Below are 122159 nucleotides of genomic sequence, written 5' to 3' on the forward strand. Positions count from 1 at the left end.
TTGTCTCATTAATCTCATGTCTTTGAAAAATAGTGCAGCATCAGGAGGATGGAAGGGTATGAGCCAGGGAGTCAAATAGACCTGTTTTCCATTTACCTACCTGGAACTTGTTTCAGTAATGAGTGAATAGGATAATGTACATCAAGAGTGTACCTGCATAGTAAACGCTCAATGCACTAATTCTCTGTCTCCTCTATCTCTCCAGACCTACTAGCCATCTCTCCCCTGACCTTCTCTCACCCCCCTGCTCTGGCAATCCCTCCCCTCTCCCTTCTTTCCTTTTGTAGCAGTGCAAGCTGAGACAAGTTCATTGGAGTCTTTGTTTTATTTTGTTTTATTGGCCCGAAAGTATTCTGATCCTCTCTGAAAGAAGTCAGATGAGTTTGTTATCACTGTTTAACCGTCATGTATGGGCAAGAGTCCAGCTCCTACTGTCAGTCAAGTCTCCAGAGGGTAAATAACTCCAGATAAGTAACTCTTTCTCTCAACATCACCCTTCTTGGGGTCAGAAGAGTCTTTCGTTTGAGACATCATAATGCCCCCATTTTGGGCACCTGGGTGAAAGAGCAAATCTCTAAATGGAGATTGGCCAAAAACTAACATGGAATGAGACCTACAGTTTCAAGAATTCAACTTATAATCTGCATGCTGATTCTTTGTATATATGCCTCTATAGTTGCCCCAAACTCTACTACCATCTTGTTTAAATGTTGTAGCCTTGCCCTGGGGCATCATGAGAAAGACTGTATATCTATGCTTGTGTCAGGCTATTCCACAGTGAGCTGTTTTACCACTTGAGGCCAACATGGTGCTGTTGATGGTGGTGCTGGTGGAAGAAGCAGAAATAATTACATAGCCTCTCCTTCTTCCATGATGGGGTATCTTAGAATGAGAGCCAACTGACTTTTTACCCACCCAAACACCTTGAGTGGAGATTATCTCTCCATTTTCCAAACTAGATGAAGTAGGGCCTTTTTAACTGCAGAATGTGAAGTTCTATCTTATAGAAGGTAGCGTAATGCATGACATTTTGAAATACATATAGAAGGAATAACTCATTCAAGAAAGTGTCACTCACATAGCTGTCTTCAGGTTTTGCCCAGAGCAAGAGGTATTAAACGACAATGTTTATTCAGAGACATATTTGGATAGCCCGATACCCTAAGAAGTATTTAGATTTGTGGGATACTAAACTTGATGGTGTCTTGGAGAAAAATAAATCATAACTTTGGGAGCTGGCAGCAAATTTCTCTGAATCTTAATGGAACCGTGAGGTCCACTCACTGGCTTGAACACCAGACCTCCTCTTCAATAAAAATTGAGCAAAGCTTCTGGATTCTATAAACATATATACACAATGAAATTACGAGAAACAGTTCCTGAATCAAAGCGAATGGGAATGCAATGAATAATCCTTTAGAAAAGCAACGGATTTAGCAATGGGGACTGATTTATAAGTTAGTATTTTAAGAGGCAAATTTGTATAGCTTGGCTCAAATAATTACAAAGGAAGACAGTATTAATGTAGTATTACAAGGTTGTAGGTTTTAAAGATGGAGGAGCAAAAGAAAATGTGGTTGCATTTTTAAAGGATAGAGCAAACCAGAACAATGTGATATTAGGCAAAAGAAAAGCTGGACTGCTCTCAGTGACATTTTCTCAACAGGAAGATGTATTACTGAAGAGTGGAGTCTCCCCAGGGCTGCTAGAAATGCTTTGCTGTTCATGTCATTTCACACAAAATACATAAAGCTATTCCAGAAGGTGGACAAGGTGACCTGACGGGTCTCCTGCCTCTAATTTCTGTGATTTAAAGGTTCCATGCTATTACCCAGGAAGAAGCACTGCTTCTTACTGATTCCATTTATGAAATGACCCTACAGGTGTTTTCTCTTAGCTTCCACCTTTGCAAACTCTTTGTTTCCACCTATACTGTGAGACTCAAGATTATACTATTCAGCGTCACAGGAGAGGGGAGGGTGGAGGGTTCAACAGTGTAAGTGGTTACTTGGGGAAACAAATTAAAGGCAAAGGAAACTGGAGGAGAGGTGAAAGTTCATCACACACAGTGATTTTCTCTGCCTCTAAATGGAATTTTGATCCAGCTACCCCATTTCTGCAAGAGAAGCTGTATTGAGTGCAGAAAATACTTCACATTAATCTTCCTTTTGACAAGACTGAGGAAAAACAAACAATGGTATTAATTTAACGCCGGCTTATTGAAGTTCTCGGATTGTAATTTAATTCTTGAAGAAGTCACAGGGTGGTGGCAACCTTTGGATGACACTGAGCATCTCCAACTTGGTAAAACGCCTTTTAATGACAATTCTGGAGTGTAATCCGTGGGTGCCATTTATATGATCTATGTAAAGTTTTATCTTTTGGTCCAGATGGACTTGGATTCACAAGATGAAAAACCCTCACAGAGCAACCCTTGCTGGGTTTCAGTTATAAATACAAGGTTGGGCCTGAATCTTTTCTCCCCTTTTGTGGGCAGTTGTGAATGGGGCACGTTGCGAATACTGCGTATATTGTAAGAGACTGGATCACTGCTGGTCGCATTACACTTCTGCAGGATTCAAAGCTGATTTTTTGCTGCCAGAATAAAAGAATTTTAAATTGGATTTAATATTTCGGGCTAGAGTAGACTAGCAAGGGGACTTCTTCACCAGTCACTTAGAGTGAAAGGTGAAATGGAAAGGGGTCACTTATGTCCAGGAGTTTAAAAATGGAACTGGGGGGGGTCATTAATGAGATGGGCCTTATCATGTCCTAACTGGATGAAACTGAACTTTGAACTGGGCCACACTGCAATTATTCCAAAGACTGCCCGGACACCTGCAGCTTTGTTGCAGTGAGAGACTGCTTGGTGACAGTTAGCAGCCAGCTATATTCAGCCAGTTATATTCAGCCAAGGTTAGTTTTCTGCCACTAACAATAATCAAAATTCTTTGTAAACAACACACACACATACACACACACACGCACACACACACACACACATACACACACATTCCTTTTTGTTTTGTTAAACCCCTGACTTTTGCTCCCTAGTGGGCACAATTTGGGGTGCTACTCAACTCTGTGCTCCCCAAATTACAATTCTGACATTCCAAATTAATACTTTTGCTTTATTTCAGCTCTGCCACTTTTCTTTGTTGACACTAGCAAGATACACTCTACCATTGAAGCATTAGGTCTCAAGGCTATTAGCAATTTGTGACAAACTCCCACATTCTGGGATCCACAAAGAAGAAGAAGAATACAATATCTCTTCTTCACACACACACACACACACACACACACACAGCCACACACACACCCCTCTGCCCTAGTCTTCCACCACCTGCCAGTCTTGTTTCCTTTTCTTTCTTTTCCCAGACATCGTCCCAGAAGCCTCAACCAACTTGGGAATTTGAATGTAGCAAAGCAACCACAGTAACCAAACAACAGTAAAAGACAACAATGGTTGTTGGATTTAACAAGACAAACAGAAGCCTTTGTTTTCCTCAGAACCTGGATGGAATAAGAAAGCCTGAGCTTTCACTAAAGAATGTGAATGCCCTTTTCCACATCTACCCAATTGTATGACATTTGTCTCCACTGCTACTGGGCACTGTCACTGTGCAGCCCCTATAACGAATCCACCCACAGATCTGCATCCTCTTTTTCCTTAAATTTACATGTAGGTGAATTTTTCAACATTCACTTCCTGCATTTTGCATATAGCTCTTTGTAGCTCTTACTATGTAATTCTGTAACCAATTACTATATGTACATATTTATCTTTGACATAAAATATGGTTTCTAGAAGGGCAGAGACAAGCTCTAAATATGTTTGTGTTCCCTGAGCTTAGTCCAGAGTTAGTCGATTTTTTTTTTTAAGTTTGTTATGTGAAGAAGATGGATGAATTTGTCAAGAAATGGATCCCTTCTTACTCATTCAAGGGAATATCTAATGCTTTGGGTATAATCCAGGGTCCTATTTTTTAGATAATGTTGAATTATTGTTACAATATACTTACCAAGAAGTTGGCAAGCCATTACTTGGAAACTTCTTTCAATGAGAAACTCAAGCCCTCACAAAATAGCTCATTTCTTCTATGCACAACTGTTACAAATTTGATATATTGGGGGCTGATATGTGTCCCTTAGAAGTGTCCACACACAGATTAGTTCTGGTACATGAGTCTATTTAGAAAATAAATTAAGTACTGTTAAAATTAGAAACAAGACAGAGTTGCTATCTCTACTATTATTCAACATTATTCAGAAGTCCTAGCCAATATAAGAAGTAAAAGAAGTAAGAAAGAATAATGAAAAGAAAATACAATTGTCCTTAATATATGAGAGTATTCATAAAAATTCCAAGCAAATCTACTGTTATTTGAGCTTTTAAGGGAATGTGGCAAGGTTGCTAGTAAAACAAACAAACATACTATTATATCATTGTAAATCAGTAATAAATGCTTACAAAATGCAGTTGGCCAGAGATTCCATCTCCGATAGCTACAAACTATTATCATAACCATAGCATTCCCTTTGCATTGCTGACAAATTAGACGTCTATTTTCATCTTCCTTGCTAAAAGAACTTGGATGGTGTTCAGATTCTTATCTCTCAAAGAAGGGGACACCATTCCCAGTTCAGGAGTAAATTTGAAAAGGGCTATGTCAGTTACTGATTTTTAGACTCTCTTTGCTTATCATTGGTTTGGGGTAGCCCCTAACCCGATGGTGTGCGGGAAATACAATGGGTGCTCCTCAGAGAGATTTGCTCTCTCTTCAAAGACAACACAGGCACTTTTTCTCGTAGTTTTTTCCGTTCCTGGATGTGATGCCTGTGTGGCAGTCACTCAGTGACAAGGAAGGGAACAAGCCAAAGGGTGAAAGAGAAATATTAAGCATGACTGAGCTGACAATGGAAAGAATCTGTATTCTTGATGATTACTGAAGCCACTGAATCGACCAGTCCTTAAGACAGCTACTCTGTAATTTGTGCTGCGGCAAAAAAAAAAAAAAAAAAAAAAAGAATTTTCCTTATTGTGTAAGCCACTTAACAAACAAGAGAAACAATGGACTCGGGGATTCGTTTGTAATACACATAACCAATCAAGAATTAACATCCAGAAGAAAAGGAGAGTGAGAAAGAAAGAGCAAAAGCTCTTATAAATGAATAACAAAACTATGAACAATCAAATAAAAAACAAGCGAAGGATATGAACAGGGAATTTACAGAAGAGGACAATAGAACATTCATGAACATATGAAAGAATGCCCAACTCAATAGAAATCAGAAGAATTCAGAGTAAAACATGAGAATAATTTCCAACTCATCACACCGGCAAAAATATATATATATATATCTATCTCACTAACTTAAAATCACATTGATGGTGTTATGGATAATTATGAAGTTTCATGGAGGCTAATGGGAGAGTGAATTGGTACAACACATACAAAAGCAATTCAGTCATGTCTGGCTAAAGATGTCTATATTCTTCAAGCCAGTAGTTTATCTTCTAGATACAATTCCTAAGGAAACTCCAGTACCTGTACACAAGAATACATGTACATTAATATCTAAAAGCATTTTTATTATAAAGGAAACTGCTTAAGTATCTACCATAAGGCGAATGTATTATTAATCCAATGGCATAGAATACCATTAAATAAACGAAATAACAGGGGCGCCTGGGTGGCTCAGTTGGTTAAGTGTCTGCCTTCGGCTCGGGTCATGATCCTAGGGTCCTGGAATAGAGCCCCGCATCGGGCTCCTTGCTCAGTGGGGAGCCTGCTTCTCTCTCTGCCTCTCCTCCCCATCCCCCGCTTGTGCTCTCTCTCTAGCTTCTTCTCTCTCTCAAATAAATAAATAAAATCTTAAAAAGAAAATGAAATAACATATATAACCTGGATGAATCTTATAAAATATAATATTAAGAAAAAAAATTGCAACATGATCTATCTCGTATGGTATCCATTATACAGAGTTTAAAAATATACAATATGTACATTGTTTTTGGATATATAGTCACATAGTAATAATAAAAGCAGATACATGGGAATAATAAACACTAAATTAAGAATAATAGTTTCCTCTGGATCATACAGGGAAGTTTCAACCTTTTGAAATCTTTCATTTTTGAACTCTTTTAAAATTCAACTTTTTGAAAGTTAGTATTTTTAAAACTGACCACTTGATTTTAAGAATTCCATGTGTACCAAAAATTTAAATATGAAAAAAACCTTTTCCAACATTCCACATAATTCTTTATTAATAATAAATCCATTCATCTAGGTGCTCAGATGAAAATCCTTGGGGATGCACCCCAATGTTCATAGCAGCAATGTCCACAACAGCCAAACTGTGGAAGGAGCCAAGATGCCCTTCAACAGATGAATGGATAAAGAAGATGTGGTCCGTATGTACAAGGGAATATTACTCAGCCATCAGAATGGATGAATACCACCATTTGCATTGACATGGATGGAACTGGAGGGGATTATGCTAAGTGAAATAAGTCAAGCAGAGAAAGACAATTATCATATGGTTTCACTCATATATGGAACATAAGGAATAGACCAGAGGACCATAGGGGAAGGGAGGGAAAACTGGAGGAGGTGGGCAATCAGAGAGGGAGACCAACCATGAAAGACTATGGACTCTGAGAAACTAAGAGTTACAGAAAGGAGGGGATGGGGGGATAGGTAGCCGGGTGATGGGTATTAAGGGGGCATGTGCTGTGATGAGCACTGGTTGTTATAAACAACTAATGAAGCACTGAACACTACATCAAAAACTAATGATGTACTATATGGTGGCTAACTGAACATAAAGAAAAGAAAAGAAAAGAAAAGAAAAGAAAAGAAAAGAAAAGAAAAGAAAAGAAAAGAAAAGAAAAGAAAAGAAAAGAAAAGAATAGAAAAGAAAAGAAAATCCTTGGGGACATCCCCGACTCCATTTATCCTTACATCCAATCCATTGGCCGATTTTCATGGTTCTAATATCTGTTTCACCACCCATTTCATCACCCTTCTGGTTAAGTTTACCATTATCTCTTGATGGATGACAGCAGTGGTTTTCTTACTCATCCTCTGTCCCTACCATTGCCCCTTGGATTCTGTTCTTGAAATAGCAGCCAGACTTGTTTCTTTTAAAAGATTAGTCTAATCATGTCACTCCTCTGCTCAAAGTACTCCGTGAGCCTCCTATGACATGCAGATCAAAATCCAGTTCCTCTGGCCCCCTTAATGCTCCTTCAATCTTCTAAACCCACTGCCACTTCTACAGGCCTGGGGCTTCCCTTTCCATCCTCTAGGCCTGCCTTTCCCCACAGGTTGTGCTCCTGCCTTGGGGAGGACTCTGTTTCAAGCAGCCAGGTCAGAGGGGCTTGCCTTGACAGCCCTTATCTGAAATTGCCTCTTCTCTAACTCTCCTTCCCCTGCATAAATTTCTCCATAGCATGTCTCAATCCCTGACATACTATGCACCTTGTATATAATATGTCTATTTTCTATTGGTGTATTGGTTTACTACATGCTTTCCCCGTTAGAATGTAAATTCTCAGGAGTAGTGATATTGCTTCATTGTTCTGTTGTACTTCTTGTAAGGAGAATAGCACTTTTCACATAATAGAAACTAAAAACAAACAACAAACAAAAGACTGAATGGCTGGATTTTTGAATCTGCATTTTGTAATCTAAGCAAATCTGAGGGGCGCCTGGGTGGCTCAGTCTGCCTTCCGCCCAGGGCATGATCCCTGCATTCTAAGATCGAGCCCTGCATCGGCCTCCTCCTCCGCTGGGAGACTGCTTATTCCTCTCCCACTCCCCCTGCTTGTGTTCCCTCTCTCGCTGGCTGTCTCTCTCTGTCAAATAAATAAATTAAATCTTTAAATAAATAAATTAAATAAATAAATAAATAAAGCAAACCTGATAAAATTTTATATTTGATAAGTCTATATCTTTTCATCATGCAATTTTGCTATATTTTATAATTTTAAAAAATGAAGGACCTTTATTCAAGATAAGACCTACTCTAAAAAATGGCTTTCGGACATGGGAAGGGACTTGGGATGATAAAAGAAGTGGCAGGAAGAGAATAGATAAAGACATATTTCCTTTAATTGCATCTGACAGAATGGATCACCCGTTCTTTACTAGGAAGTGACTAGAAATTAATACCAAAACCATATCACATATTACCTAATATCATTATAAACTATGTGCCCGTGGATGTGTTGGCATACTAAAATTAACTGAATAAAGTTAATACAATTTTATTCCAAAATTATAGAGTTAATCATCCTCAATTAATTCCTTTCTTGTTTTATGATATTCCAAGCTAAAAAAAGTATCTAGTTTATATTTATATCTACAATTTAATCAAAATAGATAACTTTTTTAGAAAAAAAAACTCTTCGCAAGCTCCATTTATGCCTCTGTATACCATGTCTTACACTTGCAGATGGTTTCAACTTGGTAACATGGATTTTCCTTCTTTCCTTCTTATTCAACACAATTTATTAAGCCCTTGCTATTTAGTTAGTGCTCTAGGAATATAGCAGAAAAGAATGATAACAATAATAATATTATTGTTGTTATTATATTATATAATATTGGCAGTATATTTTATTATAACAAACATTAATACTTACACAGCACTTACATTGAACCACATACTGTTCTAAGAGTTTTAGATCTATTAGTTCATTTAATTGTCACAACAACCTTAAAAAGAAATATAATAGATACAATTAAAAAGGTGCTGAAAGGTTAAGCATCTTGCCCAAGGTCACTCAGGGTCAACTTCATGGGCTTGCAACCTGTATAGTTGCTCTGAAGGACCCTATATTTAGAACTGCCCACACTTGATTTAATGCTCTACTGTTGCTGTCTCAAAGTTCTTAATAAATTTTGAATAAGGTGCCCTTCATTTTAATTTTGTATTGGGCTCCAAAAGTTATGTAGCTGATCCTGCTTGGATTTGAAAATGGATTGTTGGTTTCTGGTAAACCTGTCATTAACCACTATGCTCTACTACTTCTTTTTATATTTTTTAAGATTGATTGATTGATTGATTGATTGATTGATTGATTTGTGAGAGGGAGAGAGAGGAAACAAGACGGAGCATGGCAGAGAGAGAACATGAGCCAGGGGGTGGGCAGGTGGTGCAGAGGCAGAGGGAGAAGTAGTCTCTCTGCTCAGCAGGAAGCCCTACGGGGGGCTTGATCCCAGGACCCCAGGATCATGACCTGAGCCGAAGGCAGATGCTTAACTGACTGAGCCACCAAGTGTCCCTACTACTTTCTTCAGACAGACAGGGGATTATTCTCACTTATTTATTCAATAAATATCGATTATACATCGTCTATGTTCCAGACACTATTCTAAACATTGGGGATACAATGATGAGCAAGATAGGCAATGACCTCAAAATCATGCTTATTTTAGTGGAGAGGCAGATAATAAATAAACGAATAACCAAACAACATAGGGTTGTGATAAATTCTATGGGGTGAATTAAACTAGAGTTATATGATCAAAAGTAACTGGTGGTTGCTGTAGATTGATCAAGAAAGAATGACATTTAAAACAAGATTTAACAAATAAGACTCCACTCATGAGAAGTTCTGAAGAATGTTTCCCTTAGTTTCATGTTTGCTCTTTATTTGTTCATTTTCAGAAAAATACTTGGCCAAAACTAAGAGCAAAGACTTCTTAGCCTAAAAAATGGATTATTGTTGGAACGTGATTTTCCTCATTTCACATGCTTTTCTTTATTTTAATTATAATTCTTGGCTAATTCATTTTTCAAAATGGAAATGATGTCAAAAGATCTCTTGAGAAAACTTAGTATCTCTTACATCGAAATGCCAAAGGACTTTGGCAGTGATTTATGTGTCTATAAATTAAACTCGGTATGCTTAGTAAAATCTGGCTGTGATACCAATTAATTGCAATGAGAACAAGAATGAAGTGATTAAAATATTGACTCATCAAATCTGGGCTGCTGTGTACTCTATGTGGGGAGTGCTCCCTGGAGTTGTGCAGTGTGACATCCCTGACCGGAAGGTGGCTTGCTGCATGCACTTTCTAAAATCAGTAGAATATAAAACGTTATAGTTTACACCCTTTATTTTACAGACAAGGAATCTAAGTTCATTTAGAAGGTCAAGGCAGTTCAGGCCTCCTGATTCCTGCCCTCCTGATTTCTGTTATTTATTTATCTTTAATTAAAGATGGAACATCATGACACATTCATATTGAAAATTAGAGCCCTGGAGCAAGTCAGGATCATCTGCAGATAATTAGCTCTTCTGAAATGCTGATTATGTCCCACATACTACACCTTCCCCTAGACCACAGTCAGACCCCAGTTCCACTTCCACACACAATCCCACATGCACATTTCATTCAGGAAGAAAAGGATCCTTATTCAACACCAATATTTGATATTTTAGAATTAAAATAAGACCCTGTTAATGAGATCATGTTATTCCTCTTTATATCCCCTGCATGTCCGAGGTATTTTAGTACAGCCTACATTAAATTGCTCTTCAGAAAAATAAGATAAAGATATTAATATTCACATATCTTGCTCAATTAATAAGTTTCTTTCACATATTAAAAAAATGTTCCTCTCATAACAGTGATCAATTATTTGTAATTAGAATCTACTTTTCTTCATTTATCAAACTCTACATTGTCGAAAATGATAAATAGCCCCTGGACATTTGAGAAAACAAGGAGTACAATCTGAAACATGAAAACCTTTGTCTCTTAAGGAGTGTGGAGGGGGAGGGCACCTGGGTGCCCTAGTCTGTTAAGCGTCTGCCTTTGGCTCTGGTCATGATCTCAGAGTCCTGGGGTCAGCACTAGTCAGCCCCCTGCTCAGTGGGGAGGCTGCTTTCTCTTTTGCTTTCTCGTTCTCTCTCTCTCAGATAAATAAAGAAAGAAAGAAAGAAAGAAAGAAAGAAAGAAAGAAAGAAAGAAAGAAAGAAATAAAATATTTTTTTAACTTAAAAAACAGAAAAGAGTGTGGGGTGCCTGGGTGGCTTAGTTGGTTAAGCGTGTGCCTTCGGCTCAGGTCATGATCTCAGGGTCCTCAGATCTAGTCCCAAGTCAGGCTCCTTGCTCAGAGGGGAGTCTGTCCCCCCCACACACACTTATGTGCTCTCTTTCTCTCTCATAAATAAATAAAATCCTTAAAAAAAAAAAGGGAATGTGGAGGAAATTATGCTCTCGGATTTCTAAGTACAGTTCACCTCAAGGTATGCTCTCATCTATTTGGAAACTCATTGTCTTTCCCTGACTTCTTTTTAGGTTTATATTTTTGATAGTGGCTACTTGTAGATAGAAAGTCACTTTCTCAAATTCAATTACTTTCTTAAAAAATCAGTGAATCTTTGGTTACAGAGAGAGAAATTAAAAAAAAAAAAAAGCCCTAGGAATGAGGTAAGAGGGGAGCTAATGCCATGGATTTTTAAACCATGGTTTATAAAGACTCAGGGTTCCAGAGAGACCCTTCAATGGCAGGATAATTGCAGTGGGGGGTGGTGGTAAGGAGTAAGGCAAAAATTGGAGGGTGGGTACCTGGCAGAACACCCAACGCCTTCTTTTAACGGAGTAAACTCTGCTTATTCATCCTGTCTATTAGGATTCAGAAAGAAATGTTCATTAAGAATAATTTTTGATAACCACAAATCTAGCAAACTGCCCCTTTCTAACCAAGTTATGTTGTTGCAAGAGAGAGAAAGGAACTTTAAACTTGTTCAAAGAAACATACACCCATAAACAAGAAAAGAAGGAAAGGAAGGAAGGAAGGAAGGAAGGAAGGAAGGAAGGAAGGAAGGAAGGAAGGGGAGTAGGGAGGGAAGAGGGGGGAGAGAGGAGAGGGGAGGAGACAGGAAAGGAAAAGAGAAGAGTTTATTGAAAGTATAATAAGGTTCCATAGAATCCTGAGAAGAATACCAACAACCATGGAGTGGGTAGGGCAAAGACCAGAAGCTAAAAAGATTCCGAATTTATGTGCCTCCAATTCAGTAATCTAACTCAGATGGGCCAGCAGCTCTTGGGCCACCAACTAAGAACTGCCAAGAGAATCTGATTACATCAGCTCAATTATCTACCCACTGTGGAACAATTAACCATGGTCAAGGAGAAAGGTTCATGTGGCACGAAATAATGGCTGAGGGTTGACATCTTTAGAGAAGCATATTCCTAAAAGAAAGGTGAGCTATGCAAACATTCCACCTTCAATCCTAGCACCTGACTTGCTAACGATTAGGACACCAATCATATCACATCCTTGAATATGAGCCAAAGGTCATTGTCACGGGTTGAACTGCATCTTGCCAAAATTTGTATATTGAAGTCCTAACTTCAACTGAGGTCCCCAGCACCTCAGAATGTAATCTTATTTGGAAATGGAGTCTTTACAAAGGTAATCAAGTTAAAGTGAGATCATTAGCGTGGATCCGAATCCAGTGTGACTGGTGTTTTCATTAAAAGGAGAAATTTGGACATAGATAGGAACAGAGAGAAGAAAACGAGAAGATACAGGATGAACACGATGTGAACATGAAGACGGCCATCTACACACCAAGGGCAGAGGTCTAGAACAGATCCTTCCCTCACAGCCCTCAGAAAGAACTAATCCCACCAACCTCTCATTTTTGAACTTTGGCCTACAGAACAGAGAGACATTTATTATCTGTTGTTTAAACCACCCAGTTTGTTGTACTTTGTTATGGCAGCCCTAGAAAACTAATATGGTCATTTTAAGAGACAGTCTTTCTTTCTTCGGGTTACATAAGTCCATCTCAAAGAAACAGTGTGAAGAGTCAGGCTACTTAGACTCCTGTGTGATTTCAGAAAGCCACTTAAACTTTCGGGTGCCAGCTTCTTCTTCTTTAGAGGACCCATGATGCCCCAACTACCTACAATCTGGTTGTGAGGTGTTCAGAATGAATTCAGACATTGCGTTAGAGAGTTCTCTATAGAATGTGAAGCAATCTGACCAGAATTCCTTTTTCTTCTGTGGAAAAGTATACATTGTTGCATCTACTTCTAGCTGTCTCATAGGACTATAGTCATTAGATAATGGGAGCATTTATAATGAAGTCATTTTAAGCATTATTGCTTTCAGAATTATGCATTTAAAAAGTGGAAGGAAATGGGATATTTTTGATTCACAGTGGCAAGACAGCCTAAGTTCATAGTACACTCATTTTAGAGTTTCACCATTTTCTTCAGCTCCCTTATGGTTTCTTTTCTTTTTATTTCTCACGGCCTTTCTCCATTTTACCGGATGAGAGTTGAATAACACAGTGGTCAGTTAGAATCATTTTAACATTTAAAAAACTTGCATGTATCCTGTTACATTACCTTGTATCAAAATACAGTATAACACTTAGAAGACAGAAATATCACTCCACGTTAACTCCAGCTTGGAGCTATGTGTGATAACGTTGTGAGCACTGGAGCTTGGATTTCAGCTTCATGAAGCTGGTATGTGTATACATGCTCGCACCCTTGCGGGTCATGCGCTAGATCGAATTTAACTGCTCTTACTAACCAGCGACATGCTTTTATTGGTGTAATACTAGATCAGAAGCCATCTCATTTCTGTGCTGGATAAAGACTCAATTGACATTTGTTTGTTGCATTTGTAACAAACAGAGTTTGTTACGTTTGACATCAAGGAACAAGCCTGAGAGATTTTTGTGGCCGATTGTTGTGGCAACTCCCTTGAAATCCACAGTGAAACTTGATCTTGGAAACCTGGTTTCCTACTACATCTTTGCAAAGCCTCGGATAAATAAAATGCAGGAAGCTACGTTGAATTTAGATTAAGCTGTTCAATAAATTGAACTCCACAAGATTCCAAGTAATGTAGGAATATGGTCTTTTCTGAAGAAGTTTTTATTATAACTATGTTCACTGTGCTTTATCAATTAATAGAGATAAGTTGAATGTAATTTTTTTACTTAATTTCAAAACAAACTATAAATCTAGCACTTATCCTTAGAACGATCAAACTATGTCCAGGTCTTTGTAAATAATAAATCCATTTAGTATAGACTAAGTTCGCTATATTTAAAATATATCCATGATGATAAAAATGGCTTTTGTATTTTCTCCTTATTCTTCTCTACTAGAGCGTCGAACCAAGCATCTAATAACGATATTGATGGACTTGACAAAGCAGTTGTTTTCTTATAGCTTTCCTCATCTTTGTCGGTCCTCTACACAGCCACAGCAACACTGACCAATGTGTTAAAATTCAACCCTTCGTGTTTGCTTACATTAACAGGTAATTCGACTCTTTCATGCATATTCTTAAGTTTCCCAATATTTTATATAAAATGTTAAAGCTTAGATTAATTTGTAGCTTATACATTACATAGAGTACATAATTCATGCATTCTCATATCATTTCTAATAGGTATTTAACCAATCTTTGTATACAAGCTTCATACTCAAATTTGACTACTTCCGAAATTATGACAAATTTTGCCCTTCCTTCCGTATATTAGGAAGCTCAGTTATTTTATTTTCTTCCCCCTTTTTTCACCTCCTTTCTATTCAAATCAATGTATAATTCCTTTTTGCTTTATTTTTGAAAGTTATTGGTTCTCTCTGTTCTCAGTGCCTTTCCATAGTGAGGTTACCAGGGTTAACACAATACTGCTCAATGGGCACATACATGTACCCATTAGTCTTGTCTTGTCATCCATCTCTCCCATTTCAGTTTTAGCTCTAGATAACTCTACCAGAGTTGTTTTCCTGAAAAGAAAATATAATCTATTACCCCATTCACCTGCTGGTGAACATTTAAGTTATTCTAAATTTTCAATATTACAGACTATGTTGCAAATGACAGTAGCATACAGGCCTATATATGCATATGTAAGTCATTTTGAAGGTTGACAAACTAGAAGTGAAATTACTGGATATGGGGATACATATACTATTAATTTTTATACATACTGCGAAAAAAATCATTTTAAAGATAATATTCATTTATGTCCCAACTGATAATATCTATTTCTCCTCACACTTACCTTCAGACGATATTATCAATCTTTATAATTTTTCCAATCCTAGGGGGAAAAGTCCTAACTTCTTTTCTCACTTATTAGTGAATTTGAGCATCTTTTCACATGTCTTTATCACTCTATTGTATTTCTTTTTCTGAAGTTTGCCTATTTATATGTTTTACTGCCCCTGTTGACTTAATCAAACAAAACTTCTAGACGTAATTATCCCTTTTTAACAACTGCATAATATTTCAAAACAAGTATACTTCATGATTTATTCAGTGGTTGCCGTGTTAACAGATATTCAGGATGGTTCTAGTCTTTTGCCACTATGACTAACGCTACATGTCCTCATAAATAGATCCTTACTAAGAGATGTTTATAGTGCATTAGTAAACATTTCTAAAGATAGTATTCCTGGGCCAAAACACTGACATATTTGCATACTTTTTTATTTTAATAAATACTGACAGCTAACTTTTCTTTAAAAAATATTTATACTTAACATACACCATCAGTATGAGAACATGCCAAGCCAGCATTCTCACCAGCCTTGCTGTTACCAGCTCTGGACCAGGCATGCATGCCCTGGAGGCAGAACGCCTTGGAGCAAAGCTCATTTCCACTATCTAGTATTTACTATATATTTCTATATATTTTGATCAGTGTTAAATTTACAAACTAGATACTCATACACTCCCTAAGAGGTGGAATAATATCTATTTTTCTCTTCATTGTATTCTCTGTGCCCAGAAAACTATGTCTTGTTTTTTTTTAAAGATTTTATTTATTTATTGGACAGAGATAGAGACAGCCAGCGAGAGAGGGAACACAAGCAGGGGGAGTGGGAGAGGAAGAAGCAGGCTCATAGCAGAGGAGCCTGATGTGGGGCTCGATCCCAGAACGCCGGGATCACGCCCTGAGCTGAAGGCAGACACTTAACCGCTGTGCCACCCAGGCGCCCCCAGAAAACTATGTCTTGAACATAATGTCCTAGTGCGATGGTATTTTTATTTTCAGTATTAGGAACTTTCTGCCTATCAGTGATATTAAACCTTTGGTTTTTTGTCCAAGTAACAAATATTATTTTCCTATGTTGTCTTTATCATAAAAACTCTTTATTAAATCAAATATCAATCAGTCTTTCCATTTCTGTTTCTGCATTTATCTTGTTCTCCTCTCCTACAAGGTTATAAAAATGTTATCTAAAATAGTTTATTAACACTTTAAATAAAATATTAACTGGCTGGCTCAGTCGGAAAAACGTGCGGCTCTTGGTCTTAGGGTCGTGAGTTCGAGCCCCACAGTGGGTGTAGAGATTACTAAAAAATATATACTTGTCTGTTAAAATTTTATTATTTTTTTAAGTTTATCAAGAAGATTTAGTAAATAAACCAATATTTCCTTACTAGATTGTAATTCTGGCCTTATCATAAGTGGAGTTTCCCACATAGATTTGAATTTAAATTTGGAGTGTTTAATCAGAACCATTCATCTTTTTGGCATATTCTTGTTTCAATAAAAAACTGTCAAATTGCAATATATTTGTCTTACTGAATTGGGAGTTCCTTAATGTATGCACTATTATATTTACTATTTAATGTAATAAATGATATTTAACATATATCAGTTGTATATCTATATGACTACTGTATTTGGTTGTCTTTCCCATTAGATTGTAGGATCATTGAGAACAAGAAATGTTATCTTTTGTTGCCTCTGTTGTTGCACTGTGAAATGCACTGCATGTTACATTCTAGATACTTAAAAGCATGTTTTATGAATAAACAATAATTGAATGCACACACAAATTCCTAAATTCTAAATGTGATAGCAAACATTAAAATCATCATACCACTGACATTTCATTCCTTTAGATGGAAAAGATAATTGGCAAAATAGTTTTACGGAGTTTACTTGGTTGCGTATTGTGTATTTTAGTGCATGTGTAGTGACACCGATACAGTATGTGTCATAGGACCGCACATGTGCATTTGACTGATGAAAATGACAGCAACTTCATAATCAACAGAGCAACTATAATTCTGTGTCCAGAAAATTCTCCCCCAAAGATTCAGGATACAGAGCTTCTAAAATCTTCTTTTAGTTCCCAAACCTTCTCCATTGTCTACAGATTCTATGACAAACCCTTACTGTGAAAAGAGAGATTAGCTGTTTTTAGACCATCAACACCCAACTGCATTTTCTCTTTGACCATCAGGAGAAATCTAATTGTATAGAAAAAGGAGGATTCTGGACAGAAAGTAACTATATATACAAAGCATTTTCCTTGGGGATAGATGCTAAAACCATTTGTCTAGTCTAAAAACCTCTGGGGTCCCCCTTTCTAGAACGACAAACATTACACATGTATTTTTTTAATCATATGTTTGGTCTTAAAAAATAACCATTTTATTATGTTAATGGATTCTGTGTATCAAAAATTGGGAAGGAGCTCAGTGGGAACGTCTTGTCTCTGTTCCGTGATATCAGGAGCCTCAGCGGGGAAGACTTGAAGCCTAGAGGTAAGCTGATGACGGGAGGCTGGCATCATCTGAAGTCTTGTTCATTCACGTCTGGTGCTTGCTGCTGGCTTTCAGCTGAGACCTTAGCTGGGGCTCTGTGGTACATGAAGTCTACCCAAGTAAAGGCTGGGTTTCTCTCTACAGCAGGATGATTGCGTGGGTTGAAAGAGCAAGTATCCCCAGTCCACAGGGCAGAAATGCATTGCACTTTTACAATCTAGCTTCAGAAGACATATAGAGTCACTTCTACTGTATTCTGGTTGGTTGAGATAGTCATAAAGTTCTACCCAAGTTCATGTTGAAGGGGCACAGACCTAACACTAAATGACAGAAATGACAAGGGTGCATTATAAGAATATGTGGGATGAGAGATATTATTATGGCCATTCCTGGAATACATGATCTGCCCCAGTATTACTACTCTGAATTGGTATTTAACATTTCCATGTATTTTTTCAAAATTTAGTATATATGCATGCAGAAATGAAAATATAATACTTTTTATGTTTTAAAACTTTGTATTTCACAAGCTAACTGTGCTCTTTTCCCTCAATGTTATTTTTAAGATTGAGGCAGATTAATATTATAGCTGTAGTTCTTTCATTTTAACTTTGGTACAATATCTTTTTGTGTAAGAATACCACGATTTATTTGTTCCTACCCCTGCTTCTCAGCACTCTTCAACACTCTGACTGCAACGACAGCCTGGTCCTCAATGTGTTAATTTTAAGTTGCCATAATATGTTAACCGAAAGAAAGAAAGAAAGAAAGAAAGAAAGAAAGAAAGAAAGAAAGAAAGAAAGAAAGAAAATTGAAACTTTAACCTCAAAAGTCCAGGTGAATATTTAACTTACATATTCAATCCAAAACTGTTCTTTCTAAAATTTCAATATGTAATACTTGTAATGTCATTATAAAATAACAATATGTTAAATGAATGAATGAATCAACCAATCTCCTGATGATTAGCCAGGCAGTCAATGAATTCAAGGCCCTCCATAATCTGGAGACAAACTTTCCAACTTGACTTATCACACTTCTTCCTCTGCTGACATTGGTGCCTCCCCTTGCAATGCCTTCCATTCCAATTTCTGTCAGTTATAAACCTTTCTGTCCTTCAAGCTGCCTCTGAAAGTCAGTCTGGCAAAGTGACAAAGGCTCAGGCTCCCGACTCAGATGAACCAAGACTCAAATACCTGCTCAGCCACTTACAGACTCTATGTATTTGAGAATGTTTTCTAGACTTCAGGTTTTTGTCCATAAAATACACACAATAATTATATTAACCTGGTAGACTTGTTTTAAAAATTAAAAGATACAATATCTGAAAAATGCTCATCATATTGTAGGTGTTCAATAGATATTAGTTGGATGCTATTTCCTTCGTGACACCTCCCTTGAGCACCACATCCCAATAGCGTAGTGAAGTAATTCTCCCAATTTTTTGTTTATTAGAATCATATGCAGGATCTTTAAAAATCCAAGTCCCAGGTTACACCTCAGAACAAGTAACCAAATCACAATCTCTGAAGGAGGAACAGAAGAATTTTTAATTGTTGAAGTTCACTACATGATTCCAGTAGGAACACAAACTTGGGAACTATGGCAATAGTAGCCCCCCAATCTTCCTGTTCACAGAAGAATCATGTGGAATATTTCCTAAATTATTAAAAGACCCTTCACCCCAGGCCTAAGAATCTCAATCTCCAAGGCAGAGCCACGGTAACCTGTACTGTTAATAAGCATCCTAGGTAACTCTCACTAATAGGCAGGTGTGGAAACAAGCTATTGACATACTGGATGTAATTCTGTGTCAGATTCTCTTAATAATTTATGAGCTCTCTTTCAATGTGGGACCATGTCTTTTTCAACTCTGTGTTTCCTAACATAGTGCTAATATATCTTAGGTATGCAATAAATGTTTTTAGTTGACTGAATTAAGAAACACCAAAGAGTAATTATTATAAGCCCACTCCCTAATTAGAACATTTCCAATTTGCATTAAAAAGTGAAGGTGAAATATTAGTATCCAAAGTACAAACACTCGTACATAATCTGACATCTGAAAAGAGCTGGCATTAGTCTCAGCATTGCCACCATCACCTTCAGGATCTTGGAAAGTCACTTAGCTTCTCTGGGCCTCAGTTTCCTTGTAGGTCTAATGCTGTACTTATGCACACAGTTAGGTAAACTCTCTACAGTTTATTCAACATAAATGCCAAACTAAGTCCAAATTTTATTAAGTATGCATGAGGAGAAACTAAAGCTATATTTCTCTATTTTAAATAGCCTTCCTTAATTTTTCTTCCTGGAAACAATTCCATTACTTTTCTACAGCCAAACATTCTTTCCCATTTAATGCTGCTCTTTAATGTCTGCAGATGAAATGTGCTCAGAGCCTCAACGCCACTGCCCTTCCCACAGGGGCGACAGCCTCCAGGGCTGCACTCCACCATCCATACATATGTCTGTGCTTATTTTCATTCTGAGACTTCCCTCTCACTGTCTGGTTTGTGAATTATGTGTCTGCTTTCTGTTTCCTGCCAGAATGTTCTCTCCTCAGCAGTAGGTCATTTCTCATCAGCAGAGATACACAGTCATCACCCTCATTGGTAATCCTCTCACTGTACCAAATGAAAAACATATTTATTTTTGTTGCTGTATTTTAACCCCATTTCTTCTCACTTTTCAGTGATTTGGCTTTAAGATTAAGATGATCAAAATAAGAGAGCCAATAGAGGACAGTTAGTCTCTGGCCCTCCTACTCAAAGATTATAACAGAATCACCTTCAGAAAAGATGGAATAATCAGCAATTAACTGCCAAATTACTTTTCATTGATTATATGGAAAAAATATATTGATATTAAAAAACTCGATCTCAGAAGGCTCAAATGCAATACACACACACAAGGAATGACATATGTGCTAATAGGTACAATTTTTATAGTCAATTGATATAACTGAAATTATTAGTGTTTCCATTATTTTTCAATCCATACACTTAAAGATGATTGAATTTTTTAACATTTAGGACAAAATGGATATTAAAGGAAGTAATATGACCAAAATATAAGTAACATCTGATATTAAAATACTTCTAAAAGAAAAATAGCATGGGGTTAGAATCGTGGTGCATGTCTCTTGAATAAGAATGTGCTTTTTTTCAGGGCTGCCTTTTGGGAGATGTGGTTGAAAAGGTTATCCAAAAAAGGAACTAAAATTTTATAACTAAATCTGACCTGGCCTTGGAACCAACACCTGTTCCATTTCTTCAGTTGATGGTCTAAATGTTAGCTAAAGGTCAAATGTCCATGATCATTCTGTAGGTCATTCAACTACCTGCAGTCACATGAGTCATAGAACAGAACAAATGGAAATATTTTACAGTGATTCTGCTTCTGTATCTGGATGAAACTAGCAGAGAGATTTTTTTTTAGCGAGACATCTATAATGTCTTGAATAAGTCTGGATAAATCCATAAATCTTTATTCAGTGCTAGTAAACATTGTAGAAGATAAAGTAGAAGATGAAGAAGAGAAAGAGAAACTGTCATTTCAATTTCTAAGATGCATATCGAGGACCAATCATACAGGGACGGCTATTGAAGATGTGGAGATGACTGGCACATGATCCAGAGACAGATGGTTTTAATAAACCCAGGAACTACAATCTGATTGAGTTTCACTCCTACATGCATTGAGTGCTGTTCCTCAAGACAATCGCTTTGAGCAGATACACAGTATTTTTCATAATTGTCATTGCTCGTAACAATTTTGAAACACCTCTTTTGGTAGATATGAATTTTTCAAATGACAGGATGATCTGTTTGTAACTGGTCCTAATTTTTTTATTCTCTTCAGCAATATACTGTCATGTATATGCTTGCACACAAATGTGCTTAAAGGACACCTGGGTGGCTCAGTCAGTTAAGTGGCCGACTTGATTTCGGATCAGGTCACGATCTCATGGGTTGTGGGATTGAGCCCCACTTCCCACTTCTGGCTCCTCAGTGTAGAGTCTGCTTGAAAGAGTCTCTCCCTCTGCCCCTTCCCCCATGCTCACATGTGCTCTCTCTCTTTTCCTTTCTCTCTCTCAAAGTAAATAAATAAAGTTTAAAAAAGAAAGGAAGTGTGGTTAAGAACATGAAATCTCGATAAAAAATACGTGGACTTAAATTCCAACTCTACCAATTCCTACCTGTAAGTATTTTAACAAGTTGCTTAACCCATCTATGCATATATTTTTTTTTCTATCTCTGTACCTAATTCATAGAGAAGTTGTGAGGATTAAACGATTATGCATATATGTACAGATATATGTGCACACTATAAATACACATGTATAAAATGCTACATGAGAATTTGCTGTTATTGCTATTATGAAATAACTAGAGATTATCCTTCTCTTGATATTTTTCTTGGTGAATAGTTTTCTCTGAAGTTATTTTGTTTTTCCCTTTGTAAATAATACCTTTAACCATGCTAAGTATGTTTTCAAAATATCGCAAAATTTCCTAGAAGTAAAATTAATATAATAATTTTAATAAATATTGACACGATAATCTCAATATGGTGATTATTGAGATGGTAATTATATGGTAATTATTACATGTTAATTCTTCCATATGGTCTTAAAATAACTTTAGAATGACTTTAAATTTTTATGTAAATTTAGAAAAACAATATTTATATGATATTTAATCTTCCTCAAAAGCACATAGCCTGTCTCTCCCTTTTCATGTTTTAATATTGCTCACCAACATTTTATAATTAATTCATATTGTTATTTATATGTATTTCACATTTTCTCTGTGATTTATTATAAAGGAATTATTTTTTCCATTTTCCTTTTTCCATTTTTCTAACAGGTCATTGCTGATATTTTAGGTTTGTTCCCCAAAAGCAGATGCTGAGACAAGGATTCATATGCAAGAAACTTATTAAGAAAGTGTTCCCAGGGAAAAATATTCCCAAGAGAATAGGGGTACAGGGGACAGAGAAGGGGTAAAAGCCCATCAAGGATTTAGTCTCAGACCAAGTCCTGCCTAAAGTACCTTCAACTTGATCCCATGGGGAACTATGACATGTAAGCTAAGACTCATGTCAAGGAACTAGGGCTTTCATAGGCCCATACTTGTCAGTCAATGGTAAATGGACACACCCAGGAAATATAAATTCCCAGAAGCTTCTGCATATTCATTTAGACAATGTAAGCACTAGTAACCTTAAGGCAGTTACACAAAAACAAGTGCCACAAATATACCTACTGGAAACCAAAGTACACTAAAGCCACAGCACCTAAAAACAGTAAAAGGAGGATGTGATGCTTAACATCACTAATCATCAGTGAAATGCAAGCAATACAAATCAAAACCACAATGACACATCACCTTATATCTGTCAGAAAGGCTAGAATCAAGAGGACAGGAAATAACGAGTGTTAGTGAGGATGTGAAGAAAAAGGAACCCTCATACATACTGATGGGAAGGTAAATTGGTACAACCAATGACAAAAACAATATGAAAGTTCATTAAAAATTTAAAAAATAGAGATACCATATGACCCAATAATTCCACTACTGGGTTTGAAAAGATATTTTCAGCACTATGCTTATCACAGTGCTATTTATGATAGCCAAGATATAGAAGCAACCTAAGAGTCTATCCATAGACGAAAGGATAAGGAAGATGTGGTGTATATCTAGAAAAGAATGTTACATGGCCATAAAAAGGATGAGATCATGTCATTTGCAACAACACGGGTGGACCTATAAAGTATTATGCTAAGGGATCTAAAAAAACAAATGAATAAACAAACAAATAAAAAGCAGAATCAGACCTGTAAATATAGAGAACAAATTGATGGTTGCCAGACAGGAGAAGGTGGAGGATGGGCAAAATGGGTGAAGGGGAGTGGGAGATACATGCTTCCAGTTATGTAATGAATACATCACAAGAATCAGAGGCACAACATAAGGAATACAGTCAATATCATAATAGGTGGTATGGTGACAGATGGTAACTACACTTGGGGTGAGCATAGTATAATGTATAAACGTGTTCAATCACTATATGTACACCTGAAACTAATGTAGCATTGTGTGTCAACTACACTCCAATAACAAAAAATTAAAAAGAGAGAGAGAGAGAAACAGAGAGAGAAAGGAGGAAAGGGGATAGGAGACTTTTGCCTGCACAGAATCCCTTGGCTTCATCTGTAAAAATCATAGAAAATACAATTTTCCATAGGGATGCTACTCACTTAATAAAGTAGATGTTTTCATGAAAAGAAGAAGAAGAAGAAGAAGAAGAAGAAGAAGGAGGAGGAGGAGGAGGAGGAGGAGGAGGAGGAGGAGGAGGAGGAGGTCTGAGAGGATCTTGACAGAGTACCTAAATTGTCCCCTAGCCTTGCATGTCTCAGACCCACTCCCATTTCACGTTGACCACACTCCATCCTGTAACAGATTCTTCAAAATACTGGTTGGTCACAATGTCTTAGGAAAAAATAATCCATACCTGGATCAGTAGCTGGAATTGGAGCTACCACCTGATGAAGTTTAAAGTAACGAAATTATTTTCAAAGACCCACCACATTCTGCACAGGCCAATAGGAGAAAATAAATGGGAATGTGAACAGCATCACCACCTTGCATCTTTTGAGCCTTTCACTGTGGGACTCACTTCAGCAATTCCCAGCATATGCACGGTGTGCTTTCAGCTCAACATCCTGACAGGGAGGACAAGTTCAGAGGTTTCCACGTACCCTTCCTACCATAATAACTCTCACCTCCTGGATCAGAGGGCCACTGCAGGGATTCTGCGGATGCAAATATGCCCATTCCAAGTACACATTCAGGAACTGGAGAAATATTTACAGGATGGTGGACCTAATGGACACTTGGTGACTCAAACTTAAGGAATAAATCCACTTATTACTTGATTATTATAAACCCCACATTGGTATTTTGAGTCCCTAAGAATTGGTGTCGATTCCCAAGAGTTTAGATTTCTCATTTTCTCCAAAGTACAATTACTGTAGTAATTGACCTCAGATCTCTTTTGATAAGGTCGGTGGAAGAAAAATGGTAGATGACTATGGCAGTGTTGAATGAGAGCCGAAACTCCTTCAGTAAAGAGGCTCTTGGTCTGTGAACTGACTTAGGTTTGGAATTAGGGAAGAGGACATAATTCTCCATTGTGTGGACTCAGATCATGAATTTGGTCCACCACCTGGAATTTGTCTTGTTCTAGATCAAGTAATGCTTTGCTAGGCTGCACATTTACTTCATTTTTAGGGACATGAGATTGATGAGTTCCTACTAAAGATTTCTGTGGGTCAAAATTTCTAATGTTCATTACACTAATATCTCCACTTAGCCTGGCCATTAAATGTTGCATTGTCTTCATGAGGAGCCCAACTCAGCGATGGCATATCCCAACATGATACCTGGTCTATTGAAGATATTCCCATATTTTAAGGATATGGATATTTCTCTCACCCATGTAATTTCCCAGTGACTGAGTGAAGGGAGTAACCTTGGGCTCTCATGGAAGAAACAACGTAGGAAGAACTAGTTGCACATGATAAATCCAACTTGCCTATTTCCCTAAGTCCTTGAATTCTATCCTCTATTTATACCAAGGAAGGTCTGGTATCTCAACCTTACTGAGTTACTAGAGACAAATTTTTACTCAACAAACCAGGTAAAATGTTAGAACTCCTCACACCTGATACACTGGGTGCATTACATTCAGACTCTTTGAAAGGTGCACCCATATCAATAAATTTGGCCATACCTATTCATAAACATTTTGCAATTCATTTTGGAGTAAAGGTATTTCCTGCCAGGTTGCTTTGAGCATATCCCCTTGGAACATGCTGAGAATTGACACCAGTTATAAGATGGTTGGGGTGAATCTTGAGAAGAAGAGGCATCCCTTGTATGACAACTGCATTAGGAAAGATTATTACAGACTCTTTAGTAAGAGAAAGCTAACAGAAGGGATGGCTATTTCTATTAGCAGAGAAAGTTCAGTGTTCAAATGTTCAACATTCTTAACATCATCCAAGACCTCCCAATTATCCTTTTCCAAGTCTCAGGTCCAGTCCTTCCCTATCAACGCCCTGACCTTCACGCAAGAGACTTGATGAAGCTGTGAATTCACTTTCCTTAATGCATACAATTAAATTTTGTTTCTGATTTTTCAGGGAGATTATCATAGAACTTCAGGAAAAAAGAGATGGTGTTTAGATTCACCATCAAAGTTCTCTGGCTCTCTGAATGTGATTCAACTGAGATTCACAGCACTTGAGAGTTTAAAGATCTGAGGTGTCATTTTCTTTCTGAAAGCATTTCAATGCCCTGGGGAGCAGCCAGCTCCCTCCAGCGTTTTTGGTCATCGTTGGAGCCACAACAGTTAACCACAGCAGCCACTTCTGTTCTCTGATCATTTGCTTCGCTGGATACTTTACCATAATCGACTGGAGATGATAAATTTGTTAATCACGGCCTCACTGAATGCCGTGACTTACTTGGATCTCATTTCATTTTGGCAAGGAACACAGCACTGCATTCAAGTTTAGCTCAGAGAGAAAACTGAACCAATCCCTAAATACAACACAAATGTTTGCAAAGACAAACACACACTAGGAGAAAATATTTGCAATGCATTTAACTATAAATGATTAATGCCTAAAATGTAAAAAAGAATTTCTACAATTAATAAAATAAAAACTAATAACACAAGAAAAAATAGGCAGAGGCATGTGAACCACGAGTTGCACACAGGGAAATGGCCAATAAATGCACGGGAATCTGCTGAATTAAGCAATTAATCTTCAGGTGATGGTTCTTTTTATTTCTAATTTTTTTTGTCTAAAAAATTTTTTGTTGGTATTTAGATAAGTAATAAGAGTTTCTTTTGGTTAATATCTTGTGGGTACCTTTTTGTTTTGCTATCTTTCCACATCCTCAATTGTTGGGTGTAAACCGCAGATAGCTGATTTTTAAAAATATATCCTATTTATTTTCACTGCCGAGAATGATCTTTTTACGTTTATTATGATTATTGCTATACTCAGAACTGTTTCTACTTTTAACTTGGATCATTTCCATCTTATCTTTCGTGCTATCATTGTGCCACATTTTATGTCTGTTTATTTATTCCAATGTGTAGGCATTATTGTTTTATATGTTCAATGTTTGTTTATATTTACTCATGTGTTTAACATGTTTTTTTTTTTGCCCACTTAATGTTGCATCTCGTGCTCTTTCTAGGATAATTTTCCTTCTATTGGAAGTATGTCCTTTCCAAGTTCTTTTAGTGGGTATAAGAATAAACTCAGTATTTATTTGTCCTGATTCTTTTTTAAAGATTTTATTTATTTAGTTGACAGAGAGAGAGACAGCCAGCGAGAGAGGGAACACAAGCAGGGGGAGTGGGAGAGGAAGAAGCAGGCTCATAGCAGAGGAGCCTGATGTGGGGTTTGATCCCATAACGCCGGGATCACGCCCTGAGCCGAAGGCAGACGCTTAACGACTGTGCCACCCCGGCGCCCCTGTCCTGATTTTTTTTTACTCTTATTCTTGAAAAAGAGTAAAAATTCTGGGTTATTTTTTCTCAGCACTTTGAAAATACCTTTCTGCTCTTCTCTGGTTTTCACTGTCATGAAATCTGCTGCTGCTTTTATTCACATGTAGGTTCATTTTTCTATGGCTTTCTAAAGATCTCTTTACCTTTGGCGATCCATTAGGAAACTGTAATGCGTTTAAGAATTGGTCTTATCTTCCATTTATCTGCTTGATTCACTAATTCTGGACTTCAGTAATTCATGGACTTCAGTAATTCATGTCTTTAATCAATTATGAAAAATCTTAGACTTGATCTCTTTAAATAGATCCTTTCCTTCATTAATACCATTCTTTTCTAAAAGTTCTATCGGTTCAATTAAAACTTTCATGACAAATATGTTTGACTATATTTTTTATTACAAATTCTTTTTGTTTCCTTGTGAAGTATATTTGTTCTTCTTAATGTATGTGCTTCTTTCTCATATTGTCTATGTTGCAGTCATTCTCATCCACCGTAGCTGATTTCTTTGTGTGTTTTAATTTTAACTGTGGATTTACATTCAGTGGACTTTTTTCTGGGGCATTTTCACCTAGCCTGGAATCTATCCTTCTCCAGAGGTTTTATAGATTTTTCTGACCACATATGTGAAGCATCTTATTTCATGCTGTTTATTTTGTCTTTTTTTTCCATTCCACTTTACTTGTCTTTTGCTACATATGTTATATTTTGTTTGCTTTTAGATCAGCTTACGTTCATGTCTCAGTTTGTGGTTCCCTAAACCACAGGAGTAGTGTAAACTTGAACTCCAAACCAATGTGCTTACACATTCTCAGTGTAAACTTTTTGTTCAGTGCTTGCCCAGTGAAAATACAAGCCAAAACAGATAGTCTTCTTTGTCTTCTATCTTTCTTTACAAGAAACTTTTTTTGGTGGTTTTTTGTTTTGTTTTGTTTTCTTTTTCTTTTTCTTTTTTTTCCCATCTACTCTTTTACTAATATTTTAGTTCCTTCAATTCTCAACAGTGTTCAGGAACCTCACATACAATCTCCTTCCCTTTGCGTAGATGGAGCCAAGGCCTGGTCTCCTGGGAAAGCTTCCTGGTTTTCTGGAATTCTTCTGCAGGGGAATTACAGATTTCAGTTTATTTCCCAATCAGTTTTTTAACTCTTTGGTTTTTATCCCTGGAGTTTCCCCTATGTTATAGTGAACGCATTTAAAATGGTTTGTTGTATTTTATCCTCATAGAAATGTATATTGTAGTGAAGGGTCAGGGTCTGGCTTCTGCATCATTGCCAGAAATAGGAGTCCTGAAATTTTCACTTAAATTTCATCTTTGATTCAAGAGCTCCTTAGAGGATAATATTTCATTTCCAAATAGTTGTTGAGTACTGTTGTTTAATTTTGAGATTTATTGAAGGGTTGTTCTAAACTATGACCTGTATGTTTCTCCATTGGGGGAATTTATTGGGATTTCTCATGTGGTCTATTGTATCATCAATTTGATCAACATTTTAAGAAAAATGAAAAGGATGAGATATTTTTAAGGGAAAAATGTCAATTATTAATCTATTAGAATTAACTATTAAAACTATTAGAATGTTCTATGTGCTTATTTATTTTACACTTCATACCATCAAAAATTGAAAGTGGCAATAATAATATGTTTCAAATTGTACTGTTACTTACTTTTCTTTTTCTCTAGTAGTTTCTTCTCTGTGTACATCAATACCATGTTCTTTGCTATTTAAATTTTGGTTCTTTTCTATCTTCAGTGCAGATAGTAACTTTCATCTTCCATTTACTGGTTTTGTTTGGGAATTATGTTTCAGGGGATATTCATAGTCCCACTCCTGAGGAATAATAGCTATTGTTTGCTGAATATACCTTTGCCCATCCATTTATTGTTTACTTTTTTCCTGCTACACTGTTTTGGGTTATCTTTTGTATATGGTGCATATTTACATATTTTAGAGTGACCAAATTCTATTCTTTTAAATTCCAGTGTAGTTAACCTACAGTGTTACATTAGTTTCTGGTGTACAATGTAGTGATTCAACAATTCTATACATTACTCAGTGCTCATTGTGATAAGTATACTCTTAATCCCCTTCACCTATTTCACCCATCAACCCCCACCTCTCTGCTGCTAACCATCAGCTTGTTCTCTATTAATCTATGTGTTTTAATAGTGAGTGAAGCCTCTTTTTCCTTTGCATTTGTGGTTGTGCATGAAATATTCAGTCGTATGAACATCACCGTGTCTCATGCTCGGTTTATTTTGTGCTTCCTTTCTGTTTTCTTTTACTTGTCTTTCTCTATATAGATATTTTGTTTGCTTAATTTCTGTAGTGATTTAGAAGTCATTTTTTTTATGTTCCTACTCATTACTTACAAATTAACATTTAAAAAATACACCGTAAAATATCTACATTTAAATTTTTCTACATCAGTGCAAAAGTGTTATCCATTGACTTCCTCCTATGAAAGATAAGAAATGTAGTATAAACTTTTACTTCCTCTCCTCCTTCCACCAACCCCACCCCACTGCCTAGTTTTAATAAAACATAATCTGGATTCTTAGGTCCACTTTGGCATTAATACATGATATGTATAGTCCCTTTAAAGAATTGGGGTTTTTTTTTTTAATATTTACATGACTTGTCACAGCTGTTTTTACAGCTCCTAGGTATTAACTACAACAATGTTCAAATAGTTTCAAAGCTTACTGGCTGTCATTTTATACCATAACTTCCTCATTTTCGTGATCTCTGTTTTAATTAATCTCTTGTTCAGCTGCTGAATTTTTCTTTCAGAAGTGAATGTGGGCAGTGTATTTTCTGAGAGTTTGCATACAAGAAAAGAGCTTTCTGTTGCCAGAGCACATGACCAATAATCTGGCTGCGTATAAGATTTTTCAGTGGCAACATTTTCCCTCAAAAAAGCTAATCCTCCATTTTCTCCCACAAGGACTTAATAATGGAGGGATAATTTTTATGTCCTGATTTTTTTTTATTTTGATCATTTAAAAAATACTACCAGTCAGAGATTGAGTTGTCATTGGGGAAACAGTGAGGTTATCATATCCCTGCATAATTCAAGCAGGGCTTTTGCCTCTCTACCAATTCTTCCTTGTTGCCCTTGCCTGCGAGAGAAGCCAAGTCCCTACAGGACATGGTTTACTATTTGTCTGGTTGTCCATACCAGACAGAAGGCATGGTGACACTGGGGTCCTCTTATGTCAGGGGCCGTCCTCCATGCTGTCAACTCTCTGCTTGGTTTAAACCAGCAATGCCAGGAACAAATCCCCTGATTCTACCGGTGGAGACTGAAACACAGTTGCATGTTTGAAAAAGAGAAAAGAAATTCAAGTGCAGTTTCCTTCATAGGCTACCCATCTCCTTCATACACTACCTGTCTCCTCGCCTCCTTCATTCACCTCCTGATGTAGATATAAAAATTTTATTTCTCATCCTCATCTTTCAAGATTCATATAAACTTCTGAATCTGACTTTGACTCTTCGTAAGAAGAGATGCATGGCCCAGCCTCTTAAGTTTTGGTATCACAAGCACAAAACAAAAACTTCTTGGCATAAAAACAGATCACATGTATCCATGGAATACATACTGAGTGGCCCTGTTTTGACTCTTCTTTATGAAACTGCACTCGGTTTTCTATGCCATCTGCGTTTGTGAAGGATATTAAGTGAAATCATCGTATGAAATGCATAAACGTATTCACTGAAGATAGTGGTGAGTTAGTGTTAATTACTTCGCTCAATGAGGCTGTCCCCTGTAGATTCAGCCTTAACCTAGGCTTAAAAACATATCTTGTTCCTAAGCAGAGAAATTTTTAATCTTGCTCTTATGGTATATCCTAGTCTCTAAAATTAGGTTGTTGTCTTGTGACTTATTTTCAATAACTGAATTCTGTTCTAGTCAGGCTATCTCTTCCCAGCAGGTCTTTGCTCTGCCCTGTCCTTATCAGTCTTCCTAGGCATTAGGAAGCTGTCCCTAAATTCCAGTCCCTATGATAGAATGTTGTCTATCTGGGGCCAGATGGATTGGCCTGACACAGCTCGTCCCATTTACTAGTTCTCAGCCTCCTGTTCTCCAAGCATCTCCTGGCCGTTGACTGTACCTTTCTTTAGAGCCTTCTCATTTCCTTCCAATTGCCCATGTCAGAGGCTTTCCAAAATACTCTGCTGTACCTCAGTGGGCCAGTGAGGCCCAGGAACCTGCATTCCTAAGTCCAATCTGTCCTACTATCCACCAAGCCCTTAGTTCTAACATAATACTTATTTTTCACTAGAACTAAGGCAATTCTCAAGACTTATCTGAAATTGCCTATGAGTGACTAAAGTCTTCTATGATGGCAATAATATTTGCAAAGTGACTTACCAAATGTGCCAAATATGTAACGTATGACAGGAGGTTTTTACGGCATATTCCCAGTAACCTGATACTGAAATTTAGTTCATTCAAATTAAGGTGGTCCCTACTCCACACCACATGATTTTACCTCTTTTTTGCATGTAAATAATTCAAGTGCTTTTAGGAACATTTTGCCTTTTCTCTCTAATCACCTTCACAAAGGAAACCATAAATGGTTATTCCTCCACCACTGAGTAGCACAAAAGGAGAAACACACAAGTATCTTCATTTGTTTTGTATGTCTCTAAGTAAACTTCAACAGTATTCTGAAGAGGCTTTTCCAACAAGTAGAAATTCACTACTAAAATATTGGCAAATTTTGTTCTGCTTAAGTCAAGAAATGGCTATAAAATCCAAAAGGAATGAACATTTTCGGAATTCTGTCCGAATAATCCCTTTTGAAAGAATGGATTGAAATTTTCTAATTTGGGGACATCTGGCTGTCTCAGTCAGTTAAGTGTCCAATTCTTAATTTCAGTTCAGGTCATGGTCTTAAGGATGTGAGATCGATCCTTGTGTCAGGCTCCATCCGTGCTAGGCGTGGAGCCTGCTTAAGATTCTGTCTCTCTCGGGGCGCCTGGGTGGCACAGCGGTTAAGCGTCTGCCTTCGGCTCAGGGCGTGATCCCGGCGTTATGGGATCGAGCCCCACATCAGGCTCCTCCACTATGAGCCTGCTTCTTCCTCTCCCACTCCCCCTGCTTGTGTTCCCTCTCTCGCTGGCTGTCTCTATCTCTGTCAAATAAATAAATAAAATCTTTAAAAAATAAAAAAGATTCTGTCTCTGTCACTCCCTCTGCCCCCCCCTAAAAAATAAAAAGAAAATTTCTAACTTGAATCTGATTCATAAAAGAACAAATCAGTCTGAGCCTTTTAACAGACAATTGTTTTGTTTCTGAGATAGCCATTTTATCTTCTTGAATCTCTACGTGGTTTATTTGAGTTTCTATGATGACTTTGCACATAGTTATTTTCTATTTATCAGTGAGTGTTTACTGAGGGCCTGAGATCAGTCAGGTCCTTTCCTAAGCATTTCACGTGTGCTGCCTTGCTCCATTTCACACAGACCTCTAAGGCAAGATCATCACCATTTCACAGATGAGAAAACTGGGACCCAGGCAGTTCCCCAAAGCATCTCACTAGCAAATGAACTTTTATCTGAGCATTCTGGGAGGATGGAGGAAAAGAGCTTAATCATTAATATTAAAAAATGTTGACCTAGAGCATTGTGATGCTATGAAAAAATATGTTTGTTTTATTTTATTTAAACAAATACCACTGTCAGGCACCATCTTATTTTTAAATAAATACCCATAATTTACAAATATCAACAACATGATAAGTACTATTCTTATCTCCATTTTGCAGATAAGAAAACGGAGGCACAGAGAAATTATAATGGTTTGAGATGACTCCGTAAGTGGTGAATCAAAATGTTAGATCCTAGCAGGCAGGCTTCAGTGTTCACGTTCATTTTCATGACCATGATGCTCAAAAGTCAAGTTAAGACAGCATAGGCAGGTGTGTATAGAGCAATAAGCAATAGTGAGATTTTCTTATAATGCCTTTCCACAGAGCTGAGATTTTTCATTTTGCATGTAGCTCAACTCATTGAGAATAACAACGTTTTATGTGCTTTTGCTCAGGTTTTTAGAAAGTATCGTAAAGGATGAAAATCAGTGACTGGCAAGGAAAGTCAAAATGAATATGCGAGGAGCTTTCTCCTTTGGAGAGGATATTTTCTAAGAATGTACTATTCATTTGGGCGATTATAATATGTAAGTGAAACGTATTCGTGGAATTATTAAATTTGAAATACAAAAACAGACCTTTGAAATGTGAGAAAGAGACCACTATCTGAAAGCATTTTGCTGCAGACACATATTAAATCACCCTAGCTTTAAACCTAAAATTTATGTATCTTTAGCATTCAGGAAGAGTTGTTTATTTATAAATAATTGAAATAAACTCCATCTCTGCATTGTGCTACTAAAGGTGGCGCAAGAAAATACATTTTAAAATGTATTCTTTTCATTTTTGGGTTTTTTTGTTTTACATTTTTGTAGCTCCCTGCTTGTCCCTGGGAATTTGTTTCTTGAAACACTTTATCAGTCGGCGTCTGCCCCCTGTGGCAAGCTGAGGACGCAGCAGGCCTGCGTCCATACTTGTGCAAATTACAGAATGTGTGTGACGGGGACCCCTGCACTCTGCACAAAGTCAGCCCTACGGCTTTTTAAGGCAGTGTGTCAGGGTCAGTGGCGGAGGAGGAGAGGAGAAAATAGCCCTCAGGATGCCCCGCGCTTCTAAGGAAGCTATAATGTTCAGGACCTGACTGTGATGTGTTTCCTGGGTGCCTGTGACTGCAGCTGTGAAATCCTGGCCCAGGGAATCATCACAGTGGGGTGCTGGGCTTCTAGTTCCCCCAGGCATCTGGGAGACTGTCTCATGGCTCAGGCCGCTTAGCTTTGAAGAGAGATGATCTCATTCAGCTTGCAGACCACAATCATTCAATTTGCTAAATACCAATTTCTTAGAGAATGGCTATGCTTTATGGGAAAATGTAAGTCAAAATGGAGACTTTACGTATTTAGTATTTTACTTTATTTACAAGTAGTTTTGTTTGTTTTGAGAGAGGGAGAGAGAGCTGGAGTGGGGGCACAGGGAGAGAGGAGAGAGAATCAAACAGACTCCAAGGTGAGAACGGAGCCCCATGAGGGGCTCTGAGATCCTGTGGGGCTCCCACCACCCCAAGATCACCACCCCAGCCAAAAACAAGAGTCTGATGCTCAACCGACCATGCCAGTAAAAATTGTTTTAAAATTATCCACAGAGATAGATATATCTAGGTAAAGTGCACGAATATGCTAACAACAACTAGATGTCTTTTTGTCCAAAATGCTAATAGTCAGGCAATGTCTTTATTAAAACCTTTTTGTTGGTACATTGAATATATTTGTAAGCAGCCTGGAGAGAATGAGGGGAAACGAGGAGAAGAAGGAAGAATATATCAATGCTGACTGAATGAATAGATGCCACCACTATTCAGGTGTTTATAATTTATTTTTCTATTGAGACAACATCCTAGTTATGGTGCTGAAATACCATTGACTTCAACTCAGAAATGAGAATTAAAATACCAAATTCTAATTAAGTATAAAGGAAAGAAACAGGCCAGCTTGCAGCCTCGTGAAGCAATGGAAGGCGTTATACCAGCCGATGCACTTAAGAGTCCTGGAACCCCTCCCAGGTCGCTCACTCATCTGCTCCGTGGCCTTGGTAATTTGCTTAACCTCTGTGAACAACAATTTCAATAGCCACAGAATAGGGTTGATAGAGTTACTGTGTGAGAGAACTTTGCAAAGCTTCAGAATAGGTACAGAGGCAATAAATACCAGAGTGTTCCAAGGAACTGCCCTTCCAAGAATCATCCTACCAAAGGACAGTGGCAAGGGGCAGGGAAATGTGACTTGGAGGCTTGTTTATAAGATGCTTGACATTTGAAATAAAAATTGACATTTCTGGGAGATCCAGGATCCTTCATTATTGGAGAGAACCAGCCTGGTAGGGGCCGGCTCTGCCTGCAGGGAACAGTTGGAAATTTCCTTTCCCGTTCCACACCCACATAGTATTTGTGGGGGAAAAAAAAATTGGAACACTTGATTCTTCTAGGGAAAAAAAAAACAAAAAACATAGACTACTATTTAAAACTGTTAAAATCTTAAGAGCCCTTCATAATTTAAGAGCAAAATGGAGTTTGATAGCCATCCCTGAGATGGCAAATTTTAAGAAGGCAACCACGGGCAGCAAGGTCCTAGAAATGCTAGTTTCATCCTTTTTCTCAGCCTAAACCCACAATGTTATCTTCCCAAGTATGTTGCCATAGGGCACGTGTAGAGCGATAGTCTGGGGGGAAAAATACACTCTAAGATCTGCTGGGTTTGGGGAATGTTTCATATTATATTATTGGGGATGATGAAGATGAAGAAGACAGAAAAAGACGTGTATGTATATATTTACTGAATCTAAAGAAAGGAGAGAGAACATGAAAAGAGAGAAAAAGAGGCTTGGGACTGACAGAATTCCTGAACATTCCATTTTCTATGTATGAATGTGGGTGAAATGAGTAGACACAGCACGTCCTGAAACCATTACCAAGACCACACTGGGAAAACAAGGCTGTTTTCCCACTGTCAACACCAGCCTATAAACGCTCCATGAACTAGCAATCCACAGAGCGTACTTTGGGAAAGCTTCACAATAGAATTCATATAAATATAACAACGAAGTGAACAACTAATAAGAAGATATAGATATATAAACAAGTACTACTATCCAAGTTCTTGTGCCAGATTTTCAATTATTACATATCTTTGTGTTGGCCTATTGATAGAATTCACTAGATCTTAATCCTGGCTATATATATATAATAACCTGAGGAGCTTTAAAAACAATATCTGGGTCTCACACCCAGTGATTGATAATAATGTGCTAGGATGAAGCCCCAATACTGATATATTTAGAAGGACCAAATAGTCAAGTGGCAAACCCAAGATAAATAGTCAAAAGATCCCATATAGGACACCTCAAAAAAATAAAAAATAAATAAACTTAGTATGAAATTTTTTAAATTGTTGTTCCACTGTAAAATATACAAGTGCTAACAAAGACTATAGACAGGAAACCCCCAATAATCCATTATTTAAACTCAAGGGTCCTAAAAAAAAAAAAAAAAAAAAAAAAGGAGATAGCTCCTTCCCTCTTGGTTCCATTTCCTTGGTTTTCTTCCCATCCTCCTTCCTATTCTTGCCCAATGTTGTTGTTGACAAAATGTCACCATTCCCCTCCTTCACTAAGAGCTGGCTCAAAGGGGCAATAGTGGTATCAAAAGAAGTGGAAACAAGGAGAGATAAGAGGGACCTAACTGCTCTTCTGGACAAATTTCCACCTCACATGGCTATGGTTCCAAGCCCTCAGGCGACTCCCCCCATGATTCCCACATGCAACCTCAGATTCTTAGTCAGTTCTGAGAGTATGCAGAATAAGGTACTCTGGTGATGTATTTCTTAACTTGGAAATCTCCTGGGGAGAGCCTAATGTACACTTGTAGAGTCTCTGCCCATCAACTTGTCCAACTCTTGTCTTCAATACACTCTTATAAGGCCCCACCATGACTGCTGGACTCAGGGATTACAAGCTCAAACAAGGATGCCAGGAAGCATTCACTAGGGCCTAGTCCTGGTGGTTTATCTCTCTAAGACCCAATTATCTCTTGAAATGTGGATTCCCACTCCCTGTCTACCCTGTTCCTCTCCTTCATTTTCTTGGTTTCCCTTTAGGACATGAAGCTTTTCATGAACTCTAATGTAATATGTCTAAATCCAGGAATCATAGGTAATTTTTGTCAGTCTCTTCCTTTGTGTGTACTTTATAATGATGGACCTGAGTCCAAGGCTTGGCTTTCTAGGGAAGACACATGTCAACCAGCCGGGCTTCAGCTTTCCAAATACAATGTGAATCATGTCTATCATGCCCCACCCAGGGAGGGGACAGTAGAGCTTGGTATGCAGACCTCCAGAGTTAGGAATGATAGAGATTCATCACCATCTGATTGCCCTCCACTGAGCCAGACTTCACAGGAAGATCGGTGTCCCCGAACCTGGTTCTGGTTCAAGTTGCAGCTTCCAACAAGATCTCAGGAGGCCTAATGCCTATTAGGCTACCCGCATCAGAGCATCTAACGCTAAACTCTTTACCATGAAAACATGAAGAGCAGGTGTGAGACAAGCATTCTATAAACTCTAATCCCATGCATATTATATATTAACAGCAATTGGCTTAGCATTTCCATTAATACAGTAGTAATGTAGATACATCATATATTAAATCGGTCTTTCTGAGATGTTGAACACCATGACTGAAGTTATTTCTGTGAACAAAATGCACTGAAGTCTAAAACATCCACAGGCATGCTTGACTCCCCAAATAGCTAGTTAAATGACAAAACCAGTAGCACTTGGTAGACATAGGTAAAAGATGCTTTTTGCAGCATATGTTCCAAAAGGAAGCTTAAATAACTAGACTTTGTCATCTTTTTCTGTATTTTTACTCTACCTAAAAGAATACATGCTAATTGAGATGAAAAGGGATAATTCGGTGTGGAGAATTGACTCAAAAAAGTCTCTATGACTGTGTTTCTGGTGCTGACTTCAAGAGGGTGTGCCCTAATGAATCTGCCCAAAAGGGGTTGAACCGTGTCACAATTTTACATACCGGAGCGCAGGTACACACACCGGCACAACGCACCTGTTCCTATCGCTAGAGGCTCTTACGTTAGAAGAGCAGAGCAAGTTTGCCCTTAGTCATAAAATCTGCTGCCTTGCAACTAAGTAGAAAAGTCAGTGTGTCCTCTTCCCTTTAAATGCTGAGGTTGGCTTCTCCTTACTGGGTATGTGGGTTCACATCTATTTTCCAGTAAGGTCTGATTGCATCTGCACTGACCATTGGTTCCAATCCGCTTATGAGTCTGCCCCTAGATGAAAGTCTTTAACCCAAAAAGAAAACTCAAGGGGGCCAAAGAGGTTTAATGGTTTCTGTCAGCATCATTGCAAGCAAATAAAAATTCTCTTTCAGTGTTCATATTTCACTCACACTGGTGGTGGCCAAACTTGTGCCTTCATGCCGTTTTGGTCACAAGAATTTTTGCATAAGCTTTGGACTTTCTCCGAAGAAGAAATTATGTTTCTGGTTTTTAAAGCCGAACGTTATGGGGATTAGTCATTGTCCCCACCCCTCCCACCCCCACCATAAGGACTCCCTGGTACAAGGGCCTGTTTCTCTTCTCTCTCTGTGCAGGCAGCTCCCTCCCTCCTGCGGGCAGCTCCCCCCACCTTTCTGACTTTCCTGAACTTTCAGCTGCACCTTCTACTCTATATTTAGTTGTGGAGGTTGTTCTGCCAGTCGTTGGATCGCTCTCCGGTTTGTTGACTTGGATGTGGACAATATCTAGTTGAAAAACTGGGACTGGGTGGGCTCTGGGTCCTTCTACTCCACCATCTTCCCAACCTTCCCGCTCCTAAATCAGGTTTCTGCCAAGAGTCCCTGAACTCAGTAACTACCAAGTGACTCACTCCCTACTATCCAGCCTCACAGCACATGTGACTAAACTCACATCTCAGCAACGTTTCAAGTCCCTGCACTTGGGGGCTGCTTTTAATTTACCAAAATGATGAATGTTCATTATTCCAAGGTACCTGGTCTGTATCAGTTTGCCACTTTTATGGGCGACCCTCACATGCCACAGAGAAATGACAGGGACAGTCCAACCCCAGGGCTTTCCCCAATATCCAAAAGACTACCCACAATTTTTTCTCTTTCTTTTCCACTTAAGAGATAATGTTACAAATCAAATCAGTGACAATGATGCTATTATAAGTCTAACCTGGAACATAGTATATCTTGTTTTTAAAAAGAAGACTACAAAATATCGCTAACTTGGAAATATTAGAAACTTGCAACATATTTCACAATGAATCTGAACACATCAGCATGTTACAAGAGAATATTTGAAAAGTGTTGGTATATAGGTTTCAGTCTAGGGCAATGAGATTATTATGACACTTTACATACATTGCTTCATTCGGTTCTTGCAATATTCCTGTAAGGCAGGAGATGAACATATAACTTCCCTCATATTAAAAGTCAAGTAAGCAGTTCTGTGTTGCACAAAGAGGCATTTAAGCATTTGTTGCATGAATGGAGGGAAGGAAGGAGCAGAAAAGGGGGGGGTGTGGAGGGATGTTTTTATGATTAATTTTGCAAGGTTCACATTCAGAAGACTTTTCTTTATTCTTAAATTCTTCACCTGCAATTAGGAAATCATGTTGTCATACCAGTATTTTATAGTCTACAAATTTATTTTTTCTTTGTGATGCTTTATAGAAAAAAAAGGTACTGCATTCAAATAAGTTCTGGAAAACACTGAATATTATGTTTGTTTTGAAGATTCACAATGCCCTTTCGTATAGTAAAGGTGCCGAAAAGTCCTTCAGGAGAGAATCATGTTTAATTTTGTTTCACATGTATTTTTACCTTTTATTTGACCATGGCAACCTTTTCTCCTGTAACTCCTTTTAACGTGACATGCAATTGGGTTCTAAGGAACATACTTTGAGAACTGCAATATGAAGTGTTAATGGGCTTATGGTTCAAGTAATAAAGTGCCCTATAGATGCTTTACTCACTCATCTTTATTTGAAAGAAGAAAATGGGCAATAATCTTATGAGAACCCCTTCTAAAGGCCTCTTCTTAAAATGACAGAACCAAAAGAAATAAAAATGAAGGGAAAAAAATGTTTATCTGTTCCGAAACTAGTAAATACTGCCAAAGATGTATCACAGATCTTTGGCAGGAATCACTACCAAATACAGTAAATTTCAATCAGTGTGAAGAAAAACATCAAAGTTGATGTGCAACTTCCCTTCCTGAAAATGTGCAATTTTCGGAGAAGTATCAAAAGCAAATTCTGCCAATTCCCACTAGTGGTGAATAAATGTGCAACAGAACTGGAAGCACAGAAGGCTTTGGGAGAAAGACTGCTGCCCTGATCTGCCCCTGCCCCCCAGGCCAGTGAGGGGCGGAGGGAAGAGTGAGCAGGCTCTGAGCAGGGTGTTGTTACTTGTTTAATAGAAGCCACTTTTCTTGAAATGTAACAAATTTTCTCCAACCTGGCCGCTGGGAAGGATCCTTATGATCTAAAGGCTCTAGAAGTAAGGGTGAGCATTTTTCACGGATACAAAGATGCTTATGCAAGAAACAGGAAGTAAAAAAAAACAAAACGAAAAAGTGGCCTTACCAAATTAAAAGCCCTTAGGCCTTGTCGTTTTTCTCCAGCTTGACTTCCCATCTTCTGTCTTAGTTGGCTTGGGCTACTTAATGAAATAGCATAGACTGAGTGTCTTGTAAGACATTTATTTTCTCACCCTCTTAAAACTGGGAGACCAGGTTCAGGGCGCCTGCATAGTCAGTGTCCTGAGGGCTCTCTCCTTGGCTTGCGGAGGGCTTCCTTCTCAAGGAGAGTTCACGTGACCCTTCCTTGATGAATGTACTTTCTCTTCCTGTTCTAGAAGGGCACCAGTTCTATCCTGAGGGTGCCACTCTCATGACCACATCTAAACCTAATCACCTCCCAAGGGCCCAACCCCAAAACCATCACACCACATTGGGGGATCAGTATATGAATTTAGGGAGACATAACTATTCAGCCTGTAAGACCTGCCTAGCTAAAGTAGGTGAACAATCCAGAATCAAAGGAGTACTCCTGGACACCCTCAATGCAACCCTGCCCAACTCCTCCACCCCACCCCTGCCTGTCCACACACACTGGAATTCACACTACACACTAGAAGTGAAATCCCGTGCATTCCCCCAACACATATAGAGAGTAAAGCATATAGAAATAAAGCTTCCCATGGCCACAGCTCTTTTTCTACCTGTCTCAGGTGTAGCATAACTGAATCTATATTTAAATTCGAAAGATGAATTAAAATGGGAGCCAGGTAAGCAGAAAGGGGAACCATGAATAATCCATCTATGCTCTTTTGGGAACAATAGCTGTCCTGCAGTTGTTACTTTCCTCAAAGATGAGTGAAAGCAAAAAATTTGTTTAAAAAATACATATTTGTATTGGTATATGGTATTTGTCCTCCTGTACTGGCTTATTCTAGAGTTCTGCTGCTCAACACTGTGCACACTTAAAAATCTATTAGGAGGGGAGATCTCATGTTGTGTTACCACAATAATTTTTTAATTGGTTAAATAAAAGAAATGAATCAAGCATTTATCCTTACTTTCCTGCTATTTACACCATTGAGCAACCAAGTAGCTTAGGAAAAACATCTTGTAAAATCGTTCCAGTTATTGAATGAAAACTAAATGAGAGAATTTAAATATTAACATTTTAGAATGTTAGGCATTGAAACTCAGTGGATGCTGATGCAGGAAAGACGTTAGGGTTCAAAGCCGACAGCCAAGAAAGAATTCTTGAGATGTCTTTGATGCAAAAAAGGTGAGTTTATTAAAGCATAAGGATAGGACCCTTGGGCAGAAAGAGCTGCACCAGGTCATGAGGAGTGGCCCATTATATACTTTCAAGTTGGGAGGGGGTTAGGGATAGTGTTAAGTCTCTAAGGAAATTTGGAAGTAAGATGTCCAGGACCTTTAGGGGGCTAGGTATTGTTGGGAAGGGTCATTTATTACTGTCTAATAAAACCTCAGTCATGAGACCCTTCAGATGTGTATCGGTGGGCCATATGCTTGGGGGATGACTAGCAACATGTATCTTGGGAGTTTAGAGGTAAAGGAAGTTTCCAAAGGAATTTGTATATGTTAAAGTAGACTTACAGGATTGGGAGTGGGGGAGGTGAGGCTAGGATTGCCTTTTGCCCTTAACAAAGTATTAACATTGAGGCAGTTGAGTCCCTAGAAGAATGTCACTCTGCCTGTTTCCAGGACTTGTCAATGGGCTACAGGTAGTAAGGAAGTTTATTAATTTTTCTTCTGCCTATGTTTCCCACATCAGATGCTAACATTAAAAAAAAAAAGTGAAAAGTTGACATTATGTATTTTCTAACGAAAGAATGCATCACAGCTACAGTCTTGGCAAGGGACCCCAACCAGAGTCAAATCAAGCATCTGGATCCAGTTGTCAATTTACAAGAAACACAGAAGACAAAGAAATACGCTAAACTGTGAAAAACTCTATCAGTCCAATTCCCCAGGTTCTTCAAGATATTTATTAGAATGGAAAGAAAGAAAGGAGAGAGAATGTATAGATTAAAACACACTTAAAAGTAATATAAAGTTTTTAAAAGTGGGAATGCACTATTGAGTGATAAAATCACAAGGAAAAGCAAAGAAGTGATTATTATGAAAGTCAGGAAAGTGGGTACTTTTGGAGGGAGAAGAGCCATGATTAAGACAAGAGAATTAGATAAATAAATCCTGGGCATGTAAAGTACAGCAAGGTGACTATAGTTAACAATACTCCATTGTATATTTGAAAGTCGCTAAAAGAGTAGATCTTTAAAGTTCTCATCACAAGAGAAAAAAATTTGTAAGTATGTGTGGTGATGGATGTTAACTAAACTTATTATGGTGATCATTTTGCAATATATACATATATCAAATCATTAGGTTATACCTATAAAACTAATGCAATATTATATGTCGATTATATCACAGCAAAAAATAAATAACAAATAAAAAAGTAAAATTCAACAAAAACTGCAAAAACAGATGGAAAATGGAGGGGTTTATGGGACGACTGCCAAAGTTCTATTCTTGACCTAAGTGTTGGTAATAAGATTATTCACTTTATCTCAGTTATGTACGATAAATAAGTTCTTGAGATCTATATAGCACAGTGCCTACGGTTGACAATACTGTATTGTATACTTAAAACTTGTTAAGAGGATAGATCTTATGTTAAGTGTTCTTATCACAGAATAAATAAGTGAATAATAACAATAAAGGGGTAAGAAGGGAACTTTGAGAGGCAGTGGATATGTTTGCAGCTTTGCTGTTGATGGTCTCATGGGCAGATACTCATTCACAAACTCACTGAGTTATATACATTAATTATCTGTAGCTTTTTACATGTGAGTAACACGTGGTTACTAAAAAGTGTTCTTAAAAATTATTCACTTAATTTATTAATCTCTAATTCTTTTTTTGTTTGTTTTCTTTACTTGTGCTTTATTCTACAATAAAAGAGTTTAAAATACGGCAGAAAGCACAGCATGCAAAATGTAGATTAAGCATATTCTTCACAAAAAGATTTCCTGCAGGAAAGAGAACAAAGTTTTAAAGAGGAACTATAATGTCAAAATAATTATAAATGTATAAAATAATATAAACTATTATCTACAGGTAATTTCCCTTCTTTTTGAGTTCCTAAGGAAGTTATTAAATTTATGTGGTCAACTCTATGACTATAAATTTGAAAATCTGTTTGAAAGACATTTTTTTCCTGGAAAAGCATTATTGAACCACATTCCTTCAAAACAAATCAATGATAAAAGAAAGCATTGACAAAGCTATTATACAACAACAAAATATGTGTTACAGGATAATTCGTCCAGATTTCAAGGAGGACTATTTCTATAAGCATGGACAAAGAAGGAAAGCTTCACTTTACATAAAGTTAATATAACCCTGAAACAAAACCTGACCAAAATATCATATAGAAAAATAAAATCACAGACTCATCTTGATATAAACTTAACAGCTAAAACTGCTAATAAAATGTTGACATTTATAATCCATTGCTGTATTAAAATTCTATTATATAACCAAGAGATGCTCATTTCCAGAATGTAAGAATAGTTTAATGTTAGAAAGCTGGTTAATATCATTTCTTTCAAAAACAAATGGAGAGGTATCTGGGTGGCTCAGTTGGTTAAGCCTCCGACTCTTGATTTCAGCTCAGGTCATGATCTCAGGGTCCTGAGATCAGGGCTCCGTGCTGGTTATAGAGACTGCCTAAGATTCTCTCTCTCCCTCTACCTGTCTCCCCACCCCCCACCGCCTGCCCCTCCCTGCTCCCACTTGCACAAGCACATTTGCCCATTCACGCGTGCTCGCTCTCTCAAAAAATTTAAATATATAAATAAATAAGAGATGAGGGGGAAAATACTCTAATCATCCTAGATGCCAAAAAGTCATCAAATACCTAATCTATGTTTATCTTAATAAATGACAACATGACTACAAAAAAAAAAAAAACAAACAACTCAATAACAGCCAGAAATGTTTACTCTCAACACTACTATTAATATTGTTCTAGAAATAACATATTGTTCTCGACGTATTGTTCTAAAATAACTAAGGATTTGTTTAAAAAATATTTTCAAAGAATATGAAGTATTAATAATTGAAAGGAGGCCTTATGTAATAGGGACTCAAATTTTATTAACTATTTTTTATTGGCACATAAAGGAGTCTTGTATATGAAGCAAACAAGAACATTGACTAAAAATAACTGAAAATAAGACAATTCCACAAAGGCATCCAGTTTCAAAATTAATATTTTAGTTTTCAGTAAATAACTACTTAAAATAAACATATCCCATTCACATTAGCAATTGTTAGGCAATAGTCTTAGAGACATCAAAATGTAAATAGTGAAAGACGGGATTACATGGGGTTATTTTCAACTTCTTTTTTAGTTTTCTATACTGCTTTAAAAAGAAAAACTGCCAATCTTATTACCAAAATCTAAAGACCTGTTTCTTTAAAAATTGTTAAATAAAATATGCCAATAAATTTTACCATCATATTTTAATAGAATTTAATGCTCACTTCATAGAAGCATTCTTTTAGTTATTTTTATTTTATTTTATTTTTATTTCTATTTTATTTTTATTATTATTATTAATATTTTAGTACTAGAAGAGTCTTCAGTAGATGTCTACCTCAAACCTTTGTTTTCATATGGGAAATTTAGGGCCTCCCACTTTAAAGGGTTTGTTTAAGGTTTCTAGTCAATGACAACGTCAAAATTAAAACCCAGGACTTCTGATTTCGAGTCCACATTACATTTACTTTTACGTAATTCCTCTTATCTACTTCACTCTCCATTATCCCAAGAACAACACGTGTTAGCTTTTCACGGTCTCTGTTTAAACTGACTTAGATTTTAGAATGTTAATAAAACACTTTTTTTCAATACTCCATTCAACTCTGTTGCTAATACTTTGAGCTTGGAGTAAAAATTTGTCAGTGGAGATGTAGGGATTCAGGCCAGCCTAGCTGAAAATTCTTGTGTGTATCTTTTCTCACCTGATACTGACTGTTCTACCACAGCCACAATATGTTTTTTTCCTGCTAAGATGATAAAACTAAAAATGGGGAAAAGTTCCCCTTTCCAGGGGCCCCTTTGCTCCCTGCTCTCCTTCTTATCCACCTAAGAAGAGAACAGATACAAGGGACATATCCATTCGCAAAAATACATGTCCTCCTTGCCCGCTTAAGAAACTCTTTAAACATAAGTAAAGGTTGTGTGGCCAGATTTAGATATTGTTTTATTAATTAAGTGGTTATACTAATTTATAATAATGTTCCCATGATCCCATTCCACAAACTTGATTCAAAAACAGTTCCTTCTTTTAAATCTAGTCATACTCTAAAGGACAAATGATTCCATATTCTTAGCCAATGAATTTAAGGAGATAAAGCAATATAACATGCTTAATTTTTAAGAGATGTTTCAGTCAAATACAACATAAGAACCACGTTTAGCTCCTAATTTGAACAAATCAAATGGGAAAAAATAATTATTAGGAGACAACTGACTGGAAGTGAACATTAAAATGTTATGTGATTATATTATTTTAAGCGTGATTATGGTGTCGTAATTATATTAAGGTATTCTCATCCCTTAGAGGTACGTAATAAAATACAGACTGAAAAAAATAATAAATCTAGTCATAAATCCTAGCTTAGCCAAACATATCCACCACGGTCAACTTTAATTGTTAATATAAGAGTGTAATAAATACAAAGTGCAAACAATTAGCACCCAGGACAGTAGGTAAATCCCAGAAGTATAAGCAGCAGTGCAGTTTAGACAAGGAAAGGGAGAGTAATTACAGTTTAGTCATCAAGAAGCAGAGGCAGAAGAGCAGAGAGGCTAAGGGTAGAAGTCCAGCAATTTTGACTAACCTTACAGCACCAAACTGCCGGGAGCAACCACAGTTGGGGCACATACACCCCCACCCCGTCCCCCACTCCTACCCCACCCCCTCATGCTGGTATGCTGTGACTATCTAACCCACTCTTACATGATTCTTCCCGTAAATGTCCCCCCATGCCTCTAACACTTCTCCCGCCATCATTCTCAACTGGTGTTTGTGCTTCCCAATCTGCTAAAACAAAAACTGAAGGAATCAGAAGACGCCCTCAGGGCCTCCCACATCACATCTGCCTGTAGTAGAGATCCTCATATACTCTGTTTTCCTGTAATTACAGGTGAACTACTTGCATCCTTATCTCAGGCAACCCCTTAGCTAGGCACTAGGCACTAGGTCCCATTCAACAGAGCCTATTCAAGGACACAGCTTCTCAAATCTCTCTTCCCTTCCCTCCCGCTGCCCCCACATCATCAATTTCCTGCTCTATACTGGATTGTTTCCATTAGTGTTCAAGTACGTTATTTCTTTCCGTATTGTTTCCACACAAACATTCAGCTCTCTTGACGCATCTCTCCCTTCAGATTCCACCCTGAAGCTCTGTGCCTTGTCCATGCTATTCCCCTGCTTCTTCTCTTCTGCTTTTGCCACTCACTGAACCACACCAGACCAACATCTCCAATGACCTCCAGATGACTAAATCCAATTCTGACCCATTCTCAATGTTCACCTTATTTAATCAAAGTAACATTTAAAATGGTTCTTTACATGGCTTTCAAGACAATGCTCCAGAATTTCTACCCTGTCATTGGTTATTCCTACTGTTTCCTTTTCAGCCCTTCCTCTCTTCCCAGACCTTTTAATGCCAAAGCATCTCACACTCAGTCCTTTAGCCCCACTTCTAAGTATCTTCACTGCATTGGTGATGTTACCCTGATTCATGGCTTTCAATATCACCTTGTCATGGAGAACACTTAGATTTATATCTGCAGCTCACTGTTCTCCCTTGAACTACATATTCACGTATCTAAGGTTTTAATGTGACCCTTACAATTTAGATTAATATATCCAAAACAGAGCTTTCTTCTCTCCCAAATGCTGCACCCTTTTCCCATCTCTGGTAATGTTATTATCATCCATTCAGGTACTCAGATTAAAAAAAAAAACCTGGACTCCAGTGCCTGGGTGGTTCTGCCAGTTAAGGGTCTGCCTTCAGTTCAGGTCATGATCCCAGGGTCCTGGAATCAAGTCCCCCATAGGGCTCCCTGCTCAGTGGGGAGTCTGCTTCTCCCTCCCCCTCTACCCCTCCCCTTGGCTTGTGCTCTCTCTCTCATGCTCTCTCTCTCATGCTCTCTCTCTCAAATATATAAATAAAATATTTAAAACAAAACAAAACAAAAAACCTTGGGCTCTCCTTGATTCCTCTTTCTTCAGACCCTACATCCATTCTGATAACAAATTCTGATGACTCATTCTTCAAATTATGTATAAGATCTAACCTCTCCCTAACACCCTTACTATTATCACCCTGAGCTCTGTCACTAGCTTCTCTCACCTGGATTATTACAACAGCCTTTGAACTGGTTTTCCTGCTTTCACCCTTAACCCACTTTAGCCTGTTTTCAACAAGGCAGACCGAGGGACCATTTTAGAATGTCAGCCATAGCCAATCACTCTCTGCTTAAAACCTGCATGTAAAATACATATGCATATAAAACCCTGTATATAAAATGGACAATTCCCACTTTAAGCAAAAGCCAAATTCTTAAAATTGCATACAACGTCCTATACATGTGGCCCCACCATGATCTCTCTGATCTCCTGATACCTTGCTCCCCCTCTCCTAGAAGAAATGAAGAACTCTTTTGTCTCAGGGCCTTTGCATTGGCTGTTCTCACAGCCCACATCCAACCTGTTAACAAATCGTGAAGGCTCTATTTTCAGATTAATTCTAGAATCTCCTCTCTTCTTAACACAAAAATGTTCTCACATTTCTACCCCAAATATCTATAGGGCTCACTCTGCTCAGACATCACCTTACCAAGGAGACCTACGCTCATTGCAATCCCTTATTCATATGCCCTTATTTTGCTTTATTTTTTCTTGATTGTACTTATTATCTTCTTATATACCATGCAACTTAATTATTTATTTTGTTTTATTGTCTCTCTGTCTCCTTACTGGAATGGAAGTTCTGTAAGAGCAGGAATATTTGCTGTTTTGTTCACTGTTTCATTCCCACTGTCTAAAAGTATGCTGGTACATAATAAATCAATAAATAATTACGTGAGTGAGTGAATGAATGACTCTAAATTGAGTAATTCATTACCACAATGGGATTTACAACAAGAATGTTGTGCTTCCAAAGCAACCTTGCTGATAATGTCAGAAACAATAACATCTTACATTTGCTTAGCACCTTACTCATTGTTTACAAAGTTTTTATTCTGTAGATCTTTGTACTCTTAGTTTTCTAGAAAAACAGATATCTAATATAAAGCTGAGATAATCAACAAGATATTTCCAAATAGCTGAATCTTTGTTGAGACCCAACCTTGGCTTGTGATATCCTGGTATTCAGGAGTGTCAGTTTTCTACCCTGCTTGTCTCATGTCCTTAGATGGTTAACTGACCCCACTCTTTCCTTTTGCTTGTCATCGTTTATTTTAAATTTATTTAATAAAACCTGTAGTTCAAGATATACTTTAGTTTGTAAACCTGTCTGTTCTGCGACCTCTTGTATAGATAACTTGCCTGGTGGTGCACTTGAGGCTATAAGTATAAGATGCACCAAGGTCATTTCCCACACAGCACTGGAGGCATTTAGACCATCCGCTGAGTGTAGGTGGACATGTTGCAACTACATTTTTATAGTAATAAAGTATCAGTTTGCAATGAAGGATGATAATGCTTTCTGATTTGTAGAGTATACAAACTTGCTTTCGAAGATATCAAATTGGAGAAATAAGACCCAACTATTTAAAGAACTGGTCTGTATTTAGGGAAGTTTAGAAATGTGACCCTGTCAGTGTTTGGAACACCTGTCTTCAAAGCACAAAACGTCACTGATGCATGTGTGGGGTTTTTCCCCCCACCTCTTCCAGATGTTAAAACACAATGGATTTCAAAAAATAATAACTGATAAAACAATTGCCAATATTTTTTAATTCTCTCTAGTATCAAACCAACAGACCAATTCTGTGTAGATTTCCAACTGCAACTTCCTGGGAAACCATAACGGAAGCAGTATTTAAAGCTGACACTGTAGCACCTGATGTTTCTGCAAATGCAGAAATTGGTAATGAGGCTGCTATTACCCGCTCCGTGTGTCGGTGATACTAAGGATCGTCTTCCTTTTTCCCCGAGGACCACTGTAGCCCCAAGTCACCTAAAATTCTTTGCAAGCTGAGTCAGGCTAAGACAGGAAGGGGATGTGGTCCATCTCATGAAAGACAAAGACCCGCTGCTAAAGCAAAAGGCTGCAGACCTAGTAAGTAAACCTACTTCTGGCCAGGCTATCTCCAGTTAGGCTCTCTCACTGCGCTCTCTCTCTCTCCCTCTCAATCTCCATCTCTCTCCCTCTGTGTCTCTGTCTCTCTCTCTGCCTTTATACCACGGCCATCACTCAGACACATTTCTGGTTGTAATTTGTAGAATCTCCATTCTCTAGGTTCTTACAGATCTTGTGGTGCTCATCAGACCTTTGTGTTAAGGGAGCATCTACAGGTACTTGGTTAGAGAACTGAGTATTATCACAACCTAGTATAAACCTTAGAACACATGATATGCACCTGAAAAAAGTAGTGAGATAAGTTTTTACTCTCTATACTATCTATGCCATGTTTATCTCCAAGCATAGTGAAAGCTTCCATGATTGTAAATTACTGTTTCACTTACACAACTGCAAAAAAAAAAAGAAAGAAAGAAAAAGAAAAGAAGAAGAAGAAGAAGAAGAAGAAGAAGAAGAAGAAGAAGAAGAAGAAGAAGAAAGAAGAAAAGAAAAGAAAGAAAGAGAAGCAAAGCAAGGGTGGTTCCCATTTAGCTTAGCAAAATGCTTCTCAGTCCTCAATCTATATTTTACTACTATGTAAAAGACTGAATAGGACTAAGTGAAGAAATCAAGTGCTAACCAAAGAGCTACTGAGGAAGAGAGCTGTTTCCCGTTCTAGTTCCAGACTGTTTGCGTCACAGAATCAGGCCATTTCCCCTTGCAACTGGAAATGTCTCTGCTTCCTGCTTGTCCACCTCTGGAGTGCACAGACAGACACCTTCATTGAGGTGCTAAATGGCCAAGGTGTCCTAGATGCCCTGAATGGATATTTAATGTCATGAGGATGTTGTTTCAGGAATAACTCGAAAGTGCACCACCAAAATTGTCTTTTTAATTTTGAAAGAGCTAAGTTTTAAGATAAATGTATTCACTACAAAGCTATATCCCTACCTAACAGCACCACCATAAATCACAGGGTTGATTACAGAAATTTCATATTTAGAAAAATAGGAAATAATTAAGAGAATTAACTAGAGAAATAGATCGAAGTGGTGAAAAGGTACAAACTTTCAGTTATAAAATAAATAAATCCTGGGGATATAATGTATGGCATGGCAACCATAGTTAACAATGTTGTATTGCATATTTGAAAGTTACCAAAAGAGTAGTAGACCTTAAGAGTTCTCAACATAAGAAAAAAGATTCTTTAACTATGTGTGGTGATGGATATCAGCTAACTTATTGTGGTAATCATTTAGCAATATTTACATATATCAAATCATTATATGATACACCTAACACTAATACAATGTGTCAATAATTTCTCAATTAAAAAATACTAGAGAAAAATCCATTTCTCAAATTTCGAAAGGACTTTCTCATCTTAAAATAGGAAAAAAATTTTAAAATTTAGAGATTGCATATTATTTTAAAACTATTGAACATGAAAATACATCATAAAATCAAAAAGCAATAAATAAACTGGAAGAATTATGTTAGCATAAGTGACTTAAAAGTGTTAATGTAACCTAATATATAAAGATTTTTATAAATCAATATGAATAGCCTCATAGAAAAATAGGCGAAGGACATGAACAGGAATTTTACCAAATAAGTACTAAGATCATGAATAACATATAAATGTTCAATAAATATATGTAAGTTTAAACTCATTAGTAATGGTAAGAATGAAAGTTAAGGGGCACCCTTAACCCCTAGTCAAGTGGCTACCTTCGGCTCAGGGCGTGATCCTAGGGTCCTGGGATCGAGTCCCACATCAGGCTCCCTGCTCTGCTGGGAGCCTGCTTCTTCCTCTCCCACTCCCCCTGCCTGTGTTCCCTCTCTCACTGGCTGTCTCTCTCTCTGTCAAAAAAATAAATAAAATCTTAAAAAAAAAAGAATGAAAGTTAAAAACAATGAAATAATATTTTTTATGATAGCCTAGGTTATGATGTGGCACCATATTAATCCCCAAATCTCCATAATTTAGCAAAAGAAATGGCTTCTCATTCGTGCAGCAAGTTTATCACAGATTGGTGGGGGGTTCTGTTTCCCATAGCTACTTGGAGATCTAGACTGAGGAAGGTCCCACTACCTTTATAGTTCTTTCATCTGAAACCTGCACCCTTCTTAGCCAATGAAGTATGAGAAGAGGTAAGAGAATCACACATAATCTTTTCTGTGCCTTAGCCCAGAAGTAACACATATCACTTTTGTTCACAATTTTCCTGGCTGATACTCATCACGTGCCTTTCCAATTTGAGCATTACTTTCTGCCAACCTTTCAAATTGGCAAAGATTAAGAAAAAGAAAGAAAAGAAGGGAGGGAGGGAGGGAGGGAGGGAGAAAGAAAGAAAGAAAGAAAGAAAGAAAGAAAGAAAGAAAGAAAGAAAGAAAGAAACAAAGAAAGAAAGAAAGAAAGTGTTCATCAAGATATTTCTTGTCAAAAGAGCATTGCAAGCAAAGGGAAAGACACATGAAACTGTATGACACATTTGCAATTCTGCAAGGTATTTAGCTGGGAGAGAAAGGAAGGTAAGAGACATAGGTTGGGACGGCGGCCACCTGATAAATGTCCTTAAAGAATTTAGGCTTCAATCTGAAGATTATGGGCATTACAGATCATTTTTAAGCAGAATAGTGCTATGATCAAATGTGCATTTTGAAAAATTGCTTTGGCTGCTACAAAGGAAATGAAGGTGGAAAAGCTGGGGACCGGGAGGTCAAGGAAGACACTATTGTAGAGAGTAATACAAATATAAGTTAAAAATTAAGAATATCTACAACATAACACATTTGGGTACATCTAATATGTTAACTCAGGAAGGGGGATCACATTTCCATATCAATTTCATGCAAAAACTGAGCCTTATACGCTAACTTAATCAACCAAACTACAAGATTTAAAGTTAATATTGCAGCTGGAACAAGAAGTTGCAAAACCCTTTCCCCTACTGTTCATGCCACCGAGACCTTGTTCTTCAGTGTGACTTTTTTTGGGATACTGTGCCCCTCTTCCAGTTACTGTAATAAGATGGGTTCTAACAAGCTGCAACCCCAGGTAAGCCTTCAACAGCATGCCTTCTCTCTTTCCAAAACCCACAGAGTACACGTAAACCTTTTTTTTTTTTAATTTTACAAAGAAAGAAGCGTTCTTAGTGTTATCATCTTACAGTAACCCTCGTTTTTCTTCTATGTGGCTTGTTCATTCTTTCTCTCTATAGAGTCATTTCAAAGCCCCTTTGATATCATTTGCCTTTCCTCCTCTATCATTCCACCAACTGATTTAATATCCCACTTGAGAGAGAGTAGATTGCAGGAGTTAGGAGCACAGATTGAAGCCAGACAGCCTGAGTTCAAATACTAGAGCCACCACCAAATTACTCCATGACCTCCAGCCACTTACTTAGCTCTCCACATCTCAGTTTCTTCTAAAATGAAGATGATAATACCCATCAGTGGAAAAAGTTGCAGAAATGGCTCCAGCTCTTTATTGGATCCAGACACTTGGTATTTGACTTCGCAGCTCTTTCTGTAAGGAAGCAGAATCTATTTTCCCATCTCTTGAACCTAGATGAGTGTTTTGACTTGCTTTGTCCAATAGAATATGTAGGAAATGATAGCGTGCAGTCTGAGCTTAGGTTTCAAGACTTCCACTCTTGCTCTCTTGGAATCTTGCTGTGACCATGAGAATAATCCCAGGCTAGTCTTTTGAAATATCAGAGCTCACATAGAAAAGGACCAAGTTGTTTTATCTGAGACCATCCTAGACCCACAACTCAAACCAACTAGGCAGCTGACTGTAAACACGTGAGTGAGCCAGGCCAATGTCTTTTGGGCTTAGCCCAGATCAGCAGAAACAGTGACTTAAGAAAAATAATAAATAGGTATTGTTTTACATTTTTAAGTTTTAGAGTGGTTTGTTATACAGCTATTGTGGCAATGGATAACTGATACACTATCTCATAGGAACTTAAATGAGTTTGTCAAGTACTTACTTAGAACAATGGTTGCAATTTAATAATTATTATTTAAATATTTGCTTTTATTATTATTTGTAATAGTAGTAGTAGTAAAGAAATGGGATCTGGATTAGAAATACAGATCTGAAATGAGCATTAAAGTGGCTACAGAAAACATGACAAAATGGGAGCCCTTAGAAAGCATTTAAAATCCTAATTTTATCTGCCTTGATAGCTTGAAATATGAATTTATCTCTTTTATGTCCAGAAACATCCTAAAGTTTAAAGGAATAAAAAACTGTAAAATTTCACAAAGACAATGAGAACAAGAGGTTAGTAGAGTGAGGAAAGATATATACATATATAAAGTTTTTTTTTTTTTTCAGAAGTGTTATCAATCAGAAGAGAATGGATTCTTCTCAACAGAAAGCCTCTGGTCAGATTCCATGGAAGGCAGGAGTTAAGGAGTGTGGTTAACAATGGGGCTTTGGAAACAAGTGTCTAGCAAATTAGTGTGATTCCAGCCCCACAACCCTACCACACAAAGACAAGCTACTGTTCTTTCCACCCACTTCCCTGGCCCCTCACAGGAGTCTGAAGATTATTTTCTGGAGAAAATAACGCAAGGGACTGAACTTTGTAATGGTAAGCGAAGTAGAAGGAAGGATGATGGGGAAGATAAGATAGGCGTTGGGGAGAAGTCTGCAGGCTAAAGAGCAGATCTCCAAACCGTTCCCTTCCACCTTGGCATTGCAGCCAGATTTCTAGCAACCACTCATTTCTAAGGGATAGGAAGAATCTTCTCTGCTTTTAGCAAGAGATGCAGATAGCAAAATAGATAAAGAGGGGGGGGGGAAACTCAAATAAGTGGAGATTTTGCAGGTAAAAAATTGATATTTAAATATGTTTCTCTTTCTCTCTCTCAACAGAAAACATTTCAGCCACAAATCAAGAAGAAGCTTCTCTACCACAAAAAGGGAAAAATCAGAAAATAAGAGTTCAAAAATGAGGGCTTTAATTAATCACTCATTACTTTAAACTAAGACACCAAAAAGTTGTACCCCCATGGTAGTGGCACTATAAGTAACACAGCCCTTGCATAGACGTGGAGCCTGGCTTTCATCATCTGGATGGCCCAACAAACCTCAAACTCTGAACTCACGTAACGACGGTCCTAGACTGGAAATGCCTCTAGTTAGCTGGCATAAGAAGAAAACAAAAGTTCTCTCTGGAGAAGGACGTCCATCATGCTAGACCTCCAATTATTCCTACAAATGGGGTTTCTAAAATAATGTCTAGCACACAATGATATGACCATAACCAGGCACACAAAGAAACAAGACTTTATGAGTAAAACAAGCAAAAATAACATAAATAATAACATATCCACAAGTACTTGATTAGTATCTTTATCATAAGTAAGTGGAAATATAAGAAGACTATAAAACACCTGTGTTTATTTTATTCAATAAAAATAAAAGACTGAACTTAAATATTTCAGCAGGGCACTGTAAACTACATGCCTGAGTAAGTTTTATAATGTATAATCTGAAGAAGTAAATCTCTAAAATAAACCTAAAGACTGCCTGTGAGTTAAGCCATTCCTTTGTTGGAGAGCTCTAAACGTTTAAAAGTACTCTCTTTTGCTAAGCCAGTATCTCAGGACTCTTGTGTCCAGGGGTGTGCTGGTAAATGACACATCTGTATCATTTGCTAGTTTCTGTAGCAGAAATACTCTCACCATGCCTGGCTTCAGGCAACCAGTAGGATGTCAGTAAATGCAGAGCTGAGAAGAGATCCATACAATCAGCTCTCATAGGCCAGTATGAGTCAGTGCCAACACACTGTTGGTTGTATTCCTGATTATGTCTTTTCTGGCCAAGGTAAGCTATCCCTAATTCTTAGTTACTTCCCCTATGCAGTTCATTATCTGTGACATTTTCAATCATTCAATGGGTAATTATTAAGGGCCTACTATTTGCCAGTAATTGTTCTAGGAACTAAACATACATAAATGAACAAAAAATATCTTCATGGAGCTTATGTCATAGTGGAGAGGAAAAGACTACGAACAAACAAGTAAATATACAATCTGTAAAATATTGATAAATGATATGGAGAAAAATATACAAGGATAAGGTGGGGGGTTGCTATTTTTTTTTAAAGATTTTATTTATTTATTCGACAGAGATAGAGACAGCCAGTGAGAGAGGGAACACAAGCAGGGGGAGTGGGAGAGGAAGAAGCAGGCTCACAGGGACGAGGCTGATGTGGGGCTCGATCCCATAAGGCCCCGATCACGCCCTGAGCCGAAGGCAGATGCTTAACCACTGTGCCACCCAGGCGCCCCGGGGGGTTGCTATTTTATATGGGGGAAGGCCTCACTGATAAAAGACCATACGATATATTTACTCTTTTTTCTCACATTTTGCCGTAAAGCTCTTGATAAACTACAGAGAAAACAAAAAGAGTTGAATTTATGAAAACTTTAAGAGCTTACAAAGAATATAAGCACTATGAAGAGACATTACTCTAAAGCAGAGATTGAAAATAAAGTGTTCAAAAGAACAGAACCAACATTTAAAACTTGGAAAAGTCCAGTGAATATGCAAATTTTCAGGCTTGTTTGCAAGACTGGAAAACAGGCAATGCTGATACTGCATTCTGGTGTCCTTTCGACAAGGCCTAAGCTCTCCAGGCTGGCGTTGTAGACCCTAGAAGGCTGTCTGTCTCACCTTACATTACCTACATGGCCCCTGCAGCCATCTGAATTTGTGACCCTGCCAAAATTAATTAATAAATATTTTTAAGAATTCTTTCTGTTTCTGATTTGTTTTTTTCATTATCTTTGAAAATCAACCACAAATTTTGAAAAGTAATATACCAGCGGCTCTGCAACCTACTCTATAAGACATTTCCAAAATACATTTTGAAAAGTGGTCACATGAACATAAAATGGGTGTATAAATTCACAAGATAGGCACTTTAAAGGGAAAGGGGGAAAAAAACATTAAGAGGTAAAAATTCTAGAGTGTTAAAATATTCGTGATACTTTTTATTAGCAATCAAGATATATACTATTATAGCAATATTCATATTCTCCAATGTGTGTCTATTTCAGCATAAATTGTCATTTTTAAAGCATAGTTTCTTCTTGTGATCACCCTGACCCTATCAGCATTACTAAAATATAGTGACATATAAGTGGTATTTCATACTTTGAAAGTATTTAATATATATTGAACAATATGGAGGAAGTCCGACCAAATTAATTATAAATTGATGCAAATCTCTTTTCATCAATGAATGTAGTGTGAAGGTTATCAAACTGTTGTCCATCCAATTCAGATAGAATGTTTTTTTAGTTCACAATTACAAATAAATTTCAAAACCAACAGCAAAACCAACACCTACACTAGTCTATGAAACATATTTTACGGACTCACTTTATGCAATATCACCTTCCATCTGCCAAGACACATATTTATAAGATTCTATTTACAATGCTGCCTAGAAACCACTATTAGTCATCATAAATATTGCTATAACCAAATAATCCCATAAATCAAATGCTGCAAATAAAAACAAGTGATTCTGGAATCATTTCTAGAGCCTGTCTCCTTGCTTTCAAATTGTTTATTTGTGGGAAGGAATAGAAGGAGGATAAAATAACTAAAGCAGACCTTACAACTAAAACTATAATATTTTCAACTTAAAAGTATATGTAAATGGAAATGTTTCACATAAGGAGCTGTTTCTTAATTAACTCAATTCTCTTCCCCTTCACTTTGAGATTTCCTTATATCTCTTTCTCAGTTATAGAACAATACGATACACACAAATATATAATTAGTTGACATAAAATCCATTTGGAGACCATTTTTTTTAAAAGAAAGCCTTATTTCATCCTTATAGTGTTATTTTATCTAGATTATGTGAGGTTTAAAGGCATTGAACTTCTCAGAATAGGAATGTCTCTTATACCACATTTGTAACATAGCCAAATATGCTAATCACTGTTATGCATAATGAAGTTGTAATAGATTTGTTGTTCGAACATATAACTAAATTGAGTGTGTCTAAAAGGTAGAATCTGTATGAATCTAGAATATCTGAGTAATATATTCCAACTGACCTAAACCCTAGTTATCAGGTGATGAGTAAATATATCAGCATGAGTACATTCAACTATGTCTATTGGCTACTAAGTGCCTGTGATGTCCAGGGATTATGCTAAATATTGAGAATAGAACCACAAACAAGGTAGGTGTCTAGCCTCAGGAACCTGCGAAACCTTAATAGTGTAATACATACAACAGCAGAAGGAGTCATCCATTCATTCAACACACTTACTTCAAACACCTGAGGCAAAATAGCCTTGTTCTGGGCTCAAAAGATACCATAAACAAAAAAGAGGTCTGTGCCTTTAAGGACCTCGCACTGTAGGGAAAAAATCATTAAAATGTTTACAGTATAGCTGCTAAGCATTTGATAAAATAAGGACCTAGTCCATACAAGTGACACTAGATAGAACATCCCTTAGGAAATAATACCTGAGCTTCATCTGAAGAATGGGGTGGGCAAGGGCACTCTAGCCTGCAAGGACAGCAGGTGCAGAGCTAGGAAAGCCTGAGAGTCTGAATGACTGGAAGATTCAGGGTGCCGGTGAGGTGTCTGTCTAAATAATTGGATGACAGGAGGGTGGAGCTAAATCGTGAAGAACCTTGTATTCCATGCAGAGTGCCTAGGGACACTGCCCTTAGGAAACATGAAGCCATTAAAAAACTTTAAACAGGGAGTGACAGTCTAATTTCTTTCAAAAACATCTTTTAAGGAGGTTTTATAGTGGAGGAGAGAGAGAGAGAGTGACTCCTATCCCCTAAACAAAAGCAGCAGGAATGGATGAGAGAGGACAGTTAGTAGCAAGCAAATAGTATCAAATAGGATTTAGTGGTTAATTTTATCACTGTTAGGTTTCCAGTCTGGGGGATAAAATGTAAAATAAAACTATATATTTTGGGAAAGATATAGAATGAGAAAAATGAGGTAGAAAATAAGTATATATTGGTATAGGTTGAGTTGGAGATATCTTTGAAAGCTCAGGAAGATGCACCATAGCCTTTTGGGTAACAGGATTGGAATTTAAGGTCATGTAGGACTAGCCTAGAAATGAAAAATGTGGGCAATGAGCATCAACTGGTGGTTAAAACTATCGGAGTGAATTTAGTAACTCAGGAGGTGAGTGAAGCATGAGAAGACAGGTGAGGGCAGAACCCTGAAGAATAAAAAGGTTATAACAGGCAGAGGAAGAGAATCTAGGGAATAAGAAGGAAAGATTTTAGGGATGTCCATGGAAACCTAGGAGGGAAGAAGGAGTGATTAAGTGTCCAATGCTTCTGAGATGTCAAAGAGATTAAGTGGTAAGAGGTACCCAAAGTGCTTTTATAAGACTGCATCCAAACCAAGTGGCCAGCAGTAGATTATGGTTGAAAAAATTACGAGCCATTTACATATAAGGCAGCTGATACAAAAACAAAAACAAAAATGGTCTCTATGCTCTGATATGGAGAAAATGTTTTCCTCCAGGGGGAAGAAAAAAAGGATAGAAGAGGAAAGAGAAGTGGAACCCGCCACACGAATTTCTGTAGTAGGATTTCTATATGGCTAAATCTTAAAAATACAATTGAAACAATTGAACCTATCACATATTAAACTGGTAAAATAACAATAAGTTTAAAAAATTGATTTTAAATGACTTTGGAATACAGCATTTTGATGTTATATATGTTCTTAGAGGGATGTGTTCAAGGAACAGAAAGAACTATGTAGGCAATTTAAAATTCCATTAGGAGCATATTGTTTAATAGAACATTAGTATTAATGTTTTACAACTGCTTTATATCTGTTGTTTAAAAAAGGAATTAAATTAATGATATCAGGAGTCAATATCCTTCAGTGAAAGAGAAAAGTAATAACATTCTAAATAAAGAAATTAAGTGGAAAAAAGCTGAATTATTAAAATGTAGTTAGAAAGATCATCAACAACCTGTAATTTTCCCTGCTGTGACTACTGAAATGGTCTAGACGCAACAAGAACTTCTAGTGCCCAAATTGTGGTCTCTAAATAATAATCTACTAAAAGAAGAAACCAGAACTTCAATGTAATAGATGTTTGAGGGTCAATTTTGGAAATCAGCGTATCTAGGTATTAGATAAGAATTACTGAAATATAACGGTGGAGGCAGATAAATGAAAGCAAAGCATGTTGCAGAGCAATATGAGTCTGATCTCATTTTGATTAAAAATATGTATTAACAGCATGGCCATCATAAACGTGATGTCTAGATGGAGTACTAATTTTTAAAATTTTGCTTGTCCCCATTTGTTGAATGTTTATACTTTACATGCCTGCTTTTATAATTTTTAAAACTCAATTTAAGAAGTAACATCATCAACAATTAACCAACTAGTTCACTGAGGACCTGGGACATGGTAGACAGAAGTCAGGGTGCAGTGGAGTGAAAATGAATAGGAGTGGAAACTCTAAGTGTAAACTACTGAGTCTGATACAAAAGAAAGGAAGGAGGAGAAGAGTAATTAATTAGAAGCAGACAGCTCAAAAGGCTCCAGGTATTCTTTGCTCTAGACCTTTGGTGCTGGATTTCTTCTCTCCAGAAGATGCTTCTTACAAACATCCATGTGACTCACTCAGTCACCTCCTTTCAGTCTGTTTAAGTATCACCTTCCTACTGAAGCCTATTCAAAATCATACCTCTTTTCCCCAACCCCCTCTCCTCCACTTGCACAAATCCCCTACCCTGATCCTACTTTTTTACCATTGACCTTGGTAATTCTCTAAATTTTATATAATTTTTACTCTTTTCTTGTTTATTATCTCCTCCCTTAGTATGTAAGCTCCGTTTGCCAGAAATTATTTTTGTCTGTTTTATACACTGATAATATTCCAAGTACCTAGAATAGTGTATGCCACCCAGTGTTACTTGGTAACTACGTGTAGGATTAGAAGAAGGTTTATTTAGGATCGGGAAAGACTTGAGCACATTTATGTGCTAATCTTGACTATTCTCAGGAAGAAAGGTAACCCCTGATTAATGAAGCTCAGGATGGTAAAAGCAATCCTTATGACATTTCCTTTGCACCTCTTCTTAGAGTATATAGAGCACATGTACAGTAGTAAGCAGATAAAAGCAGTTCAGGATGTCTTATCCGCCATTGAAAGAGTGAAACTGATTACCATTTTGTGCTTGCTACTTGACCTTTATTTCTAGTAACATAAAATGCACTGCCAGAACAGCTATACCAAATTCTGTTGGTGCCTTTCCTGTTGAAGATAGTCATCACTTTGGCAACAATACATTTCAGAAGCACACACTGTGTGAGCCGGTACTTGCTACCATGGAAAAGCAAAGGTCCAGTTAATTCCATTTAATGATATGGTGCATCTAATTAGCTGCACCTACACAGTAGGATAAAGTACCAAATGAGAACTGCCAAAAAAATCTGCTCGCAAGAACAGGTTTGTCATGAGGTTTATTTCCTTTTACAGTTTAATATTCAATAAAGATTAGGGGGAGGGAAAAAGGAATTGTATTAAGTCAAATTAAAGTCAAAACAAATATTTATTAAGGGCATCAAAAGACTTAAAGAAAACTAAAGTCATAAAGAAGATAGTAGTCTCAATCAATATTAACACAAAGCAACTATAATAATTTGTTCGAGGAGGTCGCTGGGAGGATGTGACTGCTGGTTGACCTTGAACTGGATCTCCAAATCAGAGATTCCACGGTGCTCCCCTTGCCCCATCCCCTGGAATGTGGGTTCTGCTTGCCTCCCCCCTCCCAGAGGCTGCTCCAAGGATACAGCCTTGAAATAGTGATGTGGTGTTGAGACCATGTAGATGGTATATGAGATTGAACCCACTTAAGGCGTCTGTATAAACTTTTAAGATTTGGTGGGCAGGTGTGGAGATCTACTTCTCTTACTGCCACCCAAGACAAGCCTCCTGCCCACCTGGAGTGGCCTGCCTCTTCTTTCTCTTCCTCTCTGAGGACATGGGCCAGTTTCAGATTACACCTGAGAGGCTCCCAGGAGCTTGCAAACTGCAACAATAACAGTAGCGAAAGTAGGCACTTGCTCTTCTCCTTATCTCCTAACGCTTTTCTAGGTTCAACCTCCTGAGATTTCTTTGGACCTTTAATCTTTTTTTACCTTCTGATAGTGTCTTGTGGCTCTTGAAGGTCCTCAATTTTGTTTTGTTTTGTTTTGTTTTGACTGTTTGGGGATCTTACTTTAAAGTCACTGATTTATATATGGCCATTGAACAATGCTTGCAAAAACCTCTAGTCTCAGAGGACCATTCTCAAATGATCAATGTACCAGCACACACAATATTTGTTTTGTCTTGTTTTTTTTTTGGTTAGGTCTCATCATAGGCCACTTGGATCATGTACATAAAATGAAATAATATATACTTAAAAGCTTATAAGTAAATTCAAATAGTTTAATACATGAGGATATATTTATATTTGGTAAACTGCCCTAATTTCATAAAGTTTACCTTAAAGTTTTTAAAAAAGTTCTAATATGGGTTAGTTTGGAATTAGAAGCAAAGGATCCTCACTTTTCTAGTCTGAGTAAAAGTTTAAAAGTCTCAGAATGAAAATGACGCAGAATATCATTTTGAAAAGAAGGAAATAATAAGAAATAGAAAATATTACATTTCACTGGTAAAACAATGTCTTACTCAGGACAGATTAGGAACAAAAGTGTTGGTCAAAAAAAAATGATCTAATGAGGAAGACATGATTAGAAAACTTGTTAGTTAAACATTAGGGAGAATTGCTAACATAGTAAAAGAAATAAGGAAATCAAAGCATATAGCCACCATTTCATAAGGCACATCACTCAAGAAACCTAAGCCATTCTGCTCCATTATTTGAAGAAATCATTTTCTGATAAACCAAACTCAACAGCTCAGTGTTTTGATCTCTCGAAAACTTCTATTTTTGTGCTCTTCTCATGGAGGTGTAGATGTCACTACCAGCTAATACATTAGAATTTTAGGCAAGCATGTTAATGGTAGTCCCAGGCTTTGGGATGTCAGTTAATCCACACATTATTGGCATAGAGGAATGACTGATGCCCTGAGAACTCAGGCAAGTACAAGCTCTTTTTAGATTACTATTTATGGACTTAATTACTACTGCAATTCACTTAATCATTCCATGTCATATACCAGTTCATGGATGTTCTGAGAGTCCAATCACAGTCCAACGCAATGACAAATGTGCTGGAACAACTTGGCTTGCCTGAAGGAGCGGCAGATTGAATTAATTTTCTAATTTAACAATAAAAGGATTTAAATAGGACACAGAGCCCTCCATATTAGAAAAAGAAGTCTAAATTTAGACAGCCTGCATGGCTCAGTCGGTTAAGCAACTGACTCTTGGTTTCGGCTCAGGTCATGGTCTCAGGATCATGAGATCGAGTCCCATGTGGGCTCTGTGCTCAGCATGGAGTCTGCTTGAGATTCTCTCCTTCCCTCTCCCTCTGCCCCTCCCCCTGCTCAGGCATGCTCTCTTTCTCTCTAAAATAAATAAATAAATCTTTTAAAAAGTCTAAATTTATATCAAATAAGAATTTTGACAAGCCTACCGGAACCTTAGACATACCAATGTCAGTAGTTTTTATTATAACATTCTTGGATATTAACACGGGTTTGCCCAGAGCACTGATTCTGTAAGAACAACAAGTCAAGGCCTGTGCAGTCTGAGAGCTCCCTTTTCTACAAGTCATACTTGGGAAGAATTTGTAACTTGAAAGGAATTCTGTCAACTTCAGAAAATTCCAGGTTGAGTAAGACACTGTTACTGTTGTCCAAAGAGCTCAGAAGAACACAACATCTTCACATAATAACTGGATGCTATAAAGGGACTCTGTCTAGGGATTTTAAAGTAATAAAGGAAAATATTTTTCCATTTTCTTCAAATAATTTCTATGAAGAAAATTGTCATAAGTGTAATCTTCTTTAATTAATCATCTATAAAGGCAATGGTTAAGCACGGCCCCTCCAAAATTTAGTACATAAAAGAAACCTCTAATTGCCAACAACATATCCATTAGTGTGAAAAAGGATTGGATAATACAAGCTACATAAGATACTGCTCCTCCTTCTGAAAGACAATTTGGGAAACATTTATCTGTTTCACTAGCCAATACTCAACCCAGAGTACGCAAGTGAGGTAGAGGGGACATTTCAATAAGAAACATAAAATTAGGCACCAGATTCATAATGGATTCTGATGGTTTAGAATTACACAATTTAAGGACTAAAATGAAAGAGAGAGAAATGAAGGGAAGATATGAAAAAAAAATCAGGTACCTTGAGTTTCTTGGTTCCATCCTTTCTTCCAAAGAACTTAATTTTACCAATTAATATATAAATATGCTCTATTCTTCTCATGCATGAAAATGGAAACTTCCATTATGCTTTACATGCCTTTCAAACCCTTACCTTATTTCTTTAATCTTTACCACGGATCTTTTAAAAGTTGTCTCCTCTCTTTGCATCTTCCCTTGTACCCCACAAACTGGAGTATTGCCCCATCTATACTGCTTTTCTCAAATTTTTGTCATGTGGACTACAGACAATCTCTACTCTGCCACATCAGTGGACCCACATTTCAACCTTCCTTTTGTGACATTTGGAAATTCTGACTACTTAACCAGTTTTGAAATTCTATCCTGGGACACTGACTTCTGCCTCACCTACTCTGCTGTCCACTATTTGTCAGTTTGTTGGTGGGCACCCATTTCTCCAACTACCCCTAATGTTTGTGTCTCATGGTCTTTCCTGGCATTAGCTCTCTCTCTGTTATCTCTTCTAAGTTGGATGATTTCATTCATTTTCATGGCTCCAGGAATCATTGATATGCTGACACACACATTTTAGGCAGGGTTCCTAATATTCTGATTCAGCTTTATGAGAAACTTTTTTCTTTTGACTCTTCTAATGCTTCAAACTAACAGTCTCATCCTATCCCTGGGCTGCATCCCATGAAATTAAGTATGTTTTATTGTTAAACTCCAGTCAATAATCCAGAAACAAATAGTTTGTACAATGATTAAACACAGCTTTAGAAAACAATAAAATTTCCAAATCCCTTTGTGAAACTAAGAAAATCTGACAAAATAGCCCAAGCCTGGATAAACATAATATGAAGAACTGACCTATACCAATTACAAATAAAATTGTAAAAGTCAGTTAAATATTAGCAACTCGAATTTAGCATTCTGGTAAAGTTATAGTTTCTTAAAAAATACAATAAGAAAAAACATGACCTTGTAAATAGATTCTCAGTAGTTATTTGATAAAATTCAAAATCCATTCTCAAGCTCAAGCTTGAAAATCAAACAGATATGACTTAGAATTATAGGTTATTCACATATAGCTGTTTTTCCACCAGACAGGTAAATTAGCCTTTTTTGGATCCTAGTTTCACTAATTTTTAAAATGGTGCTAGATTGCCTTAAGCCCTCGTTAGAAATACATCTCATCCCTTCCTTTTCATAATATTCTTTATCTTTAAAGTCACGCATTTAACATATGTTTTCCCCACCAGACTGAAACCACCTTGAAGATACGCATGTATGTGTGTGCATGATCAGTTACAGAATTTGCAGGGCCCAGTGCAAAGCGAAAATGAAAGCCCCCTTGTCCAAAAATAATTAAGAATTCCAAGACAGTGATAGGAGAGTATTAAACCAAGCAAGGAAACCTTCCACACATAGGCCCCTGTGCGACTACACTGAACACATGGAGGCTTTATGTGTACGTGGTATGTCTGTGTGTGTGTCTGTGTTTGAAATACGTTGAGTATTATGCCTGGAAAAATAAGCCATAGGAACCTCGAAAAAATCTATAGACAGAAAAATTGCTAGCATTCAGATCTCAGATGATAAACAATAGTCATATTAGGTTGGGCAAAAATAGTTCAGATAATTAATCAAGAAAATATTTTCAGGTTTACCACTGACCAGTTTGAAGATTGCAGAACAATTAAAAAGATGTTGATTAATCTTTAACAATTCTCCCTTTAAGTAGACATTGATATCATTTTATTTCAATGTTTTCTATTACATTGTATAAATCATTCTGAGATGATGTCTTCCCTCCTAATATGTATTGGTTGTAATTCAAAACTATGTACTATTTTGTTTCTGTGTTGACTTTTCTGCACAGTTCATTGAGTCTATGAGTGAACATGATAATATCCACTCCATTTCTCTAATCATAAAGCATTAGCATATAAAATTCATAGAATGGTTAATCCTTGTCCGTCTGTCTTATAAAAAATAATGTTTAGCTTATTGAAATATCAACCACTAATTTAAGACTTCATTTTTGTAATTCTTTAAAATGCTATTAATTCCCTCATACACAGAAGAATAATAACTTGATGTAGTTAGAATGTATCCCTTTTCATATACCAATAAAAATTCCAAATACTTTATGGGTATCCTTTTCAGAGTAATTCTTCATATTTAGGGTTAAAGTTTAGGGTGGAATTTATATGTCCTCTCCTGGAGCTCTGAATAATTTCCTCTCATGATTCCCAAAAGTTCACTTATGCACAAGCCCTTATTCTGTCAGGTTTTATGGTGACTTCATGAAAAAGGAAGACGGATTTCCTCTTGAGGAAGTTATTGATGGATGCTCTTTTATCTATATCTGAAAGTATTTAAAAAAAAAAGGTGCAGGCTATGTGCAATTACATACCTCAATGCTGCTGTCAGGGATTTTAAACTAATAAATAACCAATCTAGGTGTGTTTAGTTACAGAATTCATTTTTAAAAGTCACTCCATCCTCCTGTTTTTCCACTCCCCACCTCCCACTCTAGGCTCTAGTCAAAAGGAAATCCTTGGCTTTTCCCACCACATTCTGTCTCCTGTTCTCATTTGCTTCCCTCCTCCTCCTCCTCTTTCCTTCTACTTCCCTTCTGCCTTTACATATTCTCTCTGCATGCATGTTCTCATTCATGCATTCTCATACAGTTGTTCTCTCTCATTCTCTCACTCAACAATACTTTCTGAATACCTGTGTGCTGGAGACTATTCTAAGTGGACAGAGGCTTGGCTAAAAAGCACAGGAAAGAAAAAGGCAGGAGAGAGTGAGTTGTGTGCCAGAGAGGGGTAAGAGAAGGCAATAGCACCCAGATCACACAGGAAGACCTTAAAGGCTTGGTACACAGTGGCAAGTGGGCAGAGGGTGGTCACAGAAGGTGGCATTGCGTAAATCAAATATCCTGCTGCTATGAGGAGAGTGAAGAAGTCTTAAGCAAGAGTGAAAGCTGGAAGATACCCTAGACAGGGTTTTAATGGTTTGCCCATGTGCAATTCTCAGAGTGGACAGATTGGATTCAGGATTTATCTTAGAGGTAGAGTTGACAAAACTTGCCTATGGATTGCATGTGAGAAGTGAGACTAAAAGACGAATGGGAGATCCAAGCTTTAGGTTTGAGCAACTCCGTCTCAATCATTCACTTCTGTTCTTTCTCCCTTCTTTCCTCTGTTCTTTGTTCACACTGTAACTGAATCTGGAATGTTCACAGCCTTAGGTTAGTTCCTGCTTCAGTCTCAACTTAGAACTCAGAAACTCCAGAAAGCTTTCCTGAGCAAAGACACACCCACATGATACCTGACCCTTTCTCCCTCTTGGCATCAATTTCCACATTTTTCACAAGGATGGCTAACACAGAGGCTGCAAGCATGAACTCTAGAGCCAGACTACAGCAGGTTTGTGTCCAAGCTCTGTTACTAACTAGCTAAGTGAACTCTGGCAAGTTACTTAAGGAAGTCTCAGTTCCCACATCTGTGAAGTGCAGATAAGAAAACTGTCTACTCATAGACAATTTTGCGTGAGAGGATATATATATAAAATGCTTAGCACAATACTAGTGCAGAGTAAATGCTAGATAAATGATAGCCGTTATCATCATCACTGTTACTACTTTACCCACCTTCTTTTAAACAGGGTTCCTGCAGAATATCAGAAAACAAATTGAAGCAGGAAATACTAAAATAATTCAGGCTTAGAAAAAAATTAACTCCTCAGTAGAATACAGTAAAAATGGTTAGTATGACTTATTGGCCAATTCAGATACATGTATCGGTCGGAGTCATAATTATCAACTATTATAGTCAGTCTCCATTTTCTCCACCTAACCTGGGCATTGTGCTTCGGGTCCAAACATACCACTTACCAGATTAGATGCACCCACAGGATTATTTTTCTTTGAGGTCTCACCTGGGCAGGCGCATCTACAAAACACAGGGCAGAAAGAGACTGATTACAGAGGTTGAGGGGCTGAGGGCGTGACCCTTTTAATCTTTCTTTACTTCCTTTTTCTCTTTTTTTCAAGACGACTTGGCATCGTCCACTACATCCGTGGCAAGAGCTGCGACGCCTCCTTGGTGGCGTAGGCTTGCGATTGCCTAGCTTTCGCCCTACACATTTGGGGATTCCGTGGACAGATTAGCAACCAATGCTTTTAGATCCCAGTCGCCTAGCTTTGCCAAGACGGTTAGAGGTCATTTGGAACGTCTTTTGCCTCGAATTGTTCTCATTCAGAAGGCCAGCTCCTTCCTCCTGTGGTGCTTTGGAAATTCGCGCCCTCCTCTGGTCCCGGTTCAGGTGCACGAGAAGAGCTAAGGGAGGACGCAGGTGCTCAAGAGAGGTGGGGCGGTGAAGGCACCCCGGTGGTGAACCCAAAGATAAAACCTGCAGACCCAGCGCGAAGTAGAAACTGAAAGTACACTGCCGACTGATCCTACGGAAGTTATGGGAAAGGCAAAGCGCAGAGCCGGGCCGTGGTGTGTGCCGCCCCCCTTGGGATGGATGAAGCAGCAGGCGCGGCGTGGGTGAGAGGAACCAGCGGCAGAGGCCGCCCTACCCGGCACGGCCTCCCGGCAACTCCGCGGAAGACCCGGGTCCTGGCAGCGACTATGGGCGGTGAGAGCTTGCTCCTGCTGCAGTGGCGGTCGTCATGACCACGCCCGCCTCCCGCAGACCATGTTCCATGGTAAGCGCTCCTCTCCCAGGCGCACCAGTCCGCACGCCCGGCACGCCGGGGGACTCCAGGACGCGTCGCCGGGCCCCGCGCCCAGGCGCGTCCGGGAACAGCCCAGCCTTGCACTTTGGACCTGTCGAGAGCGCTGGCTCTCCCACAGGCAGGCGTCAGCCGCGCCTCGGTACCCTGGCCCACAGCCACTTGCAGTCGGGACGAAGGCGCCTAGCCCGCTGCAAGAAGCCGTCCCCGACGCCGACTCGAGACCCAGCGCTGCAGCCTCCGCGCCGCTCAGCGGTGGCAGCCCGCAACCAGGTCTCAGCGGTAGCCAATAGCTCGCCGTCAGTCTTTCCAGCCCGCGCTGCCCTCTGTCAAGCCGGCGCCCAGCCCGCCCTACGCGAGCTCCGGCTCCTGGCGGCGCCCTGTTACTCCCAGGCGCCCGGGTAGGGGCGAGTTACCTGAGCTCGTGGAGTTCCCTACTCTCTAGAGAAGTGAAAGCGAAGCTCCCACGGGACGCGCTTTTAAACCCTAAGGGGACAGGTCTCTGGAAAACCCCGTTTCGTCCCCTCAGCCAGGCTGGGAGTTTCCGACCGGGGCTGTACCTCGTGCCCTTTGCTGGGAACCCAAGTCCTCGGGCTGGCACCGAGAAAGGCGAGTTTCGGGTTTTTGTTTTTTCCTATATGGGTGCTCCTTGGTGGGGCAGGATTAAATAGGCTTAAGTCTAAATTCTAGACTTTTGCTGAGATCTAATATATTTTTATTCGTGCGGACTACGGAGAAGGGCAGAGCTGAGGTGAGCGAGCTGGATTCCCTTGGCAGCCATATGGCCAAGGGAAAGAGCCAAAAAGTTTACCGGATAGGAACGAAAGGAAAAAAGAGTTGTGAGGGGCGAAGATCTGCTGAGGGAAATTAGAATGTTTTATAGTAAATACTTCCTCATGCAAAAAAAGAAAAGAAAAAGAAAAAAAAAAAAGGACGGTGGGGGAGGGCGCGGGAATAGGGAGCAAATTGCTCTTCCGTTTCGTGCTTGGTCTGTGCGCTTTCCAGGCTACACCGTTAGGTCAGAAAGCCTTTCCTCCCTCATAGGTATTAAAGGATCTTGACTTGGCATAGCCAAGAAGTACCAGATCAGTAACAACATGGGGGGGGGGGAGTATGGAAGGTGATTATGGAAAAAGATTTGTAATGGGCGCCCTCCAGAAGTTTAGTATAGAATTAGAAATTAGGTATATCCCTATCTGCCTCACAATGCCATGGATCTCCTGCAATTATTTCTTTCTTGTAGCTCTTGGTTCTAATCTCTACATCATCTCTGATTTGAATCGGAGAGGTTAAAAAAAAGAAAAGGAAGCTGGGATGTACATTATTAACAAGGAGCTTTATTTCCTTAAATGTATCTATATTATTCATCTACTAACAGTTATTAGCAAACAAAATATTAGAATTTTGAACTTCTGATAATAATGATTATAACGTGTGGCTTTTGCATTTCCAAAAGATTTCACAAGAACCTTAAGGATAGAGTTACTCTTTCAACTTTTCCTTTGCTGTTTCTTTGGGGAGTTGGTAGTTGAGGCCCTACTATGTGGTTCTACAGGGTACTATTTAGTTTAAATAAATTAATCATATTTGAGGACCAAAAATGGGATACTAATAAAAACAGGGAACCAAGAAAGATGAGAAAGCCTAAACAGGTACAGAGGAGAATCACACATGGTACCACATCACTGTTTCAGTATCTTAAACAAAAATGGAAAAATGATTTTATAGGATCAATTTATAAGTCATATTCACATTCACGCACATGAGATTATGTTTTCTGGTCTTACCTCTGACACATAACCTGGTGTCATAAGAGCAAATATTTAGTGTCTGTTTTCCTGAAATAGGAGTGTATGATGCGGTGTTTCAGAGCTTGGCCAGGAAGCACCTTAGTGAGGTTCATGTGGAAAAAGATGGGTTTTTGTACATTTCCTTGACTACGCATGCGTGCGCGCGTGCGCACGCGCACACACACACACGCTTGTTTTGTAGGAAGCAGTGCAGCTCAGTGGCGAAAAGCCGAGTTTCTGAACTTTTTAACCTGTCTCTTACTATACAGGTTATATATGGGGGAAAAGTTTCTTTGTTTCTTAGATTCTCCATCTGCAGAACTGTGAATAATCTGTAGAACTTACTTCCTGAAGTGGTTATGAGATTAAATGAAATACCGTGTGCAATATCACAGGATGGCTGCAGAAATATCTTTAAGTGTCTATCATGGGATTTGTGGATAGAGTATACAGAGCAGTCTTAGTGTTGATTGTGGCAGAAATTAGATTTCTTTATAGGAGGATAATCAGATTTATGTTTGTAACCTTAATGAGCTGATTTCCATACAACTCATGGTTGTTTTCTGTTTATTAACTTTTTCTTCTCTTTATGCACCAATTTGCTTGTGCCAATCATTCATATTAAAGCCAAGTCATATATTCAGATAATGTTTTCTATTCCATCCTGAATGTCTTTTGAGTATTTTTTAAAATTCCAGTGAAAATGGGTCTATGAAATGTTTATAATGGACATTCAGTAAGCACTTACTGATCTTAAAGAGTGATGAAAGACTGAATTGATAGACTATAGAAACTAGTTTATTTATGTTCACTTTGACCCCATAACTTATGCAGTTGAGGATTGAATGTATTATTTGGCTTAAATTAAAAACCAACAAGAACTTTTTAGACAGCCATCATTCTGGTGTAACCAAATTCCCTATTGAAAAACAAATTCTCCAGTTTCAATCCCTTCAGGAAATCTAAAGACAAAATTCTACAGGCCCAGGCTTGCCTTGCATTATTCCTTACGGTTTGTCTTTTCTGTAACCTAAAGAAAAGTTCAGGGTCATGAAAGGGGTGAATGTCTATGCATAATCTGAAACAAAACAGAATAAAAGCATAGTTTTTTCCTATTGCGACAACAATGTCAAAAGCATGCTCAAACTAGGCAATATTAATATGCTTATTCTCTGTATGGTGTGGAGAAAAGACTTCAATTGCAGACCAAACTGCAGTTGTTAATTTGAGAGGTGGGAACCCGTGAGATGGGTCTGAAGCCCTGGGTGTGTTTGCTGTATTGTCCATGAGGCAATTTCAAGTCTAAAGAAATATTTTATTGGTACGGCCAGGAAGATTCTTAGAATTAAGGTGCTTGAAAGTTGAAAGGGACATTCAAGGATCGTTTAGTCTAAAGTTTTCATTTTACAGATCATTTAAATGAAACTTAAAAGACACTGTCATTCACTTAGTCACACAACGCATTGTCATATAACCCCCCGTCACACCAAGACAAAAACCCTGAGTTTCCATACTCCAATCCTCTGTGTTTTGTTTGGCCTAGTCCAGCTGGAGCTAACCTATATAACAACAATGGCAACAATGGCTTTGTCTTTATAGACAAAGCAAATTATGTTTCATTTTTTAAAAAGATTTTATTTATTTATTTATTATTTATTTATTTATATATTTATTTATTTATAGAACGCGTGTGCAGGAGGGGGCAGGATCAGAGGGAGAGAGAGAGAGCATCTTTAGCAGGCTGTACACTGAGAGCCTGATGCCAGGCTCCATCTCACGACCCTGAGATCATGACCTGAGCAGAAATCAAGAGTCAGATGCTTAACTGACTGAGCCACCCAGGTGCCCCGAGACAAATTATGTTTCAGGATTGAGAAACTAGTTTTATTACATGAAAAAGACTAAGTTTCTACCAAACCATCATTGAAAGCACTGGTAAATGTCATTCAATGAGTAAATGGCTCAATATGAATTTAGGGAGCACTAATTACTGAAAGTTGGGGTAAAGATGACACAACAGCTAGTGCTCATAGAAAATAAAACAAACTCCTTTGTCAAAACATAAAAGATGGACCTTTAAAATAACATTTATGTAGAATAATAAAAAGGTCTCTTTTTTCATTCTAGTATTTAATTGTTTTAATATATTCCCCTTAAAACTCATTTCAAGTTGTATGCTATATAATCTCTTATCACCTACTCTTTCCAAAGTGTACCTTTTGGACACCTGTAAGAAGACAGAAAAAATGAAGTTTGGATCTATATAGTCTGTACAAATCTAATTACAAAGTCAGGATCTAGTAAATAAATAGCAATTGACTATTGTCTGAGAGTCTTCAGGATGAAGGAGCAGTAGTAGGAGAGAGAGAACTATGTAATATTACATAGAAGTGGCTACATTCAGAGGACTAATGTAATTACATATTAACAAAAGATTATGGACATTTCTGATCAAGTCCTGGTGAGGCAGTAAACTCAGGTTAGAATCCAGACCTGGCACCTACTATCTGGTTTTTACAAAAAGATTAATTCATAGGACTCTTTTGGTCTTTACACATAGGTATAAGGTAACAAAGTGCTTGGCACACGATAGGTACTCCAACATAACTATCATCATTATCGTTATTAATCTCCTAAGTGAATTTTGCTGGTATGGGTATAGATTCATAGTGGCAGAGCTGTGAATCAATTCCATGTCTCATTTTGTTTCTCTTACCTTGTCAAGTGTCTGTGATATATGAAGATGAGATGTGGGATTTATGTTTGTTCTCACAGCTGCTATTTAGCCTACTTTCTCTATTTGTAAAAATATGGTTCACAAATAGCCCATCATTTATTGGGGGTGCTACCGATTTTTACATGACAGATAATGACACAATAGATGATAATGTTATTGGGAACTTTATGATGTATTTAACATACATCACAATATTTGTTCCTAGGGTTCCAAAGAGTATTGTTTGTAGTCCCAATCAAAAAAGACACACAGGTGAAATGTCTTGCACTCATAAAGTACAGTTAAATTTCATCTGGGAAATTAAAAGGAATATATTGTCAACATAACTCGAGAGTTTGCAGAGAGATGCAAACAAGACATTTTGGCAGACTTATGAAAAAATATGTCTCTATATAACCACATTTTAATGTCTCTGGGAATAATTGGCTTTCCATCAGTGCATTATTACTGCCCAAAATGATACCATTTCTAGTTTCATTCCTTTTGATTAGACAATTGCCTCTAAGTAGGAAGGCTTATCAAAAACAGATATAAATCATTAGTTACCAGGGTGTGAATTTATTTAATGGGTTTTTCTAAGATGTCAAGAAGCTAGAGAGAGCTATGTTTGTAGAAAATATGGGTCTCTGGGCACTTAGAAACAAAGAATATACTGAAAAGATAGAGTGTCAAAATGTAAATGTCAACTTTGTCACAGCTCTGGGAAGGCTAAACACTTTAAGGTCCATCATAAATAAGAAAGAATATAATCACAGTATCATGGAAATAAATGTGCAGTGTTGCTGGTACTTGGACAATCATCAAGGTTTATGTAAATATACATGCCATAAATAATAAAATTTCAAAAATGTGTAACATTTTTTTACCTATCATTTACCAGTTTATCTGTAGATGCCATTTCTTGTAGAAGTGGTCAATATAAATCAAAACTGAATAATTATTTGTACCTTAGAGTGTTTTTCAGAGGCAGAGAATTTGCTTTCATCCCACCTGTTCAGTGCTTTTCCAAAGAGTACTTTTTAAGTAAAAAAGTGAAAGAAATCTAAAGTCTAAAATGCAGTCCTACTCTGGTTGTTACATAATACTGAATTTTAGGGTTCTTCCCACTTTATCCAAAAGCCGAGATGCATTTCAAAAAATTATTAGAAATACATGGTCAGGCCATTTGAAACAACACAATCGGACATATGATATGACTTACAACATTTGGCTTATTCTTATTCACTGTTCAATTTAGTTTCTTTCAGGTATATCTTTGGAATTCCTCCCCTGATCCTTGTTCTGTTGCCGGTAGCATCATCCGACTGTGATATTGAAGGTAAAGACGGCAGAGAGTACCAACACGTTCTCATGATCAGCATCAATGACTTGGTATGTGCTTGTTTGTTTTCCTCACGTGGTAACAGTTTCATATTCAAGTATCCAACTGTATTCCTTGAAAGAAAGTGAAATAACTGAAGAGTAAAATTTAGTGAGCTACGAACTACCTATCTTTATGGTTGGCATCATTATATCATTTTAGAATAATTCTTTAGTAGACCTTCAGATTCCCACAGCTAATCATTTCAGCTCAGCGCCCTTCACTACCACATTTCTTGCAAGTATAATTTAGCATAACTATCTGCATTTCCTCACTTCCTGGTGACAGTCCCTGTAGAAGCGCTATAATAGAAGAGGGAAAATAACACAATACAACATTAAAAAACTATCATGAAAAAGAGATGTAGAGTTATTTTATCTGAAAGTGTGTACATGCATATGTATTATATAGGTATTTTTATACACGTATATGTGTAATTTGCTGCGAATTAATTTTTTAATTTACTGTGGACTTTTTTTTGCTATATAGTTTATATTTTAGAGTAGTTTTAAGTTCACAGAAATGTTAAGCAGAAAGTAGAGAACTGTCATATACCCACTCTTCCTCTGTACAATTTCTCCTATTATTAACATCTTGCATTTGTGTGGTACATTTGTTAAATCGATGAACCAATATTGATACATTATTATTAAGTAAGGTTCATGGCAGTCATTAGGGTTCACCTTTTGTGTTGTACAGTTCTATGGGTTTTAACAAATGTAGTGTCATGTATCCACCATTACAGTATCATACGGAATAGTTTCACTGCCCTTAAAAATCCTTTGTGCTCCACTTATTTACCCCTCCTTCCCTCCCTTTGAATGCATAGCGACCACCAGTATGTTTATGGTCTCTATATTTTGCCTTTCTAGAATGTCGTATAGTTGGAATCATGCAGTATATAGCTTTTTTAGACTGGATTCTTTCACTTGGCAATGTATGTTTAAGGTTCCTCCATGATTTTTTGTGGCTTAATAGTTCATTTCTTTTATTTCTCAATAAAATTCCATGGAATGGATGTACCACAGTTTGTTTTTCCATTCATTTATTGAAGGACATGTCTTGGTTGCTTCCTATTTTTGGCAACTGTGAATAAAATTTCTATAAGCATTTGTGTGCAGGGTTCTGTATGGACATAAGTTTTCAGCTCATTCGGATAAATATCTAGGAGACTGATTGCTGGATCATATGGTAAGACTATGTTTAGTTTTATATAAAACTATCCAAGTGTCCTCCAAAATGACAGTACCATTTTGCATTTTCACCAGCAATGGATGAGAGCTCCTGACGCCTCATGTTCTCGCCAGTATTTGGTGTTGTCCATGTTTTGAATTTTAGCCATTCAAATAGGTGTGTGATGGCATCTTGTTGTTTTAATCAACAGTTCCCTAATGTCCTAGGATATTGAGTATCTTTTCATATACTTTATTGCCGTCTGTATATATTGATCAATGAGGCATCTGAATTCACATCTAAGCTGATGTCTTAACACTACTAAGTCTTCTTATAGTGAAATATCTTTCCACTTACTTAGATCTTTCTTTGGTTTCTTTCTTCGGTTTATATTTTTCTTCATATAGATCCTGTTCACATTTTCTTAGATCTATACCTAGGGTGCTATTATAAATAGTGTTGTGTTTTGAATTGCAAATTCCAGTTGTTCATTGCGGATATACAAGAAGGCAATCGGCTTTTGTATATTAACCTTGTATCCTGAAACCTTACTATAATTACTTATTAGTTCCAGGAGGTGTTGTTCTTGTTGTTGATCCTTTGGGATTTTCTACACAATTATGTCATCTACAAAAAATAATTTTTTTATAATTTAAGAGCTATATCAACATAATGGGATGTGTTGATTTAAATGAGAATCAGTTATTGAATCCCTAAATGGCAAAGGAAAACCCTCTCAAAAGTTCATAAGATGGAAGAAATTGTCTAATCTGCCCTTACCTGCCATTCCACTGCCATCTTCTCCACATACTTATACTGAAGTGGCATGACGCTTTGGGAAATTCATTGTCGACCTCTTGCAGGGATATGGGAAATTCAAGATAATATTGGATAGGGGCTACAGAGTTCCCTGATTTTGCCCATTGACAAGGAAAAAAGTGTACATTAAATGGCAGTTATCCCATTTTGCATTTCATGAAGACATGGACAACATAGCTAGCAAGTGGCAAAACTGGAAATCAGACCCCAGAAAACATGCTCATTTTTATGAGGAAAAACAGGGTAAAGCTCTGCTATTGTCTTGGCTATTTCAGGTCCCCTGCAATTTCACGTGAATTTTAGAATCAGTTTTCAGTTTTTAGGAAGAAGTCAGTTGGGACTCTGACAGGGAATTTGTTGCACTTATAGATAAATTTGAGGGGTATTGTCTTTTCAACAATGCATAACCATACTTCTGATCCATGAACACATGAACATGGGATGTTTTCCCATTTATTTAGATCTTCAATTTCTTCTAACAAATATTTTGTATTTTGCAGACTATAAACTTCTAACTTTTTTGGTTAAATGTATTTCTAAGTATTTTATGTGTCTTTGATGCTATTGTAAATGGGATTGTTTACTTAATTTCATTTTTAAATTGTCTGTGATTCTTAACCCTGTACTCCTTGTATACTTACCTAAGTTTGTGTCTTATTTTCCCCATACTAGGCCATAAGTATCTTAAGGACAGTTTATGCTTGATTTACCTTTGTATCCCACAGAATGTCCAAAAGAGGACCTTGCATATATATAGTAGTTTTTCATAAGTAACAATATGAATTGTAATAATATATAATAAATAATAGATGAATTTAAAATTAATACCACAAATTCACGAGAACCCAGAACTTGTTTCAAATAGGCTAGAAGTCTCTTTTCTTGAACATCTGTGTCTTTGGAAATTTGCTCTGAATCAAATGTCAAGTACCTTTCTGATATTCCATATGAACTAGTTCGGGATATTATATAATATTGTTTTTTTCCATAAAAAATTATTTTGCCTAAACATGGCTTATATGGTTGAATTACATAACTCTTAGTCACCAGAACAAAGGCTAGTTAAAAATATAAAGGCTGCTAGAGATGGCCACATACTTCCTAAGAATGACTCAGTCTAGTTAGAAGCACATAGAGGGCTGTTCTTTATTGTAAGCTATTAAATTATAAAATCCAAGGATGAATAGGTTATAATTGGTTTTTATAGTTTTCAATGTCCTTGACTCTGTCTCCATCTCTATTCAAGGGGCCTTCACTGATTCAACTTTTGTCTTTGCATTGATGGCCCTCAGGTTTACACCCCTTGCATGAACTTAAGCACCATTTAATTTAAATATCAACTAGAAATCTTTACCCAGAGGTACTGGACTGGCACATCATGCATAATAGAGAACTAATTATCACTTTTCACCTGTTCCTGCTTCTACATTCTCTATCTTGGGTAACAAGGTTTGCATTTGCCCAGTCTCTCGATGCTGAAAGCCTGGAATCATCCTTGGCACCCTTGCTCCTTCATTTCCTCCATCACCAAATCCTACAGATTAGTTTACCTGATTAACAACTATACAAGGCATTTACTGTGTTAACTTCCACTACTACAGTTTCAATTCAGGTAGTCGTTGAACATCACTGAGACCACTTCCATAGCCTCCAGGGGGTTCCTGGCTAATCTTCCTGTGTGCATTTGTCTTCTTTGCTGGCATCTGAGTTATCTTTCCAAAATTCAAATCTGATACACCCTCTCTCCTTTTCAAAAGCTCTTTAACACTTTAAAATCTCTCTCACCTAATACCTATCAACTTCGATCTTGCATTTCGCTGGTTTGCTAACAAATAAATGATCAAATGCTTGTCAAACATTACTTTATAAATATGTCTAAATATGTTTATAACTCTAATTAACAGAAGAAAGAAGATTTAAATTGGCTAAAATAAATCATAAATTAGTTCTTCTTATATCAAGTTATGCTAGAAGATAAAACAAATTTCCTGTGTATATAATTCAGCGGTATGACTGAACCAGTTGTAATTTAACAAGAGAAGTTACCTTTTAAGAGGTCTTTTTGTTCTAGCAATGATTTTATTTTAGTTATAAAAATGAAATAAAAATACACTACTTAAAAGACAGACACTTGCTGAGTGGATAAAAAGAAGAAAAAGAAGTCCCAACTATGTTATCTATAAGAAACCCATTTTAAGTATAAAGATACATGTAGATTAAAAGCAAAAAAGATGAGGATGATATGCCATGATAACACTAACCAAAAGAAAGCTGGAGAAGCTGTATTTATTTCAAGCAAAGCACTCAGTAAGGAAGACTATCAGAGATAAGTAGTAAGTAAATTAAGGGCATTAAGTAATAACAAAGGGTTAAATTCTTTAGGAAGACATAACAATCTTTAATGTGTATGCCTAACCATAGCATCAAAATTTGTGAAGCACAAACTGGTAAACTGCAAGAAATAGATAAAACCACTATTATAGTTCTAGATTTCAGCACCCCTCTGTCAGTAATTGACAGAGTCAGCAGACAGAAAATCAATAAGCATATCGTTCAACCGAAAAGTATTATAAAAACTGGACCTAATTGACATTTATAAAATACTTCATCTAACAACAGCATAATACACGTTTTTTTGCAAGCTCACATGGAATGTTCACCGAGTTCTGAACATATCCTAGGTCATAAAACACCTTTTAACAAACTTTTAGCAAATAGAAATCATGTGAAGTGTGCTCCCAAACTAAAACATAATTAAACTGGAAAAATCAATAATAAAACAGTAGATGGAATATTTGGAGATTAAACAACGTTTTAGATCACATACAAGTAAAAAAAACAGTCTTAGGAAAACTTAAAAGAAAAAACTGAATGAAAAGAAAACACACATTAACAAAATTTGTTGGACACAGCGAAAGCAGAGCTTAATATATGCATTAAGTGCGTAATCAGAAAAGAAGAAAAATGTAAGTCAATCATTTAGGCTCCCACATTAGGAAAATAGAAAAGAGAGAACAAATTAAAACTAAATTAATCAGAAGAAAAGAAAAATGAAAATTAGAAAAACAATTGAAAACGAGATTAATAGAAAAAAATCAGTGAAACCAAAATCTGGTCCTTTGAAAAGATCAATAAAATTGGTAAACTTTTCTCTAGCCAGGCTGAACAGGAAAATAAGAAAGATGCAAATGACTAATATTAGAAATAAGAAAGAGGTCACCACTGTAATCCCATGGATATTAAAAGGATATAAAGGAATATTATTGTGATGTTAAATTTTATGTGTCAGCGTGGCTAGGCTATGGTACCCAGTTATTTCGTCAAACAGCAGTATAGATGTTGCTGTAAGGGTATTTTTTAGATGTTAACATTTAAATCAATAGACAATGAGGAAAACAGCAACACCCATTCAACTCTCTCATTTGAATGGACTGAAAGTCTGCATTCTCCAAAAATCCATATATTTAAGCCCTTAACCTCAAATGTGATGGTCTTAGGAGGTGGGACTTTGGAAGGTAATTAGGTTTAGACGAGGGTGGAACCCCCATGATAGGATTAGTGCCCTTGAAGCAGAAGAGACACCAGAACTTTCTCTCTCCATCATATGAGGACACAGTGAGAAGATGGCTCTCTGCAAGCCAGGAGGAGGGTTTTCAGCAGGAACCAAACTGACTGGCACCTTGATTTTGGACTCCCCAGATTCTGGAACTGTGAGAAATAAACACCTGTTGTGTAAGCCCCCCAGTCTGTGGTATTTTGTTATAGCAACCTGAGCAGACTAAGACATATTCAATCATTTGAAAATGTAAGAAAAAAGACTGAATTCTCTCAAGGAAGAAGGAATTCTGCCTTCAGACGCAAGACTGCAACATCAGCCTCCTTGGGCTTCCAACCTACTGGCCTATTCTACAGATTTTGAATTTGGCAGCCCACACAATCGAATGAGCCAATTCCTAAAAATACACCCGCTTCTTTCTCCCTCTCCCTTCCTCCCTATTTTTCTCTTTCTCTTTCTCTCTCTCTCTCTCTGTATATATATATATATATATATATATATATATATATATATATATTGCCCCCTATTGATGGTTCTGTTTCTCTGGAGAACCTTGACTAATACAATTACGAACAACTCTGTAGACACACATTTGGTAATTTAGATGAATGCAGCAATTCTTTAAAAGACACAAATGATCAAAACTCACACAAGAAGAGATAAATGATCTGGATAAGACTATATTTATTAAAGAAACTGAATAAAAAATTAATAACTGTTCAAAATACAAAGTGCCAGGTTCAGAGGGTTTCACTTGTGAATTCAACCAAACATTTTTCTTTTGAGGGTAAGGAATGTGCTGTTTTCATTTTTGTTTATTAAGGGATAGCACAGTGTCTGGAACAAAATAGGCAATGTTTGTTGATGGAAGAGTAAATGATTTAAAGAATAACTAAGGCAATCCAAAGCATCATTACAGCTGGCTATATATTTTCTCTGTTCAACTTTATTTTGTTTTTGTTTTTTTTTTATTTTAATGTTTTTTTATTATATTGTGTTAGTCACCATACAGTACATCCCTGGTTTCTGATGTAAAGTTCGATGATTCATTAGTTGCATATAACACTTGAGAATCAACCAAACATTTAACCAAGAAAATAGATCAGTTCTCTACAAACTTTCAAAAACAGAGGAATACTTACAAACTCATTCTGTGAGGCCAGTATCATCTTAATACCAAAATCTGACCATGGCACTGTAAGACAGAAAAGCTCCAGGTGAATATTGCCATGAACATAGGTGGAAAAAGAATCTTAACAAAATATTCACAAATGAAATCCAATGATGTATTTAAAAAAATTATACATCATGACTAAGTGGAATTATTCCAAGTATGCAAGGTTGGGTCAACATTTGAAAATCAATTCATGTAATTTATAACATCAGCAGGCTAAAAATTAATCATATGATCATGGCAATAGATGCAGAAAAAGATTTAACAAAATCCAACAGGGATTCCTTACAAACACTCTCAGCAAACTATGAGTAGAGAATAATTTAAGCACACTGATAAAATTCATTTATAAAAATCCTACAGGTAACATATTTAATGGTGAGAAATGCTTTCCCTTGAGATTACGAACAAATTAACAATGTACCCTCTTATCACTTCTATTCGACATCATTCAGGAAGTCCTAGCTAATCCAACAAAACAAGAAGAGGAAATAAAATATATTCAGAAGAATTGAAATGGATTTTGTTTCCTGGTGACAGGATTATCCAAAATAACCAAAAGAACTCCTGGAACTAATAAGCCATTATAGCAAGGTTACAAAAAGACGAAAGACAATTGCTTTTCTGTATACCAGTAATGAACAGTTGCATTTGAAATTACACCATTTATATAGGCATCAAAAATGAAATAATCATGGGTATATCTAATAAAACATGTACAATATCTATATAAGAAAAACTGTAAAACCCTAGTGAAAGAAGTCAAAAAAGAACCAAATAAATAGATATTTCATGTTCATGGATGGGAATCCTGAATATGTTAAGATGTCAATTCTTCAAACTTGATCAAAACAGTTCCAGTCAAAATACAGGAAGTTATTCTGTGGATATCAACAACCTGATTCTAAATTTAGATGGAATGTCAAAAGACCCAGAAAAGCCAACAAAATATTGAAAAGAAAAACCAAGAGTGCCAACATTGCCCAAACTCAAGACTTATTATAAAGCTAGAGTAATCAAAACAGTGTGATATTGGTGAAATAATTGACAAATCAATAGACCAGAATAGACAGCCCAAAAGAGACCAACATTAATATAGTGAACTGATCTTTGACAGAAGATCAAAGCCAATTCAATTGGAGAAAGGATAGTCTTATCAACAAATAGTGCTGAAACACCTGAACATCTACATAAAAAGACCTTATAGCTTTCACAAAAATTGACTCAAAATAGATCATAGATCTAAATGTAAAATGCCAAACTATAAAACTCATAGAAAATAAAATAGGAACTGGGAATGTACTGTATGGTGACTAATATAACAAAATAAAAATAATTAAAAAAATAAAAAGAAGAAAAAAGAAAATAAAATAGGAATAAAATCTAGGTAACCTTGAATTTTTTGAGAACCTTTTAGATACAACACTCAACAGTACAATATATGAAATTAAAAAATTAGATTGGACTACATTAAAATTAAAACTGCTCTGAAAGAGGGTCCTGGGTGGCTCAGTCAGTTAAGGGTCTGACTCTTGGTTTCGGCTCAGGTCATGATCTCAGGGTCCTGGGATCAAGCCCCCTGTCAGGCTCTGTGCTCAGTAGGGAGTCTGCTTGGGATTCTCTCTCTCCCTCTCCTTCCCTGTCCCACTCCCCCCGCTCTCTCTCTTTATCAAATAAATAAATAAATCTTAAAAACAAAACAAAAAAAACCCCAGAAACCTCTGCTCTGAGAAAGACACTGTTAAGAGAATGAAAAAACAAGCCACAGACTGGGAGAAAATATTTGCAAAACACATATGTGTGGTAAAGGACTTGTATTCAAAATATCCAAAAAAAAAAAAAAAACAAAAAAACCTGTTCAAACTCAACAACAACAAAAGAAACAATCTAATTAAAAAAATGGGCAAATATCTGAATAGACACCTCAACAAGACATACACATAGGAAATAAACATATGAGAAGATGTTCAAGGTCATATGTCATTAGGGAATTGTAAATTAAAAGTGAGGTAGCACTACACATCTGACTAAAATCTGTCAAACTAAAATGACTAAAAACAGTCACACATCAAATGCTGACAGGCATGCAGAGCAACAAGTCCTCTCATTCATTGCCAATGGGAATGCAAAATGGTACAGCCATTTTGGAAGACAGTTTGGCAGTTTCTTACAGAGTTAAACATAGTCATACCATGTAATCATGATTCTAGGTATTTATCCAAATGAGTTGAAAACTAAATATTAAAACTGTCATGCTAATGTTTATAAAGGTGTTATTTATTCATAATTGTCCCAAATGGTAGTGACCACATTGTTCTTCAAGAGGTGAATGGATAAACAAAATGTGGCAAATCCATTCAGTGAGATATAACCAATGATAAAGAGAAATGAGCTGTCGAGCCACAAAAGGACATAGAGGTATCTTAAATTGTGTGAAAGAATTCAGTCTACAGGGCTACATACCATATGATTCCAACTACATGACGTTCTAGAAATGGCAAAACTATGGAGAAAAAGGTCAGTGGTTGCCAGGGGTTGGGTAGGGAGGAAGGTAGGAATGAATCAGTGGTGCACAGAGTAATTTCAGAGCAGTGAAGCTATTTTCTATATGACACTGTAATGGTGGACACATGACATACATTTGTCAAAACCCATAGGACTTTATAGTACAAAGAGTGAACCCTAATGTAAACTATGACCTTAAGTTGATAATAATGTAACAATATTGATTCATGAACCATAACAAAAATACCACATTAATGCAAGACATTAATAAAGGGGAAGCAATGGATTGAGGAGATATATTTGAACTGTGTCCTTTTTCCAAGTTTTTCTGTAAGCCTAAAACTGTTTTTAAAAATAAAGCCTATTAAAACAAAGTAAAATTCATTCATTCATTCATTCGTTCATTCGTTCAGAAATGAAAGAAGGCTAGTAGTATGGGTATATTTTATTAAATCCTCCAAATCCAAAATCTCTTAGTATGTACAACTAGTCACTAGGGAGGAAATATATTTCCATAGATAGTTTCCTGGGCAGAATGAGATTAAGAACTCAGCCTCTTTATTTTTTTGAGGCCCCATGATATTAGATTCTATATGAAAGACTGAATTGTTCCTGTCTGATATCTACTGACAGGAAGGATTCATTATGAGAGAAAGGAGTTTTGACTGGTTACCTAGACTTAACATCAACAAGATACTTGTTTTTGTTCAAGATATTTGTTGGGCAGTTTCCTCTGGAGAAGAGTGTAAGGATTGGCATCACTTTTAGATCTGAGCTCCTTGCCATCGTAGATGTCTGGAGACAATGCTGGGCATACAAGTATGAATTAAATAATTATAAATTGGGGACCTCAGGCCGGTGCCTGAGCTTATATGCATATCTGGACCAGCAAGAACATTAGACTATATTGTACTGGTCTTCTGTTTTGATACCTTGTATCTCCAACAGAAATTAAAAGAGAAAGAAAAAGCATAAGCAGAAAGCTGTGGATGGATCACATAGTCCTGTTTTCTTTACATGGCATATGGAAGGAAACTTAGTCTGTTTGCACTGAATAAACTCTCTACATTCTTGGCTAATTCAGAAAACTGAAAAGAGAGAATTTATACGAATCTAACAAGTGGAAATAGAGCTAGTTTAATTGGAAAATTTGTAAGGATGTGACATTGTGAGTACTCTCAAACTGCTAAAGCATGTCATGTCTGTTTTGAAAACTACTATGATCTCATTACTATAAAGAAATGCTATAACATATGTTCTAACCTTCATAGTGGGCTTTAACATACTGTTTTAGATGATCACACAATAGTGTCTAAAGGTATCCATGATTTAAAATATACTGCTGGGATGAGATGACAGATTGAAGCATATTGAAATGAGCTAAAGTTGGGTAACTAAAACTGTATAAAAGTATAAAATAGAGAATCAAACTAATGAAAACATACTTCTTGACCCCCCCCCAAAAAAAGTCATTGAAAACTGGCAGCCCCCAAATGAGAAAGATCTTTCAGGAACCCACATGACTAACAGCATGTCCTAAAACAACAGCCCTCCAAAAAGAATAATATAGGTGGTGTAGTGGTTTGAATGGTGGCACCCCAATTGCTCTGTGTTCCTGGGACCTATGAATATGTCCCTATTTGGAAAAAGACTGTTTGCAGATATAATTAAGAATCTCAAGATGAGATCAACCTGGATTAGGTGGGTCCTAATTCCAAAGACAAGCATCCTTAGAAGTGAAGAGCAGAAGAAGAGACACAGAGGAAAAGCCATGTGAAGACAGAGACAGAGATTGGAGTTATGCAGTTACAAGCTAAGGATTGCCAAGGATTTCTGGCAGCCTCAAAAAAAACTAGGAAAGAGGCATGGAACTCTGCAAACACCTCGATTTTGGATTTAGGCCTCCAGAGAAATTATTTTTGTTGTTTCAAGCCACCCAGTTTGTGGACATTTGTTATGGCAGCTATAGAAAACTCAAATAGATGGTGGCAAAAGTGGACAAAATTGTGAAAAAGAGCTCACTAATACTCCATTTTGGAGAAAGACAGTGGAAATGTCTGCTGGGGAAAGGCAACAAAAGTGGACAACTCACTCCCTGAATATCCTAGTCTCTATCAAAAGCTAAATGCTTCACTCTTAATGGGAAGGGAACTTTGATGGCCAAGTGACCACTCTCTCCCCAAGAAAGGCAGCTCACCAGACCCCACAATGGACTTGAAAAAAATTGTTATGGAGTAGACAATACCGTGGCCTCACCTAGAAGTGTTAGGAAGAGACAATGTTCTCTGATAGGTGAGAAGGGACATATGGGGTCAAATAAATATCAGCATAGAGTGGTCCCCTGTAAACTTAAGATGAAAACAACATGGCAACCATGCAGAAACACCCCAGACAATAGTAAGTCAATTTATGGATTACTGTTCTTACAAAAGAAAACCCATCAAATGGGGGCGCCTGGGTGGCTCAGTCGTTAAGCGTCTGCCTTCGGCTCAGGGCATGATCCCGGGGTCCTGGGATCGAGCCCCACATCGGGCTCCTCCACTGGGAGCCTGCTTCTTCCTCTCCCACTCCCCCTGCTTGTGTTCCCTCTCTCGCTGGCTGTCTCTCTCTCTGTCATATGAATAAATAAAATCTTAAAAAAAAAAAAAGAAAACCCATTAAATGGAAGAGTAAAATAACCTAAGATAGAGGAAAAATTTCCCCAAAATGGATAAAGAAAATGGAATTAACAAAATAAAGGGGCACATCATGAGGGCACCTGGTTGGTGCAGTCCTTTAAGCATCCAACTCTTGGTTTTGACTCAGGTCGTAATCTCAGGGTCATGAGATTGGCCCTGTATTGGGCTCTGAGCTCAGCGCCAAGTCTGCTTAAGACACTCTCTCCCTCTGCCTCTTTATCCGCTCAGTATTAACTGTCTTTTCATTTATTTGTTCCTAGTGCAAGAACCATATTTTAACAATCTTCAAGTTGTCCATTGTATTTTCATATGATCAAAAACTATTGAATGACAGTATCACTAGTCACACACTCCTAAACTTTCGGAGGATATCAGCTGCCATATGTAAACTCTGAATGCTGAAATAACCCATCTCTCTGTGTGCTTCCCATTTCCACTTTATTTTATACGAGCTATATGAGTTACCTTTTGAAAGCCCAAATCTCATTCTGCCATTCTGAAGTTTAAAAGTCTTCAATGGCTCCCTATTACTTAGTCCTAGAAAACCAAGTTGACATTCCTCAAGTTGGCATGTAAGACTTTTCAAGATCTGATTACAGCCTAACTTCTAAACTTTCTACACTCAAATCTCCACCTAAGCTTAATCCACAAAGGGCCACTGACTTTTAATGCGATTCCCAAGTTCCCAATGTTGAATTAGTTGCTTTTTCTAAACCTTTTTAACTGTGATTATCAGCATCACCCCCTTGTGTTGTAGTTTTTGAAGAGCCTATCTTTCCTTCAAAACTGTGAACTTCACAGGATTAGAACCCAGTCTGGAAAACTGATCTTTTTATACTCATGTTCAATACCTAACAGCTTACATATAACCACTAACAGGCATTTCATAAATGCCATACAACATTGCATTGAAAACCTTGGACTCCAAGCTTGACTCAAGTAGTCCTCTATTCCCTTCCATTTGCCTCCTTAAGACCTCCCATTCTTCAAAGCCCTATTAAAATTGTAATTTTCTCTTCAGTCACTAGAGTTCTTATATGATCTGTCTTTGAGTTGGCAGATTACAATAGTCAGATGCTTAATAAATGTTTAACTGAACCATTAAGGAACAGAAGTTGAGATTTATTTTTTTTTAAAGATTTTATTTATTTATTCGACAGAGATAGAGACAGCCAGTGAGAGAGGGAACACAAGCAGGGGGAGTGGGAGAGGAAGAAGCAGGCTCACAGCGGAGGAGCCTGATGTGGGGCTCGATCCCATAATGCCGGGATCACGCCCTGAGCCGAAGGCAGACGCTCAACCGCTGTGCCACCCAGGCGCCCCAGAAGTTGAGATTTACACAGATCTGGAGAACTGACTGCGAACCTACCAATGTATGCACATTGATCATTTTAGGAGATTTTAATTGCTCACCAATCTTAAGGTTAATAGGCAGTAAGGATTATGTCTTATCTTACACATATGACAGTCAGCAATTAAAAATGTGCCAAATATGAATTTATAATCATCAGTGCTTACTTACTTTACTTTCTAACTGTCTTACTACTTGCCTGAACTTTATATATCACTTTCAACTTTAGAAGTCATAGAATTTTACTAATGAGAGAATAAGAGAGAACAAGTACAAGATTGACTATACTAGATTATAGTGAGCTGAAGGAAAGACTCTCTAGCTCCATCCACATCATTGCAAATGGCAAGATTTCATTCTTTTTCTTGGCTGAGTAATATTCCATTATATATATATATATATATATATATATATATATATATATCTTCTTTATCCATTAATTAGTTCATGGACATTTGGGCTCCTTCCATAATTTGGCTATTGCTGATAATGCTGTTATAAACATCAGGGTGTATATGTCCCTTTTGAATTAGTATTTTTGTATTCTTTGGGTAAATACCTAGAATTGCAATATCTGGATCTTAGGACAGTTCCATTTTTTTAAGGATTTATTGATTTATTTATTTATTTGAGAGAAAGACAGAGGGAGAGAGAGAGAGAGCAGGGAAAGAGGGAGAGAGAGAATCTCAAGCAGACTCCCTGCTGAGTACAGATTCCCCACTCAGGGCTCAATCCCACGACACTGAAATCATGACCTGAGCTGAAATCAAGTCAGACTCAACTGACTGAGCCACCAGGCACCCCAGGGCAGTTCTATTTTAACTTTTTTGATGAACCTCCATAATGATTTCCAGAGTGGCTGCACCAGTTTACATTCCCACCAGCAAGAGGGTTCTCCTTTCTTGGCATCTTCACCAACATCTGTTGTTTCCTGTGCTGTTAATTTTAGCCATTCTTATTGGTGTGAGGTGATATCTTACTGTAGTTTTGATTTGTATTTCTCTGATGACGAGTGATGTTGAGCATCTTTTCATGTGTCTGTTAGTCATCTGGACGTCTTCTTTGGAAAAATGTCTATGCATGTCTTCTGCCCATATTTTAACTAGATTACTTATTTTTGGGGTGTTGAGTTTTATAAGTTCTTTATATATTTTGGATATTAACCCTTAATCAGATATGTCACTTGCAAATATCTTCTCCCATTCCATAAGTTGCCTCTTAGCTTTTTTGATTGTTCCCTTCACTGTGCAGGAGCTTTTTATTTTGATAAAGTCCCAATAATTTATTCTTGTTTTTTGTTTCCCTTGCCTCCAGAGACATATCTAGTAAGAAGTTGCTATGGCTGATAAAGAGGTAACTGCCTGTGTTCTTCTCAAGGATTTTGATTGATTCCTGTCTCAGATTTAGGTCTTTCAGCCATTTGGGATTTATTTTTGTGTATTTTGTAAGAGAGTGGTCCAGTTTCATTCTTTTGCATGTTGCTGTCCTGTTTTCCCAGCACCATTTGTTGAAGAGACTGTCTTTTTTCCATTGGATATTCTTTCCTGCTTTGTCAAAGATTAATTGACCATATAGTTGTGGGTTCATTTCTGGGTTTTCCATTCTGTTCTATTGATCTTATGATCTTTTGTGTCAGTACCATACTGTCTTGATGACTACAGCTTTGTAATATACCTTGACGTTCAGAATTGTGATGCCTCCAGCTTTCTTTGCTTTTCCAAGATTGCTTTGGCTGTTTAGGGTCTTTTGTTGTTCTATACAAATTTTAGGAGTGTTTGTTCTAGTTCTGTGAAAAGTGCTAGTGGCATTTTGATAGGAATTACATTGAATTTGTAGATTGCTTTGGGTACTATAGACATTTTAACAGTATTTGTTCTTCTAATCCATAAGCATGGAATGTTTTTCCATTTCTTTATGTCATCTTCAATTTTTGTCACCAGTGTTTTATAATTTTCAGAATATAGACCTTTTACCTCTTTGGTTAGATTTATTCCTAGATATCATATGGGTTTTGATGCAATTGTAAATGGGATTGATTCCTTGATTTCTCTTTCTGCTGCTTCATTATTGGTGTATAGAAATGTAACAGATTTCTGGGGTGCCTGGGTGGCACAGCGGTTGGGCGTCTGCCTTCGGCTCAGGGCGTGATCCCGGCGTAATGGGATCGAGCCCCCCATCAGGCTCCTCCGCTATGAGCCTGCTTCTTCCTCTCCCACTCCCCCTGCTTGTGTTCCCTCTTTCGCTGGCTGTCTCTATCTCTGTCAAATAAATAAATAAAATCTTTTTAAAAAAAAGAAATGTAACAGATTTCTGTACTTTGATTTTTGTATACTGCAGCATAACTGAAATTGTGTATCAGTTCTAGCAATTTTTTGGTGGCGTCTTTTGGGTTTTCTACATAGAGTATCATGTCATCTGCAAATAGTAAAAGTTTGACTTCTTTCTTTCTTTCTGATTTGGATGCCTTTTATTTCTTTTTGTTGTCTGATTGGTGAGGCTAGAACTTCCAGTACTTAGTTAAATAACAATGGTGAGAGTGGACATCCCTGTCTTGTTCCTGACCGTAGAGGAAAAGCTCTCAGTCCTTCTTCCGTGAGGATGATATTAGCTGTGGGTTTTTCTTAATGGCCTTTATGATGTTGAGGTGTGTTCCCTCCATCCCTACTTTGTTGAGAGTTTTTTTTTTTTAAATCATGAATGGATGTTGTACTTTGTCAAATGCTTTTTCTGCATCTATTGAGAAGATCATAAAGTTCTTAAAGCAAGATTCCACAGGATTAGTGGGACTGAAATAGCTCCCAGCAGTTAGAAAAAGAAGACACTTTTCTAAGTAGGGGCAATGAGATGAATGCTAGTGCCACTACATGATTACAGAGTCTGTCCTAGTGAAGGAGGAAGGGCTCTTCAGAGTTCTCTTTTTATAGGTGCCAGTTATTGTAAAAACTTGATTTACTCGTATCTGGCCAGGTTTCTATAAAGCCTGTGCCTTTTATCTTTGAGGATAATGGTGTTTCTGATACTCCTATTCTTTAATAAAAATTTTATGAGAATTACTGTATTAGTAATTTTTAAATTTGTTTTGAATGCGGATCTAGGTCAGTATTAGATTTGGCAATATCATAAGCTTTATAAAATCTGGTTTCTTTACCATGTGCATGTAAAGGTAAATGACTAATGAGTATATGTGATCCTCGGGTATTTTCTATTAATGGTGATAATTTATGCAGGTTATTAAATCAATGACCATCATTTGTGTTGAGTACTATGTGGTTAGAAATGTAGTTTATGGAAATAAAAGGTTTCTGTGTACTGTGAAGACCACAGATAGGTTTTAATCAAACAGTGAGTACTTTAGAATGAACTTATTTATGTCATGACTCAGTGAACCTTGTGTGAATATTCAGTCTAAATCTCCCACTTGCTAGCTATGTAACATTGGATAAATTACTTAATCTTTTTATGCCTTCTTTTCCTTATTTCTAAAATGGGGGTAAAAATTAGTACCCACACTTCATTGGGTTATTATATGGATAACATGAATTAGTATATGTAAGGCTGATGAAACAATCCCTGGAACTTGGTCAGCATTCAGCAAGTGATGGTTCTTAGAATCTTATTCATGTTAGAAATAATATTTCTGAAACAATGGCTTCTAAATTTCTATTTCACACCCTTAAGAACAGAAGCAAATAAAAGCCTTTAATATTTTAAATGGCTACAAATTGCTTGATTATTCAAATGTATAAATGATGATTTGCATTTATAACTTAGAAGAGAATCATCAATAACTGTGGTTTTCAAATTTCTATTTATCCATGAACGTTTTTTTCAAAAAAATCTTACATAGAACCCAAGTGAGGCCTTGAGCCTTGAGTGTTCCATATCATCTTATGCCTATTTTCAGTGGCCTCTGAGTCATTCCATAAACACCAAGATTACAGGAAACAGGGTGTTGGAAAACCGCTGCTCAAGTTCAGTGTACTCACTTGACAGATGAGGTCATTCACGGTCATACGTCATGTCAGCATACTGTTACAGGAAGATTGTTGGTCTGGAAATAAAAATGTTTGGGTCAGAGTCCCAGCTTTGCTACTTTGTCTTTGGTACTTTGACCAAGTCAATTAACTGCTATAGGGACTCACTTTTATCATTCATTAAACTAGAACTTTGGTTTGCATAATTTCTGAGGTCCATTACTACTGAAAAATTGTTTAATGCCAATAGTGGAATATTAGGCTCCAGCTATCCCACACCTCTGTTTCAGTGTTCTTTTCATTGCATTGATGTAGGATTTTAGTCTATTTAGAAGAAACAGAGAATGGTTGCCATGTATGAAACTTTTCTATACATCTCATAATAACATTTCTACACACCCAGAGTAGCATGTGCATAACGTGCTGATCCGTGGCACTATGCCAACTACAGGTGGATATGCCACGAGGTTTCAGTGATTATGCAGTGTCTGTATTCGATATTGCACGTTGATATTTAGGGAAATCTGCCAACTGTTGAATCACAGAATTCCTGGAACACAGTTTCTTATCTCCAATCTTAGATAACCACTCTTTGATCAACATGAATAAGTAAAATACCAAGTTATGTAGCTAGGGTGTGTTGGTAATGCTGGAGAGGGGTCTCATGAATAGAAAATATATATTCACCTCCAAAAAAGGCATCCAATGCATATATAATTTTGCACAAGACAAAGAATAGGTTTAATAACTAAGATTTATTCATTATCCTTTTGTAGTGTCCTCCTTTGTTCTGCATTCATAGAACTATAAGTATTTTCAATGAATGTTGCTGATTGTTTCATTTTTCTTATTTTGAGCTTCTGCAGAAAAATTCTATGAAGGTATTTCTACAAGTGGAACCTCACAAACATAAATTTTCTTTTCTAGCTGTTCTGCATAAAAAGCACTTTGGAGGCACTTTCGTGATATTATTTTGAAATATTTGATACAGCAATCATTTTCAATGTATTTTCGGACTGATCCTCTTTGTCTTGATTCCTGATGTGCTCTCTACAGTGAATGATCATTAATATTGTTAAAGCTTGGGGCGCCTGGGTGGCTCAGTCGTTAAGCGTCTGCCTTTGGCTCAGGGCATGATCCCGGCGTTCCGGAATCGAGCCACGCATGGGGCTCCTCCACTGGAAGCCTGCTTCTTCCTCTCCCACTCCCCCTGCTTGTGTTCCCTTTCTCACTGGCTGTCTCTCTCTGTCAAATAAATAAATTAAATCTTTAAAAAAAATTTTTTTGTTAAAGCATTTAACTTTTTATTTCTGCTATTTTTTATGTAGTATAGAGACCTATAATATAAAACATGCTATTTTTCCGAATGTAAGTTAAGTGAGAAGCAAAATAACAATATATTTAATTAGATCTGCTTTATTGGGCTACTCCTGGTCATAGGAAGGACTGGGAAGTTAACATTATTACACTTTCATAGCCTCAGAACTTTGGTTAATAAATTTACAGTTGTTAGTTAATAGTACTATATATTTACCTTAGAATTTCAGCATAAAATTTAGTAGGAAACATATTTTGGCTATTAAATATCTCGTTTCTTGAATGTCAGAGCATAATTAATATATATTCATTGTCATAACAAAAAAAATACTAAAGCCAAAAAATTTCAGCTACTCTGCACCCCCTAATTAACCTAACAATGTTGGGCAGTAGATAAAGGGAAGGCAAGGATACAAAGTTTGATAAGGATGTGCTGTTTGAGCCTTTGCGTACACTTGGTATCTGTTCTCTTCTAAAAACCTAACTATTGAAGATGAATTCTCAGAAATAGAGAAATCCAAAACATTAGACAAGACAAACATAGTTGAGTGTGTGTGTGTGTGTGTGTGTGTGTGTGTGTGTGTGTGTGTGAAAGAAAACATAGTTTTCTTTCTCCTACTTTTTTTGGTAGGAAATATAAGACATGGTTATACATTTGGAGTTTGATAAATTTATCATTTGTTTCACAGTGACTATTCCAAACTAAAGAATGCCTGTTTACCTATAAGATATTTCCACATATCTTGGAGTCAGGACCTTTATTCAGCAGGACTTACCCCAGTTGTATATTCCAATGAGACAGAATTCTTACAGCCTTCCTTCTAATTCCTCCGTATTTCACATGTAAATTATATCTACCTCCTCATACCATATTTCTTTCATAACTTACATCTACCCACCAACTAATTTGCTTCCCCAGGCAAAGTAGATGAGCATCACAGTAAAGAATATGGTGTGAATACTTCCCTAACATGTACTAATCATCATAAGGCAGAGTTGAAATCATGCTATATCCCTGCCCAATAACTTTCCATAGGTTACCACTCATTGTCTACGAATGCAGGATCAATACCTTATCTGGGCATTTGGAAAGCATTATCTGCTCCCAGTCTACATTTCTAGCCTAATCACCCCTCCACATTGCCCTTTACACTCTCTATACCACAACCAAACTAAACTACTTACTGTTTTTCAAAGAAGCCCCACATTTTTGTATCATCGTGCCTTTGCTCTGTGTTCTCTCATTCTGGAATTTTCTGTTTCCCTTGTGTTTCTCCCCAAACATTCACATACTCAGATTTACCCTTTAATATCAAGCTCAGGTTATACTTCATTCATAAGACCAGTCAAAATAATCTTTTATAGCATTTTATCTTGACTACTATTAAGCATTTATCATTCTATAATATATGCATAAAATGTGAATATGAATGTATATCCAATAATTTTTTTAAGTAGGCACATAAATGAATGTATAAGCAAACAAAAAAGATTATAAGCCATATCATGTGGATAGGGTTCAGGACTGAGAAAAGAATATATTTTCTTGGGTTTTGGCTAGAATTTATATTCTTAATTCTTCTATTAAACTTTGTTGATTAAAAATTTTTAATCAAGTTCACATTACTTGTATGGGAATCTTGGTGTAGTAGAAAAAGCATGAGCTTTGTAACTGGGCCAACCTGTGTTTGTATGCTAGCTCTGCCTATCATTAGTTTTCTCACTTAGTCTGCTTGTGAATCTGCTTTGTCTGGGATTATGGGGTGTAACGGTGGTGGTGATTGTTGTTATGTTGGGTATTGTTTTCACTATCAGTCATTCTAAGAAGAGGACATGCCTGGGAGGATAGGAAATGTGACTGCTTCTTAGGTGGTTTTTCTTTTTTTCTTTTTCTTTTTTCTTTCTTTCTTTCTTTCCTTCTTTCCTTCTTTCTTTCTTTCTTTCTTTCTTTCTTTCTTTCTTTCTTTCTTCTTTTTCTTTCTTTCTATACAGAAGGAACTCCCTCCTCTCTTTGGAACTGTTCGAGTTGCTCTAAAAATCTCAGTTAAGAGGACTAGAGAGCTTTTCTAATGCTAAAGGTGACCACGTGAAAGTAGGGCAAGAGTGAGCCACAGATTTTCACTGGTACAAGTAGCTGCATCAGAAGGGGGAGCTGTTTTTAGAGCAGCCAGAGTCCAGAATATTAGTCATGAAATCCTTCAGGCTGAAAAAGTTATATCAGTTAGTATTCTTTCACTTACAAGTAGTAGAAAACTGAACATAAATGAACTTTAACATTAAAGATTGGCTATTTCTAAATGAAGTATAACTGACATAAAATATCCTGTTAGTTTCAGGTGTATATCTGAGTGATTGGATATTTTTATACATTGTGAAATGATCCCCATGGTAAGTCTAGTTGCCATCCATTACCATACAAAGTTATTATAATATTATTAACTATATTTCCTATGGTGTACATTACGGTTCCATGACTATTTTATAATTGAAAGTTTGTACCTCTTAATCTGGTTTGTACCTCCATCTACCTGCCCCCCCAAGATCTCTCCATTCTGTTAAACAACAGTGTGTTGGTTACAGATACAGGGTATCTGTGAGTCTGTTTATGTTTTATTATTTGTTTTAGTTTTCTACGTTCCATACATCAATGAAATCATGTGGTATTTGTCCTTCTCTGTATATTTCACTTAGCAAAATACCATGTAGGTCAATCCATGTTGTGGGAAATGGCAGGATTTCATTCTTTTTATGGCTGAGTAATATTCCAGTGTGTGTACCATATCTTTTTTATTCATTTATCTATCAGCTTCATTTATTTACAGTTCTTTTCACTCTATATTTCTCTATGTGTCATTTGGCTTCATGCTGTGGCTTGCCAGTAGCAACCAAAGTTTATTGCTTCTTTCAGATCCAGAAGAATGATCATTCTCTTGTGTATAACCAATTTAATCGAGGTCCTAGCTAAATTTTTATTGGGTTACCTATGAAACAGTTGCTGTGACAGTAGAACACCAAGGACCTGAATGCTTTAGATCTTGGTTATTTGAGCCAATTACTTTGGCAAGGAATATCAGATAACCCTTATTGACTTAGTATCTGAGTCTTAGACCAATTAAAGTCCAACCCAGAAGTGGGAGTGGATTAAGTCCCAGAAATCACATGACTGCTAAATAATGAAGAGGTGTAGGATTTGATAAGATATGGAAAGAAAACACAATGTTCATTACAATGGGAGTGTTTGTAGAGTTCCAACAGCCAGAAAAATGCTCCCACACAAAAGGCTATGATTCCTCTCCACAACTAGAGGGGGAGCTAGAGAAACAGCTTTACCTAAGAAAGTGGTGAGTTTGTGAACATCATCATCTCTAGAGGAAGATCTTGACAATAAGTTGAGGAGATCAAGTGGAAGAACTGAGGAGTTATTACAGAGCACACATTAGATAATACCATGAGGACTTTCAGAAATAACATGGCAGGGGCGCCTAAGTGGCCCAGTCAATTAAGTGTCTGCCTTTGACTCTAGTCATGATCCCGGAGTCCTGGGATTGAACCTTGCATTGGGCTCCCTGCTCAGCAGGGAGTCTGCTTCTCCTTCTGCCCCTCTCCCCACTCATGCTCTCTCTCTCTCACTCTCTCTGTTTCTCTCTCAAATAACTAAATAAAATCTAAAAAGAAAGAATGAAAGAAGAAAGAAAGAAAGAAAGAAAGAAAGAAAGAAAGAAAGAAAGAAAGAAAGAACGAACATCACAAATGAGAGGAGTTTACCTCAATAAGGTAGGAAGGTAAAGGCTTATATTATAATAATGTGTGTGTAAAAAAGAAGATAAACTTTATGCTGTAATCATTACATGGACACACATGTAAAGATCTCCCAAAAGAAAAGAAAAGGCAAAGACTTTAAGTAACTATACATATTGTGAGAAATAATAAATGAAATAGAAGTAAAATTCCAGAATTGAAGAGAGTTCTATTTCTGTATTTTAAAAATACATATAAAAAGTCTGCTGATTACGTCAACAATAAGAAGAGACAAACACTAGTATATTTCAAAGAGAAATTTTTCAAACAAGCATCATCCTGGAAGAATAAAGAGAAAAGGTTTCCAATAAAGGAAAATAAAATTAGACTACCATCTAATTTTTCACCCATTTGACCTCCAGTTGGCCAATCTCTACTGAGATTGGTAATAACAAAAGCATGAACCCACAATCCTACACATAGGAAAATTTTAATTAATTGGCCAAGGAAAATAAAAATACACAGAGCTCAGTAAGAATACAACTTTCTTATCTAAAACAATCACAACAAAAATCTGACTGCAAGATTAGTCCAGCCAAATAAAATATTAACATATTTCGATAATGAAGAAAAGATGCTATAAAATGACTGCTATTAAATCCTGAACTGTTTGGCGATGTCTAGATAGTTATTACAAATATAAAAGGTTTATATTTATAATATAAACAATAGCATGTTTCACAATAACATGTTTCACCTACAAACTAATAATAGGCAAAGCATGTGGTTACAGGAGGACCGAGAGAAAGTAAAAAAGATAATAAATCCCTCTTTGTATTTCAGAATGACCATTTATATGAGATATATTTACCATTTATAAAGAAAGATTGTAATGTTAATAGTTTTTGGAAAACACTTTTTAAGAATTATCTTTTATATGCCAAAATTACAAAACGAATGAAAAGGAGCATAAAGCAATAATAATGAATATCTAACAATAAATAATAATCAAGGTCTGAAATTAAGACTAATTTTACAAAAATTATGCATTATATGAGAGATACAACAAATAAAACATAGAAGTTTTAAAATATTTCTTATATAAAATGTACAAACGTTATTAAAAGACAAACAACCTAAGAATGGATAAGAACCGGTTATTCATATAAAAGGAAATCCAATTGTCAACATGAAATGATGCTCATTTTCTAATAGTAATAGAAATGCAAACTTCAGCTACAATGAGGCAGATTTTCACATATCAAGATTTGTAAAAATGTTAAAGGCTGATGACATCTGTTGCTGGCAAAGATGTGACAAAAGGCGCTCCCGTATTTGCTGGTCAAAGTGTGAATAATTTAAAAAAAGAATATACCATTTTCTTTAACAAATTTCAGTGAGGGGAAACAATTCTACAGAAAATGTAAGCATTCATCTCAAAGGGGATTATATGCACATACAAATATATATGTACACACACAAAGATTCCTATCATAGCACTGTTTGTAGGAGCAATATTGACTGTTCATCATTAAGAAAACTGTTGAATAAACCATAGAATACACTGGATGTGGAATATAATCAGTTATGAAAAAAATTGTTCTAGATATATTTGGCTTAGAATGATAGTCACTATATAAAGTGAAAACAATACATAATAAGAAGAACAATGTATACACTATGAACCCTTTTTAAAAAAATGGTAAAGGAAAATACCTTCACATATTCTATATATGCAGACATATGAGTGAAGTTTGTATGCTTAAATGTATATTACATACTATGCATAGGTTTTCTTGAGCAAGAAGGATATTTTCATCAAACCGCTGATACCAATCACCTCAGGTGGGTGATTCTAGTGGAGACAGTGGAGAGAAATTAAAAAGGTTTTCATCATACATTTCAGTATTGTTTGAATAATGGCAAGCAAGTAATATATTTGACATTAAAAGTATTTTTGAGTTATGTTCAAAGTAATTAAAAAACAAAAAGATAGGAAAACTCTATACCATGCAAATCAAAAATCAAAATAGCCTAGTACAAATAGGGTTAGCAAAAAATTTGTTGCCCAAACTAGAACACTTTTAAGAATGCAAGAGGAAGCTAACCATTAGGCTGCCATTCTGGTACAATCCAGAATGGTCCCAGAAAACTGGGGTGTGTGGTCTCCCTATGAATAAAATAAACTTCAAAAGTATTATCAAAGATAACAAAAAAGTATATTTTATTTTATTTTTTTTCTTCTTTTCTAAGTTTTTTATTTAAATTCCAGCCAGTTAACATACAGCGCAATAGTAGTTTCAGTTACAGAATTTAGGGATTCATCACTTACATACAACACCTGGTGCTAATCACAAGCGCCCTCCTTAATGCCCATCACCTGTTTAACCCATCCCCTTGCCCACCTCCTCTCCAGTAACCATCAGTTTGTTTTCTATAGGTAAGAGTTTCCTCATTTGCCTCTCTCCTTTTTCGCCATGTTTGTTTGGTTTCTTAAATTCCACATATGAGTGAAATCATAGGATATTTGTCTTTGCCTGACTTATTTTGTTTAGCATAATACTCTGTAGCTCTATCCACATCATTGTAAATGGCAAGATTTCGTTCTTCTTCGTGGCTGAGTAATATTCCTCTGTGTGTGTGTGTGTGTGTGTGTGTGTGTGTGTGTGTGTGTGTGTTGTACCTAAATACTGCATCTTCTTTATCCATTCATCAGTCAATGGACATCTGGGCTCTTTCCATAATTTGGCTATTGTTGATAATTCTGCTGTAAACATCAGGGTGCGTATATCCCTTCAAATCAGTATTTTTGTATCCTTTGGGTAGATATCCATTAGTACAATTGCTGGATCATAGGGTAGTTCTATTTTTAACTTTCTGAGGCACCTCTGTACTGTTTTCCAGAATGGCTGCACCAGCCTGCATTCCACCAACAGTTGTAAGAGGGTTCCCCTTTCTCCGCATCCTCACCAACATCTGTTGTTTCCTGTGTTGTTAATTTTAGCCATTCTGACTGGTGTGAGGTGGTATCTTATTTCAGTGTTGATTTGCATTTCCCTGGTGATGAGTGCTGTTGAGCATCTTTTCATGTGTCTATTAGCCATCTGGATGTCTACAAAGAAGAATATTTTATCTTAATAAAAAATTATTGTAAAGAGCAAAGAGACTATTCACAAACTTTACATACAATATATGGTAATACTAAAGCAAAAATTCTTAGAAATATGTCAATCTTCTCATTCCCTTCTGTCTTGGAGAAAGACATATCTTCCTGTATTCTCAAAGCAGCAACTTGAAAAATGCATTTGTGATTTTATTCCAGATGGCCTCCTCTTAGACTCAATTTTGATTTAATTAGTTATCTGTTCTTTTTCTTGAAACATTGTCTTCTCCACTGAAAAATTCCCATTATATAACAAATATGTCATATAACTATTCCAAAAGAAAGCAGTTACAGCATTACAGTTATGAAAAGGGCTCTGGAGTTAGATGGCCTGGGCGTAATTTTTGATTCTAGCATCCGCTAACTGTGCCTTTGGACAAATTACTCTGTCTCCTTATGCCTCAGTTTTTTCCTTTGAAAGAAATTGTATATTATATCCCAGTGTAATAAAGGAGTAATAATAGCAGTGAACTCAAAGCATTTTTCTGAGAATAGGAGAGTTATGGAGTTAAGCTTTGTGTCTTGTACAGAAACACACATTCAACACTGTGCCCAAAAGTACCATAGGAGTACTTTTTCATCTGTGGATCTTCAGTGCCTAGAACCACACCTGAATCTTTAAGTTGTTTAGAAAATATTTGTTAAGTTTGAAAAGTCAATTATATAGTCATTATTATTACGATACCACTCTTTATTTCCCTCTTTTCTCTACTTTTTCCATAAACTTTCTTAATGTTGCCTCAGTCCAATTGAAATTGTTTCTACCTCCTCCGGTCTACAGACTGCTCCCTAAAGGTGCAACATCGTGTCCAGTGTGTTTGTGCGCTAGTGCCTGTCACAGAGCCAAAGAAGGGGGGGGTGGGGTGCAAAATGGGTGAAGGTAGTCCAAAGGTACAAAATTCCCATTATAAAATTGATAAGTCCTGGGAATGTCATGTAAAGCATGGTGACTATAGTTAATAACGCTGTATTGTGTATTTGAAAGTTACTAATAGAGGAGATCTTGTCATTTCTCATCACAAGAAAAAAAATTGTTACTGTATAGTGATGGATGTTATTTAGACTTATTGTGGTGATCATTTTGCAGTAGACACAAATACTGAATCATTTTTGTATGCCTGAGACTAACGTTACATGCCAATTATATCTCAACTGAAAAAAAAATGTTCAGGGGGTCGATATAGGTGAGGCAGGAATCTACTGTTTGAGTGTATGCTGAGCCACTTTATGTGACCTTGAGTGGCGAAAGAATGTTATACTCCTATATTGGTATTCATCTTATCTAGGTAAAAATCACCTCTGGGTGGAAAGGCATCATTTAAAAACACTTAGATTCTTAATTAGTTACTATGGCTGCAAGGCTAATCACAGATGCAGTCATTAGATGATAGCATATTAATCTTCTGTTGATTCCCTGCCTATCTATGTGAACAACCTTAATAAACAAGCCTCTAAAAAAGTTTATTTTGCAAACTTTGTTTTCAAAGATATAGGTGTATGTGTGTGTCAATATAATATCATATATCATATAATAAATATGTAATTGTACTGTACACAGTGCTACTATATTATATATATTACATACATTATATATTACATTATATACATATATAAATATGGATAGTGCTACTATAATTACTATAATCAGGGGAAATATATATGTATATATATGTGTTTTGAAGTTTTTATTTTAATGAAGTCCAGATCATCAATTATTTCTTTCATGAATCATTCCTTTGCAATTTTATTTAAAAAGTCATTACCACTGATGTTGAGCATCATTTCATGTGTCTGTTGGCCATCTGTATGTCTTCTTTGAAAGAATGTCTATTCATGTTGTCAGCCCATTTTTTAATTGGATTATTTGTTTTTTGGGTGTTGAGTTTGTAAGTTCTCTATACATTTTGGTATTAAGCCTTTATCAGATATGTCATTTGCAAATATCTTCTCCCATTCCATAAGTTGCCTCTTAGTTTTGTTGATTATTTCCTTCACTGGGTAGGAGCTTTTTATTTTGATGAAGTCCCAATAGTTTATTCTTGTTTTTATTTCCCTTGCCTCCAGAGGCATATCTAGTAAGAAGTTGCTATGGCTGATGGCAAAGAGGTTACTGCCTGTGTTCTCCTCTAGGATTTTTTTTGATTCCTGTCTCAGATTTAGGTCTTTCAGCCATTTCGATTTTATTTTTGTGTATTTTGTAAGAGAGTGGTCCAGTTTCATTCTTTTGCATGTTGCTGTCCAGTTTCCCCAACAGCATTTGATCATCAGGGAAGTACAAATCAAAACTACAATGAGCTATCACCTCACACCTGCCACAACAACATAAGAAACAACAGGTGTTGGTAAGGATACGGAGAAAGGGGAACTCTTGCATTCTTGATGAATGCTAACTGGGAAAGTCATGCTGAAAAACAGTATGGAGGTTCCTCAAAAAGTTAAAAATAGAACTGCCCTATGATCCAGCAATTGCATTGTTAGGTATTTACCCAAAAGATACAAAAATACTGATTCAAAAGAATAGATGCACCCTGATATTTATAGCAGCATTATCAACAATAGCCAAATTATGGAAAGAGCCCAAATGTCCATTGACTGGTGAATGGATAAAGAAGATATGGTATACACATACACACAGGAATATTACTCAGTCGTGAAGAAGAATCAAATCTTGCCATTTGCAATGACATGGATGGAGTTAGGGAGTATCATGCTAAGCAAAACAAGTCAGAAAAAGACAAATACTATATGATTTCACTCATATGTGGAATTTAAGAAACAAAACAAATGAACATAGGGGAAAAAAAAGAAAAGTGGACCAGGAAACAGACACTTAAGTATAGAGAACAAGCTGATGGTTACCAGAGGGGAGGTGGGTGGGGGTGGGCAGGATGGGTTAAACAGGTGATAGGGATTAAGGAGGGCACTTGTGATAAGCACCAGGTATTGCATGTAAGTGTTGAATCATGAAATTCTATACCTGAAACTAATATTACACTGTATGTTAACTAATTAGAATTTAAATAAAAACTTGGAAGGAGAAAAGAGAGAGAGAAAGGCAGGGGGAGACTTGACACACCCATAGAAGAGAAGGTGATAAATTCACAGGCAGAGACTGGAACCATGTGGCCACAAGCCAAGGAACACCAAACAACGCTGGTGGCCGACAGAAGAAAGAAGAGGCAAACAAATGGATTCTCCCCTAGATTCTCCAACTGATACCTTCCTTTTTGACTTCTGACATCCAGAACTATGACAAAATAAACTTCTGTTGTTTTTGGCAATTTGCCACAGCAGCCCTAGGAAATTGATACATCCTCTGATGGGGCAGAGGGAAGGGTTGAATATTGGTTGAAAAATAATTTAGTTTCGTATCCCTTCAAAAATAACCAGGAAATAACACCTTCACCCCAGTTTTTATAGCAGCAATGTCCACAATAGCCAAACTATAGAAAGAGCCTAGATGTCCATCAACAGATGAATGGAGAAAGAAGATGTGGTATATTCAATGGAATATTACTCAGCTATCCAAAAAAAATGAAATCTTGCCATTTGCAACAACGTGGATGGAACTCTATAGAGGGTATTGTGTTAAGTGAAATAAGTCAATCAGAGAAAGACAATTATCATATCATTTCACTCATATGTGGAATTTAAGAAACAAAACAGAAGCATAGAGGAAGGGAGGGAAAAATAAAACAAGAAGTAACTAGAGAGGGAGACAAACCAGAAGAGACTGAACCATAGGAAACAAACTGAGGGTTGCTGGAGGGGAGGTCTGTGGGGGGATGGGGTAACAGGGTGATGGGCATTAAGGAGGGCACATGATGTTCTTCCCAACTCCGTGATTCTGTTAACCTTAGCCTGAGCCGTCCTTCTCATCAGGCTTGAATAAAAACAATTTCAGAAACCAGCTATGATTGGCACTCATGTACACCTGTTAATGTAGTCATAAAAGGCACTGAAGTCAATAACTGTTACTTCTATAGGAGTCAATCTTTTAGTGTATAGTAACATCTTTATATACTGTAGCAAACATTTGGCAAACAAATTAACTGGTATAACATTGCCTTTCTTATGTTATACATACATATAACAACATATGACTACATATAAATGAGTTTTTTTTTAAAACTCATTGGAGCAATGGCTTAACTAAGTGGTTTTTCATACATTCATGTGCCATACAATTTGTTAAATTGGTCCAAGAAAGGAGTATTAATTCTGCGATGTGTTTTTGTATAATATTTTTGGTAAATTGGAAAACATGCACATTTGTCTATCTTCTTTTTTTTTTTCTAATGTTTTAAGTTTTTATTTAAATTCCAGCTAGCATACTGTGTAATATTAGTTTCAGGTATAGAACTTAGTGATTCATCACTTACATACAACACTCAGTGCTCATCACAAGTGCCCTCCTTAATGCCTGCTGCCCATTTAGACCATCCCCAGCCCACTTCCCCTCCAGCAACCCTCAATTTGTTCTCTATAGTTAAAAGCCTCTCTTATGGTTTGTTTTTTTAATAATGGCATGGCAAAAATGAAATGCTCTCTGTTTTATCAAAGAGAAATGTATGTATGATTTATTGGGGGTTTTTTCTGGAGTTAAATGGAAATCCATAGGAAGATGATTTAATAGGCAAATGTTAATTCCTTACTACCTCTTCAGGAATGTGAATAATGGCAACATAAGATTAGTTATAGAAAATTTGCACTTAAGGTATTTGCAGTATGACTGGGGAGGTTGGTACTAACAAATATTTTATTTACGAAAGCATACTTTTACAAAGGTAAGAAGTGATATAAAAGTGTCCAAGGGATGATGGAACAACAGCCCTTTATATCAAATGGCACAAGAAACTGGGACTGTGCTTTCTTCGTCTGTTTTTCTCCTCGGACTTGGCAGGGACCTTGCATATTGACTAATAGTAAGTGTTGAGTGGTTAAATCAATGTCCAGACACTAATTCCTCCAGTAAACCAGGTAGTAAATAGTTAATGTCAGGACAAACCCAGAGACCATTTACACTTTTCACAGGTGACCAGAGTAATGCACACTTTTCTGAGAGGCAGATGAAGACTGGAAGCCCATGCCTAAGGCTTGCCATTATTCCACTTAACCCTATTTCTTTGGTGAAGTCCTGGAAGCACTGATAGCATGGAATTGCGAGTTTGCTTGACAGAACTAGTGCATAAAAGAATCTGAATCCTTAGGAAATTCTTCCCAGTACCTCAACTAAATTCCTGATTTGGGTAATCCCCACCTTCTAATATCACATTCTTTGGAAATGAGAAACGAACATGAATTGTCTCCCTTCCTAGTCTACATAACCATCCACACACATTCGATCCCATTGTTTCTTAGCAAAATCCTATCTCAAGCATCCCAGACACACTGGAGCGTTAAAAATGCTATAGAATAAATTTCAACTTCGCTCTGTCAAGGGGTTTTCTCTTATTCTTATGTAAATTCCTTTTGTTGCTGTTTTGTAGTGGCAGGAAACTGGACTGGAAAACCTCTTAAATGCATCGCAACTATATGATTTCAGAATTTATTATACTTTGTCTACATGGTATAACTTCTAAAATAGGTACTCCTATTTCCCCAAATGAACCAGATTCTCTCCGTGATTTCTGGGATTAAATTATGGAGTCTGGGGGAAGCTCTAAATATGTGAGCGTTTGTGTATATATTTGTTTATTCTTTAACTATAGAAAACTATTCTTTATGCTTTACGCCTAGTCAGCTGAGCCATGCTAAAGTTATTTTCCTTAAAATGCACATATTAAGACCAAGTATTATAACATTGTTGTTTTTAAAATTGCTACATATTAGAAAAGTCCCCAATTTAACCATACTATTATATAATTACTTTTTACAGGACACCATGATAAAAAATCGTACCAATTGCCCGAATAATGAACCTAAAGTATTAAAAAAACATGCATGTGATGATAATAAGGTAATAATAATTATTTGGAATTTATATGTCATTCAAGCTTGATTTTATAGAAGCTTATGTTATTTGTATGTGTTAGATAATTATATTAATTATATTAATAACATATTCTTTTCGTTCTAACCTGCCAGTTCCCACTGACCTATTTAATTATACTATGGTCTTCTTTTATGCTTTTATTTTACAAAAAGCCCTATGCTAATTTGGTAAATATTTTTTTCTATTTGAGCATTTCAGTTTTCACTTTGAAAATGCTAGAAGAACTGCTGAATTCAAACACACAAATATCCCTTATTTGTGACATTCTTATGCTGGAAAATGCTAATTAGAGTGTTAGCTAACTAAAATGTTAGAGTGATTGCTTGCACACACAGACAAACATAAGTCATGGGCATAATTTACTTCTAGGACTTTGAAATTTTTCCTTTCAATATTTGCTTATCTTCAAACAACTACTTCCTCTGGTCGGTGGAGTATGACAATTTACAAAACTTACAACAAAAGTTTGTGTCATTTCCTTTACAGAAACTAGTACGATATTCAGTAGTCTTTTTAAAACTCACAGTAGCTGAGTTAACCCCCAATATCGCATTGTATATTCGTAAATTCTTTTTAATTTCTTACTTTAAGAAGACTTTGAAAGACTTGTTTGAGGTGAATATGGATCTTTTTTTTCTAATTGCCAGCTATTTGTCCATAGCTCAAAAGGTACAAAAATAAGAAGAAGAGAAACCACATACCTTTCATTATTGTTGCCTCCAGAAGTCCCCTCCTTTGGTTGTCTCATTTAAAATGGAATAATCTTGTTATATGTTCATCCATACGTGATAAGATCATTAATTTATATTATAAAGAAGGGAGACGTCAAAAAGTCAAATAAGTAAGCCAAATTCTAGGCACTCCAGACTGTCTCTTAGGAGCTAAACAGTTTTAGTCTGGTTACTTGTCAGTCATGTGATTAACTGGAATGGAAATCTGGGGTGGAGGTGGGGCATTATTTGGCAATACAGCTCTGGCTTTAGGCTCCTTATGAAAGCTTCTCATTTTTTAATATTTTATTTGAACCACAACCCTTCTGATTTTTTTTTCTGCAATAGGAAGGTATGTTTCTATATCGTGCTGCTCGCAAGTTGAAGCAGTTTGTTAAAGTGAATAACAGTGAGGATTTCAATCTCCACTTATCAAGAGTCTCACAGGGCACATTACAATTGTTGAACTGTACCCCCAAGGTAAGTTGTTTACTTTGAACAAAAATATCAACTAGTTCTGTAATAGGATACTGTAATTCTCTGATGATCATATCTATTATCATAGAATTCTAACTGCTTATTATTACCTAAAGTTGAAATACATTTACTCAACTCTAGAAGAGGAAATTCTTAACTTGGAAAGAACCTATTCTTAGCTAAGGCAAATAGTTTATGGGAGCAGAGTAAAAATAAGGGAGTGCATACTTTCTTGCTATAATAACTTTGAAGGAGGTTAATGTGATAACTTGGGTGGGAATGGTAAATTTTTACCTCTAAAACTCATTAATAATTTTAAACCATATATGTACACATTTATAAGAACTCATAGCCAAGAAAACAGATAATCAAATATATTTAATAAATATCTTTACATGTTAAAACTTTACATGTTACAACAGATATATATGTCCAATAATCTTTTTTTTTGTGCTTCAATAATTTTGTTAAGTATAGGGCTAATTGTCCCTACTTGTCTGCTAGTGGTTATGAAATATAAGCAACAAAACAAAATTTGGAAGACGCAATCTTGATACTTGGCCACAGTTTCTTCATCTGCAAAATGGAGAAAAATATAGTATCTACATTATAGGATGGTGACAGGGTTAATTAAATGGCATAATTCATGCAAAGTGCTTAATACTAAAAAGATTTCAATAAATGATATATTATTAGTACGACTACCCCCCCTTCAGAAATTTTACCAGCTGCCAGACAAAGCCAAAAGGTTTCTTCGTTTTTTTAAAAGGAAACTTTTGACATTTTCATGACAGAAAAAGGGTCCTGTGTGTTTCTATTTTTTAATACCAGTAGTTGCCCACGGGAGGTAAGATTACCATTATCCTTGAGCCCTATTGACAGTGATAAAAATAAAGATGATAGAATGTGAACCACTTCATTTATCATTACATTATCACTGACATTAATGAAAGGAACAATAAAGGATTAATATTCAATATTACAAATGTGACTTTGTTTTTAAGGAAGGAATAATGGGGCGCCTGGGTGGCTCAGTCCTTAAGCGTCTGCCTTTGGCTCAGGGTGTGATCCCAGCGTTCTGGGATGGAGCCCCACATCAGGCTCCTCTGCTGGGAGCCTGCTTCTTCCTCTCCCACTCCCCCTGCTTGTGTTCCCTCTCTCGCTGGCTGTCTCTCTCTCTGTCAAATAAATAAATAAAATCTTTAAAAAAAAAAACCAACCAACCAAACAAACAAACAAAAAAAAACTACCTTCCCTGGGTAAAGTCCTACCCACTAAAAATTTGGTGAGAGTGATTGTATAATTTTTTTCTTCATCACCTTTTTATTCAGCTTAATTCCTTTATGTTTCCCTTTGAATTTTTTTCCTTTTTTATGGTTCATTTTGAAAATATTCATTATAGGGGCACCTGGGTGGCTCAGTCGTTAAGCGTCTGCCTTCGGCTCAGGGCGTGATCCCGGCGTTATGGGATCGAGCCCCACATCAGGCTCCTCTGCTGGGAGCCTGCTTCTTCCTCTCCCACTCCCCCTGCTTGTGTTCCCTCTCTCACTGGCTGTCTCTATCTCTGTCAAATAAATAAATAAAATCTTAAAAAAAAAAAAAAAGAAAAAATATTCATTATAATGTCAATAAAAGGAGACAGGATGTACCCCTTAGAAATTGGATCCCTTTAAGCTACATTTTTTTAAGCCACTGCTTTATTATTTTTAAATTTTTTTTAGAGTTTTATTTGTTTATTAGAGAGAGAGAGAGAGCATTCAGGGGCAGGAGGTAGGGGAGAGAATCTTAAGCAGCCTCCACATCCGGTGTCTGAGCCCCATACGGGGTTCCATCGCACGTCCCTGAGATCCTGACCTGAGCCAAAATCAAGAGTTGGATGCTTAACTCACTGAGCCACCCAGATGCCCCTTAAAGCCACTACTTTAAAATAAAAGAAGCTAGGGAAAATATCAGGGCACCAATTTTTTTTTTTTATCAAGCAACACAATTAGAACATCAATAGGTAATAGGAAAAAGACAGGAGCAAACTACTTTTATAGGAGAACATAAACTAGAAAACAAGTATATGAAGAAAAGAGCCATCCTGGTTAGTTAGTAAACCTTCAGCATAACCTAACATGATGGGAATTAAAGATTGAACATTTTTAAATGTGTATATTTTCAATGTAAATTTAAAACTTTTTAAAAATTTATTTTTCTAGGAAGACAATAAATCTGTAAAGGAACAGAGAAAACAGAAGAGCTTGTGTTCCCTAGGGATACTACTACAAAAGATAAAAACTTGTTGGAATAAAATTTTGAGGGGCTCTAAAGAACATTGAAAAATATGGAGTGGCAATATAAAGACATATGGACTTCAGTTGTATCCTTCAAGAATCTATCTGCTCATACAATTTTGGGGGATAGAATACCCTAGAAGTTACAGAAGTTACATCCTGGTAAAGGCGGATTAGAGCAATCAAGAAATTCATACTGTAGTACTAGAAGATGGATGTGAACAGTGGAAACCAAATGCTGCAATTGACAAACCTTCATATGTTTTTGGACATATATCAATCAGAATTAATTCTTTGATTTTTGTAAGACAATCCAAGTATTAGTTGCAATAATACTTTTTAAACCTGTTTTTAAATTTCAGAAGAAGACATAAAAAAAATCTGAGAAGTATATAAAGGTTGCAGGAATTAAAAATTAACATTGCTTTATTATCAAAATAATTTTATGCACCAACATACTACAATGAGAGTGGAAATTGTTGGCCCCTGCTGGAAATGTTTCGGAGTTAACAGATGTAGGTAATGCCAATGACAGTAAGAGTTAAATGCCTTAAAGAAACAGCAGTATGAAGGAGTCCAAGATACTTAAGAGAGATTAAGACCTGTAATTAAACCTGAACGCATAAGACAGTGCCTTCATTAATGGTATAGCAAATGTTTGAAGATGACCATAAAGAATGATTTCACAAAATAGAAAGTCACCTGTTCTAAGGATGCTAAACCATAATACTGAGTTACTTTTGTCATTTATGTGTAATAAAATTTGTCTAAATGAGTTTGCAATTTGGGAAGTATATTTTTAACAGAATAATATATGTTGACCTTTTAATTAATGGAATGTATATTTAATTTTGACAGTATATCTGTATTATATAAAACTATTTTCATACAGTATTACAAACAAATTGCTGGCTTTGGATAACATTTCTCCTTTGATAATAAATAACCTATGTAATAACACTGTCAGATTCACTTCATGAATTTTTAAGAATTTTTAACACAAGATTTTTAATACTGCACTATTTGATCTCTCACTTTCAATGAATATGTGACTTTTAATACCTTATTACTCAGAATGTACATGAGACCAAAACAACATAAGAACAGGAATATTACTTTCTACGTTAAATTTTCATCTTTTAAAAGAAACTTTTGTATATACCAAATCCAGTTTAGAAAGGTCTGTCAACAGTCTTCGCTTACTCATAAAGGGAAATGAGAACCCTAGTCTAGACAGGTCAGAGTCCTCCTTCCGTCACCAGTTGGCTCAACTCACATCCTTCCTGCTCTTGTACAGCTTCATCAGCACCTAATTAAGTGCTGACTGGCTTGATCTGAGCTTCAGATGGTGCCCAGGTGCTGTCCTCACTGAGTGGTGGTGAAGACCTTCCTCTCGGTCCATGTTTATGTCTCACTCTCCCTAACCCCTATGCCCCTCACCCTCGCTGGTGCAGATGGCTGTGCAGAATTGTACAGAAAGTTGAACAGAGCTCACGGATTGCTCCATTCACGGGGCTGTGAATCAAGTTTTCTGTTTGGTTTTCATTATTAACTCCAGAAAAGGGAGCTGACGAATACTTTTAGGAGCAGACGATTCTTCACCAAGCTCTTTCTTCAGAGGGACTTTTCCAAGTAAGCTGTGCTTCCTTCTACCATAAAACATGGTCAGCTGTGTGGTACACCTCCACTCTGATGAACTGGCACTGTTGGTAACCATTAGCTATAGAAATGAGGGAACTTGAAGTTTCTAAAGGTAAACTCTTAAAACGGTCCTTGAAAGTGTTCCCCTAAAGGCGGTCTAAAACATTCTTAACAAGTGTTGAAAAAAATTCTGAGATTGTGGTAAAATAAGGAACAGTATTTTTAAATGCTTGCTTAAAGTTATTATAATTTTTCCCTTTTCACTTGGTTATGATAGATTTGATTTTTAGAGAAAATTCACACTCAAAACGGTTTTCAGCACACACTGTTGTGTCAAATGCTTGGGGAAAAAAAAAGCCATTCCTTTATTGTTGTATTTGCCTTCTTTGTTTCCTACCCACTAGCAAGGTAAGTACAGACAGGCAGGCTAATTAATAATGAACTTGGATATTATATTTTTATTATTTCTACTCCCCAATTAAAGACTTGTTTTATCTCAATGAATGTTTTCTTTCAAATATGTATGTGGATGCTTTAAATCAGCATTTTCTAAAGTTTGTCCCAAGAAACCCTCATCTTCATCAACGCTAGAAAAAAGAAGACAATGATAACAAAGAAGATGAAGAAGAAAGAGGAGAAGAAATGAAAAAAGGAAAAAAGAAAAAGAGGGAGGATTTTGTGTTCTGGGGTCAGATGAATTTTCTCTTGGAGATTCACAATTTATACAGGTATATTAAAGGCTGTGTAAACTCATACAGCTTCTTTAAAAAATAGTTTAACACTAACATAACATTTCCAAAATTTGACTAGAGAACACTACTTTTATGTAAAAACCATTACCTAAATACACTTGGGTAATATTGCATTGTACAAAGGGACCCAGTTAAAAGTCTTTTAAGATAGGCTTTCAAGGAATCTGTTGAAGGAAAATACTCCTTTCAGGATTAAGACAATTTTTTAAAACTAGAAAAGTTTCTTTCACTTAGGCTCTACTTTCACTGACGGCCCGATAATGAAGGACATTTCATCAAATCTGCTGTAAATATTTCTCCAGAAACATACATCCTCTCTTCTCTATTATGGTACTCTGTCCATGCGATCTTCATGTTTTTAGTTATTATGGTCTTACTGCTTAGATAAAGTTCTTCCAAATTCTTTCCAGATCCTGCTCAAACTTCAAGGGGCATCTCAATTCCTTTCTCAATTACTATGGCTTCCATGATAATTCTAGATAATGTTAATATTTCTTCCTTTAGTTGCCTAGCACTTAATTGTCTGTATCATGCATTATTATCTGATCAGATTCATCTTTGTATTTTATCTTAAATACAACTATTATTTACATTATTCTATTCATGTTTTCTCCTGAAAGAATGTATGATCTTTTGTGTTCCCTTCAGCTCCTAAAAGGAAAAGCCAGGCATATCATGGTTAATAAGTAAAGACAAATTGCTTTAAACCAGAGTATTATAAAGTTTATTTAATTATCAAAAATTACATGAGAGGGACGCCTGGGTGGTACAGCGGTTAAGCATCTGCCTTCGGCTCAGGGCGTGATCCTGGCGTTATGGGATCGAGCCCCACATCAGGCTCCTCTGCTATGAGCCTGCTTCTTCCTCTCCTACTCCCCCTGCTTGTGTTCCCTCTCTCGCTGGCTGTCCCTATCTCTGTCGAATAAATAAATAAAATCTTTAAAAAAAAATTACATGAGAATAATAATAGAATAACAGAATCTGTGGAAATATTACAAGAGAAATAAAATATGTAGGTATATTGATAAGCACAAATTCCAGCAGTTTTTAATGTCTATATCAAAATATATGTATGCACCTAGATTCATGAATTATTTAGTATTTGAGAAAGATGTAAAATAGTTACTTCTGTTTGGGAATAACTTGTTTGTTTTACATCCTCTCCATACAAAATGGTAAGAAAGAAGTACATTTTTTCTGTATAGGACAAACTTTCTAGGTGGGGGAGAAGTTAGATAAACTTTCGGATCTTATTCTCAAAGTGAATCAATTTTTTTCAAGTGGAGCTTGAACTCACAACCCTGAGCTCAAGACCTGAGCGGAGATGAAGAGTTGGACACCCAACCAACTGAGCCACTCAGGTGCCCTATCCAAGTGAATCAATTTTCCATCTACATTTTACATGATGAAAATTAAGACAAGTGGCAACATTTACAATTTAGGATTTACTGCTCTTGCTTGCTGATTTATTTCTTTACCTTAAGACCTCGTCTAAGGGTTTCCTCCTTTCTGAAGCCTTCCCGCACTTCCCAGGTGGAGTTGAGGATTCCTTCATTTATGCCTCCGTTGCGAAGCCCAACAAATAACTCAATAACCTACCAGGGGCTACCATGTGAGAGATGGACATGTGTTTGCCAATTTCTACCTTTGATGCTTATCACAATTTTTAAAAAGATTTATTTGAGACAGAGAGAGCACAGTGGGGAGGGGCAGAAGGAGAGGGAGAGAGAAACTCTAAACAGACTCCATGCTGAGCGCAGAGCCCATCACATGGCTCAATCCCATGATTTCAGGACCGTGAGATCACGACCTGAGCCAAAATGGAGAGCCTGATGCTCAACCGACCATGCCACCCAGGCACCCCTGATGCTTTTCACAAATTTTATGTTTGCAATAGTCTGACTGAAACAGGAACATTTTACGTAAAAAAATCAATTGGATAGGAACTCTTATAAATTGTTCTGGAAATGGTTCAAATATTATCACAAATACAAGGACCTTGGTTTGCAGAACATCTAATCAGGTGAAGTAAAGCTGTCTAGGAGAATCAGAAAGATCTGCCAGAAAAGTACAAAATGACAGTTATCTAGCCTATCATCTCCTTGCCTTGCATTCCCAGCAGAAAGGAAATCTTTAGCTGTGAAAAATCTTGAATGTGTAGATAAATACCTCTTCCTACTTAAAAAAGAGGGGTTACTTTCATTAAGGGTAAGTCAGATACCAGGGTTGGGACTTAAATCTTCACAGCCAGTGGGTTTAAAGAAGTTCCACCTTTGGAATACAGACCACTTAATGGCAAGATGCAACACAGATACAGATAATTAATTCATGCAACAGATATTTATTAGGTATCCATCTCTAATACGCCAGTTCTGGGCCTAGGGGTACAACAGTAGTCCCTGCCTCCAGGGAACATATATTCCAAAAGAGAAGACAGTCAACAAGTGAACAAAATTATTACAGAAAACAAGTTCTATGGAAAAAAAAAAAAAAAAAACAACCCGAGATAGACTGACTGATGGAGAGTGATGCAGAGAATGGGGTATTTTAGGTTAAATGGTCAAAGAAGATCCCTTTGAAGACATTTGAAAATATTTTATTGGTCTCAAAAATCTCAACATATATCACTGGCAATATAAGTTTCATTGAAGGATTTAAGTGTTTTGCAAAAGATCAAAACAATACTTCAGCTACAGGACATAGTACACTGTCCTAGAAATAAATTATGAAAATATCAAATGTTTGAAGTAGTATGTTGACCTTAAGTAGTAATGTACAAGCTTTACTTACAAATTTTGAAATAATTTTAGACTTGCAAAGAGTACAGAGCATTCCTGTGTACCCTTCACCAAGTTTCCTCTAAGGGCAACATCTTACATAACCATGGTACACTTATCCAAACCAAGAAATTAGCATTCTTTGTTGTGGAAATGTTTGGCAGCATCCCTGGTCTCTACCCACGAGATGCCAGTACCATCTTCCCCCAAGTAGCGACAATCAAAAATGTCTGCAGACATTGCCAAAGTTTCTCAGGGAAAAAGTTGAAACCAATGTTATAGAAGTTTTATAATTTTACATTTTACAGTTTAGGTCCATGACTCATTTTGTGTTATTCTTGAATATAAGGTATCACGGTTTGTTGTTTTGTTTTGTTTTTTATTTGCATATGGATGTCTAGTTGTTCCAGTATCATTTGTTGAAAAGACTATATGCAGTTGGCCTTTGAACAAATGGCCTACTATTGACTGAAAGCCTTACCAGTAAGTCGATCAACATGTGTTTTGTATGTTATATGTTATATCCTGTATATATATTATATCCTGTAATCCAGTAAAGCTAGAGAAAAGAAAATGTTAAGAAAATCATAAGGAAAACACATTTACAGTATTTATTTTAAAAAATCCATGTACAAATGGACACGTGCTATTCAGACCTGTGGTGCTCAAGGGTCAACTTGTACTTTGTCAACTGATTTGTCTTTGCACTTTTGTAGAATTCAGTTAATCGAATTTGTCTGAATCTATGGATGCTCTACTCTGTTCCAATGATCTGTGTCGATCCTTTCTCCAAATACCACACTGACTTGATGACTATAGCTTTATAATATCTAGAAATTGGGTAGAATAAATCTTCAGAATTTTTTCCAGAATTGTTTTGGCTACTGTAGTTCTTTTGCTTTTCCATGTACATTCTAGAATCAGCCTGTCTTACCACAAAAAGCTTGCTGAAATTTATACTCAGATTACATTGAGTCTACAGATTAAACTGGGGAAAACTAATGTCTTCACCACATTGATTCTTTGAATTAATAAACACTGTATTTCTCTATTTAGATCTTTTGAGTTCTTTCATCAATATTTGAGTTTCCGGCCTACTCTAGTTTGTTAGATCTATGTGTAACTATTTGTGTGTATGTGCATGCCCACATGCTACTGTAAATGGTACTTGAAGTTCAAACTTCTACTGTTCATCACCGGTATATAGGAAAGACTTATTTTTTTTAACATTTTCCTTGTATCCTATGATCATTCTAAAACTAAACTTATCAGTTCTAGTCTTTCTTTTATATATATAGATTCCTTGAGATTTTCTACATAGACAGTCATGTCATCTGCAAATAGAGGTCATGTCTTCCACGAACATAGAACTTAAAATCTAATTTTTTAAATTCTTTACTTTCAGCATAACCCCACCAGCAGAGATTCTGTCAAGCATTACTTTCTGATGTTTGTGCAAATAATAGGCATAATGAATTAGCCTTTTAAAACTATCCAATGCTCTATCTTCACGAATTTTTGGCTACATATTTCCCAGGGGTTTATCTCTTCACTGCCATTGAGAAACTTTGCTCTAAATTAATACTAATAGTTACTGATACATTTCTACATAAAACACTTCCACTTCAATTTTCAGATTGCTAGTTTGAAAATATTACAAATACAAACAAATACTTGTTTTATAAATATGTCTATCATTCCCTGTGATGTCCATCCCTCGTGTAAGGAGTTCTCCAATATCTATGATTTCTTCTAAGCGGCTATGTTCTTTGCCATGTGAACTCATACCTCTATCCCAACTAATGAGAAGGGAGTAAAAGGAATTTGCCCTAAGTACAACTAATTGATAGACTAATGATCTGTGATGTAGACCATGTATGTAGCTTGAAAAGATGAAGTAAATCGGGTGCTCTGTGTCAGGAATTTGAACCACAATCCTAAATGAATTTGCCCAAAATGAGTCTGAAAAAGAGAAAGTTGTTAAGTTTAATTAAGCTGGATACTGACAAGCTAAATGAATGGGAGAGCAAAAGAGATACATAGCAGTGAGTGAAAAAGAGACAACAGAGAATGGACAAAGGAGCTCCGAGAAAAATAGAGGCTGGCAGGTAGACCAATTAATTCTTGGAGCTGCCTCACCACCTAATGACCTTCCATTTTAAATTCACATGAATCTTATATTAAACCCCCTTTCTCAAGGCAACTTAGAAGGATATCTGTCCCTGACATTTGAAAGTTCTATTCAGATTATTTGACACTGATGAATAAGGAAATAAGAATGAAAAACAAGTTTATGAATATTAGGTACTAAATTCAGAAAGTAGAATTAATCACTAACTTCTGCCTCCCTAAATGAGACAAAATAATTGCCAATAAAAAAATAGGGTTTTACTTCTAATGAGTGGGAGATTAGGGAACTGGATGGCAGTCTTGTGAAATGAGGATACTTCCCCTTTTGTTGTACTCAGGTGGGGTTGAAAAGTCTCGGTTTGTTTCAATCTAAATTGTACATAATCAAGTATCAATCTACACTGCAGAGTGTTGACACTCTTCTGAGAGCTGAGTGTTAAGAGTACTTAATTTGATCAATACACACAGAAACTTTCAGGTGAAATGCGCAACAGTAATTCCCTTTTGTCTTTTATTTTGCACTAATTTAGGGTCCAAAGAACTTACATGTTTAAGCCAGATCATATCATTCCCTGATTCCTATCTTACTGAGTAAACCAAAATCATTTTAGCGGCCTCCAAAGCATACACGATCTGGCTGCTGCGTTACCTGACTTAATTTTATCATCTCCTGCTTGCTCAAACCATTCCAGAGCTCCTGGGCTCCACCTCAGAGCCTTTGCACTTTTTACCCTCTGCATAAAGTACTCTTTCCTCTCTTTTCCACCAGCATGCTTCAACCATACTGAATACTCTTTTTAGCAGAAAACACTGGACATTAGGGGGAACAATCCAATGAACAATGCAACACAGGGAAGAGAGAAACAATAATGCCTCACTCCTCTTTTAGGTCTGTGCTCAAATACCACTCTCTCGATGACATCATCCCTGAACTACCCTATTTAAAATTGCAATCCACTTCCACTCTCCCTACTGTCTCTCTCTAACCACCTCTTCCCCACTTTATTTTACTCCATAGCACTTGTCACATTCTAATAATAAATACATTTACTAATTTATCTACTATATTTTCAATATTCCTCCACTAGAATGTGAACTTCAAAGGGACAGAGATTTTCAATTGCTTCATTCACTGCATGTAGAACAGTGCCTGGAAATTCATCACAGGAATTAAAATATTTGATGAACATGTAACACACACATATATCCAAAATTATCACTACTAAATAATTGATGCCATTTACTGATAGCCTGTTAAGTGTCTGACATCGCACAGAGATTTTAGACACATTTCTGATAATCCTCAAATTAGTCCTGCCCACTAGGTGTAATTATGCTTGAAGCATATTTCTTAAAATTCAGTTTGTGCCATGACAGACTCTTGACTCCAGGGAACGAACTGAGGGTTGTGGAAAGGGAGGCGCGTGGGGAGGATGGGGTAACTAGGTGATGGGTGTTAAGGAGGGCACGTGTTGTGATGAGCACTGGGTGTTACACACAACTGATGAGTCACTGAACACCACATCAAGATCTAATGACATATTACATGTTGGCTAACTGAACTTAAAAAAAAAAAAAGATTTCTATCTTCATGAAAAAAAATTGTTTGTGATTATTTAACACCATAATTGGGATAAGGAGAGGTATCTTGATTCAATATGTTGAAGATTCCCTCCTGTAGAATAGGATTGTAAGCACTCTTCCCATTACCACGGCCATTATCAAGGGGAAGCCGGAGGTCACATCAAATTCTATCACTGAAGAGTTTTTAAGTACAAATAACAAATCTCAGTCCAATTAGTTTAAGCAAAAAGGTATCTATTAAAAGCTGTTGGGTAATTCACTGAATCTCTAGGAGAGCCAGATAATCAAGGCTGGTGGCTCTGCAGCCGGAAACACTGTCCAACTTAGAATGATTACTCCGGGGTGGGGGGAGTCAGCTCACGTGCTACCACACGGCACAAGGCACATCTTGACTCTGCCACTGTTACCTTTGTAGCTCTCTGTCTCTCCAGCAAACTTCACCAACCCCGCTAGAAAACAAATCCTGCTTCTTCTGTGGCCGCTTCTTCACATTGCTTGTTTCAGAATCCAAGTCTGTTCAGTCGTCAGGTGACATGACTAGTCCCTAGCTGCAAGAAAGGATGGAAAACTAAACTCTGGCTGTGATCTTCTTGAGGCAGTGGGATTCAAAATGAAAAACTTACCATACACAGAGGAGAACTTCCAAAAGATGCTGGCCACAAATGTAACAAATGCCCATTACAGACAGTAACAAAATTAAGATTTAAAATAGATCAAAAGTTCTCACTACAAGGTATGACTTGGACTGTCTTTAATTTCTAGTATTGTCCAATGTTTTCTACTAAAACTTTGGTAAAGTATTTAAGGCAATTAATAACTGCCCCTCCTCATCATTCAAGTTTTCTGATAATGGCATAGGTGAGACAGAACCTTTCTACTGATACAAAAGGGAGAACTAGGCCAGTGTTCAGCAAGGGAAGAGCACACGAACACAGTGCCTCACCGAGGATAAAGAGCTGGGCTAGCATATACTGCCCACTCAAATGGAGTTCTGATTTTACCTGCAGTGAGACATATTAAAAAACAAATCAACTGCTTTACATTTTCAAATTAATTGTTAATTGAATAGTATGTTTCCAAAGAGAATCATCCTTGAGGAATTAGGGTTTAAAATAAAAAATTCCAAATGTTTCTTGTGGGGTTCATATGAGCTTTCCCCAGAAGGAGTATAAGTTTGGAAATATTAGCAAAAATTTTTAAAACTTACTGATTCTAAAACTATTTTTCTTAATTAAAATAAATACAAGAAAATACGAAGATAACATTAAACACTTTTTAAAGTTTAAAAGATAAGCACAATAGGGGCGCCTGGGTGGCACAGCGGTTAAGCGTCTGCCTTCGGCTCAGGGCGTGATCCCGGCGTTATGGGATCGAGCCCCACATCAGGCTCCTCCGCTATGAGCCTGCTTCTTCCTCTCCCACTCCCCCTGCTTGTGTTCCCTCTCTCGCTGGCTGTCTCTATCTCTGTCAGATAAATAAATAAAATCTTAAAAAAAAAAAAAAAGATAAGCACAATAGGTAAGTATGTGCAAACAAATGGAAATACCTCAGATATATCCATATATATCCCCCTCCAGCCCAACAATAAAGTGGTCTTAAATATTTAGACCAGTTTAGTTTTTACGTTCTGCGAAGTAAAAATTCATTTGCATACCATGGACTCCTCAAATCATGTAGATAATAAATAATTATAAAGGGGGAAGGGACTATATTAGATTGCCCTTTGCGTGAAATTCAGAAAAAATAATCTCATTAGAGTTAACAGATACTTTTAGCAACCAATGTATTATAAAAACAAACTAGCTCAACTTGATCACAAGGGTTACCATCTGTATTTGTGAATGGTACAAAATAACTGAAGGTGAGGTAGTGACTTTAAACAAACTACTACTACCACATGCAACTGATTTTGAAGACATAACCCTATTTTTTTAAATTATATATTCATTTAAAAATTGACAGTATAAAAAATATGAAGAAAATACAACATCAAAAATCCTTCCAGTAGAAATAAGTATAATGTACTGACGAATATATTTCAAGTCTCTATCTGTGCAGTTCTTTACGTATGTACCATTTTAGACTAGTTGTCTCAGTGGTAAAACATAAACTTGTTATACCATTAAAAATTATTTGAAAGCGCTTTAATTATTAACTTATTAAATGACTTAATTTTTGTGGTTTCAATTGGCCTTTTATTATTATTTTTTATTTTTTATTTAAGTGCAGTTGACACACAATATTACATTAGTTTTAGGCATACAACATAGTGACTCAACTTCTCTATTCATTATGCTATGTTCACAAGTGTAGCTACTGTCTGTCACCATGCAACACAACATCACTGACTATATTCCATATGTTGTACCTTTATTCCTGTGACTTATTCATTCCATAACTGGAGGCCTAGATATCCCACTCCCCTTTACTCATTTTGCCCATCTGCCTACGGCCCTCCCATCTGGCAACTATCAGTTTGTTCTCTGTGTTTATAGGTCTATAAATAGTTTGATTTTTTTTAATTTTATTTATTTATTTGACAGAGACAGAGACAGAGAGAGACAGCACAAGCATGAGGAGGGGGCAGAGGGAGAAGCAGACTCCCTGCTGAGCAGGGAGCCCGACGCGGGACTTGATCCCAGGACTTTGGGACTGTGACGTGAGCCGAAGGGAGATGCTTAATCAACCGAGCCACCCAGGTGCCCCTGAATGATTTAATTTTTATCCCTACAAATAATAGTACTATTAAACACAGTCTGCATTAAGTATTTTCCTGTACTTCAGATTATTTCATCAATAAACAGTATGTATCTTGGAAACAAAATTACTAGGTTATGAGGCATGACTATTTTAAAGGCTTTTAAAATAAAATTAGTCAACTTTTCATAAAGTATTATCAATTTTTATTTCCACCATTAGTAGATAAGGGCATTCATCCTAGTGCACCATGACAGTTTATTATAATTTACGATTGTTGATTTGATGAATGAAAATCAGCAGTTCGTCATTAAGCATACTCAACACTACTCAGCACTACCGGCAATCTCCAACCTTACTGGTGCAAATTCAAAATAGGCATAGAAACAGGTATCTGGGCAGAGAAAAAAAAAGGACAATGTGAGGGAAGACGAACAGTTGGAATTAGTAATTTTTAGTCAGCATCATTTTTCCTCAGTCCTCAGGACAGTCCCAAGTAGTTCACGCTTTACATTCCAATGGACCCCACTGCATACACATCCTTTCCACTGCCACGTGCCTTCTCCCCGGGAAAGTGGGGAGAGGGCAGCTCTTGCTCCCATTCTACCAAGCTTCCTCCAAAGCACCGGGACAGAGATGAAAAGAAAAAAAGCAGGAAATGGTCAGCTGTATAACTTGTGGTGATAAGAAGCTCTATCTTCAACATTTCTGCAGTATTTTGTTGGTACTTTATAATAAAATTCCATTAAAACGAATCCTCCTTTTTATCATAAGTCATAATCGTCTGTCTATATATTGGCAAATAAGTGACATCAACTATATAGCAAGGACTTAATCACAACCTATTGATTGTTCTCCATCCCCAGCATATCAGAGAATGAAGAACACTTGAAGTTTTTTTTTTAATATTTGTAAGTATAGTTTTAAAGTATAAAGTAAGTATAAGTT

The 122159-nt window shown here is 36.8% G+C and overlaps 1 protein-coding gene and 1 long non-coding RNA gene across 3 annotated transcripts; one reads left to right on the plus strand and one right to left on the minus strand.

The window, feature by feature from the left end:
- The first annotated feature begins 68680 nt into the window (after nucleotides 1–68680).
- On the plus strand, nucleotides 68681–114523 carry IL7 (interleukin 7). Of its 2 annotated transcripts, XM_045806078.2 has the most exons (5): nucleotides 68681–68810; nucleotides 74602–74735; nucleotides 106051–106131; nucleotides 107226–107357; nucleotides 109556–114523. In XM_045806078.2, the coding sequence occupies exons 1-5, from the start codon at nucleotides 68801–68803 to the stop codon at nucleotides 109673–109675; spliced, it is 477 nt and encodes a 158-aa protein (XP_045662034.1). In that variant the 5' UTR covers nucleotides 68681–68800; the 3' UTR covers nucleotides 109676–114523. The 2 variants fall into 2 exon arrangements, with proteins under 2 accessions (XP_045662034.1, XP_087720915.1); XM_087864789.1 differs by lacking the exon at nucleotides 106051–106131.
- Nucleotides 74663–107065, minus strand: LOC123797943 (uncharacterized). The gene is made up of 3 exons (XR_006781133.1): nucleotides 106869–107065; nucleotides 81415–81467; nucleotides 74663–74798 (listed from the first exon to the last, which is right to left on the minus strand). It is a non-coding gene; the product is annotated as an uncharacterized LOC123797943 (long non-coding RNA).
- Nucleotides 114524–122159: the final 7636 nt, after the last annotated feature.

This window comes from Ursus americanus, chromosome 9, assembly GCF_024610735.1.
Source record: "Ursus americanus isolate L20-20 chromosome 9, mUrsAme1.1.p, whole genome shotgun sequence".
NCBI lineage: Eukaryota > Metazoa > Chordata > Mammalia > Carnivora > Ursidae > Ursus > Ursus americanus.

Excerpts from the sequence above, each read along its gene's own strand:
- IL7 (XM_045806078.2), top strand. Across the intron at positions 106,132-107,225 it reads ATGCATGTGATGATAATAAG|GAAGGTATGTTTCTATATCG; the intron begins GTAATAATAATT and ends TTTCTGCAATAG. Across the intron at positions 107,358-109,555 it reads TGTTGAACTGTACCCCCAAG|GAAGACAATAAATCTGTAAA; the intron begins GTAAGTTGTTTA and ends TTATTTTTCTAG.